The sequence below is a fragment of the Ruditapes philippinarum genome, unplaced genomic scaffold (assembly GCF_026571515.1).
Source record: "Ruditapes philippinarum isolate M1 unplaced genomic scaffold, ASM2657151v2 ctg5096_1_1_1_1, whole genome shotgun sequence".
Classification (NCBI taxonomy): Eukaryota; Metazoa; Mollusca; class Bivalvia; order Venerida; family Veneridae; genus Ruditapes; species Ruditapes philippinarum.
Genome location: NW_026854104.1, coordinates 8,912 through 130,807, shown reverse-complemented (window position 1 = coordinate 130,807; position 121,896 = coordinate 8,912). Strand labels below are relative to the sequence as shown.

Here is a 121,896-nt window from a genome sequence, read left to right as displayed (position 1 = left end):
GCCATCTGTCATATCTGGTGCCGGTAATACGGGGTGAAGTTTAGTTTTCAGTATAAAAACGGAGCAGGTTTCGATTTTATGCTGCACCTTATTCACCAAAGTGCACGTGCGCAACCTACTTGAGAACCTTGTTCATTTGATAGACCGACGTTTGGTATAGTGACACTTCGGGCAAGGGTCGCGCGCACTTGGCGACTAATTAAAGGCAAAATGTTACATTAGGAAATGACTGTAAGTGCGATTTCCTCTTTTTGGCAGTTTGCTGTAATCACTTTTTGGGATCATCAGATTTTCAGTCCATATTTTACGACATAAAAGTATATATAATAAGGAATAATGAATAATATGTTAATCTATTGTGTTATTATTTATTTTTATTTTGAAATAGCGATTGGTAAGTTATTTTTTTGTTTTTAATTTTGATAAGAAAACTTTAAGAAGTTATAAATATTAAAATGTATCTGTGCGAATTTTTTATGTTTTATTTTAAATACAGTTTCTGAAAGTTGTCAGCGAGAAGCACAAATGCGATGCAACAAATGAAAACATCTATCAATACATATCATTCTGTCGAAGGCGGCAAATTTGGTGAAATATAAAAGGCCCATTATGCTCCAGAAATGCTTTTATTTTATTTATTTCTAAAAAACTTTTTTCTATTGTTGGTGTCCTGTTGTTTCCAGAAAAGTTACTAACTGGCCATAAACCCGAAACATCTTTTGCTTCTAAAGCCTTTCGACAATTATAGTGATTTAATATATTATTATGTATGGAAGTAATACTGCTTTATTTACATTTGGCTACTTATGTGCATAATTATTTCACTTTAGCCTTCCTATCTTCAGGTGATAAACATCTGACATGCTCTAAATTAATTTATAAGAAGTAATAAAAATCATATGAGCCGTGTCACGACAAAACCAACATAATGGGTTTGCGACCAGCATGAATCCAGACCAGCTTGCGCATCCGCGCAGTCTGATCAGGATCCATGCTGTTCGCTATCAGTTTCTATACTTGTTATAGGGTTTGTAAGCGAACAGCATGGATCCTGATCAGACTGCGCGGATGTTGGTTTTGTCGTGACACGGCTCATTTGCACTTATTTTTTATTCGTTTCTTTTTTATAATGTACCTTTAAGTTAATGCAAACTTATTTTCAGGTACAGTTTACATAAAATCCCGAGAGGTCAGTTCTTGGTCGTCTGCGCGTGAACATTGTACACTTTTTGGCGGTCACCTAGCAACGTTGAATGACTTCCAGGAATTTCGTACAAGTGTTCAAACAAAGCAGACGACACTAGATTCCGGCGAGGAATTGTGGGTAGGAGCCTCCTTGCAGAAGAGCCAGTGGAAGTGGAAAGGAGAAAATGCCGGTGTATTTAAAGGTACGTGTAAATTCTAGTATGTTTTGGACTTTTAGTCTTTATCAAATCGTTTTCACATTATTTGTGACAAAGCGGAAAGGAAGTACTGCTTTTAATTTGGAACATTTCATTAAAATCAAACGACATTCTAATATCATTAAAATACAAAAATTGAGCCGCCAGCCGCCAGTAGTATAGACCCTGGTCAGATTGTACTGTATGCATAATGACCTGATCTTACACTGGTAGCAAAGGCTAATTACTTTCTGATTCAGAATTAAATTTCTCTATTCTTTCATCATTTTAGCTGGCGGTCAGTTTTATGCAAGGGCAGGTTGTTTAGAACATGATTTGATTGACAATGGTACCCTGGTGGACAACCTAACCCCTGAAAAATGTCTAAATTTTTGTCATTGGCAAGGAGTTGTTGGTCTCCAGGTACGTTAATTCAACCTTAAATTTATATAAATCATACGCATCCATGGGTGTATTGGATTGGCCTATGTCGTGGATAGGTAAGGGTCGCTAGCAATGATTACCAGTTTTTCATTGTTACTGGTTTGAATCCTTCATTTCATGAGTTGTAAATATCGGGTGAGATAACGCATGTTGAGGGACGTCGGTGGTCATGTGACCAGTTGCAGGTGGAATAATGCACGCGGCTTCGATGTCTTCTTACAGCAGTAAAGTCTGCTAGGTGACCTTAATACAGTCATGTTAATATTGACATTAACATCTTTATATTCTCCTTATGCTCTGTTTTTGATAGACCTTACAAACTTAAAGTTTTCTTTCATCTTGCTGGCTGTAATTTTGTGTATTCAAAAGCACGTTTGTCTTTGTTGCCAATGACAACAGACAAAATCATTTGAAGAATGTGTGTTTATTAATACATTTCGTATATTACAATTTAAATATTTATAATACATTGATTTTGAAGATGGCACTCAACACAATACTTATACACTATATGAATATGTCTACAAGTTTATCATCGTCGGATACCCAGGTCGAACCGTGAACATTATCAACCGTGGGTATCCGCTGATGCAAGTTTATAATTTTCATCAATTATTGTTTCAGAATGATAGATGTTTCTGCGGCGATGAGCTGAATGTGTCTAGCAGTCGACCTGGGGTGTGTCATATAAAATGTGATCCAAACCATTCGGAAATGTGCGGAGGTTATTCATCGGTCTCTCTCTATAAACCAGGTATATAGCAGACGACAAACGTGCTGTGCTCATGTCTTTGCAATCAACTTAAAATTTAACCTTCGTTTAGTTGTTGTTATGTTTTATCAAATGGCATCGTCGGATACCCACGATTGATAAACATGTAACATGACATTAAATCCATGTTAATGTTTCGGTCGTGGGTATACGACGATGCTCGACATGATGCCCATGCTTGTGTCAATGGTAAGTATCCTGGAAAAAGAAATAATAACTTTATATTTTGTCATACATTGTGTAATTGCTTTTATTCATTATTTTGTTAAACATAAAGAATCAATTATTTACGTGACTTACAGGAATTTTTATAAAATAACATCCGTAAGTTATTGCTAACGCTCATTTGATAACAAGAGTGGGACATGGGTTTTTAAGCAGTTTATATATTTTATCCCAATCATTTCTGATTTTCAATTATTGGTCAATCCCACTTATAATAAACAATCTTTTTTTTAAAATCTATAGCTATTCAGCTCAGCTTGACAATGAAAAAAAATAGCATAATTTCGCTGAAAGGGATGAGTTTACTTAAAAAATAAATAAGTTTAAACTTATTTGTAAAGAAGCCTTGCATTTGACTAAAACCACCCTGGAACTAGTCAATCTTTCGAGGTTACCTATCCCAATAAAAGAATGACTTTAAGCTACCGTTATTGGTCTAGAAATCACCGGGCCTTGTGACCGATGCAATACTTGAAACTTTAAGTTAACGACTTAGTGTTCGATGTATAAATTACTTACATGTATAAGCTACAATTTATTTAATTAATTAATTGTCACTTTTTACTTTTAAAATCTACTTCACGTATAAAGGTCTGACATTTATCTGTACGCGATACATAGAACTACTGTAAAGTTACAAATACTTTTATCTCACCATACGGTATAAGAAATGACGTGATAAAATACATATTCTTAATGACATATATTGCTAGCACAAATATACGCTACATGATGAAATATAATCTATATCACATTTTAAATAAAAATGCATGGCATGAAATGACATAAATAGAATAATATTAATTCAATGTGAATTTATAAAAGATGTTATACTTGAATGACCTTTGTAAAAATGTCATGTTTTAGGTGATCTGTAATTGATAAGAATGTACTTACATAAATGACTGTGATTTGAGAACTGTGGTATAGATTGTTTAACAATACTATATATGGCTTTTTATGTTGTATTATGATGTTATTATACATTGTTGAGTGTGATACTGAACTCTATTTGATTAGACGAGTGCACGGCTGTTAAACCAATATTGCCGAGTCCAATATAGGTTTTAAAACATAGGATCGGTATGGTACTCAGCAATATAAAATGAATTCTATAATAAACTCTTTATTTAATACCACCAATTCTTATGGAGAAAAAGCATTAAATTAAAAAAGGGATTTTTAGGTTTATTGTCTTTTGCCGACTAAATAGTACTTAGTGCTTTATACGTTTGCAGGGACTCAAAGAATATCTTGGGCAAAAGAAGAACCAAAGATTGAAAACAATTGTGTATTCCTCCGCAAAGGAGGGAGATACAGTGATGTTGAATACGTCAGTGGTAATTGTGACATGCGTGCGAGATTTCTGTGTAGTTTCTATGACAACGAAGTTTGTGGGTTATACCACACGTGCTTCCGGTGGTCGACCACCCAGGCTACATGGGACATTGCTGTGCAGAGATGTGAGCAGCTGAACGGAAGTCTAGCAGAATTATCAAGATCTGGAAAAGAAGATATAAGTAAAGGAATGGGTAGGCTACCTCCCGGGATCTTCTGGGTGGCTTTAAGGCGTGACAGTGATTGGCAGTGGATAAATGGTGAGCGGTAGTAGGGGTATACTTAAACTTGAACCTTTTCGGATAACTATTAAATAATAACTAATAAATACAAGGTTCATAATTCTGGTAGCTGCTAATTCTGGTGTGTAAGGTCGAAAATTACACTGTTTTGTTGTTTGTTGCTTCTTAAATAATTTCTTTCATTGAAAAATAGATTTACTCAAAAGTTTATGTAATATTAACACGTGACAGACAGCCATTTCCCTGTTCTCTTTTCCCCTTAATTTTATAATTACCTTAACACAGTTTTGGTGCATATCAGTTTTGTTATAATGATACAAAGGTAAACAAGCATTTTCCCATTTTCAGGCGGAAATGTGAACTCTTTACTGTTTCATTTCGGAAAAGGTGTCGCCCAGGATCAAACATGCTCTGCGGTAACAAATGTAAACGGGGTCATAGCATTGGTGGCAGGACGTTGTGACTCGCAGAAACACTACCTTTGTCAGTATGGTAAGTAAGAAACATGTATTTAAAAAAGAATTGGTTAGGTTTTACTTCAACTTTCCAGCTTCACTGGTGGAGGACGACCTAAGGTCTCTTTTCGTGCATTATATCAGTCACGAACGGACACCTGGGTAAAACCACAGTTTTAAGATTAAAAAAAAATAACGGGGATAAGTGTAAATTTTCAAATTGAAATTGCGCAATTGATTGGTCACATGAATACGTCATTGATTGTCCATCTTTTAGATTTCAGGAAAACGAAACATTTGGCAGCTTGAAAACCGGAAGCCGTCCGACTGGGCAAAACCTATAGGGTTTTGGGGGAAACTACAAGTATTGTCTTGGCGGCACGAGAAAAATGGGCAACGGGAATTTCCATACAATATCCATGACAGACTGATTCACCCCAACCGTCGTCTTCCAAAAACAGTTTTTGTTTTCTTTTATTAAACTTAAATACAGATCGCAAAAAAATGCACACTACTTAAAAACTATTTTTTGCCGGTAAAAAAAATCTTACTAACGACAAAAAGAAAATGTTGAGAAAATACGTATTAATATCAAAGAAAAAGACATGAATCACATTATTATTTATATAAAACAGGACATAAACCAACAGATATGCATGTTTTCAAACCACGTAAATCCCATTTTAGATAATTCAAAAGTCTAAAAAATACCATCGGCATTTAAATGAATTTGTGCGGTGAATTATGATAAAAAAGCAGGTGTAATTATAAATAAAGGATAGTGTTTCTATCTAGTCATCAATCATAAAAGTTACAAGTATACACAAATTTCCCAAAAGATAAAAATTACCCGGATGTTGCCGGTTTTTGCAGCGACTAAATGCGGAACTACGCAGAATATGCACTATTTTCGCTCATTACTGGCCTACTTGCTTGCTTCTGATTATTAAATTATTTCAATGATCCTGTATGTTGTAATTAATGATGTAACCACACTTAAGTGAAATTTTATATATGTATATAATTATTCTTCTAAAACAATTTCTTAACATCCAAGAATATGTTAAATATGTACTGCAATTGTTTATTCGCATTATAAGTAATCATTAAAATATATGCATGAAAATTTTGGACAACAAATTTCGAATTCCCTCCCTTTATTTATATGAAATTTAAATTCGGTAAAATCTTTACAAATAATGCTTTTTGGAACTTAAAATATTGATAAATCTTCATTTGAGCATCAGATTTATGATATAAACCATAAAAAAAAAGAAAAACCGGATCTTTAAAGGGACACCATGGAGGCTTTTTTTTCACATGATGGGGCGTGAAATATTTTTTCGGGATTAATCTTACATTTGAAGTAGGTATAGATCAATAAGTTGTGTGCAAAATTTCAGAATGATCACACACTTCGTTTTTCCAAAATAAGTATTACTAATGTGAAAAAATGACCCAAAATTGAGAAAATGGTGTAACACATGTCACTCAATCATTTCACTCAATAGTGCTAACAATAGCAAAGAATACGATTTTCTATTTACTAGTATTTCTTTATATATTCTCAGTTATCTTTTGCAATCTTTTCTGTTTTAAGTGCCCCAGCTGATCTATGTAAGAAATTCAAATTTTATTGATTTAGGCCTTTAAATCTCAGTGGAGTTCCTTTAAAATGCAACCCTAACATTTGAACAGTGTATTTTACTGTGTTTTACAGGTATGTATATGGTCCTCGGCTTCGTTTCCGGTATGGTATGCGTACTTATCATCGGCTTGATAGTCTACCTTATATGCAGGTAATATCCACAAAGATATGGATCCGGAAATAAAAGTTTCATCTTCTTTGTTAATTGCTTATTTTCTACAATACGTACTTCCAGAGGGGTTTGAACATATATTTTTGAGATTTTGTTTTCTCTGTTGCCACTATGAGGGATGGGGATTTAGATTTGCCACTGTCTGTCTGTCTGTTCTCATGTTGTGTCACTGTAGCTCTTACAGTGCTTGAGTTAGAGTCAACAAAATTTACAGTATGTTCATCAGCAAGTGAAGTTGTGCGCATAGATTTTCTTCAGTTTGTTTGAGTTATTTCCCTTGACTTAGTATTGTGTTAGGCAATTTTCAACTTATTCGTAAGTAGCTCAAAAAGTATTTGACCTGGAGTCCTGAAACTTTAAAAGAATGTTGGTCAGCATGTATAGTTATGCACCTAGGTTTTGCTTGTGGATTTATTTATTTGCATCGACTTAGTGTAATTTTGCAATTTTAACTTGTGTTCTGTGAAGGCCCCAATTTTTTTTACACTCGACATATCCGTAAATTCGTCATACTAAAAAGGTAAGAACATATACATGTATGTACAAAAAATCTGATAAATTTAAAAGTTGGTCATTAAAACTGACTGAGTTGCGACTCTATGACTGCAGATGTTATATTTACAGTTCTTGCATTAAGGCTATAGTGAAAAGGTTACAAATGATTCTTTGTTATTATTTTAGGTGTAGACAACCCGCAGACGACAAACATTCCCGATTAAACGACCAGACAAATGATCAAAATGATGACCATAGCGTTCACTACAGTTCAAAAGACGACTCCGTCCATATTTCCCCGCCTCATTCCGATATTACTTACGATACAGTGTATGATTTGGAAACGGAATCACCATTTCGTCGAACGCAACGCCTCATTCGGATGGGTTCAGCTAATTCTTGGAGACATGCGCAGACACGTCGAATGCCAACGGATGTCAATGATCCCCCAGAAGCCGGTTACACGTGGCGGGGTATGATTGGTGGAGACGTTGAAATAATAAACACGGAATTACGTCTTCATGGAATAGACCAATCGCTTGCTAACAGATATGATGAAGCCTCAGGTTATGGAAGCGCGCACGCGATTGTCGAGCACCAAGGTGCCCGTAGAGCAGACGACAGGAGTGACTTTGACGAAATTGAAGCGTTGTATGATTTACCAGAACGCTCAGACAGTTTTGACTTTGAAAAAGGCAAGCGTAGGAGCGGTAAAAATCCACGGATTCCGACTGACCCCAGATTCCTGGAAATCCGCACGTCTCGAAGTTCCGAATCAAACGAAGAAAATATCTATGCAACCATTAAGAAAACATTTCAGAAGATTAAAGACGAAATGGCCGAAGAGGCGAAAAAATCTGCCGAGGATGATGAAGATTTAGATAAAATGACTTACACAGTGAAATTAAATTAACAGTTTTTGTCATACTTGACATTTTTCCAAGGTGACAGAATTGGATTTAAGTTGATTTATTATATCTATTTATTACATCTTTGTGTTATTTACAGCTTTTACTGACTTTATTTGGACAAATATGAATGCTTTAAGCGATAAATGACAGAGCGTACTTCGTCTTTTGACATATTTTACACCAATGCATATTAACTACATAATTTTACCTACTTATTTATTACTTATTATAATAGGTTGCTATGGAGATGGACCAATAGAAGCAGTAGTCACCTTTAAAGGCACGTGACTGATCCTCTTATTCAAAACCTAATCGCAATAAGAGTACTATTTATAGGGGGAGAGTTTAATTTATTCAGCAATTAACTAATAACTCAGGGATTGCAAGTTCGATCCCTGGCTTCACGACTAACAATACTAATGCTGTTTCGAATGAGACTTTAAACGAGTAAAGGAATCAGGGTCGCGTCTGGAACGGGGCTACTGCTGTACATATGCACTGGTCCTATAGCCTATACACCTTCAGCGGAATTTCAGACAGTATAATTAATGGGCAACCAAAATGCGACAGTAAACAAACAGGAAGTGTAACTGACAAGATCAAGCTATACGATATTAGCTACCTAAATTGTATTAGTATTCTTATATATAACAAACGTAATCTTGGACAGTTCCAAATTAAAACCAGGAGAAGTACATTGCACAAAAATGACTGAGCTGCAGTTATGGCAATCAACACGGACAAACTGAACTTTGTATGTTATTGTATATACAATTATACATGTGTAACATGTTCAAAATATTACATCATGCGATATTGAATTTATGAACAAAAATGGAATTTATAAGATATTTTTTTGTTGAAATCTGTCTCAATTAGTTTTACAAGTAGGACTAATACAATCAGGAAAAAAGCCAATGGACACGTACGTGCACGTGTAATTAACAATTTATCTGATAATTCAAATAATTGATTGATTGATTGATTAATTAATTAATTAATAAAAAGATTTAAGCTTCTGCCAATATAAGTCTAAATTTGGTCTGTATGTAAATCTAACTAGTTAATAAATCTTTTTTTTTTCATAAATGAATTTGGTATTAAAAAAGATAGGTAAAATCTTCCGGTCCGGCCGTGCGTCCATGGTGACTTAAAGACCGCAATTTTATAGCTGAAGGCTATACTTTTGAGACCTTGATGTTTAGAAAAAGTATCAATGATCTATGTTAGTCGAGAAAAAAGATTTTTAAAAATGATGCTAGTTAAGATCGTATATGTGCAAGCACGTGCTAAACGTCAAAAATTTGTTTTCCCTTTAAAAAGACATTTCCTTTTTATTTTTTTTTTACAAAAACATGCAGGTTGGCATTAAAAAAAATTTTGGAAAATCAAAGTTGGGTTTAAAAAAAAAAATTTAAAACAAAAAGGTTTTGGGAAAAACCCCGGTTTTTTTTTAAAACCCCTTTTCTAAATTTTGTAAAAATTTTTGGCCTTAAATTTGGAAAAATGTCCCCTTTTTGGTTAGCAAATTATTTTTTTCCTATTACAAATATTATATGTTTTTACGGGTATCAGTGATCTATTTTAGTTGGGAAAAAAAGGGGGTTTTTAAAAAATTTGATGCTATTTAAAAGGATCCAAATCTTTATATGGGGAAAAGGCACGTCCCAAAACGTCCCCAAAATGATTTTTACTTGAAAAATTCCTATTATTTTTTTTTTACAAAAAAAGCTTTTTGGGCCTTTAAAAAAAATGGAAATAAAATTTTGGTTTAAAAAAAAAAAAAATGTTTTTTTAATTTTCTTTAAAACAGAATTTTAGGAAATCTTTTTTTTTAAAAGCCTTTCTAAATTTTTGTGAAAAAATTTTTTTGGCCTCCCTATTTGGAAAAATTTCCCACCATTAGTTATTTTTATTACTTTAAAAACCTTTTTTAATATAACAAAATTTTCCTTTCCAGATATGTCATCAGGAGTTGTGTGGGGAATTATTTTGTAAATATTCTATAAATATCCCGTAAAATAACACTCGATGCAAGTATGTTGAAACATTCTGTCGGTTTACATGATCAACTGATCCTTGCGATTTTGTCTAATTACTTCCTTTCAATAAAAGTTCCGACAGTACGTAATTTTATATAGATCTAACCATATAAAAAAGAAACAGTTTTGTTTATTTTGTTTTTTAAAATTTTGATTTATAAAGAAAATAAACCAAAGTCAAAACGATATTTTCGGTATTTGTTGTTTTACGTGTAGATTCTAAAACCTTTGATTTGTTTATCAACGAAAATCGATCACTTATGCAAAATGTATGTGAAGGTCAACCTGTTCACGAGTGAATGTTCGTTTTAGGTTCAAAAAGGAACATTCCTTTTCATTAAATGCTCACCGATCGCGCATATTTTTAAAACTCCTTTAGTGGGGGGCAAAAACTAAATTCCCCCTTTTACCTGTATTTTCTAACTGTGGAGATAATGCAAAAAAAATATTTGAAAAAGGGTATAGAGATTAAAATTTTTTACATCCGCCCTTTTTTTTTCCATACTAAAATGTATTTAAAATTGGAAATGGCCCTTGGGGACATTTTTTTATGAGCCCCTTTGGGACTGCTAGAAAAATAACCTACTTAAATTACTTTTTTTTACACCCCCCTTTAACCCCACGCGGGCAGCACAAAAATGGACACAGCCGAAGAAAAACTTTTGGTTTACCCCAAAAATTAAACCCCAAACCCCAAGTTTTTGGAATTTTTTGAAAAGGGGGAACCCCCAATCGATAAAATTATAGGGGGGGAAAAAAGGAAAGGGAAAAATTTTTTGTTCGTTTGGCTCATTCATCATTTTCCCTTTTAAATAATTGTTAAAATGCTGGAATTACACATTTCAAACAATTGGCAGGTGCCCTCTAAATTGGTTACTGATGGGATTGAACTTGCTGCCACATGGGTGCCTCCCGGTGAGCTACCCCCGGACTTTTGTGAAAGTGATCCCCTTCAATGTGACATAGAGCCCGATGGGCCAAAGGTGTTTGAATTTGGCAGCTTTTCTAGTGAAAGCTTCGATAGTTTCTGGGATGAGGATGATGACGTCACTGAAGCTGCTGAAACTGGTCCAGTCTGGTCTGGTGGGTTACTATAGAACTAATCTTTGTTGTACTACAGAGTGTGTTACCTTCAAATCGGGCGGGAAAAGGGTTCTTTGAGACCTATTTCCATTATATAACAACTAAAAAATAAAACAAAAACCGCGAGCATTAATTGTTAGTTACCTTAAAAGGAATTTTGAATAAATTAAAAAAATTATGGTAGAATAAAATAGTTCTATATTACATTGAATTAATCATGGCGTATGATTAATATTTTAAGTATATTACTACTTAGATCTAATATATAAATGTTAAAATCTAGAATTATTATAGAGCTAGTATAAAGAAATTACTTGAATATATACCCATTAATTAACTCTTTATCTACCATAGGTTGCAAGTGTAGCAGTCAATTTACATACCCCTCAAAGGCAGTGTAACATGAAACCATAAGTTTAAATACTTTTGTCTTCATCAAATTTAAATAAATGTTCACAGATGTTTACTATTTATCCAAAAATCCAACGAAAAAAGGCAAGAATTTTAGGATTGTTTGAAAATGGAAATATTTCTTAATTAAGTTCATTCCACTTTCCAGAAATTTTGAAAAGCTTATGGTTTCAGCAAACTATTATAATTTTAAACAAACATATCTAAGCAAGAGTCGACTTTGTTTAAATGGTAGGATAATTGATTTAAAGTACTCTTGTTAAAAAACTTTGTCAATACCTTGATTATACATGTATAATCATAATGTGCTTTCTTATAGATTCTTGCTTTTCAGAGCAAATAAAGGTATGGTAAGTGATTTGATAATTAATTTATTCCATATAATTTTAATATAGATTTAATTTATTTGAATTTTCATAAAGTGCATGCTGATTTCAACAATCACAACTCTAAAAATAAATAAATCTGCTTTAATAGGTCATGGTGGTAGAAATTAGATTTTATACATTTTGAAAGCCTTTGGGGGTATTTAAACATAAAACTTTTCTCCTTTCAGCTGCAGTGGATGCTGGACATAACATGTTCATTTATTTATACATATTAGATTTTTTAGTTTTGCTATACTGTTATTTTAATAGCATCATTACTTGTTGTTTTTATAGAACTTGACACCTGTGGCCGGATCAGATATGTGTTGGTACGATGTGTTGGAAAGTTTGTGGCCCTTCTGGCACTACTCTACATCTTCATCTGTTCACTGGACTTCCTTAGTTCAGCCTTCAGAATTCTTGGTGGGAAAACTGCAGGTTGGTTTTTACTTCATGACTAATTAATGTTCCAGTAAAAATCTTGAGAAACATATAAATTTTTATGCCCCCGCCATATAATGGCAGGGGCATATTGTGTTACCCTGTTCCGTCATTCCGTCCTTCCGTCATCATCAGTTTCCGTTCATTATCTTAATAACCCTTGCACATATTGAACTCAAATTTGACATATGGATATGTCATGAGAAAATACAGGTCAAGTTCGAAATTGGTCATGGTTCAATGATTTTTGGCAGAGTTATGCCCCTTTTACATTGAAAATAATATGAAATTTTCAGTTTCCGTTCATTATCTTCCAAACGGTTCAAAACATTCTATTCAAAATTGACATATGGATATGTAATGAGAAAATACAGGTCAAGTTCGAAATTGGTCATGGTTCGATGATTTTTGGCAGAGTTATGCCCCTTTTACTTTGAAAATAATATGAAATTTTCAGTTTCCGTTCATTATCTCCCAAACGGTTCAAAACATTCTATTCAAAATTGACATATGGATATGTCATGGGAAAATACAGGTCAAGTTCAAATTTGGTCATGGTTCGATGATTTTTGGCAGAGTTATGCCCCTTTTACTTTGAAAATAATATGAAATTTTCAGTTTCCGTTCATTAACTCCCCAATGGTACAACACATTCAACTCAAACTTGACATATGGATACGTCAAAGGAATGCGCAGGTCAAGTTCAAATTTGGTCATGGTTCAATGATTTTTGGCAGAGTTATGCCCCTTTCACTTTGAAAATAATATGAAATTTTCAGTTTCCGTTCATTATTTCCCCAATCGTACAACACATTTAGCTCAAACTTGACATATCAATACGTCAAAGGAATGCGCAGGTCAAGTTCAAATTTGGTCATGGTTCGATGATTTTTAATAGAGTTATGCCCCTTTTACTTTGAAAATAATATGAAATTTTCAGTTTCTGTTTATTATCTCCCAAACAGTATTAAACATTCAACTCAAATTTGACATATTGATACGCCAAAGGAATGCGCAGGTCAATTTCAAATTTGGTCATGGTTCGATGATTTTTGGCAGAGTAATGCCCCTTTCACTTTGAAAATGATATGAAATTTACAGTTTCTGTTCATTATCAACCCAACAGTGTTACATATTCAACTCAAAATTGACATATGGATATGTCAAAGGAATGGGCAGGTCAAGTTGGAATTTGGTCATGGTTCGATGATTTTTTGGCAGAGTTATGTCCCTTTCACTTTGAAAATAATATAGATACATCTTAGGAATAAGCAGTTTAAGTTTGAATTGGGTCGTGGTTCAATGATTTTAGACAAACTTATCTTTCCTGAATGTTGGAAAAATTTTGAACTTTCAGTTTCAGCACTCATACTTTTGTGGAAATGTATATAGCCATTATGTTGGCTACAAATATGCAATATGCTATTTTTAAAAGGTTAAGACTGAATAATTTCAGTGCCTTGAACATTGTATAAAAATGGTTAAGACTGAATAATTTCAGTGCCTTGAACATTGTATAAAAATGGTTTGTGTTAACATTGAAAAGTTTTAAGGGCTTTGAACTTAGAATGAAAAAAATAATTTGTGCAAACAAATTTGGAACTAAATATTATAACATTTGAAATTTTGGCTGCATGCGGGGGCATCCGTGGCATGATGACACATTTCTAGTTTCTGATTAAATTTCTGCCAGTCTTGTGAAGTTTTAAGGTCTGTTCAGAAATTAATATTGCAATCCACTAGCACAGACTATGTGTCTATGCTAATACAGGGGTTTATATTGTATTATAATTCATATAAAGAAACTATGAATGTATAAATCTATAGTTTACTCAAGAATTTTACCAGTGGTAATGACTGGGCATTATCTTAACTTCAGATTTTAGATGATTTAGATTTATGGATATTGCTCCCTTGCAAGTAATTAATTTTAATAATTATGTAGTTTAGTTTAGTTTAGTATTCTGATTAAATCTTTTATCTACACATCAGAGCAAGGTCTTTCAAAATTCTATTGGAAAGACCCTGATTTATATAATAGAGTTATTGTAGTTTTGTTTGAATTAACAGGATTGGCTTTGAAAAATGACTAATAGATACACTTCATTTGATTTTTAGTTCAAACAATTTAAACTTGGTCTAATTTTTGGCACGACTGAATGTCTAAATTTGATAACACATTTTTGTAATATTGTTTTAAAGAAGGTCAAGAATTTTGTAGAACAATGTGTGTAAATTAATGTAATATGCTGAATTTTCAGGTGGGGTGTTTAACAACAGTGAGATCCTAGGAAACCCAATAGCTGGACTCATGATAGGCATACTGTCTACTGTTCTGGTTCAAAGTTCAAGCACTTCAACATCTGTAATTGTTACCATGGTTGCATCTGGAAGTGAGTGAACATTTTAAATTGTTAAAATTTAAGTCATTCTTTCTATTGAAACATGGAATAGATATGAAGCATTGAAACAAACAATATAAAGTTGAATTAGGTACAGCAATATCGTTCTTTACTTGGTTAATTTGCTCATTAAAATAAATCAACATTTAAGATTTTATCAAATTCTTTGTTTTAACAACCTTTCAGGTTATGAAGTTTTTTAATGTATAGTATTTAGATGTCTATGTTAAAAATTATGATCATTTGGTTTTAGTTTATTTTAATTCCTTAATTTTGAAAATAATAAATGCAGCTTTTTTGGGATAAAGTTGGCATCATGTCAGTCTGTGCCTATCGAACATCTAATGAAAAAGTATATATACTCATGTTTAAAATGTTTTATACTTCAGTAATGAAAGTGGAGCCAGCTATTCCAATGATAATGGGAGCTAATATTGGTACCAGCGTAACAAACACCATAGTCTCTATGGCACAGTCAAGTGACAGGCGCGAGTTCCGACGGGCATTTGCCGGAGCGACTGTGCATGACATGTTTAACTGGCTTACGGTCATAGTGTTACTTCCTCTGGAGTGGGCAACTGGTAAGTACTTTCTTATTCTTTTATTATTCATGTAACTGAATAATTATTCAAATTACATCCGACAGAAGAAATGACTTTCCAGTATAATTCATTGTTTGTAATTCAACCATTTCAAATGTTAAGGGTATTAAAATGATTACGTACAAAATGTCAAACATTGGAATGGAAAGATCATTTAAATATCTGAGTGACTTTATTTCATTAAACTGTTTGACGCAATTTGAAAGGTCAAACCTATCCCAGAGGATTAATGGATTAACCTTGATCATTTAATCTTGTTTGAACCTTGAAAGGACATTTGTTATAAAAGGACTTTGAATATAATTGTTTGAAGTTAAAACTTACAGTAATACTACCTTCCTTTAAGAATTTTTCAAATATTTTGTGTATCAAATTACATGTATTCAGTTTAAACAATTATCAATGGGCAGATAATCATGTGTTACTAGTGTGAATATCTAATGATAATTAGCTCCCTTCTAATTCTTACATTTTACCCAATTTTTTTTTTTTTTTTTTTTTTTAAAGAAAATTCAAAGTGTAGACCATATTCACCTCTGGTGTGTCCAAAAGTGAATTGTAGTTTTGTCCCACACTTGTTACAGTCTGTTTTCAAAATCTCAGGATTTTTTCACAGGATATTTGGCTAAATTCACTGACTTGATTGTTAGAGCCTGCAAATTGGAAAGTTCTGAAAGCTCTAATCAAGAACTATTGAAAGCTTTGACAAAACCTTTCACTAGTATGGTTGTGCAGGTAAAATGACATTGATATTATTACACATTATGCCTCAGAAACAAATATATTTTTATACATGTTAAATAATGGTTTTAGACAATGTTAGATGCTCTTTACCTGAAGAAAGTAAAGATTAATGTGAAATGATTTGTCATAAAAGTATTTGACATAAAAGTAGCAAAATGTTTTAAAACAAAAAAGTATTTTGACTTTCATACAAAATACTAATTCATTATAACTGTACATATTGCCAAAAGGCAACAGATGAAAAAGAGGGTTGGTGTATTAGTAACTTTTTGGATACTGTAAAAGTACACACACAAAAACTTTTGAGAAATAAAATATAAAAACATTTCTGAGGCATAATGGGCCTTTAAATAAAGTAAATATTATTGATTACATGACAGTTCACATGACAAAATGCATGTAAACACTCCTTGTTTCTGAAGGAAGTACATGTACTTAAGGTCTCAAATTTGATACCTCAAGTCAAATGTGGTTATGTTTGGTTTCATCCAGTTTTAGATTTCAGTTTAATAATCGGAACAATAAATTTAAATTGTAATAAAATAGTATTTACCACAGTCTGTTTTTATAAACAACATGTAGTAAAAGTTTTTTGTCAAGTAAACAAGTCACTGTTGCAGGAATACACTGTATTATTGTTTGACTTCTCATTGAATGACTATACAGATCAATTTATCAATTAGGGGAGTGATGGCTAGCCAATATTAAATAAACATGATATGAGTCGTACAATATTTCCTTTAATAGTACCAACACATGCATAATTACAGCATCACAATGTGTTATTAACATGTTTGCATGATTACAACACCACAAGTTGTTTGGGGATTTTAGATTTTATTTCATTTCAGGGTTCACAAGATAGTTAAAATTTATCACGATGAGTTTGAAATAAATCAGGTTTCTGGGGGGGGGGGGGGGTATCACGATGAGTTTGAAATAAATCAGGTTTCTTGGGGGGGGGGGGTATCAAAATAAGTGTAAAAGTCTAAATCAAAGTTATGTTTTGTGTTTTGCTATGTTTAAATGTTTAAGGGTATTATTATAAATGATATCATTGATTTCAATGTTTATAGTTATAACTGGTAATAACCAAAATGAATTATTTTTCAGGTTGATAAGAAAGTAATTACCAAGATTGCAGAAGGTCATGAAGAGTATAGGAATAAATCTCTCATTAAGGTAAATATAACATTTTATTTCATGCTTTCCAGTGTTTTATTGTAATATATCAGATGATTATATTCTGATAAACCACTAGTGAAATTAATAAAATATAATTTTCACTGTAGCCGGACTATATCTGAATACGGATGAAAAGAAAATCATAACTAAATGAAATAACAGGCAGAAATAAATGCCGATATGCGTAAATTTTGCTTCTTTAGGAAAAGAAAAATCGATGTCATCATACATCATGTTAAAAATATAACAAAATTAGAGAAATTTAACAGACCTATATTTTAAAATTCATGATGTGACGTCATGATGTGATGACGTCACAAAGGAGAATGCGTGACGTTACGCGGCAAAATCAGTAAAAATTACTTAAAAGCACTTAAAAAGCATGAAATAAAAAGAAAATTTATTTGTTTTACATATAAGATTGAAATATATTTCATTCGTGAACAACAGCTATTATATTTTCACTCGTGGCTACGCCACTCGTGAAAATATTGCATCTGGTGTTCACCCAGTGAAATTATATTTCAATCTTGCATGCAAAACAAACAAATATCCTCTATGAAATAAATTAACCCATAATTACCACCATAAATATCTTAAATGCACTTGTCCATTTTTCAATATGGCCAAAAATATTCTGACTAAATTAATAGTAAACACTGCCAACCATGATCAGGCTTTACTTTTTTCATTATACTTTCCACTTTCATTTTTAAAGTTTTAACATTTTGTACTTGTAAAAACCTATTTAGACTTTTAGATTTTAAGAAATACAGGTCTTTTGGTGACTGGCTTCCTGTTATATTTTGCACTTTATAGTCTTACAAGTAAGGAGTAAGCTTAAAAAAGTTATTTTTAAAAGCATGTATAGATCATTATTTTTTTGTTTCAGAAATTCTGTGTATTTGAGGAACAGGAAGTGTTGAAGAACGTAACTATGGAAACTAATGTAACTCTTATAGTAAATGGAACAACAACAACACAATTACTGAACACTACCATGCTTGTAAATGTTACAGAAGAAATACCAGTGGAGAAATGTAAGCTATTTTGAATTTCTTAACACAAGTCATCTTTTTTCGTTTATCAACTTTGTATTTCCTAGCCACTAGTAGCGTTTTTAGGCATTTTGCTTTTCAATAATTTTGATATACCATATTTAGTTTTCTTTCTATGAATACCTTTTAAACCTTTTGATTTATTTTGATAATTCAGCTTAATTCAACATCTTAACTTTATTATTGAAATGAATTTTAATTACACATTTTGATGTTGTATTAAATGTAGAAGTAATGGTATAATATAAAGATCGAGTTATACAATCTCCTCTTTTGTTTCTTCAGGTTACAGCTTATTCAGTCACCTGGATATAAACGAGACGGTCGCTGGTGTGATACTACTTGCTTTCTCCCTCCTTATCTTGTGCACCTGCCTCGTTGGTATGGTCAAACTTCTACATTCCATGTTACAAGGCTCCATCGCCAAGATTATCAAGAAGACACTGAATGCCGACTTTCCAGGATGCTTCTCGTGGTTGACGGGGTACGTTGCTATGTTTGTTGGCGCCGTGATGACGATTCTGGTTCAGAGTAGTTCCGTATTTACATCAGCACTAACGCCACTTGTTGGAATCGGAATGATCAAAGTTGAACGGATGTACCCGTTGACTCTTGGCTCGAACATCGGCACTACAGGAACGGGCATATTGGCGGCAATGGCAGCATCGGGGGATAAATTACCTATAGCATTACAGATTGCGTTGTGTCACTTATTTTTCAATATATCGGGAATTTTATTATTTTATCCAATCAAGCCAATGAGAAACTTGCCAATTAAATGCGCTAAATTTCTCGGGACCGTGACTTCAGAATACCGATGGTTCGCAATGGCATATCTTGTACTTATGTTTGTCGTACTTCCCGGCAGTGTGTTCGCCTTGTCATTAGCCGGTTTCATTCCATTTATATGTGTATTCACTTTAGTCGTTGTTATTGTAGCTTTTGTAATTATTTTGAACTTCCTGCAAAGAAAATGCAAAGCTAGACTTCCAAAGTCACTACAAACATGGAACTTTCTCCCAAAATGTTTACGTTCTCTACAGCCTATTGACTGTGTAATAATGAAAGTTTGGGGCGTGATCATGAAATGCTGCCCATGTTGTAGAACGTGCTGCGTGCCAAAGAAGAAGCAGACAATGACCGATGTAGTGAGGCATACCGCAATTGCCGCCGTGGTAGCGGCCGACCTTCCACCTAAACGTGTCTCACCCGCGGCCTCTACTGCATCGTCAGCTTTATTATTGCCAATTAGTGATCGAGTATCTGTGATATAATTTATGGAATAATTTGAAAGTTCCGTTCAGTTGTCAAAAAATATAAAAAAAAGCAATATTATTTCATCTGAAAATCATACCATTTTATCATCTTAGATTTGTGAAGTCATCTATTCGTTAATGTTTTTGTTTCAGTTGAGTTGTTATTATTTACTTTTTTTTTCATTTTGTTTTTTTTGTTTTTGCTTTGTTTTTTTTTATATATATTTTTAATGAATCTCATTAAAGCTTGCAAAATGAAACCAAAAAAAAAAAGAAAATCTCCATCTCTAATATATATTTATCTCAAATCTGCTCTTAAATAATTAGATTTTCATATATTTTGTATGTGAAAATGCATATCTAATTTTCATTGAATGCTATGCTTTCTTTACAGGTAATCAAAATATGTTTCTTTTCAAAATGCTCATAAATTTCGTACATTTCTACCTTTATTTTGAACACAATCATTAAAATAATTTATTTTTTAGCACTTTTGTGTTAATTTTTTTGTTTATAATTATGCTATAATTATAGTATTATATTCCAATACTTGTTTATGAACAGGCAGCTCATTTGTTGTGTATTCAGGTACAATATGTTATCAAATTCAATGCAATTATTGATTTTACAAGATTACACGAGTATATGCTGAATTTATGTGTAAATGCCTGATTTTAACATAAATGACATGAGTAAATGTTAAGCTTTGGTGTAAATGCGCGATTTTACATGATTACACAAGTTATAGCTTAGTTTTTGTGTAAATGCCTGATTTTACATGATTACACACGTCAATACTTAATTTTGTGTAAATAATAAATGACATGAGTAAATGTTAAGCTTTTGTGTAAATGCACAAATTTACATGATTACACAAGTTAATACTTAATTTTGTGTAAATAATGACAAGAGTAAATGTTAAGCTTTTGTGTAAATGCACGATTTTACATGATTACACATGTTAATACTTAATTTTGTGTAAATAAATGACACGAGTTATTTGTGTAAATAAATGACATGAGTGAATGTTTAGCTTTTGTGTAAATGCGCAATTTTACATGATTACACAAGGTTATGCTGAACTTTTGTGTAAAATTGTGTAAATGCTTTATTTTGTATGAAAATACAAGCAAACACTAAACTTTTTGTGTAAGTGCTAATATATGCTATGCAAGTCTGAAATAGTTTGTATGTATGAATTTCAGTTTATTTTTTTGCTATTTATAGTACATTCCTAGAATGTTTTACAGGTGTAAATATTCTGTACATATCTAGATTTAGACAAAAGTGCATAATATGCTACTAATCACTGTTTGAATCTCTTTTTTTTTCTTTAGTATTAAATATTTATATTTGCAAATTCTGTTTTCATATTTTTTCCTCCATAGTTTTTATACAGAAGCCCTTTCTAATGTGGTCCTCTAACAGTGCCACATCAATTATGTTAATATCTGGGTACAACTCTATGGGAAAATTTGGCAAACGGTTGTAAATATATCCGTAATCTTGCAAATTAAAGCAATTAACTGAATGATTGGAATAGAACAGTTATGTTGTTGCAAACAAGTTTTATTAGTTTCTTGTAGGAATGGCACATTTGATAAACAAAAAAAAAGGGGAAAAATCAACTGAAGTTTGGATGTTTAGTTCATAGTATCATACCGGATATAACTTACAGTTTTATTGAAGTTTTAAGTCCTGAGAGGCGGTTCCCAAAAAGGGCCTAAGTGGTAAGCATTGTATGACAAAAGAATTGCACTTGTTTAGAGGCAAGTGCCCTCTGCAATTATTTCTAGCTTAAAATGCTTGGCAATTAAGTTTCCTAAAATTTTAATTTGAACAAATAAATGAAGTTGCACAAGATTAAGTGTAATAGAAATTCACTTTTCTTGATTATTTAAGAAGACTTGTATAGTTCATTCAACAAGCACAGTGATCATTATACATAAATAAAAACATTCAAATGGACCACCTCTTAAGAAAACTTTACTTAAAGTATGGTACTGCAGATATTTTTTAAAAACAAAACAGATGTCAGTAGGACAGAGCGTGTTTGACAATTCCTAGTGTTTCATAGTAAAAAACAAGAGCCTGGATAAGTAGAATTTTCTGAGTTCAACAGGAGTAATCAGTGATTATGTGTCGCCTTATGATAGCCATTTGCATGTCACAAAAATCGTTAACGGGATAACCTTTTTTATTCAAGGGCCATTAACTTTGCCTGGAAAACCTGTGTAATATGCTCAATTACTTGAGTTAACAATCAATCCGGTAGTTTCATTGAAATTGCATTGGTTTTTTAAAAGAGGGGGTAACCAGAAAAAAAATTTTTAAAAAAAATTAAAGGGCCTAACTTTTAATTAAAAATCATTAACCCCGGAAAAAACCTAAACAATATCCCACAACTAGACTTTGTACTAAATAAATTTTTTTTAAATTTTTAAGATAAAATTTGCATAAAGAAAAGTTTCTGAAAAGTAGTCCAGACAAGTTTTGTGACGGACAGACAATGGAGAAGTGATCCCTGTATGTTGTGGCTACTTTGTAGGGGCGACACAAAAATGGCCATAGTTCTGTCAAAATCCATGTTGGAGTTATAGGCCTTGGACAGTGACCTGTTATGCCCTTTTGTGTGTGAAGTTTTAACCCATCAGTAGTTATGGAGATACCAACTTATACGCAAAATCTGAACCAAAGTGTGATGCAAATGCCTTTTTATTATCATAAGCTTTCCCTTTTTTTCTTCAAAAAGTTGAGCTAAAAAGAAATGCACATCAATGGTATCCACCAAGTTTAAGGGTGTTTACCATTCGTTCTAGTCACAGTCTGTGCATATCAGGGTTATTTTGCGGTGTTGTAAGTGCAATATAAATATAAAACTGCCGAATAATTATCACCTCGGATATGTAAACAAACTACTTAAAAGATGAGTACCTACAGATTGGTGTAACCTTGAAATCAACAACAAGTTTATCTCCTTATTATTATATTAATGAAGTACAAGTACTAAATAAAACACTTGAAGATATACGATTTTACCAATTGTTTATTTCTTTAAGCATAACAACAAATAAAATAAAAAATAAATAAATAACAAATAAAAAAGAACTATTGCTAAAAATGGATATCTTTTACATAGTTTACAAAATTGATAACGTTTTGAGCCTATGAACAGAAGCATAACTAGAAAATGGCAAAATAACAAACATAAATTCCCTTTCATATTAAAATGGCAAAATAACAAACATAAATTTCCTTACATATTTAAATGGTAAAATAACTTAACCCATTACTTCATATACACGCCTTTTCCCCCCCCCCCTTTTTGTTGTCTCAAATGGTGAAAAAATGCATTATTTAGGCCCTTAACACTTGTTTTTGTTTGAGAAATGTTGTTAAAAAAAGTGACCACTTTTTCGGCGCGGCCCCCCAACCAAAAGATACATCAGGGGGTTGCCAGAAGGGGGTTGTGCCCCCTTCTGTTTGGGGGGTTTGAAGGGGGGCGGAGTCCCCCTCATCGCCAAGAAAATTTTGGACTTGTGAGAGGCTATAAATGACCCCAGATTGATCATAAGGTAACGTGTAACCAACGCTGAAAAGCATTTGACTCTATCTCAATCCATTGAGAAGTTGCAGCACTTTGAAATCAATTATAATGGAAAAAATCAACGCAAAATAGTGATTTTTGGCAATTTTGAGATGTCCCCTCGTTGCCATGGTAACAGAAAATTTAAGCCTGAGCATGTTGTTGCAATGGCAATGGTCCAGTCAATATTTGTGCCAAGTTTGATTAGCGTTGAAGCAGTTTTTATAGTATTATAGCAATTTGAACTTGAAAAGGGAGACTTTTCAATGAAAACAGCCATTTTTCACAAAATGCTCATGAAGTAATGGGTTAAATAAATTCTCTTTCATATTTGATGATTAATTTATCCTCATCCTGATTCTTAATGGATGTCTAAAATTCATACTGAAACTGTCCATTAATATCAATTTTGGGAATATCATGATAAAATTCAAATGCAGTCAGCTAAAAGTATACAGACTGGTCACATTGTATAAAATAAGGTTTGCTGACTTTTATTTCCAGCTTAATAATGGTTATGGAACAATGTTTTATCAAATAGTGAGATATATAAGCTTTTTCCCTCCCAATTTTATGACCTCCCAATTTTATGACATAGACTCTCCCATGTTTAATAATTATTATATGGAAAAGTCTATTGTTCACTCTGAGGGAAGTCGTGATCACTTTCTAAAGTTGAGCATACAACAATCTAGTGGCAGTTAGAATATGCTTGTTATATTAGTTCATGAGAATCAAAGAAATTAGGGGCGAATAAGTCTGCCATATTTACTAATGAGACCCCAAGAATTCAGTAATGATTAAAATGGAAAAGATGCATAGCAATACTTTGAAACTGAAATAGACACTAGCAAAAATTCAAAATTAAGTTGAATTAAAGAATTTGCATAGAAACAGTATCATTAAATGAACTCATTAATTGAATTATTACAAATTAATATGCATGAACAGAAGAACAGCCTGATTTTGGCTGTTCTGACAGTAATTTTAGGGCTGCCAACTTAGAAAACAAAGATTTTTATTTTTCATGATACTCTTAATTTAAACTGGATACAATTTGGTTAAGAATTCCACATACAGGTTTATTGTAACCTAGCCTTAAAACTGATGGGGGATATCCCATATATCCCTCAGACATAATATGGGAGATATCCTATATAACCCTCAGGCATAATATGGATATCCCATATCCCCTCAGGCATTATTTCAGGCATATGATAGATATCCCATATACCCCTCAGACATAATTTCAGGCATAATATAAAAATCCCATATCCCCTCAGGCATAATTTCAAGCATAATATGTATAAACCCTCAGACATAATATGGGAGATATCCTATATACCCCTCAGACATAATTTCAAGCATAATATGGATATTACCCCTCAGGCATAATATGGGAGATATCCCATACACCCCTCAATCATAATTTCAAGCATAATATGGATATCCCCTCAGACATAATTTCAAGCATAATATGGGAGATATCCCATATACCCCTCGGGCATAATTTCAGGCATATAATAGGAGATACCCTGTATCCCTAAGATATAATTTCAGGCATAATATAGGAGATATCCCATATACCCCTCAGGCATAATTTTATGCATAATATGGATATCCCATATCCCCTCAAGCATAGTTTCAGGCATAATATGGGAGATATCCCATATACCCCTCAGGCATATGACCACTCAGGCATAATATCTCTAAGTCCATCATATCAGTTTGAGCAAGGGCTATATCCATCAGTGAATTATTTTAGGCTTAGTTTGGAATTAAATGACCCTCCTGGTATAATGTCAGTCAAAAAGTTAACAAATAGAAAACAAAAAAGATCTATGTAGACCTATGAAATGAGTATCTAAAATAATAGCACCTTCAAATTATACATAAAGAATAAAGAAAATTAAAAAAATATAGAATAAAAATAAATATATTAAGCACTTGAAAAAAGAAGAAAACTTAACTTGGGACAAAGAACATTTCTTAATTGATGGAAAACTTAAAATATTTCATAGCTCAATCAGAAAAATTACTAAGCATTTTGAAAATAACGTTTGTTATTTAAAATTGAGCTCTGAGGGGTTTTATGTCACACCAACACAGAATAGGTCATACAGCTACTTTCCAGCTTTAACTGGTGTAGAAAGACCTCAGAAGCCCTGCCATGCATTAATTTTTTAGGCACAAAACAGTCACCCGAGTAGAACCACCAATTTCTCGTTTTAGCTAGTTAGGATCATAGCTTTCTCACATGAAAAAATCTAAAAACCCCTGTTGGGATTCGAACCCACAGTGGTAAGAGGCAAGTGGTTTGAAGTCAACAACCTACAGCCTCCCAAAAGTGAGTTCTATTCAATGACAGGTTTTATAGATCTGATAAGACTCTATTTATTACAATGTTTTTTTTTTTTAAAATTATTCTTAATATTCCTACAAGTAGAACATATAAATATATTTTCAAACAAAACCCAAGTTCAACATGAAATTTAATACATTGAGATTAAACTATTTATAAGTACTTAGCATATAAATTATGTAAGCCATATGACTGATAAAGAAAAAGCTGGAAAAAGTGCACGCATACATGTATTTGTGAAAGCAGCCTAACATCAAATATGTTTAAAAATGTTAAAACGATGATTACATTTACATTAACAATATCTAAAAGAAGAGTACAAATTTTAACATGAAGAAATCTGTATTTTAACAACAACCCTGTCATGGCATTAGCTTGGCAAGGCAGGCACAAATTGTGGACTTAAATGTGGTTATATATTTTTACAACATACAAAAACACTTTAAAAAGTAGCACTTTCATAATATATGTCATATAGTCTTAAGCAGGTGTCCATAGATATTTATAAAATATACACAAATTATATGAGGACAAATGTCATAAATCTATTGCAGGATATCTGAATTCTTCAAAGCAATATAATTTGCATCTAAAATATTTTTAAAAGTTTACACAAAAGAAGGTATTTTGTATAGAGACTTCAGCCAAAACTTGGTATTTTACATTTTTCTTTAAATAACTCAAAGATTGGGATAATAAATCTCAAAGTGTTTTTCTTAACAAAACATTTTTTTATATCTTCATAGAAATTATAATGATCAGAATCCTAAAGGCAATAATTCTTGAACAATTTGGTAGCATGTAAGCCTTAATCAAAAGCATGCAAGCACTTGTCAGCTGCAGTTATCACCTTGTCAGCAACAGCTATCAACTCTTAACAAATAATGCCCCAGAAATGGTTTGAAAATGTCATGTACATGTATATAATTTTTACCCACTGGCATGTTTTTGACATTATTTAAGGTAGAATTTATCACATGTGCATGAATGGCGTGGTGAATATCACAATATCAATAACAAAAATTTTAAGATTGCATCCAATAACATTTGCTTTTAGCCACTGAGTCTTCAATACTACAACTTTACTGTACTTAAAAAAAAAATGTCAGAAATATATATAAATAACCAGTGTATTACACATTATGGCAATTACTAATAAATATAAAATGTATGTAGTAATAGTCATTTTCCTACAATACTTGAGTGTCATACAGGAAATAAAACCAATAAAATAAGATGTTAAATTACAAGCTATTAGTGTTTACTTAATTGTCTAAAGTGCCCTCACTGAATAGTTTTCCTTGTTCTCTCAAGATCATTTTTAGTGTGGTCTTCTCTAAATTGTCTTCATGGAAAAAGTAGTACATAGACACTGATTTCAAGGATAACTTAAATATAACTCTGCTAAAATTTCTGAGAAATACTTGATTTGCTTTAATTTAAAATAGTCCATTATGAAGAATTAGGGTATATATTCAATATTAAAATGTAAAAAAGTTGTCTCCGATATCGAGGGTTGACCGCAAAACTGCAGTAACTTGTATGATATAAAGAAGGATTTACAACAGTTTTGCGGTCAGCCCTCCATATACCTCCCTAAAGTTTGTTTGTGGAGGTATAACTATGCATTTTCTGGAACTGATAACATCAATCCTGAACAGTAAATGATTTAGTCCCACTATACCTAAGCCAGCGCAGTGATAAATTTAGTGCCTGTATGCCTATATTTTGTGTGGAGTAGCAGGGTGTAGATTATGACACATAGAGACGAGATTCGTTGACACTCAGATACACAATAATCTCAGTATTATGGCATCACATCATACTCAGGGACCTGAAACAGGAAATAACAATTTTGTAGACCAGAAACACAGTAAAGATAATACATTTTTTAAAATAAAATATTATGATAAAACATGATACATATAACATACACGTTTTGGGACAAAAAAGATCTAAGGAACTTTTTTCTAAATATCTTTCAAAATGTGATAAAAATTAAGAACAAACACTGCTATGAATATTGATTTTGTTACACAGAGTTTACTATAGTTTAATATTACCTGTCTAAAGTTATGTAACTAAGTTATACTGCCTTAAATTTTGAACAGTTCATTATCCAAATCACAGTTTTCAATGTCAAAATTTCAAAACATCAAAGAGTGCAGAGCGTCGTCAAAATGATTAGATGTGCTGACTCAGGGCTGATTTCATACTATGGGCATAGGTGTTATTATTGTAACAACCAATTATTTAAATCAATAATCTAACTTTCATTAAACTTTCACAATCAAATTATTACTATTTGTCAACTGGCAATGATTAACAAAATTGAAGCATTTCTTAACTGATTGTTTTAGTTACTTAATATTTTTATCATTAGAATTATCAAAAAACATTGAAAGAATGTCAATATCTCAAAATATAGAATGTCTTTGATTTTCTGACATAAATACAATGAATCTTGTTACTGATTGTAAATAAAGACATAAAAATTCCAAAGACACAATCCCCTTTTTTCATTTCTTTATAAAAGCATACTAAAACAAACACTTTTTTAAAGAAAATAAACAAAAAAAGTTCAAAAGTCAAGACAGAAGGTCAATGGTAAGCTGATGGTAGTTGTGATATGGCTTGTCTTTTACACAGCTTGTGTAGCAAAGGAAACTTTTAGAATATATTGGTTTGTTTATATCTGTTTTTTATTCAATTTTAACACATTTTGGTCATGTTAATTGATTTATCTAATTAAAGCTTATTAAATATTTTTAACTCTTGTAAGTTGTTATCATCTTGTTATGTGGATAATTTCTTTTTTAAGCAATTTTGCACATCGCCTCAGAAGAATTGTTTCTAGCAAGTTCCATAAAAATTCTGCATAGCTTTTAATTCAAGACCAAATGTAATTCAAAGCATGTTTCTAATTTTAACTCTAGCAGTTATCTTGTTAAGTTAACCAGATTAGTTTAATTATTATTACAAAATATAGCCAAATAATTGCTCTGATTTCTTTCCATTAGTGCCATTTGTCTCTGTCAGGAGTTCTGTTTTATGACTTCAGTCTTATGACTTCTGTCTAATGATTTCTGTCTTATGACTTCTGTCTTATGCTTTCTGTCTTATGCTTCCTGTCTTATGATTTCTGTCTTATGACTTCTGTCTTATGCTTTCTGACTTATTACTTCTGTCTTATGAGTTCTGTCTTATGATTTCTGTCTTATGTTTTCTGTCTTATGACTTCTGTCTTATGCTTTCTGTCTTATTACTTCTGTCTTATGAGTTCTTTCTTATGAGTTCTGTCTTATGATTTCTGTCTTTTAACTTATGTCTTATGATTTATGTCTTATGAGTTCTGTCTTATGATTTCTGTCTTATGACTTTTGTCTTATGTTTTCTGTCTTATGACTTCTGTCTTATGCTTTCTGTCTTATTACTTCTGTCTTATGAGTTCTTTTTTATGAGTTCTGTCTTATAATTTCTGTCTTTTAACTTATGTCTTATGATTTATGCCTTATGTCTAATGATTTCTGTCTTATGTTTTCTGTCTTATGACTTCTGTCTTATGCTTTCTGTCTTATTACTTCTGTCTTATGATTTCTGTCTTATGACTTCTGTCTAATGATTTCTGTCTTATGACTTCTGTCTAATGATTTCTGTCTTATGACTTCTGTCTTATAACTTATGTCTTATGATTTCTGTCTTATAACTTATGTCTTATGCTTTCTGTCTTATTACTTCTGTCTTATGTCTTATGATTTCTGTCTTATAATTTCTGTATTATCATTACTGTCTTATTACTTCTGTCTTATGATTTCTTTCTTATAATTTCTGTCTTATTACTTCTGTCTTATGATTTATGTCTTGTATGACTTCTGTTTTATGACTTATGTCTTATGTCTGATGATCATTTTAAGATGTTTTAAGATGTTTTATTTTTAGCTCTGGCAGCGAATTCAGTGAATGGGGGTAAATTTTACTATTTCTGTAAGAGACCACTATAGCATCATTCCTACATTGTTTGGTCAATTTGGTTAAAGCTAGAAATGTTGATTTAAACAAAAGTTGACAACAGTCAAAAAACACCTCACAAAAATGCTCAAATGAGCTAAAAAAATTTGAACACACAGAAAAACAAACAGTGAACAAAGTTACAAACAAAACAGCTCTTTATGAGCTGGTAAGCAAGTAAGCATACAAACCAACCACCTTTTTTCTCATTCATGTTCTATTGAAATAGTGTTTACAACTTTCCAATTCTCTAAAGAATTATAGTATGAATTTTATAACCATTTCAAATAAGCTTTAGCTTAAGGGATAGGGTACTATACTTAAATAATGCATAAAATTTAACAATTTACCTCCTTTAAATAATTTTACGTCACCCAAAAAATAAATTATTTTGAAATTTCACAAAAAAAAAGGTAATTTTGGTCCACTCCTTTATAGTAAAAATGGTGCCCAATCACTAAAAAAAAACACCACTTTCAAGTCCCGTCACAATCAGAAAACCTCAGTGGAGTCCCTTAAGTCTTCTTTAACAATGATAATTTTAATTTTATTTGCATTGTGATTAAATTCTATGTTTAATAACATAATTATAATAGTTCAAGGAAGAATGATACACAGCATTCACAATACTTATTAATCATCAGAAATAGACATTTGTTTAATCAACACACATATTGATAAGCCAGATGGATAGCTTGCATGCATGAAGAATTTTGAACCCATGCAAGATTCCAATCCATGGTTGGTAAGGACTAATAATGTGGTTTAAGTTTAAGGCAACAACAGCCCATGGGGATCCTTTAACTATATATAATACGAATAGCAATGCAAACATGAAGTTTTATTTATCTAACTGCCTTTAAAGGCACAATGTATACATCTATTAAGAACTGCATAATAAGTTTACAGACTTGACAGACAAACTTTGACACAAACTTCAAGAAGTATTACATTTGTCTTTATTAATATAGTTCAGAAAATGTGCATGTACTTCATTTCCTAAAATGTATTCATGATGGAAATTTAATTGGTTGGATTTGGACACTCCAAAAAGTTAAGTTTATGTGGCAACCTTACAGCAAAAGGATTGAAGGTAGACCTCATGTACCACTCAATGCTTTATTTTACAAGCAAAAACCCAAGAAGAAACGATGACATTATGAAAACTATCTAGAAAACTTCCTAACATTAAAAATTCCAATCATAGATAAATTGGAAAAAAAAACCCAGATCAAATGGTACATATATTTCAAAGAAGAGACCTTTAGCATTCAGACACAAAAATGTACATAGTTTGAAAATGAATTATTGAATCCTTAGCTTGCAGGCGGCAACTAAATACACTAATGTGACAAATGCAGACCAAGATCCACTGGCACTTCAATGCCATCTCATCATGATCTGCAATGTTCTATTCAGTAAGCACTTTTTTTAAAACCATAAAATGATAAATGGATTTGTCCTGATTGAAGGTCCATTTGTCTATGATATTCCGCCTGCTAAGGGTTAAAGATATGAATGATTTGAAACATTAAACACTTAGAAAACAAGTAGAGACAATAACAACCAACAAGCAAAGACATGGTGCAAAGTTGTAAACATTCAGTTCCTATAACAGACACAAATACATGTAGATAAACAGTAAATATGACATATGAAATAATGAAGTCAAGCAAAGGACAGCAAGGAAAGATTTTCAGACAATCATTGTTTACAACTCTCGTTGTAGAATTATTGACAAGTTTTAAAGACATTTCACCAGTGGAATGGAATATGCAATGAAAACAGGAAAGGAATCTTCATGCAAAAGAGGAAAGCCAGAATGGTTAAATCCAATCAAATTTCCTTATTCCTTAGATCCCATCATCCAATCACATCTCTTCATAATTATACCATGTACCAATTTACCAATCAGCCCTATTTGAGTGCAACCAAAGCTATTATAACCATAACAAACTGTAAAGCTGGAGCGGTATTAAGCAATGTGTAAGCAAAAAGATCTAATGCCGTCTGCTGGTTCAGCCATAGTAAAAGGGGATGTTTTCCAACAATAGCTGCTGTATAACATTTACCTGACTGAGCTTCTCACGTTTGGGCTCTCTAAACACTATACCACTATAAACAAATATTGAAAAAATTCATTGTCTTTTTATTTTATTTTAAAACACATTAACACTGTTAAGATCATATGATTACTTTTCAGGACTAGTAGCAGATTTATGCCCTCGAGACAGTATTTTTAACAAGCACCTGAGTAGATCCACCAACATTCCATTTGCTGATGTTGTTAACTTTTAAAAACAAGGTCCCTGATAGAATTCAATCCAAAAGAAAGTAACCATCTTTAATGGTTTTCTTGATTTAGACCAGTCTATTAATCTAGCATCTGATTGGCCAAACCGAAACAGTCATTTGAAATGGACCAATGACAGGTTAGCATTGAGAGACTGGTTATTATTAAACTTCAATATCATAACAAAAGAGGTAGAATATATACAAAAGAACTCTATATATCATCATAGATCAAGCTTTTGTAGTTGATACCCTTTTACTCATACCTCCAATTGCTGCAAAAACTAAAATTTGGAAAACACCAACAACAACCATGAACCAAATACAAAAATATATATATATTTATAGATTAATTCTTGATTTTTGACATGATATATGGCCTTATATAAACATTGTTTGTAAATATAACCAGAGTCATTAGGCAAGGGTTATATTGCATACAACCGTTTATAAATGGTCATATAACCTGTCAGGAATATCAATAATGAATTTATAATACTGCAAACTTCCTTTTTTTTTGAGAAAAAAAAAGAAACTTCTTAGTGAATTAACAGCAGCTGTGTATATAAAACTATATAAACATCATGATTATCCAATGAAAAGAGACACTACAAACTTGCAGTATTACAAAAGATGTTTAAAGAAATAAAATATTCTAGGTTTGCAAAGCAGGTGCTTCTTTACATTTCTTTACAACAGCCATCTTGTAAAACCTGATTTATTTAATTTGCTGTTGGAAATAGAATTTTTTGAAGAGTCTAGTAAGCTTTGAATGAAAAGTCAGAGAAAAAAGGCAGCAGCCATCAAGAACTGCTTAGTTACTGCATTGCAAGCACTTCTAACAATAATATCCGAGGATTTTTAAAAATGGAAGGGTCTGGTTAAAAGTTCTTCTATAACTTAACGTATATACATGTATATATATGGGAAAGATAGAACTATCTTAATTCTTCACAAAAGCTGTCATTATGGCAGCTTGCTCAACTATTCTCGGTGCTTGATAGTAACACAAGAGTCTGAATTATATAAAATATTTCAACGTTCAAAAAGAGCCATAAGTCTGTCAAGTTCTACGCCTTGGATATTGACCTCCTTTCATGCTCACAAATAGGAGTGAGAAGTTTCAACTCTTTCGCTTTCGTAGTTTTTGCTATACCAACATGCATGCAAAAACTTAACCATAGTGGGATGAAGACACCAAGTGAAGCACAATAGATCTCCCTTATTATCAAATTGTCGAGCTAAAATTGAACAAGAACAAGATAAAATTATTTACCTGTGAATGCCTGGTGTTTCTGGTTTCAGCATGGTACTGTAAACATTCACCAGTACAACTAGGCAACAGAGAATAATGGGGCCAAAAATAGCACCCTCCAATCCAAGCCACAACATACCCCCTGCTATAGCCAGGCCAGTCATGTAGGGATGACCACTGAAAATATAACAGTAATAAAATAATTAACAAATGAAACATAAGATTATTATAACCTTTGAAATCATAATTCAACTTAATTTGAAACAATCTGCCATAAAAACACAAGCTATCTTCAAACTTTAAAATAAAACATACCATCACAATGAATAGTTGGTTAAAGTTAAATATATGTTTGTACATGAAGTCATTTTTTAAATTAAATGACATTGAAATTTCAAATAAGAAAAGTTCTTATTACTAATAACATAGGCCGACGTTCCTTTATTTAGCTATGACAAAGCCTAAACCATGGATTTCCAATGAGGAAAAGATGGAAAATCTATTCTAAGCCTAAGTGACCTTGATCTTTAACTGTTCAATCCTGAAAGTCGGCTAGAAGAACCAGCAACTACAGTAAACTCCACTTATAATGATATTTCTTATAATAATATATCGCTTATGAAAATGTCATTGCCGTCGTTCTGATTCTTGTTTTCAAAATGAATGCCTCTGGGATAGAACAATATCTGGTATACCGATATAATTCGTCAAACCACTGAATATCATTATAAAACAGAATTTACTAGTTTGCATACATGCTAAACTGAAACATTTCCATGAGCATAAACAACATACCCTTTGATTTCACTATAGATTGCTGTATCTACGACATAAGCTGGCAGGAAATGAATGACTAGAAATACCATTGCAAGTATGAACTGATCTTTCACCAGCCATAACTCTAACACGGCAGGGAAACACGCAAGATATGTTCCAAGAAAAGGCATCGCACCAAATACAGCAGCAAGAGCTGAAATAGGTAATGATATCAAAATATTCGTAATAACATTTCTAAAACAGTGTCACTTTTAATGTAGAATCATATCACATTGCGACTTTGAAGTTTTTAAAACAAATTCAGGAGGATCGAAGTTGCTGTTCAGAGATTTGATGTCAGTGTTTCAATACATACTCATGCTTTCTGTCCTAACATGGTAAATTGACAAATTTATTAAGCTGTCTTTTAATCATTTGAAATAAAGCAGTACATCTAAATACAATTTGATGACCAATATAAACCAATTAATCACTGTTTTTCAATTCATCATCAATTTTTGAAATCTTTATTTTGCTGAATTTCTGGTCTTAAGGATCATTGATTAATATACTTTAAGTGATAAGGACTGAATGCTATTCTAGTTGGTAGGTATATAGTGTATGATACACTTTCTATTCTCTTTCAGAATTTTTTTTTTTGTTGTCATTATATTTGAGGGATCAAACAGATGTTAAACTTACCTGAAGGTATGAACACAATATTAACACCAAACAATGAATGTGTAAGCCATGTATATAATCCATAAAACACTGCCATCTTCAATGATGCCATGAATACTCCACTGAAAATATAAACATTTAAATGCTGTGACTATTAATCCATATCAGCTGGTCAAAAGGATGCCATGTAGCTGGTTCAAATTACATCTAAACATTACTTTCAGCAAGGAAATATTCATTATTGACAATGGATACTGGTTAACCAAGCTTATATCAATATCTCACCATGAACTGTTACTGAACCAGAGATGCCCATAAGACAGTACGTTTGACTATTCTCAGTACTTGACTGTATATAAAAGGACATTACTCTGTAAAGTTAGGGCTAAAAATAATAAAAATAATGAAGAATTTTACAGAGACTTACTTCTTACAATGTCCACCTATAAAGGTCATATGTTTAAAAAGTTGTGCTGTACTGGCAGAGGATGACCTGACATGTGCATAACTCCATAACATGACAGCAGGTATTTCAGTAGAAACACTGATTTAATGTCACCTGGACATGTATGCATTCAAAGTACATGTTGGGGATTAAAATCTATAGCAGTAGAAAGCGAGTTATAAAAAGTCCCGTGACATTAACCTGCAATAAAGGCCTCTTCTGAAGTAAGGTGGTCTTAAGAATAACTTGTACTTACCTGACAGCATCTTGGACTGCCTGCCCGAAAGTGTTACCACCAGTGCCAGCTGTGGGAGACATGGCTGAGAACCATTCTATTGGTTTATACTGATCACCACTTGATGCAAGTAGGTAGAATAAGGTAGTCAAAAATATTACCTGAAATATATTAAACCTAAATGCTAGAACCAAAAATTTCAAAAGCCCTTGCAACCTGTATAGAGCAAGGTAAGATTGACAAGGCTCTATAATGATGACTTACTATTAAAAGTAAAAATTTTATCTTGGCATCCCTAAACATTATAATGAAACATTACAAAACAAGGAAAAGGTGGAAGAGTTCCATTTAGGATGAAAAATTTTAAAGATTGTACAAAATTATCAAACAGTTGACTTTATTTAATATATTAAATTTATTAATTAAAGTATGTCCGTTTTTTGGGCATTTATTTGTAAGTTCTTTAAAAAGCAACAAGAAGCTGTCCGTAAGACAGCGCGCTCGACTTTTTTATTGCTTGCCAATAAAAAAAGTTTTTGCAGTAAAAGGCAATACAAGAATCTCTGTATTTTTAAAGTGAACAATGGCCATGAGCATTAAGATATTTAGTGAAGAATTATTTTACTGAATTGTGTGATACCCTTGAACACTGCAGCAAAGTTTGAAATGTTTAAGTCAAAAGAGGGCTGGTAAGAAAGAAAAAAAAAACTGAGTTGAGCCTTAAATAAATTAAATAGTATTAAACCCACTTTGAGAGAATAAGGTATTTTTACGTCACTCAGAACACCTTGGTAAATGACATAATAACATAATTTTTCAAGAAATCTATGCCAAGGAAGCAGTATATTTTTGTACAATCAGCATAATATATAGATTTGACTTTGTATGTGAAAGTATTATAGTTACCTTATAATACAAGTAATAGATAAATTTTATCAAGCTTTTTTAGATGTTGTCAGACTGGTACTAAAAACTTAACCAAGATTCTAAGTCGATAAAAGGCCTTAATTTTTTAAAACAAATCCTTGACAGAGTTACCTTCTCTTGCGTACAGATGGGGTAATGATGTGAAATAGCATTAAAAGTTTCAAAGCAATATCTCAAAGGGTTAAGGCAATAAGTGGATTTTACCCATATTCAATGTATTTTCTAAGTCAAAAAGGGGCATAATTCTGTCAAAAACCTTGACAGAGTTATGTCCTCTTGTCTGTTGATGAAGGTCGTGATGGTAAACAAGTATGGTCAGTTTCAAAGCAATACCTCCAATGGTTTTGAAATAAAGTGAGGTGGTACAAAAAACTTAACCAAGCTCAATACACTTTCTAAGTCAAAAAAGGGCCATAATTCTGTCAAAAACCTTGACAGAGTTATGTACTCTTGTCTGTAGATGGAGGTTATGATGGTGAACAAGTATGGTAAGTTTCAAAGCCATACTTGTAATACTTCTGAAATAAAGTGGATTTAATGTCGCACCAACACAGAATAGGTCATATGGCGACTTTTCAGCTTTACTGGTGGAGGAAGACCTCAGGCACAATCAAGTCTTAGGTCTAGTGACCCCCAATTAGTATAATTTATTACATACAAACTTTCATTGTTAAAAAATTAAGGGTTGTACATAGAACATACATACCGAGCTAAGAACAAAGTTGAGAAGGGCTGTTCCACCTCCAAATACCAGTGACAGTGTTGACGTGAGTACAGTGAACACAAGATTCATGTTACCCTTCAATACCAACCACACTGACTCCAACACCTGAAATATTATCATTGTATGATAGCAGTAGAAAACCTTGTCATCTTACTTAGAAATAAATTTGAGATTTCTTACAGGGACTCCCCCGAGTTGTTTTAAACATGCCGGGACTGGAATTTTTTATTTACAAAATAAAATTTAATGTTCCATCCAATAAAGGTCTAGCCCAATAACTTGTTATCATTTATTTTGCTCACTCTATTTTTCCAGAATACTTTTTTTTAATGTGAAAAGCGATCCATAATTGAGGAGGAAATCAATTTTTTTCATGTCAATCAGGTCTAGCACAAAAATACAATTTTCTATTTATTTCTGAACATATTTCTTAATTATCTTTTACATATTTTTCTGTTTAAATTACCCAATAGGATCTATGTACGAAATTTAAATTCTATGTTTAAGACTTTTGGACCTCAGTGGAGTCAACTAATGATAAGTTGCCTGCAAGGAAAATTTTACTTCTTTCATACATCTGAAGAATGGTAAAAATTTCTACACATTTGTAATGAAGATGGTAATTTGCAAAAACTTGTACTTAAATTCTTATTTCCTCTACCAAATGATTTAACATTGCACCAACACAGTTACTGTAGAGGTCATATGGCGAATGCCTAGCTATACTGGTGGAGGAAGACCTTTAACAAGAGCTGTCGGTAGGACAGCAACGCTCAACTATTCTTAGTGCTTGATAGTAAAAAAAATGCTTGATACAGTTACCTCCTCCTGTTTACAGGTTGGGGTCACGATGGTGAACAAATGTGCAAAGTTTCAAAGCCATATGTCAATGGACTTTGAAAATATTTGAACTATTACAAAAACTTTAACGTAAATTCTAAGTCGAAAAAGGGGCATAATTCTGTCAAAATGCTTGATAGAGTTACCTCCTCCTGTCTACAGGTTGGGGTCATGATGGTGAACAAGTGTGCAAAGTTTCAAAGCCATATGTCAATGGACTTTGAAAATATTTGAACTATTACAAAAACTTTAACATAAGTGGTTACGCCGACGCAGACGCCTACGCCGACGCTCGGGTGACTACAATAGCTCTACGTATTCTTATCGAATAGTCCAGCTAAAAAGGTCCCCCTTGATGCATTATTTCAGGCATGAACAGGCACCTGAGTAGAACCACCAACATTCCTTAACCTTAAGCTAGCTGGATAAACTTAAGATTAAACAGCTTCTTTTCATCATGTTTAAAATGTAGATTAAACACATACTGATAAAAAGGTCCCGATGTTTTCTTTAACGAAGGCTATAATGTCACCGAAATTAAATCCATCTCCTTGTGTTACGACGCCCCAGATTGATGACAGGTTTGTTATGTCCAGCGGTAGTTTCATTTGTCCACTTTTACTCAGACTTGTACTTGAGCTGGTATTCTGATTCTGTAATGTGACATAATGAGCTTACGTAAATGTGACACGACTGACAAATTCATTTAAATTAATACGCAATGTGTCACGTTTCTTATACTTGTACAGAAATGTTTTTCAAATTCTAAAATGTGACATTATAAAAGAATATGTGACATAAATGGAAAATTAATAAACAAATTGACATATTGCTTCAACGTATTTTTGTTCATAACCTGAAAATTCATTGTATCATCAATCATATTGTGTAATGTGACTGAAAAAAATAAAACATCATGTATTATTTATTTAATAAGATAGATACTGGAAAGTGACACATGAAATAATGTATGCAAAAATAATTTTACCATTATCTGCCCTTTTGAATTGGCGTCTTTTAATGACAATAAACATGTAACTTTACCAAGTTTGAAAAGAATAGCTTTTATAGTTTCTGAGAAAGTGAACCTTAACAAAAGGTTAACCAATGCTGTAATGACAATAAATTCCCTTTTTTTCTTTTGGAGAGTGGAGCTAAAAATAACTTCTGATATGAATTCAAAGTGCTTATTTGTCCCTAAAATATCTTTGCTAAAATAACAATAGAAAATAGTTTTCCAAAATAAGAAAATCCAACTTCATCTTAATCTTACTCTATTCCTTGAATTTAAATCAATGAAGAATTTTAAAGAATTTTTGTTTAGAAAACTAGAAAGGGAAAAATTTGGATTTTGGGAATTTTTGGGTAAAGGGAATCAAGCAAAAAAAACTTTTTCCATTAGTGATCAAAAATTTCAAGGGTACTTTTTTAATGATTTTTAAAAAAAACCTTTTTTTTCCCCTGTTCTTGCAATTTAATTTCCTTCTGAAATGACAGTGACCCTTAAATTTTGGGCATTTTTTTGGGAAAAATTTTTTAAATTTACTTTAAATTTTTGCCCACTAATTATTTAAATTTTAATTTTAAATTTGGGTCACCAATTTTTAAATTTTTTAATATAAACAACAAAAAATTTACATTTACTTCAATTTTTACTAAAGGTATAAAAAATCCCTATAAAAATTATATTTTATGAAAGCATATAAGTAAATTTTAAATAACACTTCAAAGAATTAAACAAAATTTTAGAAAATTTTTTAAAAGCCTTTTTCCAGATTTTCAAAAAAAACAGAGAAATTGTTTTACATGCTTTTTCCTTTTTTTTTAAAAAGAAAAGCTTTTCCCTTATTTTCTTTTTATGGCTGAAAAACCATATAAAAAAAGCTTTTTTAAATTTTGAACACTAATAATTTGAAGAAAATGCAACTTTGCTATTTGCAAAAAAAAAACTCCCAAACTCAGAAAAAGAAATTTTGGGGCCTTCCCCACTTAAATTAGAAAGAAATGACTTCCCCATTTTTTAACAGCAATGACTTCCCCACTTTATACAAAAGCAAAAACTTACTCACCTAAAAAAGCAATGATTTCCCTACTTAGAAAACTAATGACTTCCTTTCTAAGCAAAGTAATGACTTCCCCTCTATGTGAAAGCAAAAACTTCCCCATTTTGTAAAATCAATGACTTCCCCACCTTAAATGCAGTGATTTCCCCCCTTAGAAAAGTAATGACTGCCCTACTCAGCAAAGTAATGACTTTCCCTCTTTGTGAAAGCAATGACTTCCCCAATTTGTAAAGGAATGACTTCCCCACTTAAAAAGCAATTACTTCCCCACTTAGGAAAGCAATGACTTCCCTACTCAGCAATGGAATGACTTTCCTTCTTTAAGAAAGCAATGACTTCCCCATTTTGTTAAAGCACTGACTTCCCTACTTAGCAAAAATTGACTTTCAGACTTTGTGAAAGCAATGATTTCACCTCTTAAAAATGCAATGACTTCCCCATTTAGCAAAGCAATGACTTCCCTACTTAGCAAATTAATGACTTCCTCACATTGCAAAAGCAATGACTTCCCCATTTTGCTATAGCAATGACCTCCCCACTCAGCAAAGTAATATATTCCCCACTTTGTTAAAGAAATGAGGTCCCACTCTAGAAAAATATATGACTTCCCCACTTTGTGGTAGCAATAACTTCTCAACTTAGAAAAGAAATGATTTCCCCACTACCCACTATGTAAAAGCAATTATTAAAAAGGAATAAAACATTCCTGTGCATATAAGTTATAATTGCCTTTTTAAATGTTTAAACACCACAGTACATTGAACTTAATCTAGCATATTTTATTTTCTGTCCAATTCTAACATACAATTAAAATAATCTGTATTAACTTAAAATTTTAAAAAACAATTTTTCCAAAACTCAATAAAAAAAAGTAAAAAACTCTCCACCCGGGAAAACCCCAACCCAAATTCCCAAAAATTTTTTAAAAAAAAACGAAACCCCAAAACAAAAAAAATTCAATGAAAATCTATTATAATAAAAAATAAAAATTTTTTAAAAATGTTTTAAACCCGGGGAAATATAACAAAAAAAAAGAAATAAAAACTTAAAATAAAAAAAAGGGATTTTTTCTTGGGCATGTTTTTAAAATTTTGATCAAAAAAAAAACCCTTTTAAAAAAATTTAAGAAACTTTTTTTCCCAAATATAAAATAATTTAAATTTTTTTTGAAATTTTTAAACCCTTTAAGCCATTAGCAAAATAAAAGCGGGAAAACATTTAAAACAAATTTAACCCCATATTTTGCAAAAAAAAATCAATAAATTCAAATTGCCTACTTTTAAAAGGAGAAAAAAACAACAGCAATAGAAAGTCAGGTAAACTAAACATTTGTTGGAAGGCCTTATAAATAACCTCAAATAAGTCAACTTGCAATAATATCTTAAATTTGTGCACAACATTTAAAACTAATGTCATATAATCCTGATAATTAAGTTAGTTCATACAAATAGGGGTGTCACGTTTAGAAAAAATGCTAACCGTTTAACCGACCATTCTAATAAAATCCTTACATTTTCAATGTTAACATTGTTTCTTTCTGACAAGATATGACATTATGTTTGTATTTGCTGTACTCAAAATGATTACAGTACATATCCAAATACAAGTGTAACTCCTTTCCATGAGGGCCACACCATACTCAAAATACATTGTTGAGCAAAACTAAAATACAAACAAATTGTCATACCTTGTTATAAAAAAAAAGGCAATACTTAAAATCAACTTAAAACTCTTTTTTTGCCTCATCGTCAAATACAAACCTCGGTTACCAGATAATCAATTTTCTAACCGGTTTTTAGCTAAAAACTGACCGAACCCATTTAAACATGACACCCTTTCATACAAGTAACTCACTGGTATGGTCAAAATTAGGTAAAATTAGCAAAATCAACATCACTCAAATTATTTCATGGTTAGACACTTACAACTCATGACAGATGAAATTATCAGGATGGTGTGTTTATCTTTCTTCAAACTATGCATAACGCGGGCTTAGCGCAAAACGGTTGTAACTCAATTTATGCAAATTTTACAGGAGCATGAAAAAACTTTTTAAAACTTTTGTTAATGAATAAATATGTTTTATTTTAGGAAAATATATACATTTTAGTTAAGGAATTAGAAACAAAATAAGAAAAAAGAAGCAAATTATTTTTGAAAAAAATATTTGAATAAGTTCAAGTTACAACCGTTTTTGCAAATAAAATTTTGATAATTTGTTACATATTTTTTTGTGCAAAAGGGTAGTATCTCAAGTTACAACTGTTTTCCGCACAAATTTTGAGCAAATTTAATTATTTTCTTTGTGCAAAACGGAAGTATCTCAAACTCACATCTTTTTTATAGGATGTAATAATTGGATAAAATAAAACATTACTTCAAAATCACATGAAATACATGTAGCCATTATAAAATAAGATTATAATATGTGCAAGTCATGTTTAGAATGATAAAAAATAATGAAAGTAAGAATAATCAGTAAAAGTTTGAAGAGAATGAATGTCCTCAATAGAGAATAATATAGCCTATACCACTTTATTTAAAAATATATTAAGGGATAAGCTAAAATTATTTTTTATGGTAATTATAAATTTATATGCTATTCTATAGAATGGTATAAATGCTATCTTAGGCACATGTACATGTATTTCAAAATAAAAAGTAAGGTTAGCCACCCTTTCAGCTGCTGGGCATTTAATCCTTAATACCCCAATTGATATTATAAAATTACGGACTTCAATTTTAGCGAAATAATTCAAAATCTTTTAGATTTCAAAATGTTTTAAAGGATAATTATGCTGGCTCTGATCTTTACTGGTTGCATGATAGAATGTGTGACACCCATTTTCAGGTTAAGAGTTTAAGCTGTAACATTTGAAAAATATTTGTTTGGAAATATGACAGAGACACCATAACAACTGTGAATACAAGGTCCTCATAATGTGTCTTGACTTAAAGCTACAGTCTCACTGACATCCCTGCAGAGCCCTGGTAGACGTCCGGGGTGATTCGGGGCTCTACCGGGAACAACCGGGGTACATCCGTTACACTGCCGACAACATTTGGGATGATCTGGAACATCCGGCATTCGACCCTGGATGGAATAAAATATTTTATATCACCAGGGTGGTCCTGGATGATCCGGGAAGTAAAGCTTTGCAGGCTTCATCCTTAGCTCTGCCGGGAATAACCAGGGTTACACAGGGGAAGCACCATAGCTCTTCCGGCACAAACCAGGGATGATCTGGGGTATGATATAGCCAGTAGAGCTATGGTAGAGCCCCGGTGAATGCTGGCAGAGTACCAGTAAATGTCGGCAGAGCCCCAGAGGATGCCGGCAGAGCCCGGAGGATGACGATGGAGTTACGGTTGATCCAGGTAGAGCCCCGGCAAAGCCTAGTTCATTTCAAAAGAATCACAACAATTTGCGATGATTGCACTTGTTTGTTTTAAAAACCCTTCCAATTTCCCTTCTATCCAGTATGGCATAAGGATTTTTCAGAAAAATCATCATGAATTACTGTTCTGGAACAATATTATATTAAATAAAAATTATGTATCAATGTTATTCTTTTCGTGCGTTTAATTTTTCAATCTACCAGGGGTCTGCCTGGATCGACCGGGAAGCACCTGTATTAACCGTAGCTTCACCTGGGCTCTGCCTGGATGGTCCGGAGCGCATCCTGGTTTGGTTAGTTGGGAATACCATAGTGCTGCCAGGGTTAGTGTGACTGCAACAATAATTTCACCCCGGATTGTCCCGGATCATCCTGGTAACTTACCGGGTGGTCCTGGCTCTGCCGGGAGTAAGTGAGACCACAGCTTAAAATTGATGGGTGCTGATAAATCAATTTCTACTTGTTATACCTTTCAATTTCAGTTATAATATCAATTACATGTACTTTGTCATTCTAGGAAGTTCATAAAATCTTAGAATACCTTTAAATAACATCAGCCCACTGACCAGTTCTCATTAAATTTGCAGAAGTTGTACATTCTATATCCCCAAAAAAATTTTCTTTTACTTCTGGGCATATTTTGGTTGGTAATATTGTCCAACAATATTGTCCTTGATCTTCATTAACTTTCATAAATGTCATTGAATAAACACTTGTATCAAACGAATATATTGATAATTATTTGTTATCTTCACATGTCAGTAAGGTGAGGTATATTTGTATAGATTCGGGCTACTGATCTGAAGGTCTCTGGTTTGATTCCTAACCAACACTGCGTTATGAAAGTCACACTTTTTTGTGTTTTTGTTTTTTTTTTTATAGCAAGAATTGAATTAATTTGAAATTGTTTTAATATATCTACTTTTAGGAGAACTTTTAAGTAGTGTGGTGTTTCCTTTTGTTTTATCAAGATGACTTGTTTTTCGTAAGTACTCTGACATACGGACGTTGGACAATCGTAAGTTTTTCTCTAGAACGCATATTTATCAATGGTTTCTTGGTGACATTATGCAAACGTATATGGTTTAGCGCATACTCACTACAGATGTAGTTAATATAAAAGTACACAGATAGTATACACAAAAAAAAAATGATTTGCACGAGTTAATTTACAGAAGGAGAGAAGGGCAATTTTAAAATTAAAAGAAATAAAGTGGCTGAACCAGGATTTGTACCTACGACTTTATAATGTCTATAATATCTTGAAGCAATGTCTTAATTACTGCTTGCGCTAAGAGGGATTCTTAATTAAGACCATTTAACAACTGGTTATATTACTAGTTATAAAGATTGTTGTCAGGTTATATGGCCCTATATAAACCGCTATTTGTAAAAGGGGTTATATTGCAAACAGCCGTTTATATACCGCCATATTACCTGTCAACAATCTTTATAACGAATTTATAATACAGCAAGCATATTTTTTAGAGAAAAAAGTAAGATATTTTTATGAATCGACAGCTGCGAGCCGTGTATATAAAACTATATAAACGTCACAATTATCCACACAATTATCCAATGAAAAGCGACGTTACAAACATGCAGTATTATAAACATTCATTAAGATTTTAAAGTAGATCAAAAGTTTACCGAATTTACTGGCTAGGGGGTCAAATGAAGAGTGCATGGTCAATATTGTTGGAAAAAAAAACATACCCCTGTCTGTCTGTTAGTGAACAATTTGTTTATAAAAATAAACTGCTGAATGTCTGTAATGGATTTGCCCTGCTTTGTATTTGGAAAAGTCAATCAAATCAATCAATCAATATACAGGAACTAAAATTGAGCTGTCTACAGTACAGAACCTGAACTGAGTGCACAGGTGATCAGGCTGGCCTGGATCTATACTTGTGGCAAGAACTTATCATTTTCTGTTCCAACATGTCAAGGGTTACAGACTTCATAGATTGTCATAACAAACTAATTACGGAATTAAAACTGGATGTTTATAATATTTAAACATGGTCCTCTTCAAATTTGGTCTTACCCAGAATTTGTGATATAGAGTTTAATATGGACTTCTTTTAGGTAAATTCTACATTGTATGTGGATAGAAGCTTTTAAAAGACTTCATATTATAAACTCTAAAGCTATGTTTTTGCTATTTCCATGTTTCAAGGCAGTGTCATTCTATTGTTCCTTTTTAAGTATGTCATTTGCTTCAATGGTTTGTTTGGGGATTTTAACAATGGTCTTGGTTCCTGCCACTTTGTCCATTCCTTCTCAGTTTTTCCTCATTGTATTTTGAAGCGTGTCTTTAGTCTGTATAGTTGGAGATTACACCCTTACCTCCCTCCCTTCTATTTGGTCCCATATCCCCTTCCGTTCTTTTATCTTTAATTATACCTTTATGATAAACTATAGTAGTTTTCTAAGCCATTCACAATAATAAATTAATAATATGGTTTTTGAGAATGTAAGATGCTTGTACCACGAAGAAAATAGTGATCAATGTAATATAATTTGTCATAAAAGTAGCAAAATGTAATCAAAGCACTGGCAGTATTGACTTCCACAAAGAATACTAATTCACTGTAACTCACTGTACTTCTTTCAAAATTGCAAAAGATGAAAAAGATTGTTCAGGTAATTTGCCATGAGTAACTTTCTTGATAAGAACACTAAAATTAGAAGCTTTTGAGAAATAAAAATAAAAGCATTTCTGAAACATTATGGGTCTGAGCTAGGTGGCCTTGACATACCTTCCATGAACAGACTTTGTGCCTGCAACAATTTAAGTTTTGCTACTATGAGCATAAACTGAAGATATTCTGAATTAAATCTACATGTACTTGCATTATTTTTTTCAAAATATGGAAATGTTTGTCTGCCCTGTAAAAATAAGTGTGGCGCTAATTTTCGACCCATAAGGGGCTAAATCTGTCCACCTTGTTATTTTATAAACTGTTTGTGTTTTTGAGGTGGGGGGGGGGGGGGGAATATGGACATTTGTCCTTCAATATATATTCTAAAGTTATTTCATTTACTTAATATCAAACAATTGCTGATTGTGGCAGTGGATATTTTCATTTATTGGAATTAATTTATGAGATTAAACTATTATAAGTGTAATATACATTTAAGAATTTCACGAAGATAATATAAAATCACAATTTAGTTTGATTTTTTACCAATATTTAAGGTTTATTTAGATATATTAAAACAAAAAATCTTTTCTACTGTCTTTAAATCCTCCTTTTCATGTGATGATTCAAATAAGACAAACAGAATGCTAATTTACTTCTATTGCACTATCAGAATTTTCAGCGCAAAAAGGTTGTAACTTGAGATACAACCCTTTTGCGCTGAAAATTAAGAGCAATTTGAGATACAACCTTTTGACAAATATTGATTTAACTTGTTAATTTTCAGAATCCATTTAAAATACTTACTGAGGATATGCATAACCACAAAACACATTGAAAATGTTAAAAATGTTATTTTGTGGAAAAAAGTGAGTTACAACCGTTTTGCGCTAAGCCCACGATAAGCATCTTAGTTTTGTATATATTTTGCCCATCATAAAAGTTTAGTTGTAAATAAAAGCTGTCAGTAGGATAGCCTTCTCAACTATTCCCATTGCTTGATAGTAAAACAAGAGCCTGGATAAAGCAGAATTTTTTGAAGTTGAAAAATGGCCATTATTCTGTAAAATACATGTCAGTGTTGGGACTTTTAAACCCATTCCCTTCAGTACTTTTTGAGATACGAATTTGCAAGCAAAAACTAACAAAAATTTGATGCTGACATTGACGTTGGGGCGAGAACAAAAGCTTTCCCCTATTTTTTGAATAGCCATGCTAAAAATCTATTTAAGCTTAACAGGGATGCAAGATTCTACACCCCCGGTTGAAAGGCAAACATTTTTAATACCAGGCTACCACTCACCCTTGGAAACATATTACTATATTCAAACAGGTTGTGTAAGAATAAGTTGTCATGGAATGCCAAAGAAATTAGTTCTCATGGCATGTTAAAGAAATTGGTTACAATGGAATGCCAAAGAAAGTTGTCATGGCATGCTTAAGAAATTAGTTCTCATGGCATGCTAAAGAAATTATATTTCATGGTATGCTAAAGAAATTAGTTTTCATGGTATGCTAATTTAAGAAATAAGTTGTAATGGATTGCCAAAAAGAAAATTTCCATGGCATGCCAAAAAAGTTCTCATGATAAAAATAACAGTTCTCATGGGTGGAAAAAAATGAATCTCAAATATACTTTATTGTTATAAGAAAGATATTTTTGCAAATTTCTTATTAGGTTTTCACTTTCTTTTGAATGTGACTAAGTTAGTTCTCATGGCCAGTCATTGGTAGAGAAATAAGTTTTTCTTTCAACATTTAGAATAGAAAAAGTCAAACATGAAATTATTTCTCATTGTTGTGAATGAGTTATCAGATTGAAGACATAAATTATATATTATAAAACATAGTGTTCATGGCTGGAACATATGTATGTTTCGAGGTTGCAAGATTAATCAAACAAAATGTAAGACCCAGTATGATGAGGATTTTTTTCCAAAGGGAAGTTCTCATGTTTTATGAATGATAATAGTTCTTAAGTATGCTTGCAAACATAATAGTAGTGAAACAAGAACGTGTTTGTTAAACATGGGCAAAAGTGTAAAAATCTATTTTGAGCACTGGTGACCTTGACCAAACTGACCCATTACTCCATCCAAAATTAGAATACCATGCAAGTTATCTTCCTACCAAATATGAAATACATCTGTCAATAAATAAAAGCTGTATGGGCAAAAGTGTAAAAATCTATTTTTAGCACAAGTGACCTTGACCCACTGATCCCTACCCCAATCAAAAGGATGAATACCATGCAAGTTATCTTCCTACCAAATATAAAATATATCTGTCACTTAATAAAGGCTGTATGAGCAAATGTGTAAAAATCTATTTTAAGTACTGGTGACCTTGACCCAACTGACCACTAACTCCATCAAAGTTTATGTTTCTATCAATTATAAATAACATCTGTCTATAGAATAAGGTCAATACACCTGTAAACATAAAAGACCATCAAAGGTATCCATCTACTAAATATGAAAGATATCATTAAAGAAATTAAGCAATTAGGAGAAATTTAAGATAAATCCAACTTGCCGAAATAGGTTAACCAGACAAGGCCCTATTTTCAAAGTGAAAAAAGGGAAATAACTGGGAAATATGGATGACACAGTTATATAACTTGGCAATATCATGTACTTTGTATTGATAAGTAAGTGTGGAAATTATAAAGCCATTAGTATATATAGAACTTAAGATATTTCCAACTTGCCGTTTTAGGTTAACCATTATTCATTTTTTAAGTGCTGAAAAGGGCAATAACTTGGTAAATATGAAAGCCAGAGTTATGTAACTTGCCCATATCATGTACTTTGTATTGATTAGTAAGTGTGTAAACTTAGAAGCCATTGGTACAGGTAGAACTTAAGAAAAATCCAACTTGCCGTTCTAGGTTAACCTTCGTGTCTGTATATGAACACAGAAATTTTTCAAGTAAGTAGTTCTCACGTATGGTAATGTACATAGTAATTGTGAAAGAAAGTAGTTCCCATGTATGGTAATGACCATAGTAATTGTGAAAGAGAGTAGTTCCAATGTATGGTAATAAACTTCTAAAGTAATTGACAAATTGTGAAAGCAAGTAGTTCTCTTATATGGTAATGAAGATAGTTATTGTGACAGAAAGTAATTCCCACATATGGTAATGAACAGAGTAATTATGAAAGACAGCTAGTAGTTCTAATGTATGGTAATGAACATAGTAATTGTGAAAGAGAGTTGTTACCATGTATGGTAAAGAACATAGTAGATGTGAAAAAAAGTAGTTCTCTTATATGGTAATGAACATAGTTATCATGACAGAAAGTAGATCCCATGTATGATAATGAACATAGTATTTGAAAAAGAAAGTAGTTCCCATGTATGGTAATGAACTAAGTAATTGTGAAAGAATGTGGTAATGAACATAGTTTTTGTGACAGAAAGTAGTTCTAATGAATGGTAATGAACATAGTAGTTGTGGAAGAAAGTAGTTCCCATGTATGGTAATCAACATAGTAATTGTGAAAAGAAAGTAGTTCTCCTGTATAGTAATGAACTGAGTAATTGCGAAAGAATGTAGTAATGAACATAGTAATGAAAGTAGTTTTCATGAATGTTAATGAACATAGTAGTTGTGGAAAAAAGTAGTTCCCATGTATGTTAATGAACATAGTAGTTGTGAAAGAAAGTAGTTCTCTTTTATGGTAATGAGCATAGTTATTGTGACAGAAAGTAGTTCCCATGTATGGTAATGAACATAGTAATTGTGAAAGCAAGTAGTTCTCATGCTATATTTAGATATATGATTACGGGGGGAATTACAGGAAAATATTAACACTACACTCTTTAACAGTTATTAGATAGCCTCAAAATCAATGTTACCATCAGCATTGTTCCATTTGTATGCAGCTTTAATGTAACAAAGGTTAAACAATCTTTTGCTAGGTTTAACAAACTTTTGCTAGGTAAAACACAAACATACATTAAAATAGCTTCAAATCATCATGCTAATTAATCCAAAAAGACAAGTATGAAAAGAAAATAGAAAGTTTTCAAATGCAATACAGAAACTGAATACATTTCCCCAGCAATAACACAGTGAGATGCATGTAACAGTAAACAGGCAAAAACAATCAAAGAAAGTAAAATAAGATCTAGGTGTGCTGTCAAATATTACGTTAAAAAAATATTCAATTGAGATTTTAAATTCAATAATTTTCACAATTGAAAAATACATGTGCATTCAATACAATCACATGAAAATATAAACAACAATATAATGCCCACTTCAGTGACATGTGCTGCTTACATTACGTTGTCCTAATTATCTATGTTTTTAGTGAAAAATAAAAATCGAACTTTTCCCAATAGCAAAAAACTGCAGTAAAAAGGCATGTAACTTTATATATAAGCTATAGTGTAGGTAACAATAGACTAAATAACTTCAAAGCGATACATTAAATACACCCCATTTCCTTGAACATGCTAAAATCTTTAAATATTTAAGAGAAGAGAGTATTAGTTTATTCTTACCCTAGCCAGCCAGCTCTCATACAGTCTGTCCCACATGTCTAGAACCTGACCCTCAATCTGTGTATTGTTATCTGTGGGGCCATTAACCATGTCACGCACCTTTACAAAAACAAAATGTTCTATAATTACGCACCTATAACAACCCAAAATTTTAAACCATGTCAGGCACCTACAAAAATTTTAAAAAAAAAAGTATTTAACCATTGTAGCTTTTTCACGCACCAATCCAATAGTTTCAGTTGGAGAATATCTTAAAAAATTAAATTCTTTTTTATTTTCTAGTGGCGCCTTTATTAAATGGGGGCCATTAATTAAGGACCAATTAAGCATATACATGTAAATAAATTGCAGTTAGAAGGTTACCAGGGTGCTTAACAGAAAAATTTTAAAAGTAAAACTAGATAGAACTTTTAACAGGAAGAGGAACAGCATTCTATGCTAAAAATTGCAGAATTTTCAGCTATCTATACAATATTGCTTAAAGGAAACTTGAGTTTCAAAACTCAAAAAAATATTAACCTTAGCTGCGATATAGTTTCTCCCATACAGATAGGCATTTCCAACCATGGAATCCATAGCTTCTTGAACATCTTCATTGTTTGGTAGCCAACTGTAAGAAAAATTTAATTTAATTTTTAAATTAAATAATTCCCCCCCCCCTTCAGTGTACATATCTTTAACAAATACAAACTGAAAACAAATATTGAAGGTAATAAAATTGCTTTGAAATTACTGAACAGTTTATTTTTTTTATGTTTCCTATATGGCTACTCTCTAACAAGTACTTGGCGTGATGTCACTACCAACTTTTTCCATAAATCGCCAAGGTGCGTTGAATCGTGAAACCCATGAAATACTGACCAATGATAAATGGTGATTTGTGCTCCAATGAACACGACAGCAGTCGGTATTTCCCGCGGAACAAGGTTAAAAGAGCTTTTCTTATGAACATAAATGAAAATATTGCTGTGGTAAATTACCAATCAAAGGGACGTTTAAAAGTTCATATAAAACTACCTTACCTTGCCATTTCAGGATGGAGTGAATTATTCAGTAGGTTGCTTGTTGTTTTCACCAAATACATACTTTCTTGTTGTACCTTTAAAATAACAGATTATAAATTAACTTTCATTACAACATGAAGATGCTCTCAAATCTTACCTATGATATTTCATTGGATTTGCTTTTTAAACCTTAAAATTCTGACCTTGATGGTAACCTTTCCCTGCCACCAATTAAAATCTTTCAGGAATGCAATAATGTCACTTTTAACCCTTTTGCTGCCAGAGGGTTATTAATTTATTGATCACCTATTTGCCAGAGGGTTTTCTAAGAAATTACTATCATATATATATTATTAATATAATTATTTTTATTTGTTATTAGTATTATAATAATTATATATGTTTCCAAATCTGCTAGTATGATAATAATTATTGTTGATGGTATAATTATCTATATATTTATCATTATTATTAATATTATTATTAAAGAAACGGCAAAAGTCGTCCATATGGCAAATACGCTGAAAAAAATAGGGACGGCATATGCCGTTCTTATGGCAGTGAAGGGTTAAAGATCCTGTATGCTGAAAGCTTACAGTAAACTGAAATTATATACACATATCATTTTTCTGCAAACAAAACTTTTAAATATCCAAGAATTTGTTACATTTATACAACAAATTTTTACACATGTTAAAAAATAGTTTTAAAAAGAGCACTGCATGTGGTGTTAAAGCTTGTCTGTTAAAAAAACCCACTTTTGACAAAAATTCTATATAAGTTATAAAGAGGCATAACGCCAAAATTATAGCTCATATTTATGCCCTTGTCTAACAACTGCACCCTGTCCAGATAAGCAAGTATTCCAAGTTCCTTGTTGACAAGTTTTACTACTCCTCTATGAGTATATCATATATAAACTTGAATTTCTATGGAAAAGAAAATTAGTTTCTATATACCTGTATGGCAAAGAATATAGCAAACATGGTGCTTCCAACCAACAACAACAGAATAAACAACACACTTGTTGCTTTATCCAAGGAGGATTCCAACAGCATAATTATCTGAAATATCAACAATAACAACATCAAGGTTAAATATTGATATTATACACATGTCACTTTTTTAACAATATACAATATAATATGTTTATTGTAACAACATTTTGATCTCGGATTTGTATTCTGCTAATGTGGGGCTGGAAGTTTGACAAGTAAGATCCCTCCAAGCAAGTTTTAAAGGAACTCCACCATGATTCAATAGCCTTAAAACATAAATTTCAATTTCTTACATAGATAAGCTGGAGCATTTAAAACAAAAAGACATGTAAAAGATCATTAAGAAATACACTTATAAATAAATTGATAATTGTATGTTTGAGCTATTCTTATCACTAATTGAATGAAAATTACTTTCTTTTACTGAAAATTAATGAAAGTAGTTCTGTTGAAGTCATACTGGTTTAGACTTGCATGAAATATATACAAACATACATAAACTGACATTAGTTACTAATAGAAGACCATATGTAAACAAGCTTCCATAAAAAAGCTATACAACTTCTTTACATGTAAGAATTTGATATCCAGAGCAATATTTCAAAATGCAGTTAAAGAGGAAAAGTGTCTTTATATCAGTATTCATATCCAGTAACCACTAGTCAAATATGATAAATCAAGAAATTTTTTTTGTCTTCTTGATTATATTTCTAACAAATATAGTATAAACAGATCTCAATCATACAAAGAAAAGAAGCTCAGTAACAATACCTTTTGATCACCTTTCATTACAATTCTGGCAATGCCTCGTAACCAGTTTGGCATGATAACATCTCTTCTGTCTCTAATCCAATCAGCTATCCCCTTCCTAATACACCTCATTTTGTCGCCTAAAGGCCCCTCCGAACTTCCCAATGATATACCTGATTCAATGCATGTTTCATCATTTTTTTATACCAGTTAAAAGCATCACCTTGTGATATAAACTTAAGTACTCTTATCAGGTTTACAAGGTCTAAAAATCAGGGATGGAAGGAGATTTTTTTTCAACATGCTAATTTGTGCATATTTAAGAAATTAAAAATATAGACCTATAACATACTGTATTCCTAGAAATGTTCGCGGATACAATATTTCGCGTTTTTCACAACATCGACATTTTCGCGAAGACAAACTTTCGCGGATTTGTATTCATCGCAAATTCCGCTAATATTAAGTCACAACGGCCAAAATAACAGTTAATGGAGGCTGCGTTTTTGATGAATGACCTTGCCTGTTGGGTACTTTTAATTCTTTTATCTTTTTGACATTATAGTCGCACTAAAGTGCTACGTTACTTGATACCTTTTCATCAAATGACTAGTCGAACACGGACGGTTGTTCCGTTTATTTTCCTAGTATCTTTTTCACTATGTGATTAAGTAAGATTAAGTAAGCTTTTATTGTCATTTGAATCATAACTGACTTAATCTTCAAAACGTCGATACCTAATTTTTTTACAAAGTATTGGACTGTACATCGCTTTCATTATAACAACACCACAGCTGTTTATCAATGAAGCACTTGATCGCTATTGTACTTTTAACAAAGGATTACACCTACTCCAAGCAAACAAAATCCGAGTCATTCAATGTACGATAACTGTAAATGCTTTTGTATACGCCGTGACTAGCAAATAACGTCAATAAGCATGATAATTATTACTAATAATTGACATTTCTTCAGGATCCAAACAGGTATCTATAACATACATACATAATTCTTTACACACCTGCGTTTAAATGTTTTTGTGTAAGAAGATTATAATAAATATTCTGCATGTTTATGTTTTTATTTGGTTGAAGCTAGAAATGTTCGCGGATTTGTTATAAGTGACATATTCGCGGCTATAAAGATTCGCGAAATCATGCCTACCGCGAAAAACGCAAACTTAAAATGCGCGAAATCTTTTCTAGGAATACAGTAATGTGAAATTCAACTCAGTAAAAGTCACTGCATTATAATAGTGTTTATAAATTCTTTATTCAAAAGAATTAGAACCCAAATTATGTGTATGTAACCCTGGCCCTGTTATTACAATCAAATTGTTGACAAAATGCTTGTATTTAGCTACAAAAGCAGCAACCTCATTTTTTTTTAACGACATTCAGAAATACACAAACACCATTCTCAGAGAAGCAGTGCCCTAGTGGTTAAGGTGTCAATCTCTCTATCCAAGGATCATTGGTTCGAGCTCTTCTGACGTCAAGACAGGTTTTCATATACGACTAAGTAGCGATAAATTCAACAAAGTGGGCTTAAAGTGGTTCAAATAAACTTACAAGCTTTCATTGCGATTAAGCTAAAATAAAGATGTATAAAACCAACCATATTCATCATACATTATATGATATACCACTGTCTTTATCAAATATAATTTTAATGTAAAAATGAATGGCAGTAACAACATACTAGCTTTCTTGACAATCCATAACCCCATTGGTATGGGCAACAAGATGCAGACCAACCAGAAATGTATCCAAACTCTTGTCAACACAAGACCCCATAACAGTCCGATAAAATACTGGTCACTCAGTGACCTGGTTGCAGACTCCTTCTCGGATGGCGCTGATGTCAGTTTGCTACCTTGCTTAGGACGTCTGAGGACTTCTTGATGTACATTTAGTGAACTAGGTTTAGTGACGTCACCTTTGGCTTTCATCTCTGGTTTCATTGGAGTTCCTTACAGAAAATAAAATAAAAATTTATTTTTTTCAACATACATTATAATGCGACTCATTATAACACTAAGCTCAGAATAACGCTAAAAGCCTTGGCCTAAAAATCAAAGCAAAAAAAAAGAATCATATTTTTTGGCAATCTTATTTTTTCAATTATATTGATAATTCAACGAATCAACTGTAATACTTGTTCAATGAGTCAGTGAAGTACCATAAACAACTATAATTAAGACGAAGGTGTAAAAGCATGCACAGGTTAGTGTTAAAAGGCTCTTTTGTTCATTTTTGACCTGCCGATTTGTCGAGTACCTAACTGTTATCTTATAATCTCAACTTTGTACCTGCGTCACACGATCAACAATGAATTGAGTAAATCACACAAGCTCAAAATCAATAGTAACAAAAAAATTATCATTAACGTGCCAAGATGAGCAATGTCTCAATAAACTTAAAGATCTATCTCAGTGTATTTCACTTACTGTACTAGTAAATAAACATTGACTTAAATGGTCACAGTACCATTGTAAAATGGTAGAGTTCAATCATTGTATGTACATTTATTTGAAAGGTAAATATGCAAGACTGTATGAAGTCACCAATAAATAAATTTAGCAGTGGCCTTGTGGTTATGGTGTCTGCCTTTCAACCCAGGGATTGTGGGTTTGTTAAGTTGTCTGCCTGTCAATTGAACTCTACTGGGGAAGGTTACCTCACATCATACCAAAACAGGCCAATTTCCAGGAAATGGACTCCCACAATAATGCTTAACATAGACGACGAATAAACTCAAAGTTTAAGCACTATTAAAGATTCTCATCATTGGATGATATGTTAAAATATATTTATTAATAATTTAAAAAAGAGTAACATATATAATGACTACCTTGCATTCAATGCATTTGTAATTGAACAATACTACCACAGAACCAGTAATTTCTCTAATAATTAAAATATTATTTACCAATATTTTCAATAACAGGTATTGGTTTATCCCCTTCTGTCTCTTCTTCTGGTTGGTCAATTTTGTCATGTGACTCAGGAGGCGTGGTGTCGCCAATCAACATACTCATTGCAGACTCAAACATGGACTTTCGACTTGGGTCTAAAAGTGTGAAGAAAAGAACACAAAGAAATTTTTAGTTTTTCTACAGAAAAATACATGAAACCATATATCTAACAGTTTAAAAATAGTATTATGCATAGTTAAAGAGCATGCATTCTTCTCAATGATTTGGCTCAAAAATTTTCATAAAATTTTTTGTAGAACTGTATTTTTGTCAAAATCCTGAAGAGCTTATCATTCACTTTAGTGGAAGAAACTAAAATAAATAACTTTTTTTTTTTTTGCTTGTCTGGCTAGATTTTCTAGTATTCGCACCAATGCTAGAAAATTTACTTACAGGGTCTCTCCACCATTATTATGACAGAAATATATCTAAACAACATACATGAATATAGTGTCACCAGAGTGAAAGCTAACAAAGTTTAAAAATTAAAACAACAAAGTTTAATAATTAAAACAATGTTATTAATTAATAAGCCCATTCGCAACTTTACCTTGACCTTCCTCCTGTAGTCTTTTCATTTCATTATGATCCGCTACAAAGCCTACAATCATTACCGCACCCATAAATATCAGCAGAGGCACCCGCAATATACCTGCAAATAATAAGTTGCTGTATAGAAGACTTTTGTAATAACTTACTCATTATAAGGGTCAGTTTTTTATATTGAATGGAAGTAAATCTTATAATGGGTCTATAAGATAATAATTAGGGCATTGAATCCCATATGCATCAAACCATAATAATAGATGAGGACAAACTAATTTGTCACAGGTCTGTCCTCTATCATTTGCTCATGTTGAGAAGTTGCAAATTTTCAGTGGAGAAAAAATCTATGCTTGAAACAACGTCAAGTAAAACTAGTCAGATTTCATGCCTGCCTAAAAAGAAATTAAGTAATATATATAAAAAGATTTAAACTACATTTCTAAGATGTTGATAACAGATACATAATAAATGTATAAATATTGTTATTTATGAGTCTTAAATGTGTATCATAATAATTCTCAACTGTGTATTTTCTAAGTATGCTGATTCATGCAAATTCTATATATAACATACCACATGTTACCTAATCAATCAATTATGAATATGCAGATGAATTCCCCATGCAATACCAGTCTAGCAAATATACACATCTGATGATGAATACTCCCAGTCCATAGATCAAAAGTAACTATTGTATATCAATAGTGTTTGATGTTATACATGTTGTACATGTATATTATTTTCTCTTATTATACTTATCAACAGAAATTATACATTAGCAAATTAATGCTTGATTAACGCAATAGACTGGTTTGATTTACAAGGAATTGATGTTTATGATGTTCTATTTTTAGTAACAGTGACCTTGACCCTTTTGGGTTCAAAAACAATGTATAATATATACTGCCAAATACTGGAAATATTTTCATATTTCAATAGCATGAATATATACCATAAGATGTCCAAATAAAAATACATTGTATTTAATATAAAAAAATACATTTAAGATTTTTTAGAACTCTTATTTTAGAGTGGTAAGAATCTTAAATTTCTTTGCCATACAAATGAAATAACTAATAAGTTTGACGAAGTATTGTAGCAAACTGTTTAATTTTGTGGCCACAACCTATAAATGTCATATGACATACAAGCGTTACATAGTGACCTCATTATGTAGGGAATATGAACATTTTCATCTTACTCTCCCTGATTTACCAAATTGCATAACGTACCTGCAGTTGCTGCAACATGAAGTATAAACATTAGCCATACTGGTATGGATATCTTCTTCAGTAACCCTCGAGATTCGGGCGTCCACAGGAATATTATTGCTACAAAATATGCAACAAACACTGTCCATACCTGAAACAACAAAAATTATTTACAGGTGCTACCATAGACAAGTCTAAATAAAGGGGAGAGATAAGGGGTTAGAGTGTCTGCCTCTCAACCCATAGATCTTTAGGGTTTAAGCCTTACCAGAAAATTCCGTTATTCTGTGAAAAAACTTTTTCTAAGAATCAAATTTACAGGTATATGAACAAATTGTAAAATTTCTGACCTTGGAAGTCATATTGTATAGGTAAAGATTACTAAAGTAGAAAAAAGCATAACATTTTGGTTTTACTAACAAGTCAAAGAGTGAATGACTCCTAAACTCCAGCTAACAGAAGACCTATTGTCTAAGGGGAGTAAAAACTACATGTAGTCTATAATTATATAAAGAACACTTGTGATGTAAAACCAGTATCAGACAAAGATATTATGACACTAAAATGCTGCTTTTCTGAAAAGCACAGGTAATTTGTAACAATTAGCTGAAATAATACTAATTTCAATAATACACAAGCATTACATGTAGCTGTCACTATTAATAATAATTTTCCCAAACAAATCTATATATATATAAAATGGCATATTCAATTGATCAAATGCAAAGTTGCTCCATGTACATTTACGTCATTCTATCTTATAAATGACAACAAAATATTTGTATTGCTTGGCCATCTTTAATGGTTTTAAAGTACATACTTGAAGCAGTTAAGAACAGTGTGCAGTTATAAGTAGCAGTATATTACACTGCAATATCTATCATGTCTAGCCATCTCTGTAAAGAACATTAACTCATGATTAAGAGCAGGGTTTATATATATCGCTATAGCAACAGTTAATTACTGAAACAGTTAATGAAATTTACTTTCTGGCAAGCATGTTATTTGTTTAGTCCCGTTTTCACATCAGGCAGTGGTTTTCAGGCATGTCTGATTTTCAAATAAGTATCACAAAATTTTGAAACATATATATTTAAAGGCCCATTATGCCACAAAAATGCTTTAATTTTTGTTTCTAAAAACCTATCTATTTTTGGTGTACTTTAAAAGTTTCCAAAAACTTACTCATTAACAAATTACCTTAACCATCTTTTTCTTCTGTTGCTTTTCGGCAATGAGTATTGTAATACTAATAGTGATTTAGAATATTGTATGATAGTTAAAATACTACTTTGTTTACATTTTGCTACTTTAGTGACGGCCCCTTTAATGACACATTATTTCACATTAAACGCTACTTTCTACACGTAAAAAGAAACTAACATGGGTTCAAAACCATTATTTAAATGTAATTAAAGTCATGTTTACCCCTTCTTAAGAAGTAAAAATATATTTGTTTCTTAGGCATAATGTGCCTTTAACAAAGCTTGAGGAATGTGACCTTGACCTGTGTGAGCAGTCTAAAGTTCAAGTATGCTAGAGTTTACCCTTAACCTGCAGAACTTGTATAATGAATTTGCCCAGCTTTGAAGTTGGAACAGTCCATTATAATTTTCTAGGGATGTCAATATTGAAAATTCAAAAGAAAATTTTGCTGATAAGTTAGACTGTATGGCTGGCCTGGCCTTGTACTGGTGGCAAAGGTTTATCAGGTTCAGTTTTAGCGGCCTATGGTTTAAAGCTATCAAGGAAAGGCTCACCCTGCTGTTCACCAAATAAGAAATTTTTTTGAAAATATTTACGGAATTGGCCAAAAAAGATTTTTAAGGCTTTACAAAGCATAAACACAAACTCACAATGTAAACATTAAAGATTAAAGATAAACTAACCACATTAATAAGTACACTTTACAGTCATATTCATGTAAACAATGTACTTCAAATTTAACTTAGGGTAACAGCAAAACTTTTTAACAATTTATAAACATTAATTTGGACAACAAATCAATATAAAGTCATAAGTGGTGGTTTGGTGGAATGATCTACAACTTAAACGGCAGACAAGTAACTTCAACTTTCTTCTAAATGCTGACCGCATGGGGTCAGACCCTGTCAAGGACATACTTAATAGCAACCCCAGACATTTTATTAAAGTAACTGATAGGTTCAAGTATATCAATTATACATATAATATGCAATTATGCTTACCTTCAGGCTTCTAATAAAAAAGTTATGGTCTAAATTTTGTTGAATTTTCATTCTTATTTGTATAACATACAAGAGATTTGAGCTAGAAACTTTGCACTCATTGCTTAGCACTGATTGGTTCCAGAAACAAATTTTACAGTGCATCTATTAGATTATATATCTTCCTACACAATCAAAATATTTCAGAGGTTCTCAATCTGTAAAAACTCAAAACATTTATTTCATGTCTAAGAGTCTTGTAGTCATTGAAAATAATGTAACATTTAATGCATATATAAACAAGAGTGCAAGAGATACCCCCTAATACCACTTCATCAGAATCAACAGTGGTCATTTAGAGCTCAAGGACAACCTCCCTGCCAAATATAAGGGTAGTAAGCCAGTGCATTGTTAAGTTATGTATTCTACATAATTTAAATGGCAAAGATCAAAGTGACCTTTGCCTTTGACCTACTGACCTCAAAAGTGAAACTGCCAACTTATTGGACTGTTTTTAGTCAAGGCCCTTCAGACCATGACCTTTGACCTTGTGACCCCAAAATCAATAGAGGTCATCCACTTGTCATAACTAACCTCAATACCAAATATGAAGACTGTTGACCAAAGCATTCTTAAGCAATTGAGCCGACAAAGAAAAACTGATGGATGGCCGGAGGGACTTGCTGATTCCAGTATACCCCCTTACAACTTTGTTGTGCGGGGGTCTGAAAACAATTAAAGGGCCAAAAAGTTTGGATGAAATTGCAGCAGTAGTAGTTTTTGGGGAGTAGTTCTGAAAAAATTTTGTGATGGACAGACAGAAAGACAGACAGACAGATGATGGAGAATGATCAATATAAGTCTTGCTAATATGTACATGTAGCATGTGTCAGCTATTGTGTACCAGGGGTGTGGAAATATGAAATTTTGCCACTTGCCCACGGACAAGTTGGCCAGAAATTTTTACTTGTCCGCAGCTTAACTGTACTTGCCCATATGAAAATACAAAACATTGGCCATGTGTTTAAACAAAAGTTAATTAGAGGTAACAGTGTCCTTTCATATAGGTAAGTGTGAACAGATTTGCTTAGTAAAGACCAGACATCATTTCTGTAGTTTAAGGAAACAATCTACAACTCTTATAAAGCAATGAATGATGTCCAAACAATTATCCTTTTGAAAAAATTTGAACCAAAACAACTTTACAATTGTTACCAAATGTGCATTTTAAAATCTACTTTAAATAAAGAGTTAGGTTCCTCCATATGACCTGCATGTATCAAGGAGCCTGCTTTCCTGCAAGAGTTCTTCCATGGGTTGAAATGGTTGATATGAAAAAGTGATTTCCTCATAGTTAACCAAGAATTATAACTTAACTTTCTACAATAAATGTTCCCCATTGATAAGCGACAAAAATACAGTATTTTGTTTTTCCTACTGGCTCAGATTTTCACTTGTCCATGGACAAGTTCTATGGAAAAATCTACTTGTCCGCAGGCATAAAGTCCCCAGTCGGACAAGTCGGGCATGGGATTTCCACACCCCTGTGTACATGTATGTCCCATATATTCCCATTCGTAATTGAAGTAATAGTGACAGCAGAGTGCTCTACCCTTTATTTTTGTATGGAGTATTTTTATTGGTCTGAAGGTTTCACATGACCAATGAAAATACTCCAAACGAAAATAAAGGGGGAGCAATCCGTTACTTTCATTTTGGATTGAGAATTTGACATATTGGGGAAACGGTTTGTTGTAGTTTCATATGACGTTTTGATTTAACATTATTGTAAGTAATAATATAATTCTATCATATTTATATGTGCAATACAAACAAGAGCACCGGACAGACGGACGGACGGACGCCAGGGGGTATAACATAATATGCCCGAAATTCTTTCGGGCATATGAAAAATAATCATTCATTTCGAATAAACTGTTCAGTGGGGTAATTTTCACATAAACCCAGTGGTCTGGTTGCTGTTGACTTACACTTGCTGCGGCTTCGTGATAACATATCTTCTTACAAGTTGAAATGAGTGTAATGACAACTTTATTTCCTTTAAGAGTAATCAATTCCCTACCATTTCGAACCAAGATTTTGAAAATTGGTGAAAAAATGTTGGAGTTATGAAGTTCATCTTAAGGCGAGTGCTGAAAAATAAGCGGCAAATTCCATACCTTTACTAAATATATATTAATATGTATCTTGTTTTCTTGTTTTTGAGCATAGTAAGCATAGAGTACTGACCAATCAACACGCCTCAAAGACTGCGGTTCAGATATTGGTTGGTATATTTATTACAAGTCAGTAATTTCACTTCTAAATACACTCACCCAGAAAGTACTAAAATATCCAAGAAGGTCGTATATATGAACGAAAAATCGTTGCAGAATCCAAAAGGTTGTCCAAAGTGGAGCAAAATGCCATAACAGGTAAACAGCTTGTGTGCTGAGCAGTATTCCAAGGACTAGTTTTCTCTTCTGGTAAAGTCCTGTGCATAAACAATCAATAGCACTATCAGCACATTTGATTGGTGTTACAGCAAGTCCTACAAGAAATGGCGTTTCTGACTTATGTAAACTTGTTAACCAATTTCTCAAAGCACTCGTTAACGATCTTTTAAACGGATACAAAAAAGCTCCACACAAAACTGCCCAGAGTAGCGGTTTTAGAAACGATTCCAGGATAAAATAAACAGCTACAGTCGTTGCACATGCCAATAAAACGAAAATATTTGCAGCTGTATTATAAAACGCCTGTTTTATTGCCTTTTCATGTTCCTTTGGCAAGTTATTTAAAATTGTTAACGGAGATCTGGTTTCAGCAAACGGTGTAGACGCCATCTTTGTTTTGTTATTGATGATGGACACTTCCGGTTTAATTTTGGGTTTACCAATTTCTATTTATAGAGTATTAAAACGGTAGATATGCATAATGAGGCGTAATGTGCAGCAGGAAGTGTGCCTTTTTATGCAAAAGGTTTTATTGACACTTCATATATAGGGGATAATGAATAACTGTCGATTTATTCTAAATTCATTGAACGAGTTGAATAAAATCCAAAAAAAAAATCTCTGCCTACAGAACATCACTAATCCACAGGCAAAAGTATCGGACCTGGGAAGAAAAAATATGACCAGATTGATAAAAAAAATCCAGTACGTGTTCATCTTAAAAGTGTCAAAAAAAAACAAAAAATATATATATAATGACCCCCTTTAAAAATATACTATAAGTTAATTTAATAAGTTAATAAGTTACTTAACTTATAGTATATTTTTAAAGGGGGTCATTATATATATATTTTTTGTTTTTTTTGACACTTTTAAGATGAACACTGGTTTTTTTTATCAATCTGGTCATATTTTTTCTTCCCAGGTCCGATACTTTTGCCTGTGCACTAATCCTGCGTCATCACTTACATTGTATTTCACGGTAATGTCATATTTTCATGTGACCAGTGTTAACATTAGTCAGAATTGATATATTTTATTCATACACCTAAATATCAAAGTATACAGTAACCATATGACCGAAAATCTAACTTATTTAAACGATTTTATAAATATGTACAGTCTACGTAATACAAATTTGTTATACATGTACTGACTTACTGTGATAATATTCTTTTTGCATGTCAGAAAATACTATATTTGTCTTACAGAATCTTATTTTCGCGCAAGCTACAATCACAACTTTTCGACCCTTCTGTAAAAGTTTCATTTAGTGCAGGCAATCATAATCACCTTATGAAAAGCGTAACGTACGTTATTTTCTAAAATATTTTTCAAGTCCTGTTTGCTCAAGCACTCAAATGAATTAATCTGGAAATAACTGGTCTCATTTCTGTCTTAAACATCACATTATTGTCAGCGCTTAAACTCGTGACATTTAATACTGATGCAGAAAAAAAGCCAATGTGATTTTTTTTATTTGATTATTTCACAATATTAGACAAGCAATCTACAGTAATTAATAACTTAATTCAGGGTAGATATATGATTAAAGCCTTCATTTAAAACAAAGATTATCTGCACAGCTTAAAACAAATAATTTCCCACACAACTAGACGTGCTCATTTTTTTTCAATTCTTTAATCTATTGATTTTTCTGTCCAAGGAAACATTATAAGGAACATGTCATTTTGTTTATATTGTCGAATTAAAAAGAAAAATATGCTGATCACGTGATTCGGATCACCTTAGACGCATACTGCAGTATTGAGGGGAGATCACTACGAGAAGATTGACCTCCACTGTCGGATATATATTTTGACTACTGTTGGATAATAACAAATTGTACGTATTTATATATTTACAACTTTTATTGATTTATCTTTAATAGTAGTTTAAGAAGTTTACATTTCCCCAAATTATATGTTAAATGATTAAGATAGTTATTTGATATAAGTAAATACGTCTTCCCAGCTTTTTACGTATTATTTTCATTTAAATTGTTGTGTTTCTCTAAATAGGTCATGATCGATATAGTATATACATGTACTGTATGCATGTACTATATATACTGTAAAATATTACTATTTGTATCATAGTTTGGAGACCTTTCTGTTGAAAATGTGTCAGGGTTAAATCGTTCACAGACACTTGGGGTTTGGAGCTCAAAACGCCTTTAAAATCCAAATAAAATGCATATTTGTCAATCCCAGCACATGTACTGATCATATATATCAAAAAAACTTAATATAAGCCGTTTTGAAAAAAAGTCATATTTCAACATCTATAATAATAACTATAATAATACACTATATATACACTGTATTATTATAGATGTTGAAATATGATTTTTTTTCAAAACGGCATATATTAAGATTTTTTGATATATATGATCAGTACATGTCCTGGGATTGACAAATATGCATTTTATTTGGATTTTAAAGGCGTTTTGAGCTCCAAACCCCAAGCGTCTGTGAAATCGTTTACATATACATGCACAGTGCGTTAACTGGAGTGCGGGTATTAGTTACCCGCACTCCAGAGCATGCCCATTGATTGGCTCATTTTTGCTGGGGTTTACATATTGTGACGGCAGTGAAAGTGAAATCGACAGAAATGTCATATTTAGATGCTCGTTCATTGGTTCATTTTTGCCGGGGTTTCATATTGTAACAACAGGGAACGTGTTTTTATGTTTGACTATGATACAAAAGAGAAAGAACACCAAAACACTCGGTAATCTGTTTAATACTCGGGGGGCTACGCCCCCCTCGTACAAATCAGATAACCTCGTGTTTCGGTGCTCTTTCTATTACTTAACCCACTTACAGCTTGTCTTGCTGTGTAACGCCGTTGTTATTAGTATGAAAAGGCCCATTAATTAGTTGCCGTTTAAGACTGGAGCCTGTTTAATACTTAACAAAATTTTAAATTCAAATTATTTACATGTACAATATAGAAAAAAGAGCAACTTTGGCAGGGTTTAATGTGTGTCCACATTTAAGTAACATACATTTGAAGAAAGATAACAAAACCACTTTGTAAGTTGTATTATATATGACTGAATTAGATTACAGTCAATTTCGAGCATTTACAATTGCAGAAATTATGGAATATTGCCCTGTCTGTGATATCCCCGATAATAATAATAATAATAAACAACCAGATATGTCCTCTTACCGAATTTAAAGTCAATCTGATATTCATTCTTATTAACCAATACTCTCCGCACACATATCCTTGTCCGTCCGGACAAAAGTCAAAACCATTTATAAAGAAATCACTATAACATGTGTGCATGCACTGGTTGAATAGTGGAAAGTGCAGATCATGAGCAGACGGCAAGTATCTTTGAGTCGGCTAAGCTTGATCTGCATTGGTGACCTGGATTAATTCAATTCCCGCATGCAGGCTGAATATTAAGATCTGTTTAATCATCATTTTCTACACCAAAGGCAAATGATATGCTTTTATTAATGGTCAATAAGTACACAATCATGTAATAAAATTATTTATTAAATTCATTGATGTGTGTGTGCATGTCATGATTGTTGCTAATACGTACTATATACGAAATATGTAACAAATTTGTTAAACACATGCCTATTTTATTACTTTTTTTCATTTCAGCATGAAAGTGAACATGTTCCGGGCATTGAGGCTGTCTGTGAAGAGCGGAAACAAAGCAGGAATTGAACAGATTCTAAATGACGGAAAAGATGATATTAGTCTTTCCATGGATGACTGTAGAGATCTTTTTAAAGAGGCAATAATGGCAACAAATCATGAAGTTGTTCAGTTATTAATTGATACAAAGATTTTAGATAACGAAAGATGTCCACTAGAATATCTAAAACCGTTAGAAGGACGTACCATATTTGGTTTTACTGTCCTTGAAAAGTTTGATGAAGAAATTATAAAAATATTATCATCGAATGGATACGATATACTTTGCAATGAGGAATGTGCAGAACTTGTGACCAATATAGTTGAAAGCTTTCATCCGGAAGATCGGGCCGAGTTTAATACTTGTTTAGACAAGCTGAAAATAATACTAACTCATAGTTCTAACGTTTCTTGGCAAACAACATTTAGAGAATTACTGTTTAGTAAAAGTAAATGTCCTGAATTGATGGATTCCGTGGAATGGTTGAACAATCACTTTAAATATGGATACGGTTTGTGTCAGTTTAAAACTGTTGATAAAATTCATATGGAACTTGGAGAAGAGAGGTGGTCTGATGCTATTAATAGTATATTAACGCTTGGAAAAGATGATGTGAATACTTATGTCTATGACAGTTTCCCGCCAAGTGAAAACGTTCCTAAATGGACCCTTTTGGCATATGCCATGTTTAAACGTAATGCTGAAATTGTTAAAATGTTAATTGATAAAGGCGCCGATGTGAACAAGCATTCTGAAAGACTCCAAAATGGAAGACTGGTTAAGTTTACTCCTTTTGAGTTAGCTGTAGAAAAGAATGTTCTCGAATGCTGTCGTCTGCTTATAGAAAATGGCGCGAACATATTTTTGCAAAGCTATAACTCTTTGGGTAACATTTTGAAAAACGCCATCTGTAATGGGAATGTTGCTATGGTCAAACTTATTCTTAGTAACCGTTCTTACTCGGATAATGACATCAAGCAATGCATTGATGACATAGAGCATTACGACCATGACGTCACCACCCAGGCTGAAATGAAAGAGTGTCTGATAGTGTACATACGCTTTGGAAAATCTGACACAACAAAATCAATTAAAGCAATGTTGCTGTTTGAATACGGTACAGAGGAAGAAGCAGTGAACTTCGTTGAAGATTTTACTGCCGAAGACCTGAATGAAGAAATCCTGCCTGAAACTTTCAAACGAAGCTGGACTCTTCTCACATATGCGACAAAACTGAACAAACTAAAAATAGTTAAAACCCTTTTGGATAAAGGATGTGATATCCACCAGTTTACAAGGGAAATGTCAATTGTTCGCAATGGAATATCATTTAAAAGCCCCCTCATGTTTGCCATTGAAGAAAATAACAGTGATATTTGCGAGTTGTTGCTGAATCGAGGAGCGCTTATGGGAACTGATTTAAGCGTTAATTCAGTTCTTAGTTGTGCCCTAAGGCAAAAGAAAAGTCATATTTTACATCTGTTAGTGCAACATATGGGTGATGTAAATGATGTTTTAGAACGTTATTGTTACGTTACTGCTACCGAAGGTAGCATACCATTACGCGATGCTATAGATTTATTTAGTTTAGAGTTGGTTTGCTTCATGTTCCGAAGAGCTCGGATATCGCTTAAAGTCTGGATTATATTAGTGCAAAATTGGTTACAGCGTCGAGAATCATTAAGAAGAGGTATAGATGAAAGAGGGCATTGTCTAATTTACCTGTTAGTGGATTATTTAGCGTTCGTTCCGCATGAGTTAATCACAGCTCTTGCAAAGGTCTACAAACCAATTTTCCCGGGGGATTCGATAAATATGGTTAGAAACCGTTTACATAGTTTCTAGTATATTTTATTATTACATACAACTAAGTAAGTAAGCTCGACAAACGTGACAAGAAACTAGCTCGTTTTAATATCCTTCTTGACAAAATTAAACTATTAAATGAATTTTCTGATTTCAATCAAAGTAAATAATATTTGAAAAAATCACTGCTTTTGAAACTGAAACAATTTTATCTATTTCTAAGAATTAATTATTTAATCGTGTCTAAACGATTTCTCATTTAAACCTTTCCGTCTGAAAGTACCCATGTGACCAGTGTAGATTAAGATAAGCCGGATAATCCGTGTCGTCTGAACATGGTCTGAATGTTTGCTATTCCAGGACTGAAATTCATATTTAAAAAAAATCCCTAAATATGATGAATGAGTTTGTCCAGACTGAAAGCTGGACTAGTCCATTTAAGATATAAAGCGTAGCAAGGGCTATTATGTTTCCATCGATCTCACAGAATGCCATCGTAAAACAAATTCTATACACTAAAGATCAGAAACATTATCCATTTAAATGCTTTTTATGTTATTTTATTTGCCAGGAAAAACAACAGCTCCGAAAGCGAGTGGTTCGTTGTTCAAGCCTACAACACTGCTGTCGGTATGCTGTCCGTCAAACCGTTCACCCGTTCACACCGAGCACTGTTGAATCTCTTGGACTTCCTTTACAGCTCCAGGAGTACCTGCTGGAACATCCATTACAGAAATACCTGGATTATCCAGAGTCACATTATTAATTATGTACAGTTAGATTAATGAGCATGCGCAGTAAGATTATTAATTATGCGCAGTAAAAATCATTACGCTCATATAATAAATAAAACGTGTTTACTCAATAAAAGTATACATGTTCATACTAAATGTACATGAAAGAGCAAACAGACAGTAGACTCATTTCTCAATCGGAACGTCCTTGGCTATTATCTATAATAACTTCGGAGTTATTACGGATTGAAAAAAGTTCTACCACCAAGTTTCAGATGTAAACAGAAAAAGATAGTGTAATCTTCGATAATGTTTTATATATGTATATAATTCTGCTTCTAAAACAATTTTCAAACATCGAAGAATATGTAAAATATGTATTGCAAATATTAGTTTGTCCACATAATATGTAATCATTAAAATATATGCATTCACTTTACAGAAAATAAGTTTTTAATTACCTCTCTTTATTAGCATGAAATGTACATTCGGTAATATCTTTACAAATAATGAGCATTATATTTATGATATAAAACCATAAAAAATGAGTTACAGGATCTTTAATGACCACAGGTTGGCATTTTGTACTTTCGGTTTCTACAGCCAAATAATAAATCTATAAAAAATGTATTGTTAGCTTTTGTACAATCAATTCTGATTATGACTAGCAGGCGCGTTGTCAGGGAACTGTCAATAAAAGACTTTATTTATATGATAAACGTTCTACAAGACTATTACTTTAAAAGACATAGTGAGCAAATTAGAATTTGAAGAATGGGTCAAGCCTCTCAGTAAAGATTTTAAAACTGGGGCTAGACTGAACAGTTAGAGGAAGGCTATTCCAAAGACGTATGCTCCTAGGAAATGAAGAATTCTGATGGAATTGTGTTCGAGTAGGGTATCAGGTAGTTCAGATTTCTTGTTTGAGTAAGGTGTTGGTGGTCAACAAAGACAATGTTGTTTTGGATATTATACAGGTACAGGTTACAGCACTGATGTTCCGACGCTGCTCAAGGGTTTGCCAATTAAGTTCAGTTATCATTTTTAAGACACTACTTGTGTTATCATAATCATTAAAATTAAAATATAATACTGACACCATTGTCGTTATTCTTTGACTTTATTAAAAAAAAAGTGACTGCTTTTATTTTTATAAGACACAATGTGCTTCCAAATTGACCCCGATCAGATTTGAAGAGGAAACATGTCGTCTTCAACATTAAATACTGACTCAGTTGAAACAAGTTTGTTTTTATGGAATCTTGTAAGCCTATCTGAACCACTCTAAAGTCAGTTTCCTGGTGATAACCTGGAGCTTACATGTACTGGTGAACTTTGAAGAAACATAGTCGTGACCGTGAGGCTCGAACCTTTATCCCTGGATTGAAGGACAAACATGTGCACCTTTACTTCTCGTCCACCGCTTCCCTTAAAATATTGACTTGGACAAATATAAAAGTCCCCTTTCCTGTGTAATATTTTATCAATTTATTATACGGAAAGTACAACTTGCACTTGTTTTTTGTTGCTATTGTTTTATCTTAAGTAAATATATAGTACAAATTAACGACAAGAAGTAAACATGTTTTTTGTGCTTTTCTAATTAATTCAACAAACAAAGTCCAATCCAAATCAGAATTAATGTTCGTCTGAAAAAAAAACAACAAAAAAAACTATTCCTCTTACATCCCACTTACAGCTGTTTCATTCAAGGTAAAGATTAATCAAACTTTAAATATGAAAATGATCTAACTTTTATTAACTTTACCAGAAATACTTCAGCAGGACTTTTACAAATCCCGCATAAAGTGTGGAGCGACAGACAGGGATGTGTTAGATTATAGATGTATTCCATGCCAGAACCTGCAATTTCGGGAGCAAGATCCTTTAGTCTTTTATACAAAGAATATTGCAAGGGTTGAAACAGAATTTATTAAGAAGTTATAGAACATTACAATAAAACATGATTGTAAAAATGAAATAATTCAGGAAGGCATTGTTATGCAATGAACAAAGCTGAAAACAATGGGACCATTGGCCCCAGGTCACTCACCTGAGTACAGAATTATAATGGTGTAAACAAAACCAGGCCAAAACGTAGATCTAAGCTCTAGACCAAATACTTTCCAACAATAAGATTTTTGAAGTTTTTCCTATATTAGTCTATGTAAAATCAATTGACTTCCCAGGCGAGGCCAATATAGACCCTTGGGCCATAATTTGTACAATATTGGTAGAGGTCCACTAGAGAATGCTACACACCAAATATCTAAGCTCTAGGTGAAATAGTTCAGACAAGATTTTTCCTATTGGTTGCCATAACGACCAGAATTTTCAATGGAATTTAATTTTTTTAACACCTTTGAAAGGGGATCACCTAAGGATCATTTCTGTAAAGTTTGTTTACAATTGGCCACGTGGTTCAGGAGGAGATGTTGTTTTAACAAATTGTTGATGACGGACGACGAACACTGAGCTATCACAATACCTCACCATGAGCACGTTGTGCTCAGGTGAGCTAAAAATATAGCAATTAAAGCAGCACGCCTTAAGATTTATTTCAATGTTCATGAAAATATAGTGTTAGTGTTTAGTAAAAATGTTTATTAAAAGTACAAATGACAAAGGCCAACTTACACAGAAATTACCTTAAATGTATCAAAAATACTTATTTAGGCCTTATTTTTGCAAATAAAGCTGAAAATTAGGGTGATATAGAACAATTTACTTTTTACTTACTACAAGTAAAGTATTAGATGCCTTGCAACAAATTCAAGACAATTTAAAGAAAAATGTCACTTGTCCCGATTACTTTTCAGCAAATGAAACCTTCCTTGAACAAAAATAAGTAAAAATAACGCTTTCTAACAAGGGATACTCAAAATGTATTTACATAGAACCTTTCCAATATCCACACAGATTTTCTAAATTACGACTCTGCATTACATTTCACCTCATCTTCAAACTGTGATAATTTACAATTATCAATACATTTCTTCAGAAGCTTGATTGTTCATATTTTGATAAAATGAAAAACAGAAGCCTTCCTGGCAAAACAATATTTAACATAAACTCTTGTAATATGTGTTATACATATATTAAAAAAGCAAATAAACAAAATTCAAACATTTACTTTTTAACCTTTCCAATAGTTACCGTGATTTTCTATATGGGACACTAAACCTTCATTACAAACTGTAGTAGATTTACAACTTATCAATAAGTTTCTTCAATAAATTGTTTTGTTCACTGTTCATTTTTTCGATTACAGACAGCATTCTCTGGTCTCTTTCCTCCATCAATTCCTTCAACTCATTTACCATGCTTTTTCTGCGTGGACGCTTGGATTCAAAGGCTGGTGAAGAAACATCTGAACTCTCATCAGTTTCGTTGGCATCAAGATCAGTGCCTTCTACTTTATCCCCTGATCCAAATGTGCAAAGTGGTTTTACTGCCGGGTCGTCCCCAATAAGAGCATGCATCTCTTTTTCATATTTAAATGAGCACTTTCCACTTCCTGATTTCTTATTTTTATCTACATATGCTTTGTATGACCGTTTCATATATTTGTACCTGTCTATGCATTGTGTAACAGTAACATTGAAACCATGTGTTATGAGAACTTCCGCAATACCTGTCCATACTTTTGTTTTGTTTTTAGCCCCTTTCAGTTTTTCCATATTCGCAGCAGTAGTATCAAGTAGTAATTTAGTCTCAGAATCATTCCATTCATGACGTTCTACATTGCTGGTGGCTAAAACAGTAAATAAACTTCATTTGTGGGGTGTAATAAAAACATAGGACAGCTGAAGAAAATACAGAAGGAACTATGTATAACTAGGTTTCCGTCGATTCCGCCATATTGAATCTGCAAGTGGCAATATATTCGGATAGAATTACCCACTTTCCCGGCTTCTTGAGGTGGGTAGAATTTTGGTCACACGAGTAACATTACCCGGGTAACACGAGTTGTACTAGAGCATTACCCGTGTTAACCCGTGTTAACTCGAGTAGGTATGCCGAACGCGCTCAGTATATATATCATCGAGCGGACTTCGTTCGGTCGCCGCCCGGCGACCGGGCGATGATTTTTTTTGATCGGGCGATTTTTTGTTCTACTTAAACAGCGTCCGATTTAAAAGGCGTCCGGGCGGACATCGGCCGGGCTCCGCCCGGTGCCTGAATGGAGACAAGTAGTCAAACGATTATCGCCCAGTAACCGGACGATTCATGTACAGGCACCGGGCGGTCATCGTTTTGTCATCCGGCGACCGGGCTGCTTGTGTTTGTTGTAATTTTAGCTTGAAGAAGTTGTAATTGCCTCAAAAATATTTTTTTTAAATTTCTTTTGAATACTAGTAAACATGAATTATTCTTCAATGTCCATGCGAATGTCTGATTGATTTTCGCCTTCTACGGCCTCGATACTGGTCGTTGGTGACTCGTTGTCAACAACACTGACCAACTCCTTGGCCTTCCCCTTGGCTTTGGCAACTGACTTTTTTGCTGGCATAATTATATACAACTAGCTGATTTATCTAGGATGTCATTAAATGTAAAGTCATTGTCGCCCGACGCCCGCGCGGCAACCGTCCGATTCACTTTTAAAGTGCTAATACCTTAAATGGTCGCCGCCTGATCCGTTCAATTCTTTCTGTAAAATCTACTCGACAAAAATCGCCCGACGACTGTTTCATTCATGACCACGCAAGGTATCAGATTTAAAATCGCCCGGCGTCCACGATATCAAAAAATCTGCCGATTTTATAAAAATCGTTTAATCGGACGGCGCCCGTTTTATTTGTGTCCTAGGCATAAGTGTACCTGCATTTTCAAAAATATTCCATTAAGGTATTAGCACCCTAATGCATTACCTCCGCTTTGAAGAGTATTCAAATAGGCTAGAACTACTGTTAACTACATTGAAAATGAGGGTCATGGGTTCAATCCCCAGAAGGGTCAACTTTTTTTTCTTTTTTTTTTTTCTTTTAACATTATTTATGTATCTCTCATGCCCCATTTGGAAAGAAAAAAGTGTTTAATTTTGATTTTTTAATTTATATAGGTATTTATTGGCTAAATTATGCTAAATCTAGTAATAAATATGGTACCTGATATTTTCAAAGTGTAATGAAATCAAAACTAGACGGTAAAAGTATTTCATATTTTACAAGATCAACCAATATACTTTTTTTAAAAATTTAGGGAAACTTTGAAAACAGGCACTCATTTGGGTAAATTTTAAGAATTTTTTTAATTAGGCTCCCTTAGTAGAAAAATGGTCAGACATGTGGTAAAAATGGGTGGGGTAGGGAAACATTTTTATACAGATTTCATAAATTTTAAGTAGAAACCATAATTTTGCTTATTTGGATTGTTAGCTGAATGGTACTATTTGTTTCTTACCAAAAATTAATGGGAAAACATTTTTCATTAGAATGTTATTGCAGATTATTTAAAGGTTCCTACTTTCTAAAAAAAGGCCCTCATAACACCCTAGCTTGAGTTCAGAAAAGTGGCCATAACTTGATTTCCGTACGGTAAACTTTGTTTAAATTTTGCATACAGGTGTACTTTAAGGTATACATCTGACTTTTTAGTTCCTGATAGTGCCCATTAGGGTCCTAATACCTTAACCTAGGTAGATATACTTAGTTTAATATTTACTTTTCTATTCTACATGTATTTTATTTACGATTGATAATAAATAGTAAAACAGATTTTACATTCTAGTCAATTATAATATTATTTCTCATAAAAAGTTCTGTAACTAGTTTTTCTTCGGTTTTTTCTTTTGGGGGGTCGAATCTTTTCATATATATATTTTTTTACTATTGAGTATCATATTGGTATAAAGTGGTCAATGCCATTGTACTTGGTATACCGCAGTATATATAGTTTACCTTACGTACTCAGTCCTTGTTAATCGATAACACATTTTCTTTGTGCGCCTCAGTGAACCGGAACGACCTTTGACCTGGCGATCGAATAAACATGGCGGCCTCCACAAGGAACTAGACTTTACATTGTTTATCTGCAGTAAGGTTTGCATTTAGCAAATTTTCATCATACACTATACATTGAGAATGTATTTTAGCCACATATTAGTTTGGTTGCAAATTTAGACTTCATGTTGATCGCAAAATTCGTTCAAGCGAAACTTTAGTCATTTCTTTTCTATTTTTACAACCAAAGTGAAATTTGTGGGTGGGGTACCATTAAACACAGAATATTGATCAGCATGTTCAAAAGAAATTAAACACAGAAAGACATTTTTCCATCAGATCGTGTAGTAAGTTTTACCAGATTCTTGTGATACTGTTTTGATAATGTTCTGCCAGTTTTGCTAAAAACCTACACTTATTTGGAAAGTGAATTTTATGTAAAATTTCTTGTCACTTGTGACTATCAGAAGCATATATATTGACATCAATCTCATGGTATAAAATTGTCACGGTTCAGAACTGATTACTATTTAGTTGAAATGATGTGAAAACGGCCCGATAACTCAGTCTGTATAGTCGCGGTACGGTAATTCGAGGGTCCCGGGTTTGAGTCCTGGTCAGGCTGCACATTTTTTCTCATCCTGTGACAGAAATGTTTACTATTTTGGCTAAATTTGTAATGTCAGTGGCCAAACTTTTGAATCATTAGAGCTGTCAAACTGCATGCAGGGGTTTCTGTAGTTCTGGCTTCCAAAACTTTATACGGATTTTTAACCAATATTTGTTTTTCATCTGATGCGGCATTAATTGTCATGTCATAATATATAAATGGGTATGCTGAAGACCTTAACATTTATGCACCCAGTGTTTTTTTTTTCTTTATATACTTACTACCCTAAAACGGCACTGTTCCCAATAGAAAATAAACATTAAAATTCCCAATTTCTAATGTTAAAATTCCCAAAATGGCTGCTCAAAATCCCCACAAGGCCAAGAGATTTCTCTAAAATCATTATATTCCAAGATATTCATATTAATCACCACTCAATAGTTCTACCTGGACAGTGGAAGCTGTTAGCTATCTTTATTCATGATGACTAATCTTATTTGTTGCTGAAAAAAATGCATAATAAAAATTTCCAATTTAAGTCAAAATAATGCATTTTCCAAATCAGTCTGGTACCGGCACCATTCCCAAAGTATTGAAAAAAAAATGCTGGCACCTATCTTTTCATCAGTTAATTTATTCATATGGTTCATGTGAACTGTTGAACTTTTACCATACTTCAAATGTATGATTATATTTTGTAGGTATATTTAGAATGACAGCAAAACGTTCACATATAGAGATTGACCCTGATTATGAAGATGTCTCTGAAGTACAGAACAAGAGGAGGCGTGTCATCGAAGAAGGAGGTATGTTTTCTCCAACTAAACCATTTAGAAGTATTCCCACATGTGACTTTGCAATATAAGGGTGTTCCAAAAACTTAACAATTTAAAGATGTTTTACAACCTTTACTGAAAAAGTTGAATGCTTTATCCTGACTCTCCTATCTTCTTGTTACTATACATTAGTGGATATTGAAAAATGTTATTCACTATCAGCTACATGTGTGTATATTGCTGATCATATTATTTCTTGAGACACTTGCCACAATTTCTTATCAATAGTCACTTGAAAAATTTAAAGCTAGTAACACGGTTTTGCAAATTTTAGAGAAATTTTAACTTTACTATTTGAAGAATAGGGAGAACTATTGTACTCTAGCTCATCCAGGCCTTGGTGACAGCGTCATACTTTGGTTAAGTTTCTATGTACAAGTTAGTGTCTCCAAAACTACTGAAAGGTATGGGTTGTAACATAAAACAAGGTATCTCATATATAAAGGCCTAAAATTCTGACTTGGATTTTAACAGAATTATAGCTATTTGGAACTGAGAAAAAACTACATTGTCCAAGCTGTTGTTTTGCTATCAAGCACTGAGAATAGTCAAGTCCTACTGACATCTGTTTTTTTTTCAATTTCAGCCAAAGAAGCTACAAAGAAGAAGATTGTTTCTATTATCAAGAACCAGTTTGACATGGAAGTCAGTAATAAAGAAGCGGAACTTCTTAACATTAGTGAGGTTTGTGTTTCCTTGTCTTGAAGTTGATGACTAACGTTTTGTTGATTGGCTGAATTATGTTTTTGTTTAAACATAATATGTTTTAATTATAACCGTATGTTAAGTAATAGAAAGAGCATTGAAACCCGAGGCTATCTGATTTATGCGAGGAGGTGTACATAATAAGTAAACCCCCCAAAAATGAGCCAATCAAGAAGCATACTCTTCTTATATCCAACAAACAGTGCTGTAACTGGAGTGTGTGTAACTAACATCTGCACTCCTGTTATGTATGGGTATATGATCTAACTATGACACATTTTCAATAGAAATGTCTCCAAACTATGATACAAGAAAGGCTAATTTAAACCACTCTCAAGGCTGTGTCCTGACACTAACCAGCACTAGTGTCATTTGAGGAAACAAAATTGTGACCTAAGTAGTAAGTAAAGCTTGAACCTACAATCCATATGTCAGGTTTCACACACTCAGTACTTCAATGTCCTGTGTGATTCTAGTAAGTCGAAAAACTTTTTCAGAAGAATACCAGCTCTGAATCCAGATATTACTGTTATAGTATTGCTAAGCAAACAAGTCATTACAAGAAATTTGCCTGTTCAGTTCATACTAATATCAATCAACAATATTGGGAGTAAAATCTCAGCAGATTGAATAATTGTCATTTCCCCACTTGTTTGTTTTGTAGAAGTTGGAATTGGCTAGAAGCATGATGGATAGATTAAGAGCATGTATTATTGCCAATTTCTATGGAAACGCAAATCAGCAGAAATCCTCGAAGGTATGTAATACTAAATCCTCGAAGGTATGTAATACTTTATTAGTTCATTATATTTTATATGAGTTTAGTTTAGTTCAAATATGTTGAAAGCAGTTAGCTTATTGAAACACTCTAACATCTGTCCCTGGAACCATACCAATAGTAAGCAATGCGTCTGCTCATGGAAACAACGAGTTGCCTTTCACAGGGTTTGACCCCACACAGCCAGCAATGCTTTTATCATCAGTGAACTCCTGAAGTTAACCATGTTGGTGGAAAGATTACCATATTAGCATCTTTATCCTGATGACATAAGCATTAACCTGTTAGCTTCCTGGCGGATACTGTATCTGCTCCTGCAAGCAGTGCAAACCAAGATGGTCTTTATTTTTAAAAATTTTCCTAAACGTGATAAATGGCTTTATTCAGATTGTAAAATAAACAAGCCCATTTAAGATATTTAGTGTAGTATGGGTTGAAACTTAGATACGCGGAGGGTATGGACATCATCACCTTTATACAAGTCAGTCTTTCTTTCTTTGATTGGAAAGGAGTTAAAGTTACAGGCTTGTCAGTGGTCCAATTGTTAGAGGTCTAGGTTTGAGTTCTTTTGAGAAAACTTTTAATTTCTGTAATGCGTATCTGAAAAGTCACAAATGCCTGTAGTCTTAATTGTAGGATTGTTTGAGACTGAAAACTCAAGGATTGGTTGTTTGAATTATTACCCTTCATGATATCTTATTTTTTTACCAATATCATTCTTTAATAACTTTTCTGAAGACAGTCAAACCTGTGTTTAGGGCCATCTTCAAATAAAGATCACCCTTAAAATAAAGGTGTGACTTCAACAACCTTTGATTAAATTTAACATATACCTCCAAATAAAGACCCCTGTCCATAAAGGCCATGCCTGGTCTCTTCCTTCAGATGGCCTTTTTTCACAGGTTTACCTGTATCCAGATAGATAGGTTGTGGAAGGTGTTTTGTTCTACCCATTTGTACCTGAAATAATTCACATTGGGGAACCGTTGTCTTCCTCCTCCAGTACAGCTGGAAAGTTATGGCACTGGCATGACCTTTGGTTTTAACTTTAAATAAATTGCAAGTAAACAATATTTTTTATTTTGATATGAATGTTCTTATCAGTGTTAAATGATTCTTTTCAAGGGGAAAGTTTCACATAGCTTCAAATTTTCTACTCAATCCTTTATGTATTTGATTGTATTTACTTTGTATGTATATATACACATATGTATATTTGAAGTACATTGTAGTTTAAGCCAAAAAACAACTAAAATATTAAAGAAATTTAGAAGCCAAACTGTGTTCATTATGAATGTATGATAATTTTTAGCTCGACTTTTCTATGAAAAGGGGAGCTATCCTACTCGCCCGGCGTCGACGTCGGCGTCACACCTTGGTTAAGTTTTTCGTACCACCCCACTTTATTTCAGAAGTATTACAAGTATGGCTTTGAAACTTACCATACTTGTTCACCATCATAACCTCCATCTACAGACAAGAGTACATAACTCTGTCAAGGTTTTTGACAGAATTATGGCCCTTTTTTGACTTAGAAAGTGTATTGAGCTTGGTTAAGTTTTTTGTACCACCTCACTTTATTTCAAAACCATTGGAGGTATTGCTTTGAAACTGACCATACTTGTTTACCATCACGACCTTCATCAACAGACAAGAGGACATAACTCTGTCAAGGTTTTTGACAGAATTATGCCCCTTTTTGACTTAGAAAATACATTGAATATGGGTAAAATCCACTTATTGCCTTAACCCTTTGAGATATTGCTTTGAAACTTTTAATGCTATTTCACATCATTACCCCATCTGTACGCAAGAGAAGTAACTCTGTCAAGGATTTGTTTTAAAAATTAAGGCCTTTTATCGACTTAGAATCTTGGTTAAGTTTTTTAGTACCAGTCCACTTTTTGACTGAACTGTTTGAGATATTAATTTGAAAGTTGGAATACTTGTTTACAATCATGATTCCCAAACATGTCCAGGAGAAGGTAATTCTGTCAAAGATTTTATTTGAATTATGGCCCTTAACTGTCAATGTTTTGTATTATAGGCAAGCACTAAAAAACTTAAAAAATCTAAAAAAATTCATTCCTATCCACTGAACCTGCAGTGTTCAAGGGTATCACACAATTCAGTAAAATAATTCTTCACTAAATATCTTAATGCTCATGGCCATTGTTCACTTTAAAAATACAGAGATTCTTGTATTGCCTTTTACTGCAAAAACTTTTTTTATTGGCAAGCAATAAAAAAGTCGAGCGCGCTGTCTTACGGACAGCTCTTGTTGATAACTTAATATTACAAAGCAATAAACTAAATTAAAATTTTAGGAAATTTGCTTTCAGTTGTAAATCATAAAATGTATAATAACAACAAATACAGTGTATCTGTATTCAAATATAAATTTACACATTTTTTGTTTGTTATGCCCCCGCCATATAATGGCAGGGGCATATAGTGTTACCCTGTTCCGTCATTCCTTCATTCCGTCATTCCGTCCTTCCGTCATCATCACTTTCCGTTCATTATCTTAATAACCCTTGCACATATTGAACTCAAATTTGACATATGGATATGTCATGAGAAAATACAGGTCAAGTTCGAAATTGGTCATGGTTCGATGATTTTTGGCAGAGTTATGCCCCTTTTACATTGAAAATAATATGAAATTTTCAGTTTCCGTTCATTATCTCCCAAACGGTTCAAAACATTCAATTCAAAATTGACATATGGATATGTCATGAAAAAATACAGGTCAAGTTTGAAATTGGTCATGGTTCGATGATTTTTGGCAGAGTTATGCCCCTTTTACATTGATAATAATATGAAATTTTCAGTTTCCGTTCATTATCTCCCAAACGGTTCAAAACATTCAATTCAAAATTGACATATTGATATGTCATGAGAAAATACAGGTCAAGTTCGAAATTGGTCGTGGTTCGATGATTTTTGGCAGAGTTATGCCCCTTTTACTTTGAAAATAATATGAAATTTTCAGATTCCGTTCATTATCTCCCCAACAGTACAACACATTCAACTCAAACTTGACATATTGATATGTCATGAGAAAATACAGGTCAAGTTCAAATTTGGTCATGGTTCGATGATTTTTGGCAGAGTTATGCCCCTTTTACTTTGAAAATAATATGAAATTTTCAGTTTCTGTTCATTAACTCCCCAATGGTACAACACATTCAACTCAAACTTGACATATGGATATGTCAAAGGAATGCGCAGGTCAAGTTTAAATTTGGTCATGGTTCAATGTTTTTTTGCAGAGTTATGCCCCTTTCACTTTGAAAATGATATGAAATTTTCAGTTTCCATTCATTATCTCCCCAATCGTACAACACATTTAGCTCAAACTTGACATATCGATACGTCAAATGAATGCGCAGGTCAAGTTCAAATTTGGTCATGGTTCGATGATTTTTGGCAGAGTTATGCCCCTTTTACTTTGAAAATAATATGAAATTTTCAGTTTCTGTTTATTATCTCCCCAACAGTATTAAACATTCAACTCAAATTTGACATATTGATACGTCAAAGGAATGCGCAGGTCAATTTCAAATTTGGTCATGGTTCGATGATTTTTGGCAGAGTTATGCCCCTTTCACTTTAAAAATAATATGAAATTTTCAGTTTCCGTTTTATTATCTCCCCAACAATATTACACATTCAACTCAAATTTGACATATGGATATGTTTTTGGAATGCGCAGACCAAGTTCGAATCTGGTCATGGTTCAATGATTTTTGGCAGAGTAATGCCCCTTTCACTTTGAAAATGATATGAAATTTACAGTTTCTGTTCATTATCAACCCAACAGTGTTACATATTCAACTCAAAATTGACATATGGATATGTCAAAGGAATGCGCAGGTCAAGTTGGAATTTGGTCATGGTTCGATGATTTTTTGGCAGAGTTATGTCCCTTTCACTTTGAAAATAATATAGATACATCTTAGGAATAAGCAGTTTAAGTTTGAATTTGGTCGTGGTTCAATTATTTTAGACAAACTTATCTTTCCTGAATGTTGAACTTTCAGTTTCAGCACTCATACTTTTGTGGAAATGTATATAGCCATTATGTTGGCTACAAATATGCAATATGCTGTTTTTAAAAGGTTAAGACTGAATAATTTCAGTGCCTTGAACATTGTATAAAAATGGTTTGTGTTAACATTGAAAAGTTTTAAGGGCTTTGAACTAAGAATGAAAAAAATAATTTGTGCAAACAAATTTGGAACTAAATATTATAACATTTGAAATTTGGCTGCATGCGGGGGCATCCGTGGCATGATGACATATTTCTAGTTTTGCTTTTTTTTTTAAAAACAACAAAATAAACATTGACTTATTTTCAGAAGTCAGCTGATCAAGCACCAATGATTCATCCAACAGTTAGAAAATTTATTGGTAAAGCGCCACCTGGCACCCCTGCATTGCCCAATCAAAGTGAAGTAAAACAAGAGGCTCCCGAAGGGAATGCACAGCAGACAGAATTTGTGTCTGAGAGAATTGGAATAATAACACCAAAAGTAGGCTTCTATTTGTTTTCTCTTTTTAAAGCAGACAAGCATTTTGTTATGAAAACATGTATATATGCTTTAACTTGAATTTGAATCCTTGAGGAATCCAGGGTCACTGCTTGTGAAATAGTTGCCTTTAATGCAAAAATATAGTCCTCTATCCTCAGACTTCATGTATTTACAACAGTTTGTGTAAAGTTTTATAGGCTGCGTGCTGTAGAATATCAACCCATACGTCAGCTCAGCATTGTTATATGATTTTGTAAAATATAATGGAGTAAACTCACTACAGTGTTGGAGCAGTACCTCTACACACTTACAGAAATCATGATAGCAATGCTTTTTTTGCAAATCATTCATGCACCTTGTTGGATATAATTATACTGCATTAAGGAATTTTATGCGATGCTCGAACACTTTTTATATTCGCACTCAAATTTATTGAGTACTGTATTACAAATTTAAAAAATGGGTCAAAGACAGAAAAGGCCGGGTTGCATTTGTATACCAAATATCATGAGGTTGTGATGTTACAAAAAATATTTACCATTGACCATTGATGTTGAAAATTTAACTTAATCGGTAAACAGGGAGTGGAAGAGCGACAGACCCACGGTATAGGACCACGTGTTGGTGCTGTATAACAAATATCAAGAGGCTGTGATAAGTAGTTGCTGAGAAAACTGTTATGAAGATATTTTCCCTGTCCGCCCACCTGCCGCCCGACATTCACCATTTTATAACCAGGGTTTGCACCATTTGCAACCCGGCCAAAAATTGCATTCTATTTTTGTAAATATTACTTAATTAGAGAGATAGGAGAATAATTATGATGATGTAAGAAGTGTAAATATTCCATTTTAGGGACACAGAAAGCCGGAAGCAGAGACCTCGAAAAATAGTAGCGAGCAAAATGATTCAAGAACTGGCAGATTTAAAGTGAAGAAAAGGATAATTGTTGGAAATGTGTCTAAGTATGAATTTCACTCTCTAGTGTTAATGTAATTTTATTAAAGGGTTGAAAGGGGTTAATGGTTTTGATCTTGGGGGTGGGGTTAAAGTGTTTTAAAACAAAGTGATTAAGATCTGAAATAAATAACTTCTTGAGCAGTTGAACACATTTATATGATTAATTTTGTCTACTATTTGACTAAGACTGATAATAGTAAAAAGGTTTGTACTGCTGCAATTTCTATCACAAAATCATTCTTCTAAAGTTAAATAGAATATCCTACCGTGACCCAAATTCGACGTTCTCCTTAATTCAGTGTTGTTTTGTTTTTTGTCATTCACAAGAGATTTCAGAGGTGAATGTCAATCATGTTTATGTCTCATGGTTTTATTTACAACTCAAGTGATTTTCTGCGCTACAGATGGAGGTACGGCTGATAAACATTAAAAAATGTAAATGACATAGAGAAAATTGTGTGTTTTACCTGATGTAATTTCAAGTTTATCTATACTTTCCTCTATTTGTTGCTTAAAATAATTTGACAGTCACCGTTTGTTATCCTACTATTTTTACTGCCAATCTAGGTCAACATACTACGTCACAATCCCGCCAAAATTAAAAATTTACTGCAACCAATCAGAATCGCCGAATTTAGGTGACGTTTTCAGATCGTAGTAAGATTTTACATCAGTCATATTTGTTTATATTTGGCAACCACTGAACAATTACATTGTTAGAAATCAACTTAAAGTAACTTTTAAATAGTTGTAGTAAAATTATATCAAGTATAATTATAGATTACTGTAGATAATTGAAAATGCCATTGACATTTGTTCTTATATCGCCGAATTTAGGTTACACCTGGATATATCTTAATTTTACTTACACTAATTATATAATGATGATTTGTGCTGATACATTTGATGGATTGAATACTCTTAGGTTTCTAATATAAAGGCCCATTATGCCTCAGAAAGCTATCAATTTTGTTTTCTCAAAAACACAGTTTCAAAAAAATTACTCATTTCCCATATACATGAACAACCTTTTGCTGCTTAATACAATCAGCAATTGGTATAATTTAAGTGAATTAGTATTTTGTATAGAACTCAAAATACTTATTTGTTTACATTTAGCTACCTTTACAACATATTACTGCTCGTTCAGCATTACTTTCTCATTATTTAAACATGTCACATGCTTTAAATTCATTATTTAAACATTATTAAACACATGTTTGACATTTCTAAGGAATTACAAAACATGTATTTCTGAGACATAATGTGCCATTAAATAGAAACAAAATTGCAAATTATATTGTGTATATCAATGGTTCTGTTAAAGTGTCCTTTTAATTCTGAAATAATGCACAGGTTGTAATCTTCTACTGGTACCATGCACAGTGGCAATATGGCATTAACATTTTATACATTGTTAATTTTTAAAACCAAGCGACTAAACAAGCTTTACTGTGATGGGAAATTAAGCTACACAAGTTGCCCTTACTAATTGCTTTAAGTCACCTGTACTGATTGCTTTAAGCTGCCTTTACTGATTGCTTTAAGTCACCTGTACTAATTGCTTTAAGTCGCCTGTACTGATTGCTTTAAGTTGCCTGTACTAATTGCTTTAAGTCACCAGTACTGATTTTGCTTTAGTTTGCCTTTACTGATTGCTTTAAGTCACCTGTACTGATTGCTTTAAGTCACCTTTACTGATTGCTTTAAGTCTCAAGTATTGATTGCTTTAAGTCGCCTGTACTGTTGCTTTAAGTTGCCTGTACTGATTGCTTTAAGTCACCAGTATTGATTGCTTTAAGTCCCCTGTTCTGTTGCTTTAAGTCACCAGTACTGATTGCTTTAAGTCACCAGTACTGATTGCTTTAAGTGGCCTTTACTGATTGCTTTAAGTTGCCTGTACTGATTGCTTTAAGTCACCTTTACTAATTGCTTTAAGTCACCAGTATTGATTGCTTTAAGTCACCTGTACTGATTGCTTTAAGTCACCTTAACTGATTGCTTTAAGTCACTTGTACTGATTGCTTTAAGTCGCCTGTACTGATTGCTTTAAGCTGCCCTTACTGATTGCTTTAAGTCGCCTGTACTGATTGCTTTAAGTCACCTGTACTGATTGCTTTAAGTCACCTGTACTGATTGCTTTAAGTCGCCTGTACTGATTGCTTTAAGTCGCCTGTACTGATTGCTTTAAGTTGCCTGTACTGATTGCTTTAAGTCACCAGTATTGATTGCTTTAAGTCCCCTGTTCTGTTGCTTTAAGTCACCAGTACTGATTGCTTTAAGTCACCAGTACTGATTGCTTTAAGTCACCAGTACTGATTGCTTTAAGTCGCCTTTACTGATTGCTTCAAGTTGCCTGTACTGATTGCCTTAAGTCACCTTTACTAATTGCTTTAAGTCACCTGTACTGATTGCTGTCTTTCATTGTGTAATCAGGAGTATCCCAGCAGATCAGCGGGACGAGAATGATCAGGCCACACACAAATGGATGGTTTATGTACGAGGACCTAAAAACAGTCCTGGTATTGACGACTTTGTAAAAAAAGTTTGGTTCTTCTTGCATCCGAGTTACAGACCCAACGATTTAGTAGAAGTCAGGTAAATATATAGAATATAACATTGTCACAGATTTTATATATGACAAAAATCAATTTAACAATTTGTGTCAATGTTAGTGTAAATTATGCTTTGGATAAATTTGGCTAAGAGTAAAACTTATGTGCTTTTAAAGAAAGCTCTTTAAAGAAAATAAATAAAAGTGCAATTTGATTGGACTGTCTTAATGTATTTCATCATTTTGGAATTTATTTGTTTGTTTGAAATATTTAAAGTTTGGTCAACTGTGACAAAAATATTGTCAAAATAAAGTTACGAAACTTTAAAGGAAATATATGACAGATATGAAGAAGGCGTAGTTTACTAAAATTGATGTTTGATATGGTTTGTAGAGATGAAGCACTGAATTAAAATTATGACTACCTTAGTGGCATTTCTCTTTTGTTAACTGATAAACTTATTAAACTTTTTTTATTGAAAATTGACACTGAATTGTTGGGAAATTGAAAAAAATGGTTCTTAAATCATTGAAAACCTCCTGATGTTGTCCCGGAACTATATAGGTTGTTGCTTTATGATCTTAACCATGCTGTTGTTATTAGCCTTCACCATGCTAAATATCTTAAATTGCCTGGTCCATCTCTCAATTTGGACAAAACCATTTATCATTTTTAGGGAAAATTTCAAAATATGTAGTAAATGAATAAGCAAACAGTGTAGACCATGGTCAGATGGCACAGATTTGCGGGCAGATCTTGGTCTGTAATGGTTGCATGGGTAAAATCTGTTGGCTCAGTATAAAGATATACTGAAAGTTGGTTTGTTATTGTATATAATGAGTGGTTTTTATGAAGCTGAATAGATATTAAATCTTTTATGATATGAGAATAAATTCACATTATCTATTTTTATGTTTCTATAAATAAGGATTGTTTGTTTGAAATTTACAGTCAGCCTCCTTTCCACCTGACAAGGCGTGGCTGGGGAGAATTTCCTGTCAGGGTGCAGTTACATTTTAAAGATCATAGAAACAAAAAAATGGATATTGTACATAACCTAAAGGTATTTCTCTTCTGTTACAAGTTTGATCTTAGATTGTATGTTTAATATCAGTATAAAATGATTAACTCTTTGTAACAATAGAATAAAATGATCAAACTTGACTGTTTGTGTCAGTTTTGCTTTGATTCTGCACATACCTGAAATAATGTACTAAAATGCACAAAAGGTCGTCCTCTACCTTAATAGTGTTGGTGTAACGTAAACTTTAATTAAAATAAAGGAAAAGTTATACTAATGACTTTTATATATACGCGTTTCTTGATTATTTACTTTAATAAGACTACTATGTTGCTTAATATGTTTATAAAATTTTATGTTTTGTTGTAGTTTTGTACTTAGTTTGTTTGAATGTTGACCTTTAAAAATTGTTTGTTTTCCAGTTGGATAGAACATACACAGGTCTTCAGACTTTAGGCTCTGAAACTGTAAGTAGATGTATATGATATACTAAACTAAATTCTTTATTGATTTTATGAAATGGATTTGTCCATATTTGAATTTAGAATAGTCCATTGTCATTTTCAGTATTTCTATCCAGTTTTGTGTATATTTTTTTTCCCCAAAAGCGGCAAATATCATCAGTTTGTTAATAAAAGTTTGACCTTCAGGTTTGGCATTTAATGTTTGAAATGTGGTTTTAAGTAAAAAAAATGTCTGTAAAAGTAAGCATAACTAAACCAAAGATTAAATTGTCAATATGTTTTTTTACCCTTTAGGTTGTAGACATTGAAATTGAAAAAGACATTCCTAAAGTGAAACGAGAAAAATCCAGTAGTTCAGTGAAGATAAAGAAGGAAATAGGTGCTGAAGACATTACATCAGGGGCACCAGCACAGGACAGTACTGTTGCCATGGAGATTAAAGTGGAACCAGCAGATGATCATGATTATGGAAGGTCTGCTTGTTTAGGTGGTAGTGAAACAAGTTCTGAAAGTTTGGCCAACAGGCAAGTGGGAATGAATCATGAATCTAGTGCATCTGGAAATAAAAGTAATAATTCAAGAGAAACTTCATTGTTGGCAGAACATTTACTGTTTTCTGGGAACCGAGCAGAGGCAGTGGTCAGCCAGAGCATTATAACTACGCAGCCACTCACCTTGGTCCCTGTGGGTTCACCTCTGCCTCAGAGTTCAAATTTACCAAGAATGTACCCAGTCACCCCACCAAAGAACAATATAGTACAGCTTCAGGCAGTCAGTCCTGGTGTTAAAGGTGCATCCCCTTCTAGAAATGTTATATTGAAAGGGTTAGGGTCACTAAGTGCCTCGAATGTTGGTGGAATAAAAACTGTGGTGGGCACCATGCCAAACACATTAATTCAGTTAAGTCCAACTAAAAGTCAAAATTCTAAAAATAACTTCATGGTTCCCTCTCAACCTGTTATACTCACAAATGTGCCTGGGAATCAGCCAAGAGCACAGACTGGATTAATACAAACAAGTCCTGTATCAAATTTAAAGGTGAACAAAACTGTGAACCAATCTGCAAATTCAAATCTTATATTTTTGAAATGTACAGACAATCAAGGGAAAACTTACCTCATACCTCAACAAATTGGTTCAACTATTGCAGCATTGCCCAGGGGAAGTAACCCTGGTCAGATAAGAGTAGCATCTCCCATTACTCAGCCTGTTTTACTGGCCTCAAATGTTGTAAATAGTAAACCAGATGTTAGGCTATCAGGGGTTCCGTCTGCTAGCCATTTGAGAGTGAGTCCATCAACACTGGGGCAAAATTCAAGGCAGAACATCACACAGTCTGCCAAATCATCGGAAAATGGGCCAGTATTATTTATTAAACCTGACAACAATTTAAGTAAAAGGCTGACAAATGCAACTTTGGTAAAATCAAACTGTCTCACCCCTGTTTCTAGTACTTTAAAACTTAAATCTCAAAACAGTGTTCAGTTAGTGCAAAGTGTTCCTCAAAATCAGAATGTGAATATTTTGAATCTGAAGTCTGGGAAGCAGACGGTAGTGAATTCTGGGAACCAGTCTATGGTAAGAGGTCAATTGAAGGTCACTTCTCAGGGATTGATTCAAGTTCAAGGTCAGCTGAAACCTCAGCAACCTTTAAGAATTGATAAGACACATTTGAATCTTGTTGAACAAAGAGTTCCAGTAAATGGTGGATTGGTGCCTGGCTTAGCACAGCCAGTGAAATCAAAGCCACATCCTCTGATACTGGTACCTGGTGCAAATAATAAAGTAGACATGCTGCAGAGTAAAGGCAAATCTTTACTGAGTAATTTACAAGTGCCACAGTCTAATGGAAATGTGATTGTGATGAGCCAGTCCGAGGCTGTTTCTAAAAATAGTAACATTGGAAAAGTTGTGATAAATCCTGCAGGAATTCTTACCCAATCGGAACAAGGAAAGTTAATTGTTAATAAAGGCAAAACTGTTGATCGAGATGCAGAATCATCTCACATAAAGCAGCCTGGTTTATCTAATCATATACTCATTGTGCCAGTTTCCTCGAAATCTGCCGTTACCATGGAAACGAAAGACTCAACAAGTGCAAATAGTATCTCAAAACTTGACACTGTAGTAACAAATGGCCAGCATCGTCATGGGCAACAATCTTTTGAATCTCAAGACAAGACTTTGATTGTTGTTCAGAACGACAAAACTCTAAATACTGCAAATTGTGAAAATACTCAGGGCGGAAAAGTGATGTCAAGTTTGCTTAGTTCTAATTTAGCATCACAGTTAAATCAATTAAGTGCAAATAAACACGAGACTCCGGTTACGATAAAGACTAGTGATAGTACGGAGAGGAAAATAATTGTCGTAAACGGAGAAGACGCGGGCAAAAGTTGCCCGAAAAAATTGAGCTGGCCGGGGGATAAGAGGATTATGTTAGACCCGAAAAAGAAACGGCAAAATAAACCGGTGGTTGAAGTCAAGGAGAAAGATTCTATAACACCTTTGAGGTAAGATTTCATCAGTAATATCTTTTTCATAATGTTTTTATACTGTCTTAATGGTCCAATTAGAAGTAAAAGAAAATATGACTGTGTTAATTTTTTTTTTCTTCTCAATTTTGAAATATGTGACTTGGTTAATTTCTGTATGAAATTTAAGTGACATTATGTCCATTTAAGTGTAAATGGTGAGTGCACACATCAAAATCAAAATAACTTTACATTTTGTCATAATTAGGTTCAATTTTTATCTTTTGATGCAAAGAAAAAAAAATCTACAGATATTATTTGTAATGAAGACTGTCAGAAACATTCAATTTTTTATAAGAGTTGGGTCTTCTTTTTATAATTAAGATAGTTTAATGTTATATATTTTTATCCAAAAAAATTTCAAGATCATTTTTTGTCAATCACTATTATACTTTATAGTCAATCTTTTGAAACAAATTACTAATTCAGCGTAAGTTTACAGGGAAAAAAATGAAGCATTTAAGTTGGGAGTTCAAAAACAAAAAGAGATATGATATTTGTTTGCTTGATGATTTTAACAATACTGAATTATTTGTACATGTATATAACCATACATGTATTTATAGGATAGAGGACTATCCAGATTTATTGTCTGTGATACAAGCTGCTGTGAGAAGACATCCTGTAGTGTCGTCTGCAGTAGGTGAGTAGCTTGTACTTACAGGATACAGTAGCAGAGTAATTTGTATTATGACATGTATATCGGTTTTTTTTCAGCACCTTGAGAATAATATGATCTGACCCCCCAGAATTGGGAATTTTTATAATGTTTAAGACAAATTGGGTAAACATAATGTATATATCAAATAAGACATAGAAATAATTAAACTCCTTTTATATGCAACTCATAAGCATATTACAATTTGGAAAGCAACATAACAATTTCCTATGGTACAGTGCAGTTAAATGTAACAAAATGACAATAATTTTACCTTTTTTGTTCCTTGAATTGGGACTTTTCTCCTTGAAATTGGGAAGAAAAACACAAAACTTTTTGGCAATGGGAACATACATGACCCAATATCGATCATCAAAATGGGCTAGAAAAAAACCTGGTGTATATAAGGTCTTTGAAAAAAATAATGAATTATGATGGAATTTATATATAGAGGATGCAAGTGAAAACTGTTGAGTCTTAGTGTATAACAAGTTCTTTGAGTTGGAATAGTTTTGTATGTTTGAACAGTTCATTTTATTGCTTAGGCATATAATGAAGTTCAAATTTTGTGTTTATTGATAGGTCGACACCTACATCCGTACTGTGCAAGGTCGAAGGAAGAGTGGTTAGCTTGGAATGTTGGGAAACGACGAGCATCTGAGGTAAATTACATTTATATTGTCATTTATTTAACTCAATCTGCTATATTTCTTGCATATTAGACAGGATTTTCTACTGTTTATACCAGTGCTAGAAAAGCCTGTCTTATATCCTATGTGTAAAACTAGTAGCATGCTTTAAATAATGTCATTCCGGCGCGGCTTTTATGAAAGAATTGCAATCTTTGAATATTACATGCCAGTGTTAGACAAGTCACATGTTTGTCATTCCTGTTGGCCTTTTATGAGTGATTTGCTGCTTAGAATGACATCATTTTGCCATTATGAAAGTTGTAAATTCATACGCTTCTATAAGAAAAGAGAGCTTTGTGATAATAGTAGTTTTCATAGTTTTATTCTGAATTATGATTGATATGTAATTAATCAATATATGAAATATGCAAGAAAAAGAATCAAACACAAGTTGTCAATACAGACAAGAATATTTAACCTTTTTGCAACTGCTTAGCGGTATGAAGCAATGCCTTGTTACTGCCATAACCCTCAAGCTAGATATTCTGGTAACTCAGAAGTGGCATATTGAACTGCATGCAGTTACTGCTGTCTTTTAATAAATAAATTTTAATCTTTCTTTCCTACAGTGGCAGAGAGCGTCAACTGTGAGACATTTTGTACAAACATATTTACAAGATGGACTGACATACAATGGGGATTCATTATGGACAGTAAAACAGATCTTAACATGGTGTAGACTACATGCCTATAGTCCACATTATCTTGGTAAATGCCCTTTTATTACTGTCTGTCTGTATGCTTACAAGAAGTACATGTAATTATTATCATAAAAATAAAGAGTTTTCTTTTCATACATATTTGCTGAAAAGTAATTTTCTTTCACCTTCATTTTCAATGAATAATACCAAATTATGCCATATATCTTGTCTTATTTTTTATAACCCTGATGAAGTCTCATGAGAGTCGTAACCTCGGTTATCATCATTAAATAAAACCTTAACACTTATCCTGTGTTGATTGTTTGTTCCACTTTTATTGATTTTCTTAGTATCTTGTCTTAAGATTAAAAAAATGCTCTGAAAAAATGTTAATAGTCTGTGCAATATAGGGCTGATTAATTTAGACCACTATTTTTAAGTATTTCAGAAGTCATAGTCAATTGGTTTACTACTGCCTCTACTCATGGGAACTTTGCAGACAAAAATCTGCATATCTATACCTTCTGATCATAGTCTACACTGTTTAATTGCTATTCAGTCATTGTTATTTTGAAATTTTACTTAAAAATGATGAATGGTTTTTGTCCAGATTGAAAGATGAACATGTACATGGGCAATAAGGGTCTTTGTTGCTGACTTAGTCACTTACCTCTGTATGCTTTGAGTTTGATAAAGTGAAAATTCTTGTTTCTGTTATGTGAGCATGCAAGTCATCTAACAAAAGATTGAAAGCTACCCACTTGTGTTTGAAATAATGCATCAGAGTTCTTTCTCTGATGGTGGAACTGGAAAGTTTCCATATGAAGTAAAAAATATCTGTGTCTTTGTATAGTTGTATAAGTTAATTTAAGAAACATGAATATTAGGAGATACATGAAAAATTTACAAATATTTTATGGAAAAGACGTGATAATTTGCCTGTTTCAGAGCGTCCACTTCACCCGACAGCCATAGATTTACAAGCAGAGACTTCTTTACCTTCCGATCAGCAACACAGGAAGTTTACATCTGTAACCAATAGTAACGATGTTATACAGGAAGTGACATCATTGCAAAATCTTGTACCTGCAGTTGAATATCAAAGTGATGAGGAAATTGATATCTTATCAACAAGTAAATGTTTGAATATTCTTTTTTGTGTTGATATTATTAAAGGGACTCCACTGAGGTTTTTTAGCTCACCTGTCACAAAGTGACAGGGTGAGCTTTTGTGATCGCTTTTCGTCCGGCGTCCGTCGTTCGTCCGTCGTCCGTAAACTTTTACTTTAAATGACATCTCCTCATAAACCACAAGGCCAATTTCATCCAAACTTCACAGGAATGTTCCTTTGGTGGTCACCTTTAAAAATTGTTCAAAGAATTTAATTCCATGCAGAACTCTGGTTGCCATGGCAACCGAAAGAAAAAACTTTAAATATCTTCTTTTAAAAAACCATAAGAGCTAGAGCTTAGATATTTGGCATGAAACATCTTCTAGTGAGTGTCTACAAAGTTTGTTCAAATAAAAGCCCTGGGGTCAAAATTGGCCCGGCCCTGGGGGGTCATTGATTTTCCCTATATGCATATAGTAAAAACTTAAAATATCTTCTTTTGAAGAACTCAAAGAGCTATGGCTAAGATATTGAGCATCAAACATGTTCTAATAGGTGTCTACCAAGTTTGTTCAAAGAAAAGCCCTGGGGTCAAAATTGGCCCCGCCCCAGGGGGTCATTGATTTTTCCCTATATGCATATAGTAAAAAACTTAAAAAATCTTCTTTTAAAGAACCAAAAAGAGTTAGAGCTAAGATATTTAGCATGAAACATCTTCTAATAAGTGTCTACCAAGTTTGTTCAAATAAAAGCCCTGGGGTCAAAATTGACCCCGCCCCGGGGGGTCATTGATTTTCCCTATATATGCATATAAGTTAAAAACTTTAAAAATCTTCTTTTAAAGAACTCAAAGAGCTATGGTTAAGATATTTAGCATGAAAACATGTTCTAATAGGTTTTCTACCAAGTTTGTTCAAATAAAAGCCCTGGGGTCAAAATTGGCCCCGCCCCGGGGGTCATTGATTTTCCTTATATGTGTATAGCAAAAACTTAAAAAAATCTTTTTTGAAAAAACCCAAATAGCTAGAGTTAAGATATTAAGCATGAAACATCTTTTAGTGAGTGTCTACAAAGTTTGTTCAAATAAAAGACCTTGGGTCAAAATTGGCCCCGCCCCGGGGTCAATTGATTTTCCTTATATGTGTATAGCAAAAACTTAAAATCTTCTTTGAAAAAACCCAAATAGCTAGAGTTTAGATATTAGGCATAAAACATATTCTAGTAAGTGTCTACAAAGTTTGTTCAAATAAAAACCCTGGGGTCATAACTGGCCCGGCCCCCCAGGGGTGTCATTGTTTTTAACTATATGTGTTATAGTAAAAACTTAAAAATAATCTTCTTTTAAATAGCCCAATGAGCTAGAGCTTAGATGTTTAGCATGAAACATCTTCTTATGGGTGTCTACCAAGTTTGTGCAAATAAAAGCCCTTTGGTTAAATTGGCCCTGCAACGTTTGGGGGGGAGGGGGTTGGGGGGGGTGGGGGGTTGGGGGGGGGCCTATATACAGGTGAGCGACCTCAGGGCCATCATGGCCCTCTTGTTTTTTTGGACATGATTTGACTGAAAATGATTTTTATGCCCCTTTAATTTTCTATTTGATGTAAGTCTAGACCAATTATTGTGTGTAGAATTTCTGATCATGTAGAATTTCCAATCATTCACCCACTCTGTTTTTCCTGAATAAAAATTTCCTTAATAAAAATTCTAACTCAAATTGAAGAGCGTTGCATTGCTGATATCTGGGAAATATGGTACAAAATACGATTTTCAATATATTTCTGAGTAAATTATTATCTTTTGTAAATATCCTTCTGTTTTTAAATGCCCCAGCTGATCTATGTAACAAATACATCAGTTTATATAGAGATATCATCATGTAAGATGTTATTTCTAAATCTTAGGGGCCTCACTGTCCAAAAGGTTAGGTTATTGATTTCAAACTTACTGACCCCTCACTGCTGTTGGTTTGAGTCATTTCAGGGACTTATGATTCTTTCATGTCAGGAAGCTGTCATGCTATCTTGCAGAATGAAAAATAAAAAAAATTCTGAATCTTCCTTAAAAGGTTTACCTTATAGGAAATTTACACTTCTTTTTTATAAATTGATAACCCAATATTAGCCATTTTGAAAAATCATAGTAAAAAAAGCCAACGTTACATTTAGAACCAGTAGGGGCTTTTTGGGATGTTTGCAGGATTCACTAAGTTTTCAATAATCTGTCATGCGTATCCAAAATTGTAATTGGTCTTTTGTATTGTTTAACAATGTCTACATAAATGGTTTTTTAATTTGTAGTTTTTACCATGGCTGCTCTTACTATAACACATGTAGTTTACTCATGTGCTGTATATACACATGTAGTTTACACACGTTTACTATGCGCATGTAGTTAACTTTACACATGTAGTTTACTACACACATGTAGTTTACTATACACATGTAGTTTACACATGTTTACTACACACATGTAGTTTACTATACACATGTAGTTTACACATGATTACTACACACATGTAGTTTACTTTACACATGTAGTTCACACGTGTTTACTACACACATGTAGTTTACACATATTTACTACACACATGTAGTTTACTACACACATGTAGTTTACACATGTTTACTACACACATGTAGTTTACTATACACATGTAGTTTACACACGTTTACTATAGTGTACATAAACACTGTTTTAAGACATTTCAAGTATTTCATAAAAAGAATCAGGCAAAATAAAATATTATTTTAATAAAGGCAAATTAAGACTGAACAGTTGATAAAGAGTTTTAACATAGTGCTTATTTTCTGATATTTTTGTGTGTTTTTTCTGCAATAATCTAGATACAAAGAAGGTGTATGTAAAACAGAAAGCAGACACACATGTACCATTAACTGATATAGAGATGTTACCTATAACTGAGGGGGCACCTTTTGTAGAGAAAGTGGTTCAAGAGGTGAGTACAGTTTATATTATATATTAGCATGTATGTTTATCTATTTTTGACCTGTTTATCGTGTGAGGCAGCTATCCAGCAAACTTACAGAGAAGATCTGTGGTATTTTCTCAAATGACTGGTCTTGCCTGAAATATAAAGGCACATTATGCCTCAGACTCGAATATTTTATTCCTTGTTTAGAAACGGCATAGTTTTATAATGTTTAAATAATGGTTTTAAGAGAACTTTACAAGAAGAAAGAAGCTCTGAATGTGAAAATATTTGTCATACAAGATGCAAAATGTAATCAAAGTAGTATTTTGACATCCATACAAAATACTGAATCACTATAAATATTCTAATTGCCAAAAATTCAAACACTTTGAGAAATAAAAATGAAAGCATTTCTGGGTATAATGGGCCTTAATGCATGGTGGAGCACTCCAGCTGAAAAGTCCTCATTTGACCTTGAAATTGTCAGTCTGATTTAAAATTCAACGAAACAGAGAGAGCAAAAGTGTTTTATATAGATTTGTTGGTTGTTAAAGTTGAAAGCTTACAAGATGTATTTTTAAACATTTGCTAAAATACAAAGAATAAGAATAAATCATACACTTGTAATTTAAGGTGTGCATGACTATTTACAGTAGGCTCACATTTTTATTAATTGAAACAATTTTTTTTATCAACACATCAGGAATTGATGAGTAAATTATCTTTATTATCATATGAGTTGACCATTGTCTTTTCTTACATCAAATAGGTTGGTATAAAACTTGTACCAACAGAAGTTGAGCCTTCATATTTCAGCACAGTGTCACATGGAATGTTATATAAGGTGAGTGACATAACAATCTCATAATCTCTTGTGTTTTATGTAAGCCACCTGTCAAACAGAACTAAGTTGAATGAATGGATTGAGTTTTCACTCCAGATCACGGTAGTAAGCCACATTGAATTAACCAGAGCTCAGTTAAATCACTGCATCGTACCTGGGTAGGCTGTCAAGCAGTTTACCAGTACTAGTTGCCTTCACTTTCGCAAAGGAACTGATAACTTATGTACATGCCAGAGCAGAGGTACATTGCAAATGACTATGTAAGAATTTCACGATCCATCACAACGAAAGTGACCTACAATGATGTAATAGATTTTTGAAGGTGTTGCATTTTTTTGTCCCCCCCCCCCTCAGGTTGTGGTAGGGGAATATAGATTTGCCCTTGTCTGTCAAGCTGTCACATTTTATCCAGTCTGTAGACAGACAAAACAGTGGAATGAGGATAGTGTCTGTTTCTTATGGCCACATTTCTAGTTATTTTGTACTTAAAGAACTATAATTTATTTGTTGAGTACATTATGGTATGTTATTGCATGGTTTGGATTTCTCATGCATGTAAGATTCTCAGGCTGTAGATTAGAGTAATTCGCTTATAAATCATCTTCACAACAATTGATAGAATGGCTGGCCTTCCGATTGCTGGTGTCATAACTTTCTTACTGGTCAATTAGAATGCAGAACTTTTAGAGAACTAGTTTGAAGACAATGTTGTTTAGGCATTATTATTTAAGCCTCCTGCCTCAATTTTCGCAAGCTAGCATTGTTTTAAAAAACTAAATCTTTGTTATTTTACTACTTTACTACATGCTTTTTAATATATCAGAAACTGCTGTGAAGATGGTATTGTATGTATTAATTTGGTATTTTTCAGGCCATGGAGTTATTTATGGGAGATGTTTTAAGGGAGACATTTGCGTTGAAAGTTAACATGGGAAGGTTTGTAATATGTTTGCATTTGAAGAAATATTTGATTTATTATTTGAAGAAATGTTTGATTTATTATTTGAAGAAATGTTTGATTTATTACTTACTTCATATCATTTACTTTACATGAGAATTATTATTACATGTATATGTCACTTCAAATGGCAACTGCCTGTGATTTTGACAAGTTCTTTTTATTTTCTATTCACTGGATTGTTACAATATCGTAAGGCTCCCATAATTTTATTCTGTTTATGTACTATATTAGGGGCGTTAGTGGTAGAGTTGTTAAGGTTGTTAATTTTAAACTACTTGCCCCTCACTGCTGTAGGTTCTAGCCACACATATGTCATTGGATTCTACATGTGAGAAAGCTATTCAGCTAGCTTATAGAATGTTGATGGTTCTACTGACTAAGGTGCACGTTTTTGTGCCTGAAATAAGGGGCACTTTTGGTACTCTTCCACCAGTAAAGCTGGAAAGTTGACACATGATTTATACTGTGTCGGTTCAATGTAAAACCCAACCAAAAAAAGGAAAAAAAAGAAAATGTACAATATTCATGTATGTAAAATACAAGCGGCATTTTATGTAACAGCTCTTAAGGTCATGGAAACGATATAATATTACTGTTGATAGATTTAAATAAAAAATTATCCATAAAATATAATAATAAAAAAAACTGTCGAAACTGAGAAAAAAAAGCAAGTTAAAACAAATGTTTTATATATATATTTCATGTATTACAGATACCCAGATGCTCTTGGTGTTGCAGACGTCTATTCAGCACTAAATTCTCAACCAATCACAGACTTTCTTACAAATAAATTTCTTGGAGTTGAGGAAAATAATGGACTTCCAAAAATGGAGAGATGACAGTGTTTGAAAGAAAAATAAATACTTAAAACTTCAATAATGACATATTGATTGTTAACCTGTAATTGCATGACCCAGTCTCATAATACTGTTGTGGGCTTTTTTTAAACCCGACAATTTGAAGAATAGGGAGAGCTATTGTACTCTCCCAAGCGTCGGCGTCACACTTTGGTTCAATTTTTGTGCATGCTAGTAGGTGTCTCAAAAACATCTGAAGGGAATAAGTTGAAACTTCAAATACTTATTGTAGATTAAAATAGAAGGTTACTCTGCAAGGCTTTACTCTAACTTAGATTTTAACAGAATTATGGCCTCTTGTTTTCTAAGAAAATCCTACATTGTCAAGGCTCCTGTTTTTACTACCAAGCACTGAGAATAGTGGAACATGCTGTGGTATCTGCAGCACTTGTTATTGAATACAAATCTGTCAGAGTTTGAATCATTGTTTTTGACAATTCCTTATCTTGAAACTTTAAGGGTTGTGGCATTAGAATTGCAGCCACCGTTTATCCCTGTGTGATCATAAGAGGCAATTAAATGGGTTCATATTACTGGAATCTATGCATCTCTTAGCTCTGGCAGGTGAGGTGGTTTGGGCACCTGGTATTGTTTAAGTTTGTAGCACCAGAGGCTAGCCAAAATCATCTTTCCTGTTTCGGTGCCATAATTATGTCCTAAAGTTTGCTGGTGCATCTCTAAAACCATAACGAAACAAATTATCCTGAAACATTCATTTGATTGCAATTCAGTCAGTAATTACTTTATAACTGCAATCAGTAATTACTTAATTACTGAGTACTGACTCCTAAAAGGGACTTCATTAAGTTTTTTATACGTGAAGTGACTGGATTTTTTTCCAGACTGATGTACCATTTAAAGATGGTCTGGAGTAATAAGTTATGTGCAAAATTTTAGATCATTTGCTCAATTTTTTTTTTTCGGGAATAATTTTTTTGGGGCGCAAAATGACAAAAATTTAAAAAAAAAAATCCTTTTAAAATGTCCTTCAGCTTTTATATTTTATTTTCTGTTAATAAAACAATTCTGTGTTGTTTCAATCTGAGTATTTCAGTAATTCTGTCATGGAAAAGTGCATCGTATCTCTTTAAGCCTTCTTCAAACCAGCTTACCAAGGGCTATTTATAATGCATTTATTTCTAAAATTGTTAGATTGGGAAAAACTTGAATGTAGCCCATATTCAAACATTTTAAAAGTTATCAATATGAAACTTGCTTATCATGACAAGGTGCAGTTGTAAGACAAGGGGCATAACTCTGAAAGTAATATTTTTGGAGTTATGCCTGGGTTTTGACTTGGAATTTTTGTCGAAATTGGTGCACATAACAGACGAGGGTGAACACAGCACTTTTGCATTTTTGTGAAAGTAGGATCAAGTATAAATATATAATATATGTGAACTATTTATTACATATTGTTGAGGAATAAATGTGGATCTTTTAATAGCATTTCTACAATTAATAAGGAACTCGGCAGTAAAAGGTTAATATAGTTGTTTAAGTGGCATCAAACATTCGTAATATTTCAGGCATCATATTTAAACAAAAATTGAATAATATAACATTTACATTTTTTTGTTAGATTTTAAGTAAATCAGATTTATGACAAGTGGCAAACAACCTAAAGTGCATAAAAATGAAATCAGAAATTTGTTTAATTGGATTGTCTCCCTTGGGTTATTGTTTTGCACTTCAACAGTTTAGACAGCTACAGTTCTGTAAAAAGGTAACTCAGTCCATTTTAATCATTAAAGGATTGTTGAAGAATGGCCTTTACTAACAGGGTGATTTGTATTCATAGGGGGTCTTCATCACAAGTTTGACTGTATATAAAATTATAGTATGACCTCATAAATTAGGATTAAATTACATCTTCTGGCATTAATTGTATGCATCAAATATTTATCTTAAAGTCATTATTTAGCAAACCCCAGGTCAAATTAAATGTATTCTGCCAGGGAAATATCTACAATTAATTGATAATTATATTATGTTAAGATTGAATTTGTTATCTTAAGCAGATAGTTGCGTATTGTGTTACTGTAGAACCAGTTAAACCTGTCACATGATTATTTTTAAGCCTCTAAGAAACCAAAACATCTTTTTGTGTCTTGAAATGTTTGCTTGAATACTGAATGTTTTGAATGAAGATAAATTGAATTGTTCTAAATAGAGTGAAACCCCTGTTAATTAGAATTATTCTGGAAAAATGGAGTAAGCAAATGATCTGAAATTTTGCATACAAGTTATTGGTCTAAACCTCCATCAAACAGAAAATTAATCTTGAAATATTATTTCCAGTCCTGTCATATCATAAAAACCTGAGTGGAGTCCCATTAACTTAGTTTTTTTACCAAACAATGAGTAAAAATTCATGTTTTTTAAGATGTTATTATGATGTGTTATTTTCTGTTGACCATGCTTGTTATATAATTATATGGTTTCTTTTTTACCATACTCAGTTGAAATGTTTTTATCAAGTTATCATAATATTAGTTTACTGCAATATCATGTAATTATTATGGGTAGGTATTGTGTAAAGTTTAGATTGTTCAGCTGCACTATGTACTGTTTATATAGGAAATAATGAAATGCAATTTGTTTATAGCAAATATTTACAATTTGCACATGTTAAAGAATAAAATTTTTATATACTAATTGTTTAGTTTTCCTTTGTCAAGTAGAGCTGTGTTATGAACCGTTGGTATACATGTTTATTGTCATAATAGGACGCCATTTCTAAAGGGTTGATAATCCTTTAAAAAAATTGCCAAGTTATGTCCCTTTTTTATGTTGCTTTTATTTAAGTATCCAACACTGAGAAAAGTGGAGCGCCCTGTCTATATAAATTAATTACATGTAAAAGAAAATACCTTTGAACAACTTTCCACTTTCATTAGGCAATGTGCAAATCTTCAACAATCTTTATGTTTTTGCCAAGAGCACCAATATTCTTGGTTTGTGCTCCCAGTTATTTTATATAATCTCGTTTGATTAAAGTTTTAATGCACACGCTGTTGCAGCACATTAAAGAACACCAATGCGACCATTTTCCATTTTCGTTCTATAATGATAAGTTGTTATTTGGTATGACTGTAAATGAGAAAAACAATAAACTATTAAATGCATATTCTTTATTTCATTTATTGACGACGAATTATTTGAATATATATATCATTGATCTGTGATTTACTTAAACCTTTTAAGTGCTGAAGTTTCTCTGACGGACTTGTCCTTCTACCACTCTGAAACAGTCTGTTAACTTTTCTCTACCAAAGACCGGTAGGGACGTTTCAACTTCATGAATTACCGATTTCAAATTCACGATTTCAGCTTTAGGCATTCACGATTTCAACTTCATGAATTACCGATTTCAACTTCATGAATTCACGATTTCAACTTCACGATTTCACCTTAAAATTGTGAATTCATGAAGATGAAATCGAGAATTCATGAAGTTGAAATGACCCTACCGGTTATTGCAATGAAAATTGGTAGTTGGGCATTCAACGGTATAGACCCCGGTCAGTCTAAACGTGTGTGTCGGCTGACATTGCTCACTTCTGTTGTTAAAGGCTTTGCAGTTTCTGTTTCAGTATTGTTACGTTTAAACGTTTTGTCTGGGATCCAGGCGTTGAAAGTTTTTTTTTTAATCATAACATACGCGCTATTTCGTATTCGTTCGTGCTTTAGGTATGATGTCGATTTGCCTAACAGAAGCACATAAAAAATCGACAGACTGGAACAAAGGGTTACATTGTCCTTGACTACAGTAGATGCATAATAAAGCTCCAATTGTAGTCATTAATATCATAAATACGGCACCTACTGTGCAGGTAAAACGATATCCTATTTTTGCAATTGTCTCGTCTATAATACGGAAGCTAGTTTCTGCAGGCACCCAACAGCGACACATAAATCGTCTTGACGGCGAGTATTTACAGATAGGAAATTGCATCCGTTAATAGGCATTTTGATAAATAGGAAATGTCTCCAATTAACGAAGTTCTTCAATGATAAACAACGGGGTTGACATAAAGTGCAACTGAAATTTCAACCGTTGCACCAACACTGCGCATTTTATAGTATGCATAAGATGTACTTTTTTATTCTTTTTATCTGTGAAAAATAAACCTGTCACATATATTTAACTACCCCGTGCAAAAAAGTGCTGAAATTTATATTTATTTGAAACGTGATCAAATGGTGTAGGGCTTTGCCTTGCATCTAATTAAATATCCTGATAATATTTAATATGATATCATGCCACCGCCCAAACAAGGTATCACTAAAGTCACCACCTCAAGATTTTGTTATCATTTTCACCTCCTCTTCAATTTTGGATTTTAGTTATCTGTTATCCGGTTCAAATGTTTTATAAATTATTTCTTGATATATTAAACTTTTTTTTCTACTTGAAATGGGCGTTCTGAAAAGGCGTAATGTGTCCTATTATCCCCGAATACAAGACGGGCTTGTCAGATAAGGGGTTACCACCAAGTTATCAAAGTTGTGCTGAAGAGCGACAGAAACCTTGCAATAAATTACAACTTAAATGCAAGTATTTTCAAGTGTGTCTGCTCTTTAATGTCCCCTTTAACTATAAATTCCATTGGTAATGATGTATAAATGTGTATGTCTGAATTATAGAGATAGAACAATAAGATAACAACAATACACTAAATTGGTGCTGAAATTAATACCATATTAAAAAAATAGTAATGATAATAATAATAAAAATAACAAGTAACACCTGAAAGTTATCTTTGAAGAGTTGGAAGTTACTAGTATCCAGCAAACTTTCGGAAGGTCGGTGGCTTTACTGGGGTGCCCGTTCTGGAAGGTCGGTAGTTCTCCCGAGGCTTTGCTAGAATGTCGCATTTTTGTTGCTATACATCTATGGTTTGTCGTTTGACCGAAAAACCTCTTTTTCCCCTTTTATCGCGATTACAAAAAAACAATTTGCATATTATTTATATTGAAATAGAGCAAATACTCACGGTGCATATCCATATCGGTACCCTCTTTTGCGACATATGCTTTTATTTGCGTTAATCGTTAAGTATGTATGTAATATTTCTTACTTTTATGTAAATATTACATACTTAACGATTAATGCACATAAAAGCATATGTCGTGCTTTGAGGGTACCTATGTGTTCAAAAATGAGAGGGTACCTGTGAGAAGAGAGGTAGCCCGTGCCGCTGCAAAACCGAAAGTAGGGTATTTTTATGAATTTTACATTTATTTTTGACAATATACACCCATTTGTCCGAAGATGATATGTATATAAACATATTAAATATGTATGATGCATATATAACCAAGCCACAGGTTTATTTCAGCCCGAAAAATATGTCGAGGTGATGGACGAGGCAAGACATGTCGACTTTTTGTAGCTTATTGTGAAGTCGCAGTACATGAAAATCGGGCACATGACAAATCAGCACATAAATAAAACATTCTATAGTGTTCCGTGGTATACATCTTTTCTGCGTGTCATACCTTCTTTCCTTATTACAATGAAATTTTACTGGATTGTTATCCATCGCTGGTTTGTTTTTAGCAGAGAATGACCTGTGCATGTTCAAAGAGGGTACCGTTTGAGCAGATTTCGCAAAGAGTGTACCGATATGGATATGCACCGTGAAATAAGATTGTATTTTATTCCTGATCGCTGTGATCAAGGTGAGCCATAAAGGTTTAAATCCGTACTAAATGTTTTAATCTTGTTGAAAAAAAGAGATGTGGCACTAACTTTTTAATCCAATCTGGCGCCATCAGAACTTTGGCTACCTGTCTATACAATACAAAAGCACTTGAACAAAACTCATTCAAAACGTATCAACTTAACGTGTCAAGTTTTATAACTTCCATTAAAAATAAATTAAGAGGCATTTTACCACTTGTTGTTATGCAAGTCATTTGAGCCGCGTCACGACAAAACCAACATAATGGGTTTGCGACCTGCATGGATCCAGACCAGCCTGCGCATCCGCGCAGTCTGATCAGGAGCCATGCTGTTCGCTTACCAACCCTATTACAATTAGAGAAACTGATAGCGAACAGCTTGGATCCTGATCAGACTGCGCGGATGCGCAGGCTCGTCTGGATCTATGCTGGTCGCAAACGCACTATGATGGTTTTGTCGTGACGCGGCTCATTTGTAGGTAAATAGTGCTTGGTGCAAGTTCTTCTGTATGAATTTTGAGCAAGGCATGCCATTTTAGCATGTAATTATTAAATAACGTTTTGATGATACGAATAATAAGCATGTTTTACACACATTTATAATTCCATTTACAATTTTTACCTTGAAAACATTTTTTCTTTTTCACATTTTGTTTAATGATTCATTGGCGCTCTTAAAGATATACTATGCCTATCTATGAGTTTAATATTCTTATCACAGGAAATAATTAAATCTATGAAATTCTTACTGAATCTGTCTAATTTGAATAAACAACAACAACAACAAATGCCAGTTTTTTTAAATTCAGATTGTGTGAAGAGTTTAAAACATAACATATCTTTGAATGTGTTATATTGTGAAATATCCAAAAGGAAGCAATTTACAGATTATTAGCGGCACTTACAAACCACGTAAATTACCAAAAAGTGGTCAAAATATGCATAAATAGACTTTACTGCATTAGTAACGCAGTAGAAATATAGTTGTAAATACTGAAAAAAATCAGTCATTAATCGCACATAATATGTAAAATATTACTTGCATCTTGAAACTTTTTACTTTTCCTTACATCTTAGTACATTTTTATCAATTTTGATTTATTGAAATATTTTTACTCATCTGGCTTTAACAAATAGCCTTTGCAGCAATTTTCAATATTTTCAAATGTCAAATTTGGACATCTTTAACATTAAGAGAGAATTTGGACAAAAAACTGGTGAAATTTATTTTCCCTTTCACGAACATGCGTTTGAAATTATAAAATGATATAAAATTTTACAGTTTCCCATTCTATTGAATTTATCGAATGCTGTATTTTAATTAAAGTAGTGAAATTTCATCCGTATAAAAAAACTTCAATTGATAAAAGTCATAATTTACGGCTGCAATTCAGACGCACAGAGCGCGTGCAAGTTTATAGGCTGCTTGTGTTGCATGCAATTTGTCGTCTGCAATACTAAATTGCACACTACAGTTCACCTGTTTCGAATGGAAACAGCTTATGACTATATAAGGTAAAACATTGATTACTCTTGCATGCAATTTTTATCGTCTGCACTAAAGTTGCATATTTACGTTACCAGTAATATGTTACCGTTTATTGCCATATAAAGTAAAACAAGCATCAGTTTCCTATATTTGTCATTGGCCAGCTTCCATATTTTTTGACAAAAGCTCATATGTTAAAAAACATGACGTATGGTTTATTGCATTTAGAGTTCACAACTTCAATTCAACTTAAAGGAGTTCCACTGACATTAAAAAATTGAAATTCTTACATAAATCAAGTGAAACACTTAATATAGAAAGATCTGCAAAGAATAATAAAACAATGTGCACATAATTAGAATGAAAATGGTTTTTTTTTGTGCGATTCTTAACCTGAATTGCCATCCTTTTCATTTTTTGGGGTCATTTTGCATAATAAAAAATGTGATTTTGGAAAAACGAGGGAAGGGAATGATCTGAAAAGTTGCACATAAACTATTGGTTCAGACATACTTTAAATGGTTCACAAATGTTGAAAATATCCCCTTATGCCAAAACATCTCAGTGCAGTCCCTTTAATGATAAGTATATCTGTAAAACTTTTTAATTTGTTTTGTTTTTTCTAATATTAATTGCAAGATATGAATCTGTAATCATTGCACAGTATGAATATGTAATCTTTACAAAGTGTATATCTGTAATCACTGCAAGGTATGAATATGTGATAATTGCAAGATATGAATCAGTAATCTTTACAAAGTATAATTCTATAATCATTGCAAGGTATGAACATGTACTCTTTACAAGATATGGATTTATAATCATTATACAAGATATAGATTTGTAATCATTACAAGATATGAATTTGTAATCTTTGCAAAGAATAAATCTTCAATAATCGCTAGGTATGAATATGTAATATTTACAAGGTATGAATATATAATAATTGCAAGATATGAATCTGTAATCTTAACAAACAATAAATCTTAAATCATCGCTAGGTGTGAATATGTGATATGTACAAGATATGAATCTATAATCATTGCAAGATATTAATCCGTAATCATTGTAAGAAATGAATCCGTACTCATTGTAAGATATGAATCTGTAATCATTGTAAGATATGAATCTGTAATCATTGTAAGAAATGAATCTGTAACCATTGCAAGATATGAATCCGTAATCATTGCAAGATATAAATCTGTAATCTCTACAAACAATAAATTTTCAATCATTGCTATGTATGAATCTATAACCATTGCAAGATATGAATCCGTAATCTTTACAAACAATACATTTTCAATCATCGCTAGGTATGAATCTATAACCATTGCAAGATATGAATCCGTAATCATTGCAAGATATGAATCCGTAATCTTTACAAACAATACATTTTCAATCATCGCTAGGTATGAATCTATAACCATTGCAAGATATGAATCCGTAATCATTGCAAGATATAAATCTGTAATCTTTACAAACAATACATTTTCAATCATCGCTAGGTATGAATCTATAACCATTGCAAATGATTGTAAGATATGAATCTGTAATCTTTACAAGGCATGAGTATGTAAATTCAACGATATTTACTGACAATTTGCTTTATTGTAGTTTTGACGAAAGGTTCTTTTATTGTCCGTATTCTAGATGTTCTATATTACATATTAATAGGCATGAAAATCTTTTTTAGTTTCTTATAACAAACTGTAAAATTTATCCCAATGTCTTTGCAAATATACTTATTTGAAACAGTTATTTTGTTGTTGTTGTTGTTTTTCGTCTCGTCTGCTTGAGTTCTCTTCTGTTACATACATACTACACATGTACACATTAACCTTTGAATTCATAAAATACATTAAAGGCATATAATTCTTCAGGAACGAATACATTTTTAGTTCCACATGAATTTTATAACGTTCAAATAATGGTTTAAGGGCATGTTAGATGTTTGTTAGCTAAAGTGCTTAATGTGAAATATCTTATCATAAAAGTAGCAAAATGTAAACAAAGTATTATTTTGCCTTCAATGCAAAATACTTAATCAGTATAACTTATTGCCAAAACCAACAGAAGTAAAGGATGGTTCAAGTTAAATTGGCTATGAATAATTCTTTGGAAACTATAAAAAATACACCAAAATAAAAAAAAGAAGCTTTTGAGAAATAAAAATAAAAGGATTTCTGGGACATAACGGGCCTTTAAAGAAATTACAAAAATAAATGCTATTGCTTTATGACCATCCGAGTATTAAATTGATATTGTAAAATAAGCGACTGTTTATGGCTAGAACTAAAGCTCATTATGTCATATTCACAGTAACATAAGAAGGTATTCGTACGTTGATAAAGAGAGTATACATATGTTATAGTAAATGCATACGACAAAATTATGTATCACATACAATTATTTAATAATGTCAAATATATGGCTTCTATTTTCACGATTAGAATAGATAACAATTTATTTGCTGAAAGTTGTGCCTAAAGTAAACACTATTTGCAGACGTTAACTAGGATAAACAGCTATCTGTTATGTTTTTTTTTAAAGTGACATTATGCCCATCCAAGGGTATATAGTGAGTGAACGGGTGAAGATCAAAATTAAATTAACTCACATATCCAAATGAAATTTCTGTAAATATCCATTAGAATTTACCTATAACGCTTAGTTTATAAAAAGAATGGGCAGTCTTTTTATATTTTAGGCAGATTTATAATTTTATCCTGAACATTTTCCAATATCAACTGTTGATCAAACACCATTTTGACAGTCAATCTTTTGAAATATAAAGTCAATTCAGCTCCACTTGACTATGAAAATATGAGCATAATGTCACTTTAGAAATCTGGAGCTGACGATTAAGTATGGGAAGGAAATTGTTAAGGAAACTTTTAATATTGAATTATTATGCTGACATAATTAGGCAAAGTATTTGAATACGTAATATTTATAAGGCATAGAAACAAAGCTTTCAATATTTTTTTCTAGTAATACGATAATATTATTTAAAGTATTTAAATCATTTAAGTTTTTGAATAAAACAGACTCTAAGATGTTTCTAAAACTCAATATTGAGCATCGAAAAAAAACAACACCCGGAGTTGAAAATCGTAGACACCCCTCTATCACCGGTTCAGTTGTTAAACTATGTAAATCAATAATCCCGATGGATCAGGAGAATACATGGGCGTACTGAAAATGTTCGATGATTTACGCTTGCAAAGTGGTTTTGACAAAGATCACGTGACACTTGGTAAACAGCACGAATCTTACATAATTTACGACATTATGTATGGCTTTTTCATCACAGTTGTACTAAAATCGATTTGAAACCCGCCAATTTAGAAAATGACAATTGAAAAAATGTTACACATGACTAAAACTGTGCGTTGATACAATATTTCCGGTATAAATAAGCAATTTCAAAAATGTAAAATTATAAAGACTCTTTACTGATATAAATTTTTTGCAAGTTATAAATGTCACCCCTTCTAAACACGGGCTATTTTACATTTTGGTAATCTGTTTGTTCCTTTGTTGAGCCCTCGACAAAAACAAGGCTGAAAAATGTAAACACAGTTTACTTAAGAAAGAACAAATGTGCTTGTTCTCCAATAATTAAAGTATGCTATGCCACATAGTGCATTTCTTATCATTTTGAATGCAATTTCGATACGAAATACCTTAAGATGACGTTGCTAGAACTTAAAAAAAATATAAACTCGTGCGTTTTCTTTCACAAGGAGACATATAATTTGTGATTTCTTTACCGTAAAGTGAATGTTTGCCCACTTTATCGTGCACAGGACATGATCCTAACCCCCCTTTGGTTAAACACAAAAACAATTCCAAGAGCTTGACCAATATTCTTTTCAGATGTGATCGAGCCATCGACAAGATACTTGCGCTATCGGTATTGTGAAAGTTTCCTCGAAAATGTGATGGAGCCAACATAACAATTCAATAAGTGATATTGTTAGGTGATTAGTGAATAATGTTCGTGATGTGATGAAGTGTTCATGGTGTTAGTACTGTTCAATAGATAATGTTCGTAATGGGAGAGTTAGGTACAGCGCGAAAAGTTCATGGTGTTAGAAGTGATCAGTGAAAAGGGGCGAACACTAGCCACACCATGAACATAAATAATTTAAAACTTCTAAAAACGAACACTTCTCACACACGAACACTGTTTACTACTTTACACTACTCATACCACGAACATCATTCACTTAAAATTACTCAAACCACGAACCTCATTCACACTCCAAGGGCATTTTTACATAAAACTACTCCTAACATCACGAATTCACGATCATTATTCAAATTAAACTGCTCACATTACGAACATTTTCACTTTACAATACTCACATTGCTCAACTCAACAATGTTCACACTACAAACATTTCTTACCTAATACTTCTCATACCACGAACATTATTGACAGAACTACTTACACCAAGATAATTACTCACTGAAAATTAATACTCACACCACTGAACACTTCTTCTTCAATTGTTCTTTGTGCAATTTCTTTTTCTATTGAAATATATTTAATAATGTATCAAAGAGAATTGTGAAATTTCATCCGTACTTAAGTCATTTATGGGCAACAGCTGTCACACACAGACGTGATTAATCGGCGCGTGCAAGATTATCGTTTGCACAGAAACTGCACAATTGTTTTGGAGTGCATTCTATCGTTATAATTTTGTTTTGTCCATGTAAGGTAATAGTTATAATTGATCATTCTTTTGGCAGACTTCCATTTCTTTCAAACAACAAATATCAATTCGAAATTATGTCATGTGTTGTAAAACATTGTGATTTTATTTGCATTTAAAGTAGATACATGTTAAATCTTTATCTCAGAAATTGATTATTTATCGATAGAATCACAGTATGTGATGAATCAGCAACTTTAACAATGCTATCTTTAGATTTACAAAGAAATACAAATGTATTATCTATAGTTTTCCTCATAAGTGCATTTTATATTTAAAGTTTTGAACTATTACAAAACTGTTTGGTCTACAGAAGATACTGTATCTTCATTCATTTTAATTTCTTTATATGACCATTTTAATAATCAATCCAGATTCAACTGACGCAAAAACAAACAAAAAATAGTGTTGAGGGCAACAGGGTAGGTTCGCGAGTAATTTATTCCAACAATAAGCTGAAGGGCCGGCGGTGTACCGCTAGGGAAACGCTATGGAGGGTAGGTGGGGTAACGCTAGGGAGGGCCGAGTCTTCCGAGATACATGATTTTTTAAGGTTCGAGTCAGAAATTATAAAGTTATGATTCCAAAAATAATAAATGACCACAGTTTAAGGGAATATATACATGTACTGGTAACATTTTCATTTTTTTAACTAGATTACAAAATGATCTTAAACAGTTTCAAAAGTCTTTTTTGTGCATTTCGAAATTTGTTTGTGTTTTTAATATTTTAAAGCCTTTTTCATGACCTACAGTCTTTTTTTTAAAATTTATTTTTGTTCTTTTTTTCCTTTCTAAATTATTTTTACTTTTGGGTCTTCATTACCAGTTGATTTCATGAAGTTTTTTATCTAATTTGTTTCTAAAATTTTCGTTTTTTTTTCTAATTTATTTTTATTTTATGCTTTTTTTATTTACATTTCTCTTTTTTTTTCTTCTTTTTATTTTCTTTCAGCATTTCTCTTCTTGATTATTTACAAAGCTTTCTTCTCTTCCTTTTTATCTCTTTTTCCTGTTCGCTTATCTTGTCTTTTTCATCTGTATTGCATAGTTATTTTTATGGTAGAGATGGTATTACAAGTAATAAAACAGGATGATTTTCCTAGCTTTGATCAATCATCAAAATAAACATTCTTCTGACCATAATCCATGATAATGTTACGTACGTCAGTCTCATTCAAAAAAGATATGAGCCGCGTCACGACAAAACCAACATAGTGGGTTTGCGACCAGCATGGATCCAGACCAGCCTGCGCATCCGCGCAGTCTGATCAGGACCCATGCTGTTCGCTTACAAACCCTATAACAAGTAGAGAAACTGATAGCGAACAGCATGGATCCTGATCAGACTGCGCGGATGCGCAGGCTGGTCTGGATCCATGCTAGCTGGTCGCAAACCCATTATGTTGGTTTTGTCGTGACGCGGCTCAATTATGATTTAAGGTCTAGCCCGCGTTCACTGACACACATATCAAGTATACATATCCTAGTTTAGTATAAAGTATAATTATATTTGTTTAAAACACTTACTTTGTCATTAAAAACATTTGATAAGCTACCGTATCGGTATAAACCCTGGAATTTACAAATTGTCCAATGATAAAAAAGCAGAACTAATTTTTAACTAGTAAGCTAATTCTTTCTGGTGTGTATTATTAAAAGCTAAATGTAACCAATAGTTTTCTTTAAAGTTATCAGCGATTTGTTGTCAAAGATCATCCATTTATCCTCATGACTTTGAGTACTGCCATTGCCTTTCTGTAACTAGTAACTATAGAACATTGCATTTGAGATTAAAATTATTTCATCACAAAGCAGTCAATGGTATAAAGTCTGTCTAGACCTCACGGGCCACCACGTCGGCTGTTTTTAAGATGAATAAAATGTATTCACAAAAAAGTTCTTGTCTTGGCAATTTACCAACATGCAATTTCCACGGAATATTAGTCAAAGAAATGAATTTTGAGCCAAAAGTAGGTCACTGTACGGGGGCCAAATAGAACCTAAATGTACAGTAACTTGTGACAATATGAAAAGGAGTGAGTCCTGAAAAGGGCTGTAGGTGCCAAGCAAAGGGTCAGCCTTTTAAGTCGTCATTTCGTGCTAGGGGCTTAAATACCCTTGTACCTTCCTGATCGTCTGTAGAATCATTCCCCTCGGCTTTAGTCAGAAAATCGGCAGTTGGTCTGCTGGTATAACTTCTGGTCTTTGTTTATTTTTCGCCATTCCAAGTTCTTCAAATCTTCTGCCGTTGCCCTATTTCTTCTCCACGACATGCACGAACCGAGTGGAATAGACGCTTATAATTGCTGTTTCTCATGCTCCTTAACTGTACCATTCCGATTTTAGTATATATTTACATACAACAAATAAATGTCTACATGTGGGAATGATATAGTGTCTTGAAACTGTCGTAATTGTAATTTCATATCAATGAAGCTACCCTACAGGTGTCAATTATTATCATTAAATTAGATAATCCCACTAGTAACAGGGGAATGCTTTACCCAGATATCTTTGTCATTCAGACGCATATAGTTGCTGAATCTCAAGGTTGCAATTTTTAAAAGAAACATTTGAAATTACTACTTATTGAAGTGTGTTGTTGCAAGGGGATGTGTGAGTTTGTAAAATTGAATAAAATGTATGTCAAACACATGAAAAAGACTCCCTTTGGTCAGTATAATAATCTTTGACTAGTTTGGCAGGTTGCCAGGTTACTATGTTACTTTATTGTGTTGAAGATTGAATACTGCTTTAGCCGGTCCTAGGGGGCGTGTAGATGTTGCATTGTCCGATATCTCTTGGGAACAAGTTATATCACACCTCATATTACACAATATTGGCGCTCTTAAGTTTTTGGTCAGTACAACGCGGCATGCTATTAGAATTACAAACTTCTTAACAATCTTTATAAGTATTTCTTTCATTCTTGAATTAATTCATGTTTCTTCTTATCGGCTTTTAACAATGATGTATTTTTTATTCATAAATAAAGGAACAGTTTTGTAACATATTTCATCGTTGTTGTTGTTATTTTAAGGTCAGTTTAAGAAGTATCACATTGATTACAATTTATGTTCTTTTCTCACCTCACATGGTTGTCGCGCTAAGCGACCTTTAAGGTCTGATTAAACTATTTGTGTTAACTATCAGAGTAACATTTTAATGGTTAGCAGACCCAAACGAATTGAATGAAGCTCGTCATGGGAAACTTTAAAAAAAAGCCACTCAATAGTTAACTGGTCTTTGTTACTTCTTTCATTCTCTGGCCACTCCATGTCATTATTGTTCGGTTTAAAAAGTTCAGCACCATCTAATTACGTGTCTATTGTAAAACATCCCAGGATTTCTCGGGCAAAACGACCGATCACACGATACAGATTAATAGTTTCTTCAGGATTTATTTGTTATATTATGTATTCTCTATTAAGAATACATCTACATTTGTATATCTTTTCAACAATAATGGGGATATCAATTTTTAAAGAACGCTTGTCAATATGTTTATTGTCATATTGATTAACATTGTTTCTCAATTTACCTAGTATTTGTCCATTACGATAAACAATAGATAAAAAGTAATCTTTTTCTGAGCATCTTCATTCTTTCAAAACAAATTCACTATCCCTTATATATCAGTTAATAAAGATCACCTTTCCAGCTAGCATACGGAACGCCGGTGGTTCTACTAAGGTGCCCCTTCGTGCGTAAGGGTATCTAGGGCCTTCTTCTACTAGTTTAGCTGGAAAGTCACCTTGACTTGTACTGTGTTGGTGCGACGTAAAACCCAATCAAATAAAAAAAAAGGAAGAAAGAAAAATAACAGATTATCTAAATCATTGATTAACTTTCTGTGTATAATATTTGAAGTGCTTTACTAGTGGTACATGTATATATAACCACATAAAAGTAGACGAGAACTATTTTTTCTATCGATGCAAGTTTCCTTGTTTGGTGGCAAGTTTTTATTTTGAATATCTATGGATACACATTTATGTGATCTCTTAACAGTTTTAATTTCCTCAGCAGTATTTTCAATAGCATCTATTTAGCTTTATTTACTTATATTTCAGTTTTGTCCATTGATTTTTTAATAGCAACACTATCATCTCATTTAGCAGGTGCCGTGAAGCGTTATTTTTGATGGACCTACTGTAGTGTAATTTCATCCGTACAGGAATATATATTGGATAGCGGCTGTCACACGTGGCCATTATTTTACCGTGTAATATTAGACCTAATGGCGGATACAATTTTACCAACTACGTTTATAGATTCCATATCTGTAAGTTGTATTAAAGAGAGTAATGTTCCTATATAGTAAATTAACGATCATATGCATGCTTTCTTGTAGTTTCCATATATTATGTAACATAGGAAGTTATTTAGTTAGTTTACGGGACGTTTGTGGTTCTACACAGGTACCCGCTATTGCCTGAAGGGCACCTGAGGTCTTCCTCCACCAGTAAAGCTGGAAAGTCGCTTCATGACCTTTACTGTGTTGCTGCAACGTAAAATCCAGCACAAAATATGTAACATAAAGTAAGAACATTTTTCATGCAGTGTTTTTGTGTTTTGTCATTCTTGAGCAATATACAGACCGAGATACTTATAAGTTTTCTGGCAAAATGAGTACTGCTTTCCAAAGTATTAAAAAAAATCTCGAAGTCACGGGAACGTGCAAAAATGGTTTACAATAACTTCTTTGTTTTTGATGATTCACTCTTAATGTTTTAATTATAAATTCGAGTAATGTAACATATAACTGGAAAAAGTATCAGATAGTTGTCAAAACTTTATTTAAATAAGTTCCGTGAGCATGCAAGCATGCAACAATTATCACCAACCTTTGAAAATATAACTTTATCTAAATGGTTCATTATGTCACATTTAAAATAATATTACTTTCCTGCTTGCTTTGTTTTTGTTTTTGATTTTATTGAATAAAGTTATCTTTTATGTCATTTGATTTTTTTCTGAAATAGTTATTTAAATCATTTGCGTTTATTGTCGAAGAGACATGCAAGCATACGACAATTAGACATATCCCCAACTTCCGAAAATAATTAATATAAGCGAGTGCTATTTCATCTTTTTCATTTTTCTTTGGGACAAAAATAATTTGATTAAGAATAAGTAACATCGGTGATATTTTGAAATCTGAAAATTAAGCTGACATTTTAAGAGATATCATTTTCTTTCTGCACTGCATTGGTATTTGTACTTGTTCCTTCAATTGTACAATCAAATCATTTTAAAAAGTGACAGCAGGGCGTGCTGAGCAGGCAAAATGTAAAAGATAAAAAGGAAGAAAATGTTTCATCAAGTCATTAATTTAAACGAGTTTATCTCTAGTTGCTCTAACGCAATTATGTTATTATCTTTGTACAATTTGCACCATGAAAGAGTATTTTATTTCAGTTTAATTTTGCATCAAGAATGATTTGGTCTCGAATACTTGACACCTCTGATGTATTTAAAGTCTGAAAATAGATATTTTGACATTTAAAAAAAGTAACTTTTTCCTTGTTGATTCTGGCTGACATTCATTTCTTTTCCTTGACAGCATTAAGCATGTAGAAATATGTGCAAATGCACCTAAACCTTTTTCGATAGAACACTAACTAAAGGAATGGCGAGTGGTTAATATCGTTGACTTCAAATCACTTGCACCTCACTGCTGAGGGTTCGAATCCCGACAGGAACTTTGGATTCTGTTATGTGAAGACTATCCAGCGAGCTTACGGAACGTCGGTGATTCTATTCAGATGCCCGTTAGTTCATTCCTCCTCCACCAGTGAAGCTGGAAACTCGTCATGTGAATTATACTGTGTTGGTGCGACGTAACTCCAAGCAAACAAAGTTAGGTCATGAGATCAAAGAGTAAATTGGACTTGGTTACGATCAAAGCCTGCACTACTGAGTTTAATCAAACGAAAATGTAACGTAATGTGAAAAACTTTGAGCACAAATCATTGTTATGATAATCTGATCATCTCATATGAAATTAAAGATAAATTTGTATTTTCCCCCTACATTTATTAAAAAAAATCAGAATATAAATTGTGAATGCATGTTGCATGTTTTCCTTCAAATGCAAATTTATGTTACTGTCTCACTTTAATTAAATGTACCATAAATAGATAAAAGAAATATATGGGGAAGATTATATTTAAATACTGATATAGAGACTTTCTTTCAAAAACCTTAAATGCTTAGACAAACTTCCTTTTAAGATAAAGAAATGCACGATTTCGACTCTCTTTTTGGTCTCACACACTCTTTAAAGAAATACAAATATTTAAAAAAAAAAGTAGATTGTGAGACGTTATAATTGTAGGAAAGATACTTTTTTGATTAAAATGTGACCTTAAAATGCTAAATATTATTTATCTAAAGGTGTAATATGACATTTTTGCTGACGATAATTTACTTTTCATTTATCTAAATCCTGCAGCTTAACTTGCTGACACGTTTTTGTTAACTGTAATCCTGAAGCTGATAAGTGTTGAAAGACATAATAATGATTTGTTAATTCAATTTAAAATATTAAATACGTGTCCACCTGTTAACTCTGGAAAACATTTTAACTATTTTTAAAATTTGCATGACTTCTTTTGTAACAAACTTAAATTGCAAAGAAAGTATACTTTGGGCTTTGAGAATTCGAATTGTGTTTGGCTTTTAACAATGAAAGAGCTTGACATGCTTTATTTTTATAACCTCTTCACCGAAATGTGCCTCACCCCTTTCCTCTTATTCCCATAAGCTATGTGTACTTCTTTATCTATTTTTGTTTATCCCTCATTTTCCTTTATAGTTTCTTATTTTCTCCATTCTGCCGACTCATTTAGTTTCCTCTTTTGTTTTTCTCTCGTACCTTTTTTTCTTAAAATACTGTATTTTTCATGTTTATAATTTAACTGCTTATTATTCTTATTCACATTTCTCTTATCTTAATTTTCATCTTCATTCTGTATAAATAATTTTTTAAATTTTTTATTTGCAAATGTTGTTGCTGTGACTGCTGTTTTTCTTGACATTTACTGATTTATATTGTATATTTAGTATTAAAAAGCAACATCAAGAGAACCGATGTGTCCGTATTAAGATCATTAATATTATTAACCAATTGAGTTGTACTGACAATCAGTTTTCTGATTTGTTTGTAATAAACTAAGTTTCTGTTTCGCGTTAATACGATTATGATGACTGACCTACCAAGTTTTTGCCTTCTTGTATAGTATACTCTTCAACATTATAAAGTATTCTCACTTGAAATACATATGTTCATTTAATGTTGCTACAGTTCGCTGTAATGAAGACATTTGACAACTGACCGTTTCGATATAAACACTGACATTAAAGTGTTTGGTGATACATACAGAAATAAATTTTATACCTCTGATTTGTAAGACTTTATTTTATTGCCCTGTTTTCATGCTTTAAAAAAAATGTTTGTTTGATTTTCAAAATAGCAACTGAAATAATGAAATGTTGTTTGCAAAAAAAATGAAATCGTGGATAATAGTATGTTAAAACCATATTAAGTGATCAAAGAAATTGACAATGCCATAAGACATTTTTTAAAAAGACATTTCATAAAGCAGAGTCAATATAAAATCATTGATTGTTAAAATGTAAAGTGCATGTCTCTTCAATCAAAAGGAGGGGAAACATGTGTACCAAAAAAGCGTTATCTTTAATGGGCCTAATTTCATCCGTATAGGTATGGATAGCGGCTGTCACACGTTGTCATAATTTTACCGTTTAATTTTAGACCTTAATGGCGGGTACAATTTTACAAACTACTTCCTGTAAGTTCTATTTTAGAGAGTAATGTTCTAATATAGTAGATTAACGATCATATGTATGCTTTCTTGTACGCCTGTTTCCATTTATTATGTAACATCGGAAACTATCAAGGTAGCTTACGGAATGTTGGTAGTTATACACAGATGCCCACTAGGGCCTGGAATAATGTACAGAGAGGCACCAGAGGTTATCATCCACAAATAAAGCTGGAAAGTCACCATATGACCTATACTGTTTCGGTGCGACGTAAACACCAACCAACCAAAATATGAAATGTAAATTTATCCCTAAATTTTGCACACATTTTACTTGAAGTGTTCTGTGTTTTGTCATTCTGGAGCAAGATACTGACCTAGATACTAGAAGTTTTCTGACAAAATGGTTACTCCTTACCCACATATCAAAGAATGTCAAATTTACAACAACGTGCAAACTTCTTTATTTTTGATGATTCACTCTTAATTTTGTAATGATAAAATAATGTAACATATAATTGGAAAAATATCATATAGTTGTCACAGCTTAATTTAAATTAGTTCCGTGAGCATACAAGCATGCAACAATTATCACCAACTTTGGAAAAAAACGTGATCTAAATAATTCACTATGTCACATTTAAAATAATATCACGCTCCTTCTTTTTTTTTTCTTTTTGATTGATTGAACTTAAATTTTGTAATCATAAATAAACTTTAATGTTATTTGATTTGTTTCAAATAGTTATCAAAATGTTATTAAGATTATTTGCACTTATTGTCGAAGAGACATGCAAGCATACGACAATTAGATCTATCCCCAACAACATCCAAAAATAATTCTATTACATCTCTCTTACATCTTCTCCATTTTCTTTGGGACAAAAATAATGTGCTTATGAATAAGTGAAATCGGTGATATTTTGATAATACTGAAAATGAATCTGATATTTAAAGAGATATCATTTTCTGTGTGCACTGCATTAGTATTTGTACTCGTTCCTTCTATTGCACAAATGGAATAAAATTAAAAAAAAAAGACAGCAGGGCCTGTTGAGCAGGCAAAATGTAATAGATAAAAAGGAAGATTATTTCTCATTTGACGAGTATATCTCCAGCGTTGCTTTAACGCAATTATGTTATTATCTTCGTGCAATTTGCACCATGAAAGAGTATTTTTTATCAGTTTAATTTTGCATCATTTACTTTAGAAAAGAATAATTTGGTTTCGAATAATTGTCACCTCCGATGTATTAATATATTTGACATTCAAAATAGTATAATTTTCCTTATTGAATTGGCTGTCATTCATTTCTCTCCTTTGACAGCATTAAGCTTGTAGAAATATGTAAAAAAGGCACACACACCTTCTGCGATATTAATAACACTAACATAATGAGTAGCTGGAGCATCTGTGCCCGAGTGGATAAGGTAGTTGACTTCAAACCACTTGCTCCTCCCTGCAGTGCATGTTGGCTCGAATCCCGGCACGGACTTTCGATTCTGTCGCCATGTGACCTATACTGTATATACTATATGCAATGCAAACCGAACCAAAAAAAGGTGACTCGCAGTGCAGGAGAACAAAACCTGTACTACCGAGTTATCAAACAGACATTAAAGCTAAAGAAAATGTACGTTTCCAGTTAAACATTTGAGCACACGTTATTGTTATGATCTCATATGAAATTAAAGACAAATTTGTATTTTTTCCCCTAAATTTATTTTTAAAAAAGATAGAATATACTTGCGTATGCATGTTGGATGTTTTCCTTCTAATGCAAATCAATTTAACTGTCTCAGTTTAATTAAATTTATCATAAATAGATGAAGAAATATATAGGGAAGATTAAATTTAAATAATGATATATAGAACCTTAAATGCTAAGACAAACTTCCCGGTAAGATTAAGAAATCCACGATTTTGGCTCTATTTTTTGGAGGGTGAGGCACTTCTATGTATAAATACAAATATTTAAAAACATAGATTGTGAGACATTATAATTGTACGTAAGAAACTTGTTTGATTAAAATGTGACTGTAAAATTCCAAATATTGTTTATCAAAAGGTGTAATTTGACATTTTTTGCTGAAGATAATTTACTTTTCATTTATCTAAATCCTGCAGCTTAACTTGCTGACACGTTTTTTGTTAACCGTAATCCCGAATCTGATAAGTGTTACAAGACATAATAATGATTTGTTTATTCATTTTCAAATATCAAATTAGTGTCCACCTGTTACCTGTAACCTTAGGAAAACATTTTAAATATTTTTAAAATTTGCTGTACTTTTTTGTAACAAACTTAAATTGCAAAGAAAGTATACCTTGGGCTTTGAAAATTTGAATTGTGTTCGGTATAGCAGAAAGAAGAGTTTAACATACATTCTTTTTATTACCTTTAAACCAAATGTGCATCACTCCACTTCCCTTATGTCCTTCATCTATGTCTACATCTTCCTCTGATTTTTATCACTCATCTTCTTTGAGAGTTTCTTATTTTCTCCATTATACTCGTATCTTCTCATAATTTAGTTTTATCTTTTACCCGTTTCTCTCCAATGTCTCTTTTTCTTAAAATACTGTATTTTTCATGTAAGTTTAATATCTGCTTATTATTCTTTTCCCACTATTTTCTTATTTTAATTTTCATCTTCTCTCCGTATATATAATTTTTTATTTGCAATTGTTCTTGCTGTTACTGTTGTTCTTCTTGTTTTTCCCTGGTCTTTGTAATGCCCTGAATTGTATATTTAATATTAATAAAACCAAACACATTAGGAGACCGTTGTGTCCTTATTAAGATCATAAATATTGACCAATGGCGGGGAAAATAAATGGGGTTATCCCTTAACTAGGCGTTCCAAAAATGTTTTACGTTGAAATCGATTCTGATGACTGACCTACCAAGTATTTGCCTTCTAGTTTAGTATATATAATCATTTATTTTTTTTCACTTGAAATATATTTAATGTTTCTACAGTTCACTTTAATGAAGACATTTGACAACTGGCCGTGTCGATATAAACACTGACATTAAAGTGCCCAGCGATACATACAGAAATAAATTTTATACTTTTGATTCGTAAGACTTTATTTTATTGCCGTGTGTTTCATACTTTAAAAATCAAAATTTGTTTGATTTGTCTTGGAACGTTTTTTTAATAATGAAACGTTGCAAAATATATGAAATCTTGGATAATTGTATGTTAAAGCCATGTTAAATGAGCAAAGAAATTCACAATTCCATATGAAATATTTAAAAAAGACATTTAATAAAGTCATTATCTATATAAAACCATTGACTGTTAAACTGTAGAGTACATGTCTCTTAAATCAAAAGGAAGGCAATCACGTGTACCAGACCACTAAAACTCAAAAGTCATTGCTCTATCGGAATTGTTATTAATGATAATAAAATGTAATCATTGTAAAGGGACCAACATAATGTTATCCTTGGCAAGAAGAGACTTTTTTGACAAATTAAATGAGTAATATGTCGCTCTATCAAATTAGATATAGAGATTTTGGCGAGGTAAATTTGATAAGTAAGCCCGACTTCCATACTTAACCACTCCTTATCAAGTTACGAGTATGTCAATGAAAAGGGGACGACGAAATGTCGAATAGACATCGAGTATTCAAGTCTGTTAACTGCAATCACACAATGAACACTACAGATGTCACGTAATTATGCCAAAATTGCTGAGCCAAGTTAGTAATAGACGAATGCTCAAACTATATCTTCTCTCAAATATATGATCGTTCATCCATTTCGCCTGTTTGAATTTAAAAAGTAGGAATATAATTAAACCT

At 32.6% G+C, this 121,896-nt stretch overlaps 6 protein-coding genes across 11 annotated transcripts; 5 read left to right on the top strand and 1 right to left on the bottom strand.

Annotated features, from left to right (window-relative positions):
- The first annotated feature begins 240 nt into the window (after positions 1–240).
- LOC132738956 (uncharacterized) lies at positions 241–5,549 on the top strand. Its single transcript, XM_060726582.1, has 7 exons — positions 241–394; positions 1,164–1,388; positions 1,675–1,805; positions 2,451–2,580; positions 4,062–4,421; positions 4,752–4,895; positions 5,494–5,549. The coding sequence occupies exons 1-7, from the start codon at positions 337–339 to the stop codon at positions 5,547–5,549; spliced, it is 1,104 nt and encodes a 367-aa protein (XP_060582565.1). The 5' UTR covers positions 241–336.
- A 955-nt stretch (positions 5,550–6,504) lies between these two features.
- On the top strand, positions 6,505–8,291 carry LOC132738964 (uncharacterized). The gene is made up of 2 exons (XM_060726594.1): positions 6,505–6,657; positions 7,360–8,291. Exons 1-2 carry the CDS (start codon positions 6,581–6,583, stop codon positions 8,084–8,086), a joined length of 804 nt encoding a protein of 267 aa, XP_060582577.1. The 5' UTR covers positions 6,505–6,580; the 3' UTR covers positions 8,087–8,291.
- Positions 8,292–10,923: 2,632 nt separating this feature from the next.
- Positions 10,924–20,654, top strand: LOC132738962 (sodium-dependent phosphate transport protein 2B-like). Its single transcript, XM_060726593.1, has 8 exons — positions 10,924–11,209; positions 12,283–12,426; positions 14,691–14,822; positions 15,221–15,412; positions 16,050–16,168; positions 17,291–17,359; positions 18,255–18,402; positions 18,706–20,654. The coding sequence occupies exons 1-8, from the start codon at positions 10,951–10,953 to the stop codon at positions 19,692–19,694; spliced, it is 2,052 nt and encodes a 683-aa protein (XP_060582576.1). The 5' UTR covers positions 10,924–10,950; the 3' UTR covers positions 19,695–20,654.
- A 5,162-nt stretch (positions 20,655–25,816) lies between these two features.
- On the bottom strand, positions 25,817–62,964 carry LOC132738961 (transmembrane protein 245-like). Of its 4 annotated transcripts, none has more exons than XM_060726591.1 (19): positions 62,414–62,964; positions 57,913–58,042; positions 56,685–56,786; positions 56,089–56,229; positions 54,859–55,128; positions 53,179–53,330; positions 52,369–52,473; positions 51,428–51,504; positions 50,925–51,015; positions 50,406–50,504; positions 49,755–49,781; positions 38,273–38,440; positions 36,930–37,052; positions 35,318–35,457; positions 34,638–34,738; positions 33,975–34,149; positions 33,201–33,356; positions 32,191–32,208; positions 25,817–27,458 (listed from the first exon to the last, which is right to left on the bottom strand). In XM_060726591.1, the coding sequence occupies exons 1-19, from the start codon at positions 62,921–62,923 to the stop codon at positions 27,440–27,442; spliced, it is 2,604 nt and encodes an 867-aa protein (XP_060582574.1). In that variant the 5' UTR covers positions 62,924–62,964; the 3' UTR covers positions 25,817–27,439. The 4 variants fall into 4 exon arrangements, with proteins under 4 accessions (XP_060582574.1, XP_060582572.1, XP_060582575.1 ...); XM_060726589.1 differs by lacking the exon at positions 32,191–32,208 and adding an exon at positions 31,705–31,747 and having other exon boundaries at positions 25,818–27,458; positions 62,414–62,963; XM_060726592.1 differs by lacking the exon at positions 32,191–32,208 and having other exon boundaries at positions 25,818–27,458; positions 62,414–62,963.
- A 1,398-nt stretch (positions 62,965–64,362) lies between these two features.
- LOC132738960 (uncharacterized) lies at positions 64,363–69,013 on the top strand. Its single transcript, XM_060726588.1, has 3 exons — positions 64,363–64,378; positions 66,164–68,018; positions 68,578–69,013. Exons 2-3 carry the CDS (start codon positions 66,165–66,167, stop codon positions 68,770–68,772), a joined length of 2,049 nt encoding a protein of 682 aa, XP_060582571.1. The 5' UTR covers positions 64,363–64,378; position 66,164; the 3' UTR covers positions 68,773–69,013.
- A 5,644-nt stretch (positions 69,014–74,657) lies between these two features.
- LOC132738959 (YEATS domain-containing protein 2-like) lies at positions 74,658–101,037 on the top strand. Of its 3 annotated transcripts, none has more exons than XM_060726585.1 (18): positions 74,658–74,779; positions 75,997–76,101; positions 76,718–76,815; positions 77,501–77,593; positions 81,979–82,152; positions 83,008–83,117; positions 85,549–85,710; positions 86,619–86,730; positions 87,111–87,155; positions 87,447–89,665; positions 90,253–90,329; positions 90,927–91,006; positions 91,606–91,744; positions 92,626–92,811; positions 95,633–95,745; positions 96,491–96,565; positions 97,437–97,501; positions 98,239–101,037. In XM_060726585.1, exons 2-18 carry the CDS (start codon positions 76,008–76,010, stop codon positions 98,363–98,365), a joined length of 3,969 nt encoding a protein of 1,322 aa, XP_060582568.1. In that variant the 5' UTR covers positions 74,658–74,779; positions 75,997–76,007; the 3' UTR covers positions 98,366–101,037. The 3 variants fall into 3 exon arrangements, with proteins under 3 accessions (XP_060582568.1, XP_060582569.1, XP_060582570.1); XM_060726586.1 differs by having other exon boundaries at positions 74,694–74,784; XM_060726587.1 differs by lacking the exon at positions 74,658–74,779 and adding an exon at positions 74,877–75,032.
- Positions 101,038–121,896: the final 20,859 nt, after the last annotated feature.

What these genes read in the sequence shown, in the direction of transcription:
- LOC132738956 (XM_060726582.1), top strand. Translation starts at nt 337, where the DNA reads ATGAATAATATGTTAATCTATTGTGTTATTATTTATTTTTATTTTGAA. An exon ending in TTATTTTGAAATAGCGATTG is followed by an intron (nt 395 to 1,163) that starts GTAAGTTATTTT and finishes ACTTATTTTCAG; the next exon opens with GTACAGTTTACATAAAATCC. An exon ending in TGATTGGCAGTGGATAAATG is followed by an intron (nt 4,422 to 4,751) that starts GTGAGCGGTAGT and finishes TCCCATTTTCAG; the next exon opens with GCGGAAATGTGAACTCTTTA.
- LOC132738960 (XM_060726588.1), top strand. Translation starts at nt 66,165, where the DNA reads ATGAAAGTGAACATGTTCCGGGCATTGAGGCTGTCTGTGAAGAGCGGA. An exon ending in CGGGGGATTCGATAAATATG is followed by an intron (nt 68,019 to 68,577) that starts GTTAGAAACCGT and finishes TTTATTTGCCAG; the next exon opens with GAAAAACAACAGCTCCGAAA.
- LOC132738959 (XM_060726585.1), top strand. Translation starts at nt 76,008, where the DNA reads ATGACAGCAAAACGTTCACATATAGAGATTGACCCTGATTATGAAGAT. An exon ending in AGACTTTAGGCTCTGAAACT is followed by an intron (nt 87,156 to 87,446) that starts GTAAGTAGATGT and finishes TTTACCCTTTAG; the next exon opens with GTTGTAGACATTGAAATTGA. An exon ending in AATTGATATCTTATCAACAA is followed by an intron (nt 92,812 to 95,632) that starts GTAAATGTTTGA and finishes GCAATAATCTAG; the next exon opens with ATACAAAGAAGGTGTATGTA.
- LOC132738962 (XM_060726593.1), top strand. Translation starts at nt 10,951, where the DNA reads ATGCTGGAATTACACATTTCAAACAATTGGCAGGTGCCCTCTAAATTG. An exon ending in AACTGGTCCAGTCTGGTCTG is followed by an intron (nt 11,210 to 12,282) that starts GTGGGTTACTAT and finishes TTGTTTTTATAG; the next exon opens with AACTTGACACCTGTGGCCGG. An exon ending in TACCATGGTTGCATCTGGAA is followed by an intron (nt 14,823 to 15,220) that starts GTGAGTGAACAT and finishes TTTATACTTCAG; the next exon opens with TAATGAAAGTGGAGCCAGCT.
- LOC132738961 (XM_060726589.1), bottom strand. Translation starts at nt 62,923, where the DNA reads ATGGCGTCTACACCGTTTGCTGAAACCAGATCTCCGTTAACAATTTTA. An exon ending in ACTACAGGAGGAAGGTCAAG is followed by an intron (nt 56,230 to 56,684) that starts GTAAAGTTGCGA and finishes TCACACTTTTAG; the next exon opens with ACCCAAGTCGAAAGTCCATG. An exon ending in ATGAGAGCTGGCTGGCTAGG is followed by an intron (nt 49,782 to 50,405) that starts GTAAGAATAAAC and finishes GTTACATTAAAG; the next exon opens with CTGCATACAAATGGAACAAT.
- LOC132738964 (XM_060726594.1), top strand. Translation starts at nt 6,581, where the DNA reads ATGTATATGGTCCTCGGCTTCGTTTCCGGTATGGTATGCGTACTTATC. An exon ending in ATAGTCTACCTTATATGCAG is followed by an intron (nt 6,658 to 7,359) that starts GTAATATCCACA and finishes TTATTATTTTAG; the next exon opens with GTGTAGACAACCCGCAGACG.